Source organism: Pezoporus occidentalis, unplaced genomic scaffold, assembly GCF_034315485.1.
Source record: "Pezoporus occidentalis ecotype Australia unplaced genomic scaffold, CSIRO_AGI_Poc_V1 ctg3, whole genome shotgun sequence".
Lineage (NCBI taxonomy): Eukaryota > Metazoa > Chordata > Aves > Psittaciformes > Psittacidae > Pezoporus > Pezoporus occidentalis.
In genome coordinates this window covers 16,054,959-16,199,137 of record NW_026914940.1, presented here as the reverse complement: position 1 = coordinate 16,199,137, position 144,179 = coordinate 16,054,959, and positions in this window count along the sequence as shown.

Sequence of the window (144,179 nt, the reverse complement as noted above, 5' to 3'; positions counted from 1 at the left end):
TTAGCCCTACAAGAAAAATAAAACAGAAACCTCAAATGCCATTTGATTGGAGCTTTAGTACCCAACCAGGAAATCCAACCCAGCTGTTAGACTGTCAGCATCCATCTTTTGACTTTTTAATCTGAACCCTTTACTCTAGATTTATAGGCCTGGAAATCAGAGTTTTTTATTTCAAAAGTAAAATACTATTTTCCAGGTTTGAGGCTAAATTGAAAACCTACTTGTCTGATTTAACACTTTAAAATGCTATTGGTTTTTGTATTACTATTGACTACAGTATTTACAGCTCTCTTGGGGCTGGAAGGAATGGAACCTGGATTGATTCTCATTCATTAATTTTGAAAAAAGGACATAAACATCCTGATATACAAATCGACTTAAAATTTATTCTTCTTCTTTATGTTTAAATCATGCTTTAGGAACTGATCTTATTGTTCCTTTCAAGAAAGTCAGTAATAAGTTAATGAATTAGAACTTCATTGAAAAAATATTCCAAAGAAACGGCTTTTCAACAGATTTAGCCCTATTATAAGTTTTTAAGAATTTATAGTTATACACAACATATTTTTACATGTCTATATTTATATACACACACATATATATGGAAAAAATGCATCTAGCTTCATCATTTCTATTTGTTTTGATTGATATAAACTGTGACTTACTTTAATTTTACGCATGAATATATATGTATGACATTGATTCTGAATTCCTGACATGGAGAATTCACATACTTGGTTTTCCAGTCAAATGAGAAACTGAAATAATGTGTAGTGAAATACAAACAATACAATGCATACACGTCCTACAAAACATTTTGCTATTTATCAACAGATTTTGGAATGCAAACAAAATTGTCAAAATTCCCCAATTTATCGTTTTTACATCTGTGGTATGACTAGAATCAGTAAAAAAATAATAAATAAAACAAGTAACAAGTAGTGAATTATTTCAGGTACTTATTGGAGGATGGAGCTCAACAGAATGAAAAATGACTAAAAGTTTGATCAAATGACTAAAAGTTTGCTTTTCTTACATCTTACACTGCCTTGACCCTTTGGATCTTCAGCACTCTATTAAGTCTTCCTGCTGTTGACCACAGATTAACTCCTGGATATAAATTTTTCATTTCAAGTAGTTTGATAAGGTTTATTAATTGGTGAGAAATCCGGAAAAAGAGGCTTGAAGGAATCAGATTAGTCCGCACACTGTGGATTTTAGTGAAAAAGACTGGAGATGGAAATGTTTTCCTTCATTGCCGTTATTTATTATCAAATAAAATAAAGCAGACTTTTCTTGCCCTTCAGCAGAACCCATATAAGTCATATAAACCTTTTGTCCTGTTACTACTTGCTCTTTCAAAAACTCCCTCTCTAGCTTTTGTGTAGGCAACCTTAGGTTGCTCTAAGGTGCCCCCAGAGTCTCTCCAGGTTGAGTAAGCCCAAGTTGTTCAGCCTATCTTTATAGAAGTGCTTCAGACATACAACAATGTGCAATGAAATAATTGTTAAACAACTCTAGATTTCAACAATGTTTTGATGCCTTATCACATAGGAAGAATATTTTTCTTGTGGAAGTAATAGATTCAGCTATACAGACCTCCTTCATACAGTATGTTATGAATACAATACTGTAACACAAATCACCTCTGAGGTGTGACTAGACAAAACCATCAGTGAAAACTGGCCTCAGTTGGTTTTGTGCAATCCTGCTCTGAAAAGTTTAAAGTTGCCAAAAGCTGAGGGAGAGAGAAATGATGAAAACAGAGTTCACCTATCTGCATTTTTTGTGATTTAGCTTTTTGACATTTTTTATCTGTGCCAGACTATGTGGATTGTTTGACAAAGATGAGAATTAAGGATTACCTGACCTAAGCTATGCTTAGGTATTAGTATTGTTCTGACGACTCTGCAGATATTACATCACAAAAAAACAATCTCTATAGTATATTGGCAACTGAAGAGAAAAGGCCTGACGACCTGCTGGGAGATGACTACTTCTAACTTGTTCTACTAAACAATGTAGCTCAACAACTGACGGTTAAAGGCTGCTGTTGATTTTTATGAAAAATGTTGCAATTGTTCCTTGTATTTAAGAAGTCATGCACTACCCTTCTTTGAAGAAACATAAAGGCTGTAATGTACTTCTGTATATTCTATCTTCTATACATATCTCTATCGGAAGCCTATGCATATATGAAGAAATAAATGATAAATACATATGAATTAAGAAACAGAAATAATTTAAAATACTTCAGGTAATATTCTTCAAATGATACTCTGAGATTTCAGGAAATTAATAGCAAAGAGCTGTCTTCAATGTCTTTTCAACACTTGAAGCTCTCTTTTAAAGAAATTCAGGATGCTACATACAGGTCACTTTACAACTAACTCACTGACTTTCCAGGCTGTAAATGTTTGTTCATTTAGCAAAGGCTTGCTTTATTTCTACACTTCTTCAAAAATTTGCTGTTACTTTTGCTGAAGTGATCTCAGTGTTCTGACTGATTTTTTGCAGTAGTGAAGCATGAAATACTTTATGTCTGGGAAATAATTTTGCAGTTCCTCAAAATGAAGTGGAAATAGAAATGAAGTGCTACACAAGTAGCCGTTTTTAATATGCCCTTTGTGGTTATGCATTGTGTGATTCATCCTGTTGAATAAATTTTTTCCCACATAAGGCTTTGACTCATAGAATGAAAATTTCCAAGATGGAAAAGAGGCAATGATCAGCATAGTCAGTGCCATATTACTTACCTATTAATTTCAGGCATTCTCTTTTTTAAATTTGTAGCCTCATCTGTACATATAAGACACGGATACAAGACAAGGCAATCACATTTTATGTCCTCAGTAGTAACTCTGCAATGACTTCTGGAAAAAAAAAAAATCATCAATTTTACATTTTTTTTAGTAGGCTTTTATATAATTCAAATAATTTTCTATCTTCAGGCTGAAATAGCTGCATTACAGAGCTCCAGTTGAGAAACAGTACTGTGATTTCATGGTTTACATCTTCATTTACAGAGCCTCCTGTGCACTAGCATAATCTACTTATCCACTGTACTACAATTGCGGGCATTATATCAATTTACGCATATAAGACTACTTCTTACATTCAATCAGATGATAACAAAAAAAAAAAAAAAAGAAGATTCCAGACCAGTGAAAAGAAAGAAACAAATAATCTACAGTTCTGAATACTGTATAAGTTTCTTCAAAGCTATCATTCATGAAGCTGACAAAGAATCTTGTCTTCTTTTTAGGTCATTTTTTTTTTATTCAGACCTTCCTAGACTTTTGGCTAAGCTTTCTTTCAAGTGTAACCATGTAAGAGAAGAGTACTGGAATTCAAACAATCCTCATGTTTTGTTGTTTTAGGTTTTGGTTTGCTTTTCTGGAAAAAACAAAAAAGTAAAGATTCTGGGTTAATTTTAAGCAAAAATTTGGAAACTTTTCAAATAAAATGTTATTTAATAGAGTACACTGCATTCTCAAAATGTTAAATTCCATGGGAGCTTTTCCATCAGAGAGGCTTTGCTTTTATGATGCAATTTCCCATTAAGTAACTAACCAGCAACCCAGTGCTCAGGGATGACCTGCAGTATTTTTGACACAGGGTCAAAAATCGATTTTAAAACTCAAGATACTATTTCATACCTTATCTCATCACCTTTACCATACCAGCTATTCTGTCAATAGGGTCACTCATTTCCTCCTACTTCTTACAGTGTCTGTCAATAATGAAATATTCTTTAGAGTAGAAACTTTAATTTGATCTCTCCAAGGCTGTGTACATGACACCTTGATTTACTTATGGCACTTTGTTTTCAACATGACTGGTAAAAGTTTTTGAAATTTTAAAAATTGTGCAGTTAGTTACTGAACACTTCCTACTCTTTAATGTAATCAGATGTAATTATTTTAACAGTCCTTATATTCTCACTCTGTCTCTGGTTTTAGTGCTATTTAGCTCTTTTAAAAATTTACAATTAAGTTCTGAATTTCTCAAAATAAATTTAAGTATTAAGGAAAATAAAATATACTCAGTTAATCTCAGCTGCTGTGATTCAAAGAATGTTGATCTGATCTGACCATTTTTCATAAACTTTGTTAGAAATAGAGCAAACTTTAAAAAAAGTCTTTGCTGTTTATATCCTTACGACTTCAGGCTTAAACCACAACACCAGTTTTTCGCTACTCTATACAAGAGAGACATGAACGTATAGGATACAGTTCAGCAAATGACTGTTAAGGAAATTGAGGAACTGGAGCATCTCTCATATGATGTGTGTGCAATTAAGCTGAAAAAAGCAAAAATTGGTAAGAGTTTAAATTGTCCTTAAAAGATCATATGCCATTAAAAATTCAGATAATAATTTGACCAATGATAATGTAAAGAGTTGGTTTTATTTCCTATCCTTTCTGCATTGTTCAATCCAAGAAATGACTATTTCATCAAGCAGATTTTTTTAAAAAAGAGTTACACATTTAATTCAAATGTATTCTTGTGATCATTGATAATGGTAACCCCGTGTGACCTATTAAATGGCTTTGTTTCATTCTTTTCATGATATGTGCTGAAGATAGTCTGATGGTGTAACTCTCATTGCCTGAAGATATCTCATTTTTGGCTTCAGTGGAGCATGGTTATCTGTTTCTGTCAGAAGGCCTTTATTGTAGCACTATGACAGGATTGACAGCGTATGTCTCTAGAAGACCTACACCATAGCAGGCGCTGTCAAGCTTTGTAAGAGAGCTCTAGAAAATTAATATTATCAGTGTTATTATGCAAATAAATCTCACTTCTAGACAAGATCGTAGAATCAACTAGGTTGGAAGAGACTGTCAAGAGAATTGAGTCCAACTGTTAACCTAACACTGCCAAGTCCACCGCTAGACCGTGACCCTAGGTGCCACATTTACATGACTTTTAACTACCTCCAGGGATGGTGACTGCACCACTTCCCTGGGAAGCCTGTTCCAGTGCTTGACAACCCTTTTGTGGAGAATTTTTTTCCGAATATCTGATATAAAACTCCCCTGGTATAACTTGAGACCATTTCCTCTTGTACTGGAAGAAGTCCCCATGCAAGACTTTTGTATGAGTCTTGCATGGTAGAGACTCTCTCTTTTACATACAGAGAACAGAAAATACACCCTTTGCATTGATGCAGTACAACTTCTGGACATCTTATCAGAATATCTAACTGCTCAACATGGCATAATAGCTACTGTCACTCGGCATTTCTCCTTTTTCAGTAAATTGATGTAATTTGGCAGGCTAACCAAGCCTACTCCCAGGTTAGCCTACTTTTCCTATGTTCTGTATTTGGAAAGACCGTAGTTAACTAGGCTGCACAAGGTCATCTTGAGTGATTGTCACTCACAAGTAAGGAAGAGGCTATAATAAAAAGCTCTGAGGGAAATTACAAGGTCTAACTGGCTGTGTCTATGCAAATGTTTACACTAGTCTCAGATACCCAGAGATGTCTCTGTCACTTGAAATGGGTGAAGTGAAATTGGGTATTGGGTGCATTATCCACTGCCAGTTCTAGCTTCTCGTGGTATAAATCTCTGTTAAAAAGGAAAAAATTAAAATAAAATAATTGTGTTCCATTTCTCTGATTGTCATAGGAAGAAAAGCATTGCAGAATCTATTACACAGCACATCTATTCCACAGAATACATTTGTTCCTCTTGTCTCATTGCTTGTTGCTATGTACACTTTGGAGACACTTGTGTCCCAAAAACTGGGACCTGGTCTGATAAAATCAGCCAAAAGCTTTTTTGGCTTCTGCAGAAATGTGGTAAGATAAATTTAGCCACAGCCAAAGTAGAAGTTGTTTTATGTGGCAAGCTTTCACCCCTATACAAGTGGTCAGCCCAACTAAATCCAAGTGATACAGAATCATAGAATCATGGTATCATAGAACAGTTCAGGTGAGAAAGGACCTTAAGATCATCTAGCTCCAACCCCCCTGACACCCTAAATATTAGAAAATATAGACAAATCATTTAGCTTCTAAGCAGTGAAAAACATTAATCTAGCTTTGCCAAGAAGACGGTTTTCTTATTTCTAGCACAACACTGGGCATTGGCTCTAGGCTTGGTTGTTGTTTTTTTTTTTTTGATTCTTGTTTACTTAAAATATCTTCCTTTAAGCTTAACAGTTGCTTTGATTTATTGATGCATTATAAGTAAGTGCCACTGGTTAAATATAATACAAAGGATTGTCTTAGTATAATGTCCTGGGTTCAGCAGTAGCAGTCATTTTTCTCGTTCTTAGTAGCTGGTGCAGTGCTCTGTTTTGACTTTCGGCCTGGGAACAGAGCTGATAAGGATGTTTTGGTTTGGCCAAGGACTTTGTGAGCCTCATGCTCTGCCAGGGAGGAGGGAAAGCCAGGAGGAAGCAGAGACAGGACACCTGACCTAAAATGACCAAAGAGGTATTCCATACCACAGCACAGCACACCCAGCATGTAAGTGGGAGTTAGCCAGAAGGGCGAGGACAGCAGGGTTGGAGGAGGTATCAGTCGGTGATTGGTCAGGCTGGGGGGGGGGGGGGCAAGTTATCAGTCGGCTGGTGGTGAGGTGTTGTATTCTCTTCCCTTGTTATTTCCTTTATCATTATTATTACTGGTGGTAGCAGTAGTGATTTGTGTTATACCTTAGGTACTAAACTGTTCTTATCTGAACCCAGGGGAGTTGCATTCTTTTCGATTCTCCTCTCCATCCCTCCGGGAGCAGGGGGAGGGAAAGAAGGGGGGGAGTGAGTGAATGAGTTGCCTGACTGGGTTTAAACCACGACAGTTCTTTTTGGCTCCCAACGTGGGGCATGAGGGTTTGAGATAACAACAGATCTGACCGGATTAATAGTCAGTCATCACAATGCTGACTTAATTGGCTCTCAGAGTTGTTCCTCTTGATCTCACAGTTTCAGAATGTAGTACATTACTTAGACCCCGTATTTGCTGTGTTAGTGTTTATCAAGTGTGGGGCCTGGGCTAAGGCTCTTGCCTCGCTGTACTTTATGGCAATGACTTGCAACGCGGGCGGGGTCCAGCAGCAGGCGGGACGGACGTGGCCGTGGACTTGTACCTGGCCGTCCGGCTGCTCCTCACCGTCCTGGCCCTCACCCTTGCCTCCCTCTTCGTGAGGCCGCAAGGAGCCGAGGGGGAGCGGCCCCGGGAGCCGGCGGCTGCCGAACCGGCCCGGAGGAGCGGCCCCGGAGACCAAACAGCGGCGGGAGGTGGGCCGGAGGCCGCGGGGGGACGGCTGCCGGTGGAGGAGGTCGGGGCGGTCGAGGAGCGGAAGGAGGAGGCTGCCGAGCAGCGGAAGAAGGGGGCGGAGGAGCCGAGCTCCGCGGCCGAGCCGAGCCCTGCGACGGGCGAGAGCATTCCGCGGAAGCCGCCCGCCGAACCCCAGGAGGATACAGGAGACCACGCAGCATTTCCCGGCAAGGCAGAGGAGGAGGAGCTGGACTCAGGAAAAGAGAAGCTGGCGGTGGGAGAGCCGGCAAGCAGAGCAGCTACACCAGCCCCAGTGACAAGTACAGCAGCATCGTGTGAGAGTTCTGAAGGTTTTGAATGGCGTTTGGGTATCCTTGGGACCTGCCTGCTGATTCTGATGGGGATCAGCATGTTGGCACACATGCAGAGTGTGTTTTACCCACCACAATTTTGTCTGATCTCAAAAGTTAAGCAGAGTCAGGTTTGGGTCTTGTCTAGGGTTAGATGATGATATAGGGTGACCAGGAGATTTTCCCCAAAGCTGGACAGTCGTGAGTGGCAGGGTGTGTGTGACAGTATGGGCAAGTATCTAGTCCACTGGGCCCCTCCAGTGCTTTGGAAGCATCGAAGATGGAAGGCAGCTGTATGGAGTCCCTGCAGAAACTGCTGAAGGGGACGGTGAATTATTTTGAGCCTGGTGGGCCCATGGCACTTCAGGCCATCAGAGCAGAGATGCAACATAGAGATGGACTCATGATCGAGGGGTAGACTTAGCAATGGACTCTATTGCCCAGGTTATTCACGATTGTGAACACTACACACAGCCTCTCCTGCTCTAAAAGACTTACAAGAGATGGAGCCCAGCATCATGGACCGAATGGGCTCAGCAGGTGTATAGGGATTGGTCCATGCACTAAGAAATGACCTCTTTCTCTCTGTGTGTGTATGTGGATGTATATATATATCTGTAAGAGCGATATTGAAAATTTGGGATCTGAGCATGACGTGAATGGTATGGAATAAGGGGTGGATAATGTCCTGGGTTCAGCAGGAGCAGTCATTTTTCTCATTCTTGGTAGCTGGTGCAGTGCTCTGTTTTGACTTTTGGCTTGGGAACAGAGCTGATAACAAGGATGTTTTGGTTTGGCCAAGGACTTTGTGAGCCTCATGCTCTGCGAAGGAGGAGAGAAAGCCAGGAGGAAGTAGAGACAGGACACCTGACCTAAAATGACCAAAGAGGTATTCCATACCACAGCACATCATGCCCAGCATGTAACTGGGAGTTACCCAGAAGGCCTAGGACTGCAGGGTTGGAGGAGGTATTGATGCACGGATTGACTCCACAACTCGTTAAAGTTGTAAAGTAGGTATGCTTTTTATTCAGCGCTGAGACGCACGGGGATAATTCCTCAAATTCATGCGTACCTCAGTGTTGTTCCCCTCTACATTTATTCTCTGAAGTTATATATATTCGTAAGGTTGCACAACACGCCTATACATATTCATGTCCTATCCCCGCTTCGTATTATAATGAGCCAGAAGGTCCTCTGCACCTGCGCAGTACCCCCTCTGGTCATGGGCAGGGGTCTTAAGATGAAGTAAATGAGTCTTCCTCCTCTGGGTAGGGGTCTTCAAGATGAAGTAAATGAGTCTTCCTCTTCTTGCACTTTCACCTTTTTTAGTCTTTACGTGTGGCCTTAGAGTTTGGTCAGTGTCCCAGCCGTAAATCCTCTACTTCTTCCCTTTATCAGTAGAGTTTGGTCAGTGTCCCAGCCGTAAATCCTCTGCTTCTCCCCTTTATCAGTAGATTCAGGTGTCTGCTTATCAACAGGACTGGAGGTCTCTGTTCTGCTTAGCAGCCATTTACAACAGATAGTCCTTTTGTTTAAGCAAGCAAATTCCTCTAACCCCCTTGTATAACCCCCCCGTACAACCCTCTTGTACAACCCCCCTGTACTACCCCCTGTACATTGGTCAACCCTCTGTATCAGTATCAGTCGGTGCTTGGTCGGGCTGGGGGGACGAGTTATCAGTCAGCTGGTGGTGAGGTGTTGTATTCTCTTCCTTTGTTATTTCCTTTATCATTATTATTACTGGTGGTAGCAGTAGTGATTTGTATTACACCTTAGTTACTAAATTGTTCTTATCTTAACCCATGGGAGTTGCATTCTTTTCGATTCTCCTCTCTGTCCCTCCGGGAGTAGGGGTAGGGAAAGAAGTGGGGGTGGAGTGAGTGAACGAGTTGCCTGACTGGGTTTAAACCACGATGTATGTCGTTATAAAACCACTTTTAAGTTCCCATGACTTTAGTGATCTGGTATTTGAAATGATTTGTCACATATTAATAAAACAGAGTAAAATGACACTTGCAATATTAAATTATTTTTTTTTCTGTTAATATTAGTGAACTCCAGTAAAGTTTATCTAGTACAAAGCCTTTATGATGTCTAGTATAACAGCTGCCAGCAAGCAAACAAGTACAAAAAAGAACATTTTTTTCTCCTCTCTTCTTTTTTATTTATTCCTGTGTCTGACCACTCAAAGAATATACAGAACATAGTGCACATTCTGATACACCTTGAATTTTCCCCTTTGGCTAATCATGTACTTTCAAAACATCAGTAGAAACACTGATAGAAAATTCTATAGAGTTTAGCGTTCCTTGTGTTTGAATTGATACTACTTCTAACATGTTTCCTCTTTTCTCATTGATTTTTAAATTCTAACTCTTCAGGTCTTCTTAGAATGCCTCATTACCAGTAAGAGAGGCAGAGAGTCTTGGTATCTGTGAAAATCACCTCTTACCCATCTCCACCTTCCCATCAGTATTCTGTTACATGAAAAAATAGGAAAATTCTATGCCAGTGAACTACAGGATATTTCTAGCTGACATATATATATGATCATATGAGTGTATTCCTAATATTTAAAAAATCTAATGAGGCACTTAAAAATGATAAAAGTGAGAAAATGGAAAAGTGCTTGAAAATTTGCATTTGGGTTTGCATGGCAAGATTATATAGTAACGGGGAGGGCTGCAAAGGTGGCTTCTGTAAGAAGCTCCTAGAAACTTCGATCATGTCCTGTAGAATCAATGCCAGCCAGCTCCAAGATGGATCCACCACTGGCCAAAACCAAGCCAACCAGTGGCAGTGATAGGCCCTCTACACATATGCAGTGGACAGAGGAGTGAGAATTTGTGACAGAAACAACTCTGCAGACACCAAGGCTGATGCAAGGAGGGGAGGAGATGCTCAAGGTGCCAGAGCAATGATTTCCATGCAGATCATCGTGAACCAGGCTATGCACCTACAGTCCATGGAGACCCACAGTGGAGCAGATATCTGCCTGCAGCCTGGGGAGGACCCCATACTGGAGCAGGTAGGTGCACCCAAAGAAGGCTGTGACCCTTTGGACAGCCCATACCTGGAGCAGGCTCCTGGCAGGATCTGTGACCACATGGAGAGAGGAGCCCATGCTGGAGCAGGTTTCCTGGCAGGAGCTGTGACCCCACAGGAGACCCACATTGGAGCAGTCTAATCCTGAAGGGCTGCATATCGCATCATGGAAGGGACCCACGCTGGAACAGTTTGTGAAGAAGTGTAGCCCACGTGAAGGAGTCACATTGTAGAAGTTCATGGAGGACTGTCTGTCATGGGAGGGACCTGACACTGAAGCAGGGAAAGAGTGTCAATGTAATTTTCTTGAAGCCGCTTGAAGAATGTTTCTCAAGACAGAAAGCTGTCCCTCAATTGTTGCAACAGTTGGCTTCAAAAGCAGAAAAGCTTCTTACAGGAAAAAAAGAAGAAAACAAACCAAACAAACGCAACAACAACCAAAAAAAAAAAAGAGTTTAATGGATTTTAGTATTTTTTCCCTGATACCGTGGATTACACACCAGGCACAAGTATTTCCCTCCTTGTATGTTGATTTGTTTGGGTTTTTTTCTCTCTTCCTTAAGAGTATCTTTTGTTTCCATTTCACTGCTATCCTGGTATTTCAACCACACCTGGACAAACTAAATATAGAGCATACAGGAAATATTTTAACTTTTATGTCGTCTGACTAGGGAAAGCTTGCTTCTGTTTGTTTTGTTTTGGTTTGTTTTTTTTGGGGGGAGTGGGGGATGTTTGAATGGAAAAAAACAGTAGGAGCTCTATCCTTTTCATCTGTATTTTAATCACTAGAAGTGATTTGTGTAAACAATATTGTGCTATTTTTAGCACTAGCCTGTGTTGGCTTCTCGTTACATATTCCCTTATTCTCTACAAGGAGAGATTCCCAGTTACTTGTCTTTTCATTATTTATTTATTTTTAAAGGAGCTTGAGATGCTAGGATTCCCTGGAGTACATTTGCCATCACTTTGGAATGTGTTCATTAGTGTGCAGCTGTGATATTTTATGGTGAGATTTTATTTTCACTGTTAGGTATATAATGGGACATAAGTATTTTGTAGTATATATAATGCAAGATTTTCTTTATTGAAATCTATATTTATTTTTTGCAATTTGATTTGACATGTGGCTAAAACATGTTTTCCTGCTTAGTTGCCAGCTCAGCTTTCATTATTTCTTCTTCTGCATTAGCCTTGACTTTACAAACCATCTCATTTTTTCCCTCACACATAAAAAGTATAATATCATTATTCATTTTTCTAAACCACTGTATACTGCCAGATCTAACCTTTAACATATGAAACATAGGGTTTTTTTTTCCACTTCCCAAAACATGCAAGCTTATAGAATTAATTTTGCAGAACTAGGCTTATATGATCCTTGCGCATGATGTCATGTGACTTGCTTCTTGTGAAACTAATCTTTTAGCAGGTTATTTTAGCATTTTGGCTTTAGATTTTAAGCTGAGCTATCATAAATAAATGTCCGGTAGTAACACTTCTATTTCCACTGCTGAGTCAGTCACATGATGAAAACCTTGCAATAAATATGTAAGGAAAAAAAGATGATTACTCCAAATTTCAGGACTAGGTCATTCTGTTCATTTGAAGGAATGAATATGTATTATTTTTCTTCAATATATTCTCACTTTGCCCTTTAAATGCTGTCAGAGTAGCAAAACTAAGCTTCTTGTTTGGAAGAATATGGCTGAAGTCTTCTATAAATACATCTTACCTTCCACTTGCCACTAGTTTTAAATTAGACTACAATCTTGGTAAATTTCCTGCATTTTCTTCAATGAAAAGTAATTCTATCCCTATGTATACATCTGCAACTTTTTGTATATAGCAGTGTGTAACCCCAATATGGAACACATAGAATCACAGAATCATAGAATAGTTAGGGTTGGAAAATACCTTAAGATTATCTACTTCCAACCCCCGTCCCATGGGCAGGGACACCTCACACTAAACCATGTCACCCAAGGCCTCGTCCAACCTGGCCTTGAACAACGCCAGGGATGGAACATTCACAGCTTCCTTTGGCAACCCATTCCAGTGCCTTACCACCCTTACAGTAAAGAACTTCTTCCTTATATGCAATTTAAACTTCCCTGTTTAAGTTGTAACCCATTACCCTTGTCCTATCACTACAGTCCCTGATGAAGAGGCCCTCTCCAGCATCCTTGTAGGCCCCCTTCAGATACTGGAAGGCTGCTAGGAGGTCTTCATGCAGCCTTCTCTTCTCCAAGCTGAACAGCCCCAACTTTCTCACCCTATCCTCATATGGGAAGTGCTTCAGCCCCTGATCATCCTTGTGGCCCTTCTTTGGACTTGTTCCAACAGTTCCGTCTCCTTTTTATGTTGAGGACACCAGAAATGTCCACAATGCCCTAAGTGAGGTCTCACGAGAGCAGAGTAGAGGGGCAGGATCACCTCCTTCGACCAGCTGGTCATGCGCCTCTTGATGCAGCCTAGGATGCTGTTTGTTTTCTGGGCTGCAAGTGCACACTGCCAGCTCATGTTAAGTTTCTCACCGACTGTCATGATTTAAGCCCAGATGACAACCCAGAAACCGTGCAGCCGTTTGATCAATCCCCTCCACTTCCTCCTCCCCAGTCCTGGACGAATGGGGAGGAGAACTGAAAGAATGTAACTCTCACGGGTTGAGGTAAGAGCCGTTCAGTAACTAAGGTATAACACAACCCACTATGGCTACCACCAATAATAATCATGATAAGGGAAACAACAAGGGAAGAGAATGCAATAGTTCACCACCCACCGACCAATACCCAGCCCAACCTGAGCAGCGTTCTGGGCCTTCCAGGTAACTCCCCCCAGTTTATATACTGGGCATGACATGCTGTGGTATGGAATACCTCTTTGGTTAGTTTGGTTCAGGTGTCCTGTCTCTCCTTCCTCTGGGCTTGCTCTCCTCCCTGTCAGAGCATGAGACTCAGAAAGTCCTTGGTCAGAGTAAACGTTACTGAGCAGCAACTAAAAACATCGGTGTTATCAGCGCTGTTCCCAGGCTGAAAGTCAAAACCGCAGCACTGCACCAGCTACTAAGAAGGGGAAAAATGACTGCTACTGCTGAGCGAAGGACATTGAACAGCACCCCCAGGTCCTCCGCAGCGCTGCTCTGAATTTCTTCTCTACCCAACCTGTAGCTGTGCCTGGGATTGCTGCAACCCAGGTGTAGGATCTGGCACTTGTTATGGTTAAAATTCATAAATCTGTCGTCTGCCCACCTCACAGGTGTGTCAAGGTCCCTCTAGATGGCATTCCTTCCCTCCAGGGTATCAACTGAACCACACAGCTTGGTGTCATCGGCAAACTTGCTGAGGGCACACTCAATCCCACTGTCCATGTCACTGACAAAGATGCTGAACAAGACCAGTCCCAGCACTGATCCCTGAGGGACACCACTCATTACTGGTCACCAGCCGGACATTGAGCCATTGACCACGACTCTTTGTGCGCAGCCATCCAGCCAGTTCTTTAACCACCAAGTGGTCCATCTATCAAACTGATGTCGCTCCAATTTAGAGACAGGGGTGTCATGTGGGACAGAGTCAAGCCCTTTGCACAAGTCCAGTTAGATGATGTCAGCTGCCCTACCCCTGTCCATCAGTTCTGTAGTCCCATCATAGAAGACCACTACATTGGTCAGGGTGGATTTCCCTTTAGTGAAGCCATGCTGGCTGTCACCAAGCACCTTGTTGTTTTTCATGTGCCTTAGCATGCCTTCCAGGAGAATCTGCTCCAAGATTTTGCCAGGTACAGAGGTGAGACTGACTGGTCTGTAGTTCCCTGGGTCATCCGTTTTCCCCTTCTTGAAAATGGGGGTTATATTTCCCTTTTTCCAGTCATCGGGAACTTCACCCGACTGCCATGATTTTTCAAATATAATGGACAGTGTCTTAGCAACTTCATTTGTCAGCTCCTTCAGGACCCGCAGATAGATTTCCTCAGGTCTCATGGACTTATGCACATTCAGATTTTTAAGATGGTCTCAAACCAGATCCTCTTCTACACTGGGCCCAAGGTCTTCATTCTCACAGTCCCTGCATCTGCCTTCCAAGACTTGGGTTGTGTGGTGAGAGAATTTGACAGTGAAGACCGAGGCAAAAAAGTCATTAAGAACCTCAGCCTTCTTCAAATCCAGGGGAGCCAGTTCTCCCAATAGCTTCTGGAGAGGGCCCATGTTGTCCCTAGTCTGTCTTTTATTTGCAATGTAACTATAGAATCCCTTCCTGTTACCTCTCACATCCCTAGACAAGTTTAATTCTAACTTGGCCTTACATGCAAGTGCAAAGATGAGAAATACCTTGTGCAAAACTCTGTATCTCCTGTACTTGATATCTGAAATAGACAGACTAAAATAATTTAGTCTATTATCTCCCATATTAAGAAAGTATCACAAATAATGATGACTCATGAAGAAAATGACCCACTAGGATGTCCAAGAAATATAGAAATTGCCCAAAAGTGATAACAAGAAATAGTTATTTCTACTTACATATTCTAATTCTGAGTTGCTTCCATAAAATGTTCTTATTATGAAGTATGAAGAGTGAATAGTTAAAATTGTGTGTATACAACAAAAGTTAAAAGAACAAGTATGCACAAAGCAGAAAACTTAGTTTACAATTTCAGTGTTATTTGTAGTTCTTCGGATCATTTCAGAGATGGAGTAATACAAAACAATTTAAGTCTTTCAAATAGCTTGCTATTTGACTTGACAAATAGCTTGATATTTTGACTTGATTACCTGAGAGCAAGGCTGTGGAAACCCATCTGGAGGAGGGGTTTCAACCCCTCTTATGTGAATTTGTAATGCAGTAGATCAGAGTTCCCCCTGTAACAGACGCTATGTAATTAAGATATGATTTCTAATAAAAAGATAGAAGTTAAAAGATATTTCATTCTGCTGTTCCTGTTGTGCAAGTTGTTATAAACACTGACATTGGATGCCATAACTTAGCAGTCATAACAACAGTTATTCAAATTTTATATCTACATATATGGCTATACCATGGGCAAACTGTATTTTCACAGAAAGCCTAAATACAGTAGAATACAATAAGACTTCTTTAAAATTGATGGGGATGTTTTTCCTCTATTTGTTTTGAAATGGAACACATTTTTATAATTGCTGCAATGCTATATGAAAATATTGTAAGCTTATATATTTTTAGACTTTCTGAAATATACTGAAATGTCTTCCTTAATTCTTTGTTTTGTTATCTTACACAATGTCTTACAATAAACTACAGTATTGTTAGCTCTCAATGTGTTCAATTTTTAGAAAGGTTTTGCAATAAAATCTCTCACTCTCCCAACAGGAGTCATAGACTTCCCAGGAATCGTTCCTCTTTGTAGAACATACAGAGACTAGCAAGTAAAGAGTTGGTTCTTCAAATGGGATAAAAATGTGTTACCATCATGGAGGTTTGATATCTATTGGGAAAACAATTGAACAAGAACTTCAAACCCATTTTAAAACTGCCACCTAAGAGACGGAGCAGTAGCTGAAATGCAATGAACTGAAGCACATTAGACTAGATCCTCTGCTACCTTCTACTGCAATCAAGGGGATGTGTTTGCTATGTCTGCTGTATGGAACATACATGCTATTGTGGTATACTGCTCTTCTGCTCCAGCTTGCATGTCCAGGTAGAACAGGTTGTGGTGTTTGTTGATACTTGTTTTGATGTGGCACTGGAGACCAGGTTCCCTCTGGTAAGCAGGGCTTATGATGTTCAGCTGGGGTACCAATGCAGAGCTTTGTTTTACTGTGATTTTCTTTTAAAAATATGGAAGCAGATTATTAATATAGGCCTGGAATATCTTTAGACAAAATAGAGAAGTTGCTGATACTCCTCAAAAATATTATAGTCCCCTTCTGTTTTTCAAATCTTGCTAGCATTAATTTTCACGAAAGACAGCATGAGCTTTGATTTCAGACACCAACATCTGTGGAATTCTTTAAAAAGTAAGTGAAATTTGGCTTGTCCTTGTAATTTTAGTTTGCCTGATATCTGTGAGACATTTTTGTAAATTGCAAATAAACAGTGTTATAAATACCAAACTCCATATTTGTCAGTATGACAAAACAACCCGTATCTTGCTGATGTCATAGAATCTGTTATTAAACACAAATGACAATTTCTTTAGAAAGTTTTATATACATTTCAAATTCTAGATTATCATATTAAAAATATCACACTTTGAACACTAAAATTAGAGGTCTTCATGGATGTAACTATATAGGTCAGCACTGTCATGTTCAGACATAATTATGTGCCACTGAGGCATATAAGGCACATGAGGCACATAAGGCTATACAGAAGGTGAAAAAACTGTCAAGGTAGCTGGAGTCAACAGAATCCCACCCAAGTTCATGGAGGCCAAGCACTTCATGATAAATTTCATGAGCTAGTTGTGCTCTTTTGGGAGCAAGGTAAACTACCATTGGATTTTTGTGACACAATCATCATCACTGTGTATAAGAAAAATGTTGTAAAGTCAGACTGCTCAAGCTACCAAGGTATAACTGCTTTCCATTGCTGGAAAAATCCTTGCAAGAATACTATTGAACAGATTTGTACCTGCTATCGCAGAAGTACTTCTACCTGAAAGTCAATGTGATTTCAGAGCTGATAAAAGTACCACAGACATGGTATTTATTCTCGGACAACTGCAAGTGTAGAGAACAGAATAAAGGGCTCTATGTAACTTTCGTTGGCCTCACCAAAGCTTTTGATGCTGTGAGCAGAAAGGGCCTGTGGCTGATCTTGCAATGATTACGTTGTCCCCCCAAGTTCCTCAAAATGATTATTCTGTTACATGAGGATCAGCGTGGCCAAGTCAGATATGGCAATGCACTCTCTGAGCCCTTCCCAGTAACCAATGGTGTGAAACAAGGTTGTGTTCTTGCACCAACTTTAGTCACAATCTTCTTCAGCATGATTCTCTAGAGGGCTACGGTAGAGCTCAATGAACAAAACGGCATTTATGTTTGACATCATACCAGTGGGAGCCTATTCAATCTAAGGCGACTGAAGGCTCACACGAGGAGCCTAAATCACTTTGTCTGTGAACTGCTTTTTGCTGACAATGCTGCCCTTGTTGCCCACATGGAAGCAGCTCTGCAGCGCTTAACATCTTGCTTTGCGGAGGCAGCTGAGCTTTTTGGGCTGGAAGTCAGCTTGAAGAAGACAGTAATTCTCTACCAACCTGCACCACAATAAGACTACCATCATCCCCACATTACCATTGGTGAGTCAGAGCTTAAGTCAGTTCAGCAGTTCAGCTATCTGGGAATCATTATTTCCTTGGATGCCATGATCGACAAAGAGATAGATAACAGAATTGCAAAGGCATATAGAACTTTTGGAAAACTCCATAAAAGGATCTGGTTCAATAAACACCTGAAGAAAAGTACAAAGATTAGTGTTTACAGAGCCATTGTACTGTCTACTCTTTCATATGGGTCTGAATCATGGGTTATCTACCGCCATCACCTGCTATTCCTTGAACGCTTCCATCAGCACTGCCTCCATACAGTTCTAAACATCCATTGGACTGATTATGAGTCAAATGTTACTGTCCTTGGACAGGCAGGGGTCACCAGTATTGAGGCCATATTGCTGAAATCGCAGCTGTGCTGGGCAGGGCACGTGTCCAGGATAGAGGATCACCGCCTTCCTAAGATAGTGTTTTGAGGTGACCTCGCCACTGGCTGCCACAAAAGAAGTGCCCCAAAGAGGAGATATAAGGACTCCCTGAAACAATGCCTCAGCTTTGGCAGTATTGACTACTGTCAGTGGTCCAGCTTGGCCTCCAATCGGGAGACTTGGAGACACAACATACATAACTCTCTTGCCTCCTTTGAGAACACACGCAGAATTAGTCTCAAGGAGAAGAAACAATGTAGAAAGAATCGTGCCTCGTCTATACCATCCAAGGAGACCTTTTGCTATGCTTTTTGCAACCGGATTTGCCTATCCCACATTGGCCTTTTTAATTATCAGCACACTTGTAGTAGTCGGGGGTAAAGCCTGTCCCAAATCTTCATTCACAAAGTCAAGCCATCATGTGCCACTGATCAATAGTAGCCAGTTAGAACTAACACAGAACATAGCTAGCTTTTTTGTTCTGTATAAGACAAAAAACACACAGGAGGCTAAAGACATAAGAAGTAAAAATATTCACTACTAAGTTGTTTAATTGCGCTTTTTGTGGTTTATTTTTTGTTAATGGAAACCTAATCTTGACTGTGTATCAATATTCTCCAAGAAAATATTTTTTTATATCTGTGTTGTTTTTAATAGAACAGAATGATAACATTCAGAACTGAAAACAGCTGGTTATGAATGAACAAGCTATATTTTGGAAGAACATTAGAAGCAATCTCTTTAGAGACAGGTGAAAAATTACTTCAGGTTAAATAGAGCTGATGCAAATTTTCAGGTTTGATTGATGAAAAGGTCAAGTAATCTTTGTCCAATTCTAAATTGGAAGTCATTTAAGTCCATCTGCTCTCTCATTTATTCATTTATCTAGAAAAATAGCTATTAGGAAACAAGAAAAATTGGCAAGTATGATAGGTATTCCTGGGTTCTCTGTGTTCAGGCTGATTCATGACTGCTGAAACATTTTTACCTAAGTAGGCTGCTGCTCTAATTTCTTCACTACTTTATAAAAACTGAGTTCTCTGTTTTCTGAGCCAATCATAAGCTGTTTGTTTGCTTTTAAGTAGCAGTAAAGCTAACTTTTCTAAGTATGTTGAACTTAATTATTTCCATTATAATTAGTGACATAGATGTCATCACTTCTTAATCTCATTTCCTCTGAGTTATTTAGAGAATATTAAAAAGAATGTTTCTTCTTGTTCACTTTGGTATTCTTTGCTTTAGTAAACTATTATTTAAGGTGTTAAAAGATGTTTATACCCTATAGTGTCCCAACACTATGTGAGATCAGTGTATACATATATTGTTTAATGGCTTGTCTCTCTCTTTCTATCTGCCATTCTGTAAGATCTGGGTAAGCTAGAGAGAGTGAACATAATGAAGTTCAACAAAGGCAAGTGTAGGGTCCTGCATCTCAGCAGGAACAATCCCATGCACCTGTACAGGTTAGATGTTGAACTGCTAGAAAGCAATTCTGCAGAGAAAGACCTGGGGGTCCTGGTGGACAGCAAGTTAACCATGAGCCAGCAACATGCCCTTGTGGCTAAGGTGGCCAACAAATATCCTGGGGTGCATTAGGAAGAGTGTGATCAGTAGATCAAGGGAGGTAATCCTCCCCCTTTATTCTGCACTGCATCTGGAATGCTGCGTTCATTTCTGGCCTCCACAGTTGAAGAAAGACAAGGAAATATTGGAGAGGGTCCATAGGAGGGCTACAAAGTTGATTAGGGAACTGGAGCACCTCTCTTATGAGGAAATTCTGAGAGAGCTGTGCCTGTTTAACTTGGAGAAGAGATGACTGAATGGGATCAGGTGTCGGAACAGGCTTCCCAAGGAAGTGGTGGAATTGGTGGAATCGCTGTTCCTGTAAGTGTTCAAAAAACATGTACATGAGGCTCTCAGTGACATGGCTTAGTGGTGGACTTGTCAGCTGTGGGGTAAAGGTTGGACTTGCTAGTCTTGAAGGTAATTTCCAGCCTAGTTGATTCTATGTTTCTATTAATGCATACAGACAATTTAAGGGCAAATGTCAAGAGGATGGGACCAGACTCTTCAGTGGTGCCCAGTGACAGGATAAGGAGCAACAGGCACAAACTGAAACAAAGGGAGTTCCATGTGAATGTGATTAAGAAATTCTTTAAGGGTGCAGAGCACTGGAGATATTCAAAACCCACTTGCACTTGATCCTGTGTAACCTGCTTTAGGTGAACCTTCTTTAGCAGGGGTATAAACTAGATGATCTCCAGGCATTCCTGTCAGGGCCAGCCATTCTGTGATTCCATGATTCTATAATTTAATTTATTACAAATTAAATCAGAGTAGAATGAGAAATAATTAAAAAAAAAATCATAAAAACACTTTCTCCCACCCTTGCCCTTCTTCCTGGGCTTAATCTCACTTCCATTTTCTCTGCCTCCTCCCCCACAAGCAGTGCAGGGGGATGCGGAGTGGGGGTTGCATTCAGCTCATCACACTTTCCAGCTATTTCCTCGTTACGCTCTTTTCCTGATGAGGGAATGAGGTCCTCCAATGTGGAAAAAAACTTCTTCAATGTGAGTCCTTCATGCAGGCTTCAGTTCTTCACAGACTGCTCAAGCGTGGGTCCCTTCCACAGGGTGCAGCCCTTCAGGAACAGATTGCTCCAATGTGGGTCTCCTGCAAGGTCACACCTTCTGCCAGCAAACCTGCTCCAGCGCAGGCTCCTCTCTCCACATGGTCACAAGTCCTGCCAGGATCCCGCTCCAGCATGGGCTGCCCAAGGGGTCACAGCCTTCTTTGGGTGCATCCCCCTGCTTCAGCATGGGGTCCTCCCCAGGCTGCAGGTGGATATCTGCTCCACCATGGACCTCCATGTGCTGCAGACCCACCTCCTGTCTCACCATAGGCTGCACCACAGGATGCACAGGAATCATTTTTCTGGCACCTGGAGCACTTCCTCCCCACCTTCTGTATTGACCTTGTGTCGTGGTTTCAACCTAGCCAGTCTCCACTGGAGGCGTGGGTTCTTATCCCACTTCTGACACCAATGGTGGGAGAAACTATGATTCTCTTAAGGTAGCCAAATGCCTTGTCATCTAATTAGTGAGTTGCTGTGTGAGCCAGGGTAGCATGGCTGAGTGGTCTAAGGCGCATGAATGGATGAACGAGATTCCCACTGTCCCTACCAAATACCCAGCGAAACCACAGCCAAGGGAACAGGCTTGGCAGAATCAGCGAGGAAAATGTCTTGGTCCTCCTATATCGTCGTTTAACCCCAGACAAGACCCAAACCTGACTCTGTTTAACTCTTAAAATCAGTCGTGGGCAAAACATACTCTGTATGCGTGCCAACATGGTGATCCCCATCACAATCAGCTAATAAGTCTCAACAGCATTAAAAGGCCATTCAAAAACTTCCAAACTCTCACATGATGCTGTAAATGGTCTGGAAGGGGGGGACTGGGAGGGTAAAAGAACGTCTCCTTCACAGGTTTACCACCCGAGAAGGAGAAAAAAAGATGTGTAATTGCTAAGCACCTCCATCATATACCTCCCAAAGTATAAAGGTGGTGACCACACTGGGAACATAAGCCAGATCAGTTTCAGGATCAATGATTCTATTGTATTACAAGTCATTACCATAAAGTACAATGAGACAAAAACCTTAGCCTAAGCCCCACATTTGAAAAACTCTAATACAGAAAATACCGGATGGCAGTAAGGTACGATATACTGAAACTGTGAGATCAGGAGGAACAACCTTGAGAGCCAATAAATCAGCATTGTGACGAGTGACTATTAATCCGGACAGATCTATCATTATCTCAACCCTTTGTGCCCCACGTTGGGTGCCAAAAAGAACTGTTGTGGTTTAAACCTACCCAGACAGCTTGTTCACTCACTCTCAGTGAGTGGTGTCAGGCTTGAAGCAACTGAAGCCACGTTCCCCCTCCCTCCACCCCCCCGGGGGGCTCTCCCCTTCCCCGCTCCCAGAGGGAAGGGGAGGAGAACCAAAAGAGTGCAACTCCCACGGGTTGAGACAAGAACAGTCCAACAAACAATGTACAACACAAATCACTGCTACCACCACCGACAACAATTAAGAAAAAATAACAAAGGAAGAGAATAGGATCCCATCCGCCGAAAAATGAGTCCTACCCAGAAGGCCCCGTGTCCTTCCGGGTAACTCCCCGTTACCACCCCTCCACCCCCCCCAGCCATGACGTGCTGTGGTATGGAATACCTCTTTGGTTTGTTTGGGTTAGGTGTCCTATCTCTGCTTCCTCCCGGCTTCCCCTCCTCCCTGGCAGAGCATAAGCCTCACAAAGTCCTTGGTCAGGGTAAACATTACTTAGCAACAACTGAAAACATCGGTATTATCAGCACTGTTCCCAGGCTGGAAGTCAAAAGACAGCGCTGTACCAGCTACCAAGAAGGAGAAAAATTGACTGCTACTGCTAAACCCAGGGCACCTTGTTGTCTGCAGAGCTTTTTCTTTCATATATTCTCACTCCCCTCTCCAGCTGCAGATGCACAGCTTTATTTTACAATGCTTAATTTCAAATTAAACAGGGAAAATGTTAGAATTGTTTCCTGTCCTCCAACTAAGCAACAGAATGAAAATTTGCTTGTATTGAAACAGTCTTTCTTTCCTAGTGTCTTTTTGTCACAAAAGAAAGCAAAAAAAAAAGGTCTTAACAGGGACCTGGTTCTTTTGATAAGGTTGTTCAGAAAAGAAAACCAAGAATGATGAGAAAATTAAATTTAGACTTTTGTTCAAAGTAGAGTAAATTTGTGGGATAAAATGTCAAGTAAATCTAAAGCAAATAGAAATTAAATTGAAATAGATAATGTGTAATTACATATAGTATAAAGATTTTATATCCAAGAATTTTTGGAGGTTGATTAATGACAAGAAGAAAGTTATAAGTGAACCTTGTAGACTACCCACAATTAGTGTTGTGATTGTAGTGGCTTACTTTACAGATCTGATTTTTGATGCAAAACAAGAAATTAGGCTTCTACTTTGAAAAAGCTATTTACATTTAGAATTTATGTTTTTATCAATGACTCTTTATAGTGTTTGCTAGCACTAGAAACTTTGTTTCTATCGTTCAGTCATACTTTATTTTGCAATTATTTTCCATCTTGCCTTTTGCCATTGACATCTTGTTAGTATTTGCAGATAGGACCTGTATTAACCTGTAGATGCTCCCTGAACATTCATGTCCCAGATTTTGTACCAATACAGGTGTGACAATATGGTTTTGCTATAAAAATATTACTCAGTGCACTAGCTCATCCACTAACAAAAGTCTAGAGACTGTAGAAGTCCCTGTTTTCCATATTCCAATGCGGTGGTTTGAGAAGATTATGTTATTAGCCAATGCTAATCTGTTCCTAGCATTACTCTTTAGTGAAGATGAAATCTCTTGAAAAACACAGAAAAACTATGTATCATGGTAGTACGCATCCTATTACAAGGCACCAAATGTCATGTTCTCACCCTATACATTCCTACTGAAATCAGTGTCCGAAACCATTGTACATATGACAGTTCTTTGTATGCCTGAAGCAGGCAAAAAATGTCTTCCACAATTCAGAAAACAAATTACCCACAATTTATATATTGTTATTTCATTGTTTTGTTTGTATTTAATCTTAGAGAGTGACTTTGAAGAAAACATTAAATTCTCAGTACCAGATGATTTCCCTTCTGCGCTAATTTACTAGTTAATGGAAATGCCTCTTTCTTACCTTGGGTTGAGCTACTGTGAGCTCGTACTTATGCATCATGTGACAGGTAAAGACATAAACATGAAACAAACTTGAACATAAACATTTCAGGCAAAGAGACCATTTCTTATCCAATAAAGCAATTAGTTTTTTTTTCACCTTGCAATGAGTGTAGTCTAAGTGCATTCGTGGCACACATTATGCCACTCGTTATGGCTTCATCTTGAATAATTACAAGTTAAGAATATTTGTTTAGTTGTACTTAAGTTCTACTTCTAGATTCTACAAAACATAAAATATTCATTGCAGAGAGTAACTCACTTTAACTGAGACTTGTTAAGCATTGTGTCAATTAGGAATGAATTCAAATCTCCTCAGACTCTCAGTGAAGACTCATTTTCAGTTGTGCAGTAGAAGCTGTTCTGGGTAATGAAACCTAGACATTTAGACAGCATAGAGGAACAAATGGAATTCTGAAAGTAAATAAAACAATGAGCCGTAGAATCAAACCTAGCGTTGACTAATATCTCTCTTTAGTACTGATATGTGATGGCACCACTTCTCTTATCAACCTTAACCTTACTGTAGCCATCTTCAGGAAATAAGAAGACTCAATTTTTCATTTTTTGCCTTCTCTTTTGGTGCTATTAGTGCCATTTGAAAGAGCTCAATGCTTTACAGACTCTATATAGAGTTAAATCATAACATCAGAGGGTCATGTTAACAAAAAAAAAAAAAGGAAGTTTTCTTGCTACAGAAATAAGTCATGAATCAGTCAGCCTTCCTTCCCAAAATAACTTTAAATTTGTTATGGTTGACATCCATTTACTATGTCAACCCTCATGATTCAGTGCATTTTATGTAAATAATTTATAATAATACTGAATAAAAATTAATGTGAGATTTAAATGTGCTGGAAATTAATATTTTAAAAGTAGAAGAGTGCTATGTAGTGAGAGTTATTTTCAAATGTGAAATTAATTAAGAGAAAAATTAAGCTTCCCTCCCCTATTATATGTCATAATGAGAGTATTCAGTGCCGTTTCCTCTAAATATTAGGTTAGTGAGAACTATGAAGGCTTCCATAGCTTGCAAATTTATCAAGAGAATTGTCATCTAGTATTCTTGTAGATATGAACTGTGAAACTATGCAACAGATACTCACTGAACATTTGTTACAAAGGAATTTATAAACAATGTTGATGTGTAAAATAAAGTTATAATAAGAGCATACTTTCTTTTAATAAAATAAAAGAAGTCATAATCAGCCAAAATGGATACTGTCTGGCAGATAAAGGACCCAACAGTTCTGACTTTTTTTTGTTTCTGAGCAAGATTAATGTCCCTACTCTGTCCTAGCAACTAGATTATATAGTTGACCTTTGTTTCAGTTTATTCTGTCTACTGGAATGGCTGTAAAATAGTTAAGCATAAATTTTACTCTAGAGAGCTTGAGATCATATCTTGATGATTAAAATACTCATCTGGAATATAAAGAACCAAATTCATACCAACAGTGCACGTAGGGTGTGATGAATCTTTGACACTGAAAGCAAGACTCATAATTGAGATTTCTAGGATGTGTTTTCCTCATTGTAATTCTGCTTGTATCGGATAAAGTTACTGCATTTTTTTTTCCCCTGCAGTTTATAATGCTCCAAAACTCAGTTTTCTTAATGTTTCATGCATTCTAAATCCAGTGCTTATAAGTTACTGTACTAAACACATCCTTAAGGAGTTTAGTAGTTGTAGGCCTCCAAATTTGTGTTATCCAGTGTATTGCTTTCTTAGTCTGAAGTGTTCACATCAGGATCATTTTTACTTTTATATTATTCCACTATTCCATCTCTTCAGGCTTCCCAAAGAAAAATGTGTTTTTTACCACAGGTATCTTAATTTGAGGGAGTCATTGCTACTGTTTTAGTTCTAATGATTGGTGGGTTTCTATTGCAATGTATGTTTTTCCCCTTAGGATAACCTTTTTTTTTTGTTCTGTTCACATTGTTTATTATATTTGCTGTTATTAATTTCTTTAAATCTTGCACTCATTCTGTTAGCAATTCAGCAATGGTGCTTAATATAGGTAAGCATTAATTTTTTGCAATACACTGACTAAGTCAATATGTACTGTATGTAATACATTCAAGTTATTATGTTTAAAGATAATTATACCATTTTCCACTGCAAATGAGGTCTTTCAAAAGTTCCTTGGTAATTTACTGTGGAACAGTAAGACTTAAAAGGCTTGAAACATTTCTTGGGTAATGGGGTTAACCTTTAATTATTTTATACATTTATTCCTGATAAAAATTCGTAGCATATTTACAATGCAAAACTATGTTCTTGCAAACGACTCTACTATTGGCAATTCTTTAAAAAGTAGTGATAATGTATATTAAGTGTACAAAGGGACATAGTGGTTTGGAGAAATGTAAAAAATATTCAGCATAAGGATGGAAAACATAGAATACAACTCTGAAATATAATGAAAGGAAGGAACGGAAAACATGCAGTGGTGCTAAGGAATATTTTCTCCTGACCTTTAGGGGCAAATTTCAAAAGCCAGCTTGCAAAATTAATAGTAGTTCATTCCCAGAGACTGAAGCTGATCCAATAGAGGAGCAAATAGCTCATCCTAGGTACAATGGAAGTAGGTGATCAGAAATCTGTAAGAGACGGACAGAGCTGCAGATGAGTGTTGAATTACTTGCATATTCTCACAGGCAGACCAGCCAGAAGCTAGAATCCTTAATTTTGCATTGCATGGGCAATACTCAACTTGCTCAGACTTCTTATGAACCTCCTGACAAGCTCGAGTTCGCCATAGCACTCAGCATGCTATAAGCCCCAATATTGGGAATAAGGTTACAACTCTCGACCAGTTATAAAACCACTAGCCATCTTTCAGAATTGTTGCCTTTCCTATACTGTCTACATACTCTGTATCTTGTGCAAATCAGACAAGAAATTAAGCTTTTTTTTATTACCTTTTTTTTTCAGAAGCCAGTACAATGGCACAGATTTATAATCCTCAGGGAAAAATAGCACATCAAAAAGTTTTACCTGATTAAAAACTTTCCATTCATTCTTTTTTTTTTTATTTTTATACATGCATGTATTGAAACCTGCTAAACATACATATACACACAGATGATAATCAATGCCAATAACCTACTTTTCTTTGTTGTGCTTTTTTTTGTTTGTGAAATCTAAATCAAAGGAAAATTGCAGAATACCAGGTGCAGACTCTCCTGAAAAGTCTTTTACCAAGTCATCCTGAAATTGTATCTCTCAGATAAAGGTCAAGGACAGAAGGAAGCAGTGAGTATACAGTATGGAAGCAATCAACCCTTACATTCATTTAAAAGCAGGACCCCTTTAAAGAACCATTAGCAGTTTGTCATAAAATCAATGGGTCTGATTCTCTTTTCATTAGCACAAATATAAATTGGGAGTAACTCCAAGTTTATGAATGAAGTTTTATTGGCATGAGTGTCAGTGTATGATAAGCCTAGAGGACAAAATTGTCAACTGGTTTCTGTTTGCATAGCTCCAGTGTCACACTCCAATTGACATACAAGCATATGCATGCTTATGTATACACTAGTTTAAATTCTCAATACTCTTTTTGTTTGTCTAGATCCTAAAATAAATCCATTTCTGTAAGCATGAGCTTCACTTATTACATAGTTTATATTTTTTTAAGGCAAATTTGTCTGAAATTTAATTCATTAATACAAGGAATTTTTAGATCTAAAATATAAAAATTAACATATATTTTTTCATGGTTTTGATACATTCTAGGTCTGCACTTTTTAATATAGTGTGAGTATAACAATGTACCCAGTCTACATTCATTTGTTGATTATAAACAATGAAGAAAATTCATTTTGCCTTTTAAAACTATGTTCCTTTCCCACTGCCTTTTATGTGTGACTGTTATTTTTCCCTTTCCTTGATCAGGCTTATACAGCAAAATTATGAGGGCTATGTCCTCAGAAAGTGACAAAAAATGATGCTTTACTGACCCTCATCTCATGGATTTCTTTAGATCAAAAATATATTACCTTAGGTGCCAAGTTCAAGCACCCAAAAACAGTGTTCCAGGCCTAAGCTGTTCTCAATACATGGCTCCAGGGCTGAAAATAATACTATCTATCTTGATAGATACAGGGATGTTAACTGTTATTGGAATGATCATCTTCTTTGTTAATTACTAAAAAAAACCCTTAAATTTTCACAAAACATTTCCCTAATTGACTTAACTAGTATGATACGCAGTGGCTACAGCCCTGTTCAATAGATATGATGTCCCCACAACTCATTGGGTAGGCTTTGATTTTGGCTTACAGTGAAATTTCTCATGTGAATCTCATCCTCAAAAACAAAGGTAAGTGCAAGGCACAACGCCTTTTTTTTTTTTTTTAAAGTGTAGAAATGTGCAGTTGGATGGCAATGATGAAAGAGAACTACAGAAAAAATAGTTTTAAAATACACACTTGAACATTTCTAGTAGACATGAGCCAAATGTCTGTAATGCCACAATACACTTCATTGGTGCACCTACCTGTGCAATAAAAGCAGCTGGTGGAGGGAAAAAAAAAATTAAAGTCAAACTTGGTAAATGAAAAAGGATCATAAAATTACCTATGTTCTCTAAAATGAAGTTATTTCACTTATTGTTTGATATGTCAAATATAAGGCAGACATTGTAGCCAATTTTTTTTTCAGAAGAGGCTGCCACTCAGAAATGATGGAAGCTCCTCACACCAACTAATTTCAGAAGACAGAAATGCAGCCAGGGAACAAGTACAGACATACTATCACCAGCTAGAGGTGACAATTTGACAATTTCTCTTTGTTGACTGTAAAGTGAGCTGAAAGAGATGAAACTTTAAAATTATACATTTCACTTAGGAACCCAAAATAACTGTGGTGAATTTGTTGCTCGGCATCATTAGCTGTCATACTACCTCATCATGTTTAGGCCTGGTGCAGTCACCATCCTAGAGCATATATGGTTACATTCCATGCAAACCTAATTATGACTAGGCCATCGTGCTTGCTATGCTCAAGAGAGACATTAAACACAATATTTCATATATGGTCATATTTTGTTGCACAGTTCCTGAACACATTAATTTTTATATGCTACATTACAGAAATGACTGAATATAAATGTGAAATAATTGCTCCTTTTAAACTAATTTCAAATATAAAGCAATAAGAAATATACCCTTTATCCTGTCATTTTAATTCTAAGTCTAAGCATTTTGAAGTACCAGATATTTTGCTAGGGTTTTTGTTGGGTTCTTTTTGTGGCATGTGAATTAAGTGGGACATCAGAATAAACATTTTGAAGACTACACTCCCGTAAAAAATTTTAATCTTAATTAACTATATAAGTGTTATTGCTAAGCATGTGTTCTTATAGCCTGTATTGTCTGCCTAAATCTGAAGTAAGATATTGGAGAGTCGTTGAATATACATTTTCTTTATTTAAATAAAAGATTTAAATTTTGTATTGAATTTAAATTGATTTAAATTCTATATTGAAAAAGCAGAGGTTATAACAGACGCTCCATTTACTTTCTTGAATCTGATGCCAAGCCATGCAAACATATAAATATTCTTTGTCCTGTTGAAGTGAGCATTGAAGTTAAGCATATCTAAATTTCTCTGCAGGGTTGATGCCTTGGGAATTATCTTGAAATACCCTTTGTACTGCTGGTCCATTGCATTGACCTGGAGTGCCACAGACCTCGCTGAGACTCAGGGAAATGCAGAGTTTTAGATGTACTGAGCTCATTACAGAGACGTAGGGTAGAAGTTTCCGCTGCTTTCCAAAAGCTCATATTGCTGTCAGTGGGATCAGAGCAGTTTTCTCAAAGAACAGGTCATTCAAGGGAAAAAAAAAACAAGAAAGAGAACCCTAATCTAAGGATACATTTGATCAACAAAAATGTTTCTAAATAATTCTATAAACAATCTACATTAAAACTTGTCTTATATGTATTATAATTTTATTTGGTATGGTATGGTATATCAGCATATTTTTAAATGCAGAAAAATGGCATATGCTCAATACTCCCAGGCTTTTTGTCTTTTTATTTAATTTGCAACGTAAGCATGGTCATCGATTTGTTTCTAATTTCACAGAATCATAGAATCGTTAGGGTTAGAAAGGACCTTAAGATCATCTAGTTCCAACCCCCCTGCCCTGGGCAGGGACACCTTACGCTAAATCATATCATCCAAGGCCTCGTCCAGCCTGGCCTTGAACACTGCCAGTGATGGAGCATTCACAGCCTCCGGGGGCAACCTATTCCAGTGCCTCACCACCCTAACAGGAAAGAATTTCCTTCTTATATCAACCTAAACTTCCCCTGTTTAAGTTTTAACCTATTACCCCTTGTCCTGTCACTAGTCTCTAATGAAGAGTCCCTCTCCAGCATCCCTATAGGCCCCCTGAATTTTCTTTTGTGCTTCCAAGGCTTTTTAAAATCTGAATTCTAAGTACCTTTCTTGTGGGGAAAAGGCATTATTGATAATTATGCAATTCAATGATAATTTATTTTAAAGGTTAAATGTTAATGCTCTGGGTAGACTTCATGTAGTGGCGCAAAATCCCATAGCATAAACTTAAAGAGATATAAACTCTTATTTTTTCTATTTAATGCACTAAATATAAGAAAACAGCAAAACAATCTTAAGGTGAGAGACATACAGTAAAGCAAATTAGACTGATTTTTCTTGTTTACTTTGTCTTAGTGGCAGCTATGTTACTACTTTGTATTTATGTCAGAGAATTTTCTTTTAAAAGTAATAATTTAGGTACCATAGTAATAACTTTTTCAGTGGAGATTATTTAGAATCGCATAATTATAGAAACACAAAATCATAGAATCATTAGGGTTGGAAAGGATCTTAAGAACATCTAGTTCCAACACCCCTGCCCTGGGCAGGGACACCTTACGCTAAATCATCAGGGGGATGATTTTCTTTTAAAAGTAATAATTTAGGTACCATAGCAATAATTTTTTCAGTGGAGATTATTTAGAATCATAGAATCATAGAATCACAGAATCATAGAATTGTTAGGGTTGGAAAGGACCTTAAGATCACCTAGTTCCAACCCACCTGCCCTGGGCAGGGACACCTTACGCTAAATCAGGGGCAGGATCACCTTCTTTAACCTGCTGGTCACGCTCCTTTTGATGCAGGCCGGGATACGGTTGGCTTTCTGGGCTGCAAGCACATGCTGCCAGCCCATGTTCATTTTCTCATCAACCAAAACTCCCAAGTCCTTCTCCGCAGGGCTGCTCTGAATCTCTTCTCTCTCCAACCTGTAGCTGTGCCTGGGATTACTCTGACCCAGGTGTAGGACCTTGCACTTGGCATGGTTAAACTTCATGAGGTTGGCATCAGCCCACTTCACAAGCATGTCAAGGTCCCTCTGGGTGGCATTCCTTCCCTCCAGCGTATCAACCAAACCACACAGCTTGGTGTCATCGGCAAACTTGCTGAGGGCGCACTCAATCCCACTGTCCATGTCAGCGACGAAGATGTTAAACAAGACCGGTCCCAACACCGATCCCTAAGGGACGCCACTCGTTACTGGTCTCCAGCCGGACATTGAGCCATTGACCACAACTCTGCGTGCGGCCGCCAAATTGGTCAGGCAGGATTTCCCCTTAGTGAAGCCATGCTGGCTGTCACCAAGCACCTTGTTGATTTTCATGTGCCTTAGCAAGCCATCCAGGAGAATCTGCTCCAAGATTTTGCCAGGCGCAAAGGTGAGACTGACGGGTCTGTAATTCCCAGGGTCATCTATTTTCCCCTTCTTGAAAATGGGGGTTATATTTCCCTTTTTCCAGTCATTGGGAACTTCACCTGACTGCCATGATTTCTCAAATATGATGGCCAGTGGGTTCGCAACTTCATTTGCCAGCTCCTTCAGGACCCGCGGATGGCTCTCATCAGGACCCATGGACTTGTGCACATTCAGATTTTTAAGATGGTCTCGAACCAGCTCCTCTCCTACAGTGGGCGCAAGGTCTTCATTCTCACAGGCCCTCTGTCTGAATTCCAAGACTTGGGTGGTTTGGTCAGAGCCTTTGCCAGTCAAGACCGAAGCAAAGAAGTCATTCAGAACCTCAGCCTTTTCCAAATCCTGTGTTGCCAGTTCTCCCGAGAGCTTCCTGAGAGGGCCTACATTCTCCCTAGTCAGTGTTTTATTTGCTATGTACCTGCAGAATCCCTTCCTGTTATCTTTAATACCTCTAGCTAAGTTTAATTCTAATTCTAATTTCAATTCTAATTCTATTTCAAACATAGTTTGTCTAGCCCTGTTCATGCAGAGATACAGTACATCCTCTTGGCTGCAAATAATTGGTTTGTGTTTATATAAACACAATTATCTTTCTTTAATTTTTCTAGTGAGCATGAATTTTGGAACCTATTACCATATTGGTAATACATAGTGAGAATACTCTACTAAAGTGGTTTTAATCACTGTTACATTGTCCAATGAATGCTAACATCAGACATTAAATATAACATTTTTTTAATTCACTTGAAGTTAATAATACACACAAATAAAAATAGCCATCCTAAGTCAGAAGAAATGTGCATAGTGACAGTTTTCACCCTGCTGCGTTGTATGTTCCTAGCAAGCCATCTGCTGCATAAGAACCTCATGCATTGCCACAGCTTTTCTCTCTGCAAAATTTCAAGTGCTAGAGCTAAATGGCTATACACTACTGAGGAAATACAAGAACAAGCAACTTCCTAGGCAGATACAGGCAGGATAAAAAGTGATCTTGCCATTGTTGTGCTGTTGCAGGATTTTGCAATCAATTCAGTTAGGCATATGGTTTATACCAAGAAAGACCTTCCACTCTTTCTAAACAAAGCTTCTTGGGAGGATCTGCACACATGACCTTCACAACACTAATAGTGCATTTTTCTTTCTGTGATGCCTGGACAGGGGACTCAAATGCTTTGTTCCAGTGCTCCAAATCATTGCCTTTGATTTAGGTGATTACATCTTAGTCTTTGCATTACTTCAATTGGGCTCCTATGACCTCTGAGCAGGATGCCTGTTTTCATTTATGTATCATATGCCTCACTGTTTTTCATAGGACTATACAGATAGTAAAAGTAACAGAAATATTTCACAGTTGTGAAATGCACAAATTGGGTGTTGGGTGGAAGACAGTAAACTGTCTCTTTCAGTAACAGATCACAGTTAGAATAAATTGTGTATGAAATTAAGTTACTCTCAGAAAATGCTTTCCAGTCTAAAATTGAATTCTTCTGTCACTCGGGGATTCTAACATACTTGCAAGGATGTTTTCCACCTGAGTAAAGTTACCAGTCCCACTAAGCTTCGTGATACATCTAGAACATGTTTGAACGTATTGCTGTCCCTATCTAATCTCTGTGGGGAGCTTCCTTATTTCATTTGTCAAACTCAGTATTATTATTTCAGGCTTAGCAGTCTGAGGATAGAAGCAAGACTAACATACACAGGGAAAAAAAATACACAGGTTTGGGTATAGAATTTCTACAGATGTGAAACAGGGTAAAGAAGAATTTCATATATTTATGCAACAAAGGAGACAGTAATTTTTAATAGCAATAGGTATTAATGCAAAAAGTCAGTGAAAATTGGTATTTCTTCCCACTAATATATTGTGTTTTTCAAAATCAACAAAGATATAAATTTAACAAAACAATAAATCTTCAGGGTTGTTATTTGCAAATCCTTTATCAATGTTATTCACAGTCTGCAATGAATTGAATGTGAATGTATCTACAGCATAAACAGGCAGGAAATCGAAAAGTGCAGGCTGCATATTAAACTTACTACTACCCTTCATATATGTCTCATCTCATTACAAAGTGACTCTCATGACATGGAAAAATCTATAATACAAAAAATGGGGAATGTAAAATGGAATTTAAAACTTAAAAAATCTAACCAGAAGTTCCTAGACCACAGGGTGAATCTGCCTTTCACTAACTTCCAAATGATGGCTGTGTTCCACTAGTCAAAATAACCCTTTGGAGATACCTTTGCTGTTTCATCTCACGGAGCAAGGACATACGTTGCAATATTGAGATTGGGATTCAATCTTACACTGCACCTGACAGAACAGGACCTCATTTCAATTGGGCAGATCCTAACTGGCACATGCAGGATTGATGAAGATAAAAAGAGAGTGAAGAGGATTATGAAAAGTAAGTATACCTAGAGCGTATGCTTCAAAGGTTTTATTCACCATCTGTCCCTTCTCGTTTCAATTCATCCTATATCGCTCATGTGAGCCCAATAGAATGGAATCACACTGGTTTCCTGAGTCCTGCCTGACAGAGAAAACACTTAACAAGGGGAACCAAATGCCTTTGAGCCACTCATGTCAGCCTACATAGACTTTCTCTATATTTCACTACTTCTTTAATCCTTGGGGAAATGATTCCTTCAACTCTGGCTTCTGGTTTATTCATTTCAGGTTTTACTTACAGAAGTCTAACTCAAAATGGATAAGGCAAAAATGTGTTTTCTCCTTAGCACAGACATGGAAGTGCTCTGGATCCTCCTCTTATATGGAAATAGTCTACATGCCACATAGAAAAAGAGTTAATCTCTCTCCTAGAATCTTTAAAGCATTGTCCTTTTGTATTAATGTCTTATTTGGACAACTATGAAAAATTAGAGATTTATTTATTTATTTTTTTACATTTGCTTCTTATTAAGTTTTGCCATTGAAAGGCAAAAAGGTTCTCCAAGGACGTTGCATATGAAACGCATAACAGATCCTTCAAATAGACGAGGTCTATCTAAGCATGCATAACCATATGTTCACAAAGGCTTATGATCTTTTTAACTTCAGAAATATGGATTTTGGCTTCCTCATGTTAAGTTTTAAAAGCTGAAAGTACATGAATTTTGGAGCATGTGTTTTCACAGCAGATATCCTTAGCTGTGACTCAGGTGGCCAGTGAGCCTAAAAAGATTTTAAGATTGTATGCAGTAATCATTAAGGATACCATTGTGTCATGCTGAGGAAAGCCCAGCAAACAAATTCTGATGATCTACTGATGTCCCCAGGAGCTGTTGCATGCAGGCAAGCTATTCACAAAGGATAGTCACATTGTTTTGTCCCTGTAGCCCAGATTTCAGCAAAGTGTTCAGTTTTTGTTCTCACAATTACTGTATTGAGCACTAACCCTGGGTACTGTCTAGCTGCCCACTAAACCATCACTTCTGTCTCCCAAAGATAAACTTCACAACATCCCACAGCTGCTTGTTTGTTCATTAGTTAGGTCTATCTGTTAACCAGATAGTAAGTTTAAGGCTCCAGCACACACAGCAGTAGAATCCCAAATAAAAAGAAAAGAAATGCTTACGCATTTCACTCCCCTCCTCCCATGCTGTTATAAAGAATACACTTCCTGAAAATTTCAGTTTTTTTCTTTTGGTAGGACTGAGTCCTGGAACTCTATAAAGTCTTCTAATTTGTGAATTGTGAGGCCTATGGCATAAGCCAAGAATAGGAACATTATTTTGATCTAAAACATTAGTGTAGTTGGAGTATTCTTCCTTTGCTGCAGCAGGGACAATCCCACAGTGAATATGACAAGGCAGCAGTTCAAATACATAGCAAAAGTACCTACCATGCTTGAGCACATGCTTTGAGATAAGTTTCCCTCATGTAGAAACAATAATTTGAGAAGTAGCATGCTTTGGCAGTTATCTCAGATGCAATTGCATCAGAGAAGTTACACTGCAGTTTTTGCTTCAGTGCATCTCAGTTTTAGATAAACCGATTTTTGTAGACGTGCCCCAAGAGGTAACCATATGGTAAGTTTTGAGGCTGTATGAACTACATAGTGAAAGTCTCAAAAATTCAAGCCATTCTTCAAGTGACAGCTGTGTCTTTATTCTTAATAGTCATCATTACCTGCATCAAATGCTCCAGGCTTCAGGTGCTTCTGCTTGGTCCTGTTCTTTGGCTTCATTTGTACACGTGCAGACAAGTGTAAAGGAAACTGAGGGGCATATAGGTTTGTCACTTGGATTAGGGAAGTTAAAAAAATGTTAATTTATTGTGCTTTATATTAGCGGCTTTGGAATAATGATCTTCGTTACACACACTTTTTTTTTTTTTTTAATATCTATTACATGCACTTTAAACATTGGTGCCTAAAGGGCAATAGAGTTTCTCAGAGAGAACTTGTTTATTTAGAAGTGTTTGTTGACAGCAATTGCTCAACACCTGACCTTATGCTTAAAGGAAATCTATAAGAACATTATATTTAAGTTTCAGCAGCAAAGATATGCCTTCCTAGAACATCCCTTTTTATTGAAACAAAACAATATAATGTAATGAAATAAAATGTCTACCCTTTAAATCAACTGCATTCACTGTGCTCAGTAGCTCTGGAAGAGATTCCACACATAGCATTTAAAATACTGAATTCACTTCCCTGGCTGGCAGCAACTCTTTCCAAATTCCCTGTGGGTTCCTATGTCTCTGTGACATATAAAAGCAAAAAGAATACGGTAAGAAATCAAGGGTCTTTATACTTTGACCTTGATAAGAGTTACAGTGTTCTCGAAAGCTTCAGTAGCTGTAGTTGCTACAGTTTCCTCTATTTTTTTTGAGGAGGAAGTTACAGAAATTAAAAGGGAATTTTTAGCTATCAAAACAGTATGAACCAAACAGGAAGATATGATATGAGCACTCATGATAAAATAATGGGAGGGATTCCTGACGATATGGTTCAATAAATGGGAGAACAAAAAAAAAGAAACAGTTTCTCCTTTGAATTTTCAGGTATCTGATCTTTTTTGCATCTCTTAGGTTTGAAAAAGAGACTATATATTTTCAATGGTACATTAATCCTAAATCTCAGAGTATCTACCAGGGTGATTGTCAGTATAAACTAAGAGAAAAGAATTTCTCTCATCCTAAGACTGGTTATTTGATTTATGTTTGGGTTTGGTTTGGGTTTTTGTGTGTATGTGTGTTTTTACTTTCCTTTTTCCCAAGCACTGGTGATTAGTCATGTTTAGAAATAATATGCATGGATCTGGTCTGATTGCTGTTTCTGTCTTCATCAGATTGCTTTTTTGAGGTAAAAAAGGAAATTGTTAATCCTTAGATCAAACTGTCAGTTTGGTCTTTGGCCTATTCTGTGGCACACAGTATGTACATGTCCTAATACAACCTTGGATTTTTTGTAAATAGATTCCATTCTGAGAGTTTAGGGTACTTGTGATGCTCATGAAGTTTCTGCTGTCTTCTTGTAGCATAGTATAGGTTTGGCTTTTGCTGCTTTACTGTAAATCTATAAGAAATATCCAAGGTACAAGGATGTTTTGTGAACCAGGAAAAATAGCAGGTTCTATCCTGGGTATTGCAGATAGCTTTCTGAACAAAATGTTGTTTCCTAGTTATTGCAATGAAATAGACTGGATTTCATTAATCAGAAAACATTGTTGGAGCCCTTTCTTCCCAAATTCCTAGTTTGTAAATGTAAAATAGAGCAGTCTATCACTGATAATGCAGAACACAACAGCAGGAACCAAAATGAACAGAAAAAAATGAGAACTCACAGAGAAAGAGATAGACTAAGTATGCGAATGTTAGATCTGTTTGTGATTCATAGATGATTTAGTGTTATTTATGAAACAGACCAAAGCAATTCAAACCAGCTGCCACCTAAAGAAAAATATATCAGAAATTAGGGAAGCATCTTTAATTAAGGACAGGGGTGTTTCTTTTTAATTTTATTTATTGTTGATATTGTAAAATGCTTAATCTAAGATATATGTATTAGCTTCTGGAATAGGACAGTTGATATAAAAAGGCTATCTTTGCTAGATACCAATAATCTCTTACATAGTTCATAGGCAGTTGTTTATAAAATTGAACGATATATATGGTTCTCATATATATCATGTACAGTCAAAAAGACTTTTTGAGGCCAAAAAAATGATCACTGTTTCTTGTTTTGAAGAGATGCTGTGAAACATCAGTAGCACAAAATTGATGAGACTTCTTGGGAACAAGGCATTTCTGATTGTAGTTTCCATATTCTTTTCTTTGACTTTCTTGCTGCTCAGAAAAGTTACTTGAAGTAGTGTTCCTGAGTACTGATTCTGAACTGAATAGAACTTCTGAACTGAAGGATAATGCTCTGGAACTTGGAAAGTTTCTAGTGTCTTATCCTGATATGTTCATGGTATTTTGCATCATATAGATACTAAATTCATGAAACCAGACATTGTTTACTAACACCTCATCTTTGCTGTATGAATATTTGGCACCCAAATTCACCTAGTTCACCCATATCTAGCTTGTATATTGCTATGTCTCATCCTCTTTTGGTACAAGCCAAGCGGTTTCCTTCAAAACAAGCCTTCAGGATCCTTCTGGAGACTGTTCAAAGCCAAGGGTTCTTCTGATAAACATTGTCCAAAAGACTGCATAAAGTCTTTCTCCTCCACAGGTCTCTAGTACTAATTTAGCAGCTGAAGTACCATTCTCTCTCTTTTATTTAATGTCATAGTCAGGCAGAATATCACTATGTGCCAGAAGTCACTCTGGTGAACTGTAACACAGCCTTCCTCTTATTTCAGATACTGTACACTTACACACTTGTACAGAGATTTTTTTCTTAGGACCACAGGTGGACCATATCAGACCCAGAAGAAAGCTATCACCAAATACTGCATATTGTGACTAACTTGCCATAGACTCCCTCTGGTGAGTTCAGACATTGTTACTTTTTTACATTGGGAACATTTTCTGTAGAAAGTCATGTGCATAACTCATATGACATATTGTAGGGAAGTAATAATACCCCTCACCCACTGGTGAGGTTGCAGCTAGTATACTGCATTCACTTCTGAGCCCCTCATTACAAGACAATTTGTTGCTAGGGCAGATCCAGAGAAGGGTCTAGAGCAGAAGTCTGATGGGAAACAACTGAGGGAACTGGGGTTGTTTAGTCTGTAGAACTACAACTACCTGAAAGAAGGATGGAGAGAGCAGGTGGCTGGTCTCTTCTCCCAAGTAACAAGTGATACCAGAAGAGGAAATGACCTCAAGCTGTGCCAGGGGAGTTTTAGACAGGATATTAGGAAAAATTTCTTCACTGAAAGGGTAGTCAGGCATTGGAACAGGTTTCCCAGGGAAGTGGTGAAATCATCATCCCTGGAAGTGTTCAAAAAAGATGTAGATGAGGCCCTTAGTGACATGGTTTAGTGGTGGTCTTGTCAGTCATGGGGTAAAGGTTGGACTTGCTGATCTTGAAGATCTTTTCCAACCTAGCTGATTCTGTGATTATCCCACAATAAATTTTCATAGAGGTCTTAACATTCATAGAGGTCTTGAAGATAATTCATTTTCAACACATTTTCTTAAAATAAATAATCAGGTGGAGTTTTAATAAAAACTTGGTAGAAAAGCTTTCATTTGAGGCCATTGACTCTTAGATGACTGAAAATGTGCAGAATGATCAAGTGAACATTAAGATTCTCTTAAATTAGCATATTCCCTAATCACAAATTGCTAGGTAGACAGTTTTTCTATCAGTATGGACTATGTGAAAACCTTACTTTTCTGGATCTTATTTTAATTGGAACAGGATTAGGGAATCACTTGGCTTTTCTTTATTTGCCTCTAATACTTCTAGAACTCAGTGATTACAGCTGCACCTGATGATGAAATTGAGGAGTCAAAAAATATGAAGTGGTGAGGTAAAAGGGAGAGCCAAAGTCTAACTATCCTTTGAAGTGAAAGGTATGCATTCTTTACCTGGGGAATGGTAGTGATGGAAGTAATAATGGCAAAGAAACATAATCTAATAATGTGATTTTTTTTAAATGACAATCAAAATGAAAATCTTCCCAAGGTGAGATTCAGTCTCTCTGTTTATATTAAAAATTTGCATATTTCCATAAGTAGTGATGAAAGTTTTTTAAAGTTTTTTAGGGCTTTTTTTTGAAAGTTTTTTTTTGTCGTTGATAGTTTGGTTTGGGTGTTTTTTTTGTGTGTGCGTGTTGTTTTTGTGTGTGTGTGAGCGTCTGTGGAATTTCAAATAAAAAACTGGTTAGAAAAAAGGGTGTTTGATGGTATGAATTATTTGTTCAGCTGAGCTAGAGAAGCTAGAAAGAGCTAGAGAGGACTAGAGAGGCTCATTTGTCCTGATTTTGGCTGGTATAGAGTTAATTTTCTTCCCAGTAGTTTGTATAGTGCTGTGGTTTTGCTTTAGAATGATAATAATGTTGAGAACACGCTGATGTTTTTCAGTTGTTTCTAAGTAGCACTTACCCAATTCAAGGACGTCTCATTTTCCTATGCTCTGCTAGTAAGGAGGGTCACGAGAAGCCAGGAGAGAGCACAGTCAGGGCAGCTGACCTGAATTAGGCAAATGGAAATTCCATCTCATAGAATGTCATGCTCAGTATATAAACTGGGGGGTGTTGGCCAAGAGGGGCTAGTTGCTGCCCAGGGACAGGTGGCGTATTGGTCAGTGGGTCGTGAGCAATTGTGCATCACTTGTCTTTTCTGAGCTTTATTTCTCTATCTCTTTTTGTTTTTCTCTCTTCTCATAACAATAATTATTTATTTTATTGCAATAATTAATCTGTTCTTATCTCAACTCATGGGTTTTACCTTTTTTTTTATGATTCTCCTCCCCATTCCACCAGGACAGCAGGGCTGTCCCTAAGCAAGTGGGTGTACTTGGTTGTTGGCTATGGTGTATCCATGACATAACTTTATGACAAATGGTGAAAAGAAGGTAATTCTGGAAGAAATTAATTTCATTCTGAAGCACTATTCAATTTGTTATAGGAAATTTTAGGTTCTTGCCTTCAGTAATAGTGTTAATGCCTTGTTTTTATTAAGCTGGCATAATTCAAATTCACTGTTTATTGATGCTCCATGCCAGTTGATAGAACCATAGAATGGTTTGGGTTGGAAGGGACCTTAAATGTCATCTAGTTCCAACCCCCCTACCAGTGTCAGGGACACCTTCCACTAGACCAGGTTGCTTAAAACCCCGTGCAACCTGGCCCTGCCAGGGATGGAGCATCCACAAGTTCTCTGGGCAACCTGTTCCAGAGTGTCATAACCCTCAAAGTAAAGAATTTTGCCCTTATATCTAGTTTGAATGTCCCCTCTGTCAGTTTAAAACCATTCCCCTTTGTCCTATCACTAGATGCTCTTGTAAAAAGTCCCTCTCCATATTTCTTGAAAGGCCACAATAAGGTCTCCCTGGAGCCTTCTCTACTCCAGGCTGAGCAAACCCAACTCATCCTGTCTTCATAGGAGAGGTGCTTCAGCCCACTGAACATCTTCAAACTGTCTGAATTACTTAATTGCACTGAAATATATGTATTGTATAGAAGAACATTTATTTTCAGTGTAGATTTAACCAATGCAAACAAATACAAATATATTGAATAAAATAATTAAAATATAAATTGTATTTATTTTATATATATATACATATATATATAAATGGAATTGAATCTATTTACAACCAGAGCTCAATATGAGGATTTAACAAGCTACCTTTATTCCTTACTCTTAGAATGTAGCTCAATAATTTGTTTTGAAACCAGTTATTCTTCTTGTAGAACTGGCATACTGGTCAATTCAAAAATATTACTTTTTTCTCTAAATTTTTCCAGTGCTGTTTTTCCCTTCCTAGGTAGAACAATCTATGGCACAGACCATCTTGAAAACTGATGTTAATAATAAGGAAGAAATAACAGCCAGTTGTCACACTGTATTACATCAGATTCTTGTCTCTACTCTCTCTGGGAAATATTCTGAAATTAGTACATAATCATTTTGTGCTTTTAATTAAATAACAACCAGGTATCCAAGTATCAGAAAGAAATACACTTTTGCTTTTGAACTTTATAAAACAAAAAATGGAGAGCAATGATCAGATTGGACTTGTGTCTTTTAAATAAAAATCACCAGTTGCTCTTGAAAACTTATAACTTTTTTTTTTTTCAGGCTCATTCAATCCACATCTCCTGGAAAACTGCAATTTAAAAAAATAAGCCCTTTCAAGAACTGTAGCAACTTCATAAAAAATATAGCAGATGGTGAGTACTTCAGAATGATATTTTTTCAAGGTATGAAAGGAAAATACAATACTTGATTTTACTATTATTATGAAAAGTTAAAGCAATAGGTGGACATAATGGAGAATTGCATTACATGTCCAAAAGAGACCTCAGACAGTATAATGAATTTAATCCCTACTGTAGTCAATATATATTTAGTCCCCTGCATTTTGATTATACATGAAAAGCTAAAAGGATTATATGTTTTAAATGTAAAGTCTGAATCAGAATCACAGAATCATAGAATAGTTAGGGTTGGAAAGGACCTTAAGATCACCTAATTTCAACCCTCTGCCGTGCGCAGGGATGCCTCACACTAGACCATGTCACCCAAGACTCTGTCCAGCCTGGCCTTGAGCACTGCCAGGGATGGAGCATTCACAACTTCCTTGGGCAACCCATTTCAGTGCCTCACTCACAGTAAAGAACTTCTTCCTTACCTCTAACATAAACTTTCGCTCTGTAAATTTGAACCCTTACCCCTTGTCCTATCACCGCAGTCCCTACTACTACAGACTTAATTTAAAACTCTTAAACTGAATATATCATGTTCAAAAACCAGAAATTTTTTAGAAGGTATTTCATATCTGGAACATTCTGAATTTCATGTGAACAGTGAATTATCACTTTTTTCTAGATTCCTGTATTTTTTTAACCTCAAAATCTATAATAGGAGGTAAAATGGTCTGATATACAGCTAAATATTTTAGTGTTTTCCCATAAGATTAATTTTCAATATTATGGAAGTACCAGTAGATGTCCCTATTGCTTTATTATTTCCAGAGGTTAAAAACAAAAAAAAAGAAACCTGAACCAAAACTGACAACTTCCTCCCCAACCCCCCAAACAAAACAATCAACCCCCACCCCTCCAACAACCACAAAACATTACCCAAGCATTTCATATCTGGAAGGGAAACATGAAGCTAATGATGAAGAAACCGATAATACTATGGCTTTTCCAGTTGTTTTCCTGCAGGAAGACCATATTTAACTTAAGCAAAACTCTTATTACACTATTATTACCACTGCTATCTGGATTATGAAATACGACGTATTTCAGTTGGCCTTTTTTCCTGGAATTTGGCATTCCTTATCGTGTTGCCTTAGCAGAAATCTGGGCCTCATAAAGGGTTGTGTACTGAAGCCACAGCTTGTGTACTAGCCACACCTAGTGACAACTCTCCTTATGGTCACACTCACCTCCCAGCCCTCCTTCTATATTGGTTTCTACATAGTGGGTGGCCAGTCATTCGAATTTTCACATTTCAGGATTAAGGTCTGATAAAGTTCTGTGAACATTTAGGGAGCTTATGACTTAAAAGTGCTTATAACTGTTGAGTCTTTACATTACCTCTATGGAAAGACTTAGTTTGCATTAGTGTCAGAAAATAAGGATTTGAACCAAGACTGATTAAACTGGGAGCAAGATAATGCTGGTAACAAACTTTTCTTTGCCTTCAAACAAACATAAAGGTGCTTAAAAATTATTTTTTATTTTAAAAACTAGAATACACAGTCTATATTTGCAAGGAATGGACAAATGCTGCAGCACGTGACCTGACTTAAAAACATCAGCAAAATCCACGCTTGAGCTATTCTCGAGTCTCAGCATTATCTGGAGAAGTGGTGTATAGTGTTAAATGCAGTTTGTATGTGTTTCTGTTTCATGCTTTTGTGCTTCACCAAACACTTTTCATGATTTGCTTCTGCTCAGAAAATGCATAATCTGCTTGCTGCCTCTGTTTCTGCAAATTTGTCTATGTGGTGGAGTGGAACAATGAGGGAAGATTTATCATTTGTTTTCTCAGATGTCTACCACTAAAACCATTTTCCCTCTCCCAATTAATTGTCTAATTTTATTTCATTTCTCTATTACTCAGGCATATAAGCGTGGTAAAGTTGTAATGTATCTCATTGGGGCACAGTGATGCACTTTTTTTACTCATCTTCTTTTAGGCCGGATACATTTCCTGAAAGCTTAAAATAGTATTAGGAACTACAGAAAGAAGAAAAATAATAATAATAAAAAATAAGATATGTGAAAAACTTGTGAGGAAAAAAAAAAGGTTAAGTGCCCTTGATGCATCACGAAACTTGAAGAGGCAGTTTAAAAATAATCCCGAATACCTATTGACACTCAGGGCACAGAACAGCACTACACCTTTACCTTCCCTTTATTTTTTACATCTGCTCTTGTCTACCTAGAAATATTCTGCTTGGATGAAAAGTATAGGGGTATTCATGTTGTAATATTATATTCCTAAATTTCTATGTGAAAATGAGGATACTGAATTTATTAGTTAAATATATGGGGGTTTAAAAATATTGTATTGGTATTTGGGAATCCTATTGAATTTAAGGACATTTTGAGTCTGGGAGTATTTTAGAATAAGGTCTGCATATGGTTACTGACTCCAACTCTGCCTTGTTATGGCACAGTGAAAGGAAAAAGAAAATCAGAGATGAGAAAAGACTAAAACTACAAAGAACAAAATATAATTTAATCTCCCTCACATGAAATCACATTTTGAATTAATTCGAATATTTGAATATTTGATTTTTAGTGAAAATTGTCTTATTCTTGACTTCTTTTATTTGCGAATCCATTTATATACTCCCTGTTTTCAATACCCTTGTTTTTTTTTTTGTAACTAGAAAGAAATAAAATAGAGAAAGATCTTCAGAAACACACACATGCAAAATCCTTAAATACAGCTACACTAGTTCATAAATATCTAAGTTTTAGCTAATGCGTACATGAGGTACAGATGACTTAAATGATGTACAGCTAAAGCACACCATAAACATATAAAGCACAAAACAAGAAAGGAAGAAAGAAGATCCAGGGCCAGACAATCGCACAGCTCTAGGATCAAGGACAGTGGGGCATTAAAGTTTACGCAGCCTTTTTTTATTCATAACACAGTTGTCAAAGAACGTGACAGTCAGTGACATTTCTCCATAGTGTCAAATACTTTGTGCTGCTGCCATAGACAGCTCTCAGGTACTTGTTTGGTGAACTTGTGGTTTTCAGTTGCAGCTAGCATAGCTGGTATTTAAGCTTCACCTACTTTATAACAATAATATTTTTCTACTTTTGGCATATATATAAATGCTGTTAAGAATCAATAGTATACATAAGAATATTTGTTCTAATAAAAAAGGATATACTTTGGGTTTAAAACCAACAATATTTTCTTAGATATTTGGAGTCACAATGATAATTAACTAGGATTATCCCTGATTCTTGAATTATACAGCAACACATCTCAAGACTCAATTAGGTTCTGAGACAGCATGGAAATAGAAAGGCCTAGAAACCATAATTTTACATTACCACAAATTTAAGAATATAGGTATATTGTTTCTTTTGTTGCTCAATTTGAGAAATAAAGGTGTTTTTCAAATATAATTTATCTTAATTCTCATTTTTATTAAATTATTTTTATTAGAATTATGTACGGGAATCTTATTACCACAGTGAGTACGAATACAATATGTTGTGAAGCATCTGAAGTAATTTTCAAAGATGCTCAGGCAAGATGTCTCTTTTATTCTTGGATATTTTTTTTTTTAAAAGTAAGTAAAAAATATGTTCACTCAAAGATTCAAACCTAGGGAGCCCTATGAGACTCTAGAGCGTGCATACACACCTACACACCTACTTTCATAGCTGAAAAGGTTCTGTATTTAAACTTAAAGGACATCATTTTTATATAAACACATGCACATAGACACAAAACAAAATTAGTAATTAACTTTGCAGATAATATTCACTATTAAATGGAATCATTTTTTATGCAGCACATTCATCAGCAGGAATGTACAATCATCTCTCTTAAGTGAAGCTGTGGTTTTGGAGAATACTCAGCTTTTCACCACCCCAGAGGTGCCTTTCCAAGGTGCCTTTACAGAGCTACTTACTGCTGGTCTGAAGTGCTGACCTCCAGACTGATGACAAAAATTGCTGGTTGCTGCACAATCTGAAAGCTGATCCTATTCTTAATTGCTGACTTGTGTTTTTTTCCAAATCCAACAGTAAGATGGGGATTTTTCAGAAAGAGAAGGTGAAAGGGATGCACAGGGATATATAGAAATCTTCCCTAATGTTAAAGGGGGTGGACAAATTTGTAACAGATATCTAATTCTGTTAGAAAATCTAGACAAAAATGTTTATTGCCATTTGTGGCTTTGTAGGATTGGGTGTGAATGAGTAGTCTGACTGCCTTTAATGAGGCTACTTGTTTCACATGAAATTGCATTATATAATATGGTATTCAGAAGCCCTGAGTCTGATATCCCAACTTTCAGTGTTAATATTTCACAGTTCTATATTTGGAGCTTTAAAACTGTTTTAAAATCCCCTACATCTACATTAGCCATAACAGTTTAAATTATATGCATTGTGAAATTTTACTTTGATTTATCATGAGATAAAGGGGTTTGCAAAATGCACAGTATCAGAAATATTTATTTAACTCCAGTGTAAAATATTTGTACTGCATCTGATTCAAGATATTTAATTTTCTTGACTATGTGATTCTTTCAAATATGTAGTCCTCAAAGTCGTTTTTGATTATTTGGAGTGTTTTTTTGTTTTGTTTTTTTTTTTGTTTGTTTTGTTCTAGGTTTTTTTTTTTGTTTTTTTTTTTTGTTGTTGTTTGTGGATTTTTTGTTGTTTTTTATTTCTCATAACAATTTTGGAAATATTAATTGCATTTATGGGCTTTTATTGGTGCCAAGCTATTGCGTCTGCTGGTTGTGTAGATTAGCAATATTTAAACAGTCTTCATGAAGCAGTTGAAAGGTTACATTAAAATGTTGCTGTCCTGCTAATTTGATCACACTTCTAATTTGTAAAGAGCATATGAGCAGATCAAACAAATGTTTTGTGCAGCTGGAAACTCTGATAGTGACTGAAATTTAGAAGCCAAAGGATAAATAAACAGACCCTACAGGGATTCATCAAAAGCCTGAATTTTTGTTGGACTAATGGTGTAAAGAAGGCTTTATTGCTCTATGTGCAGCTTTTTTTGTGACTCTTGCCTACAAAGACCTCTATTCAGCAAAGATTAAACCCACTGTCCTGAAATGTGGGTGCTGACAACATTGCTCTGCTATGGCTCTTAGGCTTTCAGGTCTAGAATACAGCTAGACACAATTTTTTTTTCATTATTTTTTATTTATTACTTTATAATTTTCTACTCTTCAGCCCATCCTCAGCTGAATATTCTATCAGCAGCATATGCTTACACGTTTCTGCTTCAAGGTTGGGAAGAATCTACAACCACCTTAAGTTCCTTAAAAGTCTGGTCTAAAGAAAAAGAAGAAAGAGAGGAAGTAGTCTACTTCACTGTTCTGATTTTGAAAAGTTTGGCACAATCCTTTATGTTGAGAAAAACAAGACATATTTTCAGCATACAAGGAGACAATAGCAAATGCATGTTTTGGAGTTTCTTGTATAGTAAAATCCCTGCTTGTAAAATTCTTATTTAAAATTCAGATTACAGTTTAAAAAAAATCAGATTACTTTGGTTTTGAATGTTGTGGGGGGGAAAAAAACACATCACGACTTACTCGAGAACATGAGGGAGAGTTGGCTTCACTTAACTGTATAGTCCTATTAATCTTTTTTGTTCATCCAATAACTATTACAAGAATAAAAATACAAGAATGAGAAGTATCTTCTTGGTTTTGGCATCAAAATTAAGCTCACAGAGACAATTTCAATTATGCTGCATGTCTGCTGCAGATCAGTATATTATTTCTCTAGGAATTAAAATATTGAAGTTTTTAGGCTGAGTAGCTTCAGACCACTGTATATGGATTTAAAATTGCTTCAACATACTTCTTCAGGCTGAATGTGGGTTGTACCTTTTTCCTTGATAAATTTAGAGAAGGAAATCACACCTATTCTCAGGCCTGTTTTGACAGACCAGACAGTCCAGTCTCTGTAAATACCCACCACTTAAGTAAAGAATGTGTTCCCCTTCACCTACTCTCTGTATCTACTCCTTCTCAAGTCTTCTTTCTGCAGTGCATATGATTGTAACTACACACAAGATGTATGCTATTTTCTACTGGCAGATGTACTTCAATATCCAATATCTCATTTTGTTTTCATCTTTCAAATCACAGTGATGACTGGGCTTTTTCTTTTCTCTATTTTCTAGATTTGTTTCACCTTCATCTGCTTGCAACAGCTCTTGTTATTAAGCCCTATAGAACAGCCTTTTGTACAATCCAGCACTTCTTTTTGCTGAAACCCTTATGTCTGCTTTTTTGTTGTGTTATTTTTTAATCTTCCTTTCAAAAATTTTGATCAACCACTGTATTTCTCATACCTCTTTTAACTTGAAAGCTTTCTTAGCCATATTCTACTTTCTGTGTCAAAGTGAGCAATAAAATATTGCATGAGACTTTACAGAATTGCACTAGAATTTCCTTTCAGCAAAGTATCACTCACATTTCTGATATCACGCCCACTTTTTTCCCTCTCACCCAGTTCATAGTAATCATCTTGTGCTATCATTTATTAAAAAATAACATAGGGTGAAAGTAAAACATTTCTGAAAAACAGACAAGCCCACTAGCTGATCTATCTAGAATAAGAAAGGCCTATCAATTCCATCTGTGAGCAGCTCTTTGCTCTTCAATAAAATTAATACATTCATTTGTATGCCTAAATTTCTTACAATATCCTGACTTAACAAAAATATCAAATATTATCAAACCTTTTATCTGGTCATTAGGTTACTTAACTAACGCTATTGTTACCACAAAAGAATGTTAAGTCTACACTACAAAGAGAGGAACTTCTCATTGTTTTTTACTTGATCAGTCATTTTCAAAGGTAAAAGTCTCTCTTTCCCTTTTTTCCATTTGTTTTAAGATCATGACTGTAATTGTGTCTCTCTTCATTGTTGTGGGTTACCTTTCCTCAAGAGAAGAACCATGGCTTTTTTACAATATAAACTGCTCCTTTCAAGTGCTCAAGGCATTTCTATTCTCTTCTTTTTTTTTAATTTTCTATTCTATTTTTTTTGATAACTAGAACTTTTTTTCTAATGAAATAGCTAGACATTTTTCAGATGGAAGCTTGAATATTCAGACACTCATAAGCAATAATAGACCTCATAGCAGCCTTCCAGTATCTAAAGGGGGCCTACAAAGATGCTGGAGAGGGACTCTTCGCTAGGGACTGTAGTGATAGGAGAGGGGGTAATGGGTTAAAACTTGAACAGGGGAAGTTTAGATTGGATAAGGAAGAAGTTTTTTACTGTAAGGGTGGTGAGGCACTAGAATGGGCTGCCCAAAGAATTAAGTTCTCCATCCCTGGCGGTTGGCCAGGTTGGACAGAACCTTGGGTAACATGGTTTAGTATGAGTTGTCCCTGTCCATGGCAGGGATGTTGGAACTGGGTGATCTTAAGGTCCTTTAGAACCCTAACTATTCTATGATTCTATAATAAATTAACATTTCTCTTACAGCACAATGTACAGACATTTTTTTAAAGAATTCAAATATTACTGTACCAACAGATGATAAGAATTAAGTTCTCCAAAAGACAGCGCACCCCAAAAACCCTCCAGGATGCCAACAGACTAATTAAAAAACATAAAATGTGTATCTTAGTTTAGCTTATAAATATTGGTGGGTTTGTTTCTCAGGTATTTTACAGTTATTTGGGATGTAATTTGCCAGCAGGTATCAACATCCCATGTAGTATCTTCAGGTTGCCTTTCTACTTAAGACAAAGAAATAAGAACTTCTGAGTTACAATTCTTATATTTTAGGTTTATAAAACTCTTTTACCCGTTAATTTTTAAGGAAATCTTGGTTTTTAAATTTTATTTCTGAGATATAACTTTTGGATAAATCACCTTTTTTTTTTCTCATTTAATGTTTTTTTTTCCTCGGGGGGGGAAACTAGTGTGTTAATTGTTCCTTTATGTTATATTCTGTTTTTTTGTTTGTTTGTTTGCTTTTTTTTCTTTTTTTTAAATAAGTCTGAAATTACATAGCTGAAATATTACTCCAGAGTAAATGTTAGGGGTTTCAGCGTTTTCTTGGAGGAATATTATGAATTGATCAACATGATAGGAAGGAATGATGGAGGGAAGGAATGCCATTCAGAGGACCTTGACACACTTGTGAGGTGGGCAGATGCCAACCTTATGAAGTTTAACTATGCCGTGTGCAAGGTCCTACACCTGGGTCAGATCAATCCCAGGCACAGCTACAGGTTGGGCAGAGAAGAGATTCAGAGCAGCCCTGTGGAGAAGGACTTGGGCGTGTTGGTCGATGAGAAAATGAACATGAGCCAGCAGTGTGCGCTCACAGCCCAGAGAGCCAACCGTAACCTGGGCTTCATCAAAAGTAGTGTGACCAGCAGGTAGAAGGAGGTGATCCTGCCCCTCTACTCTGCTCTCATGAGACTTCACTTGGAGTATTGTGTGCAGTTCTGGTGTCCTCAACATAAAAAAGACATGGAACTGTTGGAACAAGTCCAGAGAAGGGCCACGAGGATGATCAGGGGGCTGGAGCACCCCCCATATGAAGATAGGCTGAGAAAGTTGGGGCTGTTCAGCTTGGAGAAGAGAAGGCTGCGTGGAGACCTCCTAGCAGCCTTCCAGGATCTGAAGGGGGCCTATAGGGATGCTGGGGAGGGACCATTCATTAGGGCCTGTAGTGATAGGACAAGAGGTAATGGGTTAAATCTTAAACAGGGGAAGTTTAGATTGGATATAAAGAGGAAGTTCTTTACTGGTAGGGTGGTGAGGTACTGGAATGGGTTGCCCAGGGAAGTTGTGAATGCTCCATCCCTGGTGGTGTTCAAGGCCAGATTGGTCAGAGCCTTGTGTGACATGGTTTAGTGTGAGTTGTCCCTGCCCATGGCAGGGGTGTTGGAACTAGATGATCTTAAGGTCCTTTCCAACCCTAACTATTCTGTGATTCTATATAACCAAAAGAATAATATTTCTTTTCACCCAAACTTTCCAATATTGCCTTTATGTTGGTTCCAAACACTTGGAATGGAAATGCTTCCTGTTAACATGAAAGATTATTCTACACATAACAAAATTATGTTCTTCTCTGTTCACAAGCAGTTTGGGCAGTTTTCTGTCAGACAACAATGCATTTACCATTTTTATCATAGCAAAAGAAAATTACAAACCTGTAATAGCACTTAGAAGAGGTGATATCTTGCAAGAACAATATCCTGCTTGTATTTGTTTGTTCAGGAGAGGCAGACATTGAAAGTTCCTTCTAGTACATGGAAAACAATCAAATCTGAAGCTCTATTGAAAGATAAATGTCTGGGTAGAACTCTTCCCCTTCTCCATGAAAAAAATACACAAATAACTGAAAAGAGAAAACAAAGGGATGCTGGACTTCCTAGGTCAATATATAAATAAGGCAACATAAATGTTCTTAAGATATTAAAATACCCAATAAAGTGCTGTCACATTATATTTTTCAGTGCTTAAGTTAGACTAGATGCATCAGGATTTTGGACTGGAAATGACAATGTGTTACTCATTATTACAAACATCCTAATTTTCAATCTTGTAGTTTGAAATCAGCTCATATCAGTTCATATCTGTTAATCTCTCTTTTAGAAGCTTATGTATGGGTTGCTTTTAATCTGTTCCTCAACTATTTTGAAACTGCCCACGTTTTGTTTGGTTTTTTTTTATTTCCAGTGGGTACTTATACATTTCACATTGTCATTGAAATGGCATGAGATCATTACAGGAACTGAGATCTTCCTCATACTCTTCTGAACACTGAGTTAATATCTTGTGCTCAATACTGAAGTGATATCTAAACACTTGCAGCTTCCAGCAAAGCAATATACTTTTGTGAATCTGTTTCTTTAACTCTATTGATCATCAAAATAATATTACTTCTATTAATTCCCTAGACTTGTCAATAAAATCTCTCTGACGTAGGAACAGCAAGAGAGTAAGAGTTTAGCAGGTCGTTTGGAATTTACTAGATAAGTACTTGGAGTAATTCTGTGAATTAGTAGGAAAGGATTCTCTGCAAGACTCTAAGAAACAGTAGAGTCAAAGTGGGCTTAAAATGAGAACACTTCAAACAAGAAATACCACAAGAGGCAGTAAGGACGACGTTTAAACCGTTATCTTCCTAGGAAAAGCTAAAACGTCACAATTATTGTCTTTGTGTTCAAACTTTGCTTACAAAAGTATCAGTGAAAAGTGAGATTCCAGAGAAGGTTCATACACTTGTAAAGTCTTATGTCTTCCAGAAAGTGCATGAGAGGTCTCTGCCATGCGCTGAATCATTCTGACAAAGGTGTTTTGTCACATAACACTTTCAAACAGAATTGTACCACAGTTCTATGATTTTCTGAAAGTAGTGTAAATACTTGCATATTATAATGATTGAAAAACCACAATTGTTGTGGGTTTTGTTTGGATTTTATTTTCTGCAAGCATAATTCACAGTGACATTGTTTCATCATAACAGTTTGCTGTTTTGGTTTGGGTTTGGTTTTTTGTTTTTGTTTTTTTGTTTTGTTTAAGTTGGTTGTTTCGTTGTTTGTTTAGTTTTTGTTGTTTTTTTTTTTAATCAGTTTATTTAATCTTAGTCCAGAATTTCTTTCTGGAAAAGTTTTAAGAATTCTTAAAGTCATCTGTGTGTCTCTTGTTTGCTGCAAGTCACCTGGAAGATTTTAAAAGCAGAACAAATCAAATGCAACTGAAAGAATTACCTGGTATAATTAAAGAGAAATTTAATTAAGAACTTTTGTGATGAAGTTGATAATTTATTTTATGACAGATGCAATTTTAAGTACCTTCTTATGGTGACTAACTTTGGAAAATGTTTATAGTACATCAGTGTTTCAAATGTATAGAAGAGTAATGAATCCTATGTGTATGTTTTTCTTTTCTATTAATTTATTAATATGTTGCTTTTATTAGATGTATAAGACTATCTTTTTTTTAAAAGTAGCTATTAAGAGCTGTTGGAATTCAATAAAATACTCAAGGCATTTCATATTTTCATCTAATATTTTGGAGAATGTGCTGTGATAGTTAGATTATGTCAAGAACAATTACTTGACATACCCTAATTAACAAAATGCAAATGACATATATCAAATAGACCCCCAAATAAATACTACTGAGTATTTTAACAGTATTTTATAATGCTTGTGTTCTCTTAAATATCTTTCTCATGAGGCTGCATAAATATCCTCCTTTTTTTTTTGCATTTTCTGTACTATAGCTTCTTCTTCTCAAAACTAGAATTTAATATTTTTACTATTTCACATTAAAAAAAAATATGTTTAGAATATTGTGTATTAATCAGCCCATGAAATATCCATTAAGTGCACATGAAAAATGCATGTGAATATCATGGTTTAAGCCCATCCCCTAACTCAGAACCACACAGCTACTTGCTCACTCTCCCCCTTCCTCCCCCCTGCTCCCGGAGGGATGGGGAGGAGAATCAAAAGAATGTAAACCCCACAGGTTGAGATAAGTCCAGTAACTAAGGTACAATACAAAACCACTACTGCTACCACCAATAATAATAACAAGAAGGGGAATAACAAGGGGAGAGAATACTACCCACTGACCGATACCCAACACAACCCAAGCAGCGATCAGGGCCTTCTGGGAAACTTCCCCCCGGGTTATACTCTGGGCATGATGTGCTGTGGTATAGAATACCCCTTTGGCTAGTTTGGGTCAGGTGTCCTGTCTCTGCTTCCTCCTGGCTTCTTGTGCCCCTCCTCCCTGTCAGACCATGAGACTCAGAAAGTCCTTGGTCGGAGTAAACATTACTTAGCAACAAATAAAACATCAGTGTGTTATCAGTGCTGTTCCCAGACTAAGGTCAAAAAGACAGCACTGCACTAGCTACTAAGAAGGAGAAAAATGACTGCTACTGCTGAATCCAGGACAGTGAAGTAAATCCTACAAATGCTTATCTGCAGCACTAATTTTAACTTTTTGTGATGCAAGCTCAGATGTAATTTACTGTTTTTTTTTTTTTTTATAGTATGGGCAATGCTAGAGCTTTTCAGGTAAGATCTGTGCTGCTGTAGCTATGCCAGCTGTTGAATCTGAGGTATCAATTTATGAGATTAACTAACCATTATAATTGGGTAACTGATGAAGAAATCTTTAAGTTGTTGAAGAAATTGAGGGTCCTAAAGCAACAAGCAAAGAAACAACCAAACAAACAGAAAGCACAACAAAAATAAACCCTCACTTTTTTTTATGTATCAGTGAAGTTATTTGTTGGAACAAATTGGAAAGGTAGACTGAAAATCTAAAACTCTGTCCTGGGTTCAGCAGTAGCAGTCATGTTTTTTCCTTTGTGGTAGCTGGTACAGTGCTGTGTTTTGACTTCCAGCCTGAGAACAGTGTTGGTGAAGTCGATGTTTTCGGTTGTTGCTAAGTGATGTTTACCCTGACCAAGGACTTTGTGAGGCTCATGCTCTGCCAGGGAGGAGGGGAAGCTGTGAGGAAGCAGAGATGGGGCGCCTGACCCGGGCTAGCCAAGGAGGTATTCCATACCACAGCACGTCATGACCGGGGTGGGGGGTAACTGGGAGTTACCCGGAAGGACACGGGCTTCCAGGTGGAACTCGTTTTCTTGGCCGGTGGTATCGTATTCTCTTCCCTTGTTATTTTCCCTTATCATTGTTGTTGTTGATAGTAGCAGTGGTGATTTGTGTTGTACATTGGTTGCTGGACTGTTCTTGTCTCAACCCGTAGGAGTTGCACTCTTTCGATCCTCCTCCCCGTTCCTCCGGGAGTGGGGAAGGGGAGAGCCCCGGGTAGGGGGGGTGGGGGGGTTGGGCAGTGGGGGGCCTCAATTGCTTCCACCCCGGCACCACTCACTGGGAATGAGTGAACAAGTTACCTGACTGGGTTTAAACCATGACAAACTCAAAAAGAAGTTGCAGTTTATTAAACTCTTGTCCTAATAGTAACTCTGTTCTAAAGGGGGAGACCTCAAAAAACTTTATACAGAGGGAAGGAAACAGTATTTACAAGAATCAAATATGATTTCAATTATGTATTACTGAAGATTTTAGTGAGCAAACAACCATTTCTTGTTCAGAGTCTGGAGTTTTAGGTAAGCATAAGCTATAGGAAGGACAAAGAAGGACCTGTAAGGGTGTAAAACATCATGACCTATTCACAGAAAAACACTGAGCAAAACACTTTCATATGCCCAAAATGAAAAAAAAAGCCACAACAAACCAGCAGTTGATTGCCTAACTCAGCTTCCAGAAACTACATATTTTTATTTTTACCAATCAGAACACCATGGTTTGCAAGGTGTAATGTTCAGCCTGAGTTTGCTTTCATCAAGTTTCCTTGAGATCATCAGGACTTAACTAATATAAACCATGGACAAATAAAAATTTATTTTAGGAGAACCTTATGCTTTCAAGTTAAGGCTCAAACTGAAAGGCAAGTAAAAATTACAGGAATTATCTTAAATAAATTGCTGTCAAATAGGAAAAGTTTTTATTTCTACGTTATCTGTGACATGGCTAACAGACTTTGGATCATCTCTTATAAGTGTAATAACCCGTTTACAATTTCATGCTGTGACTACCTGATAGCAATATAAGTAGGCAGATGACTATCAGGGTTTGTACTTTCAACATGCTACCTTGTACTTATCAAACACTAATGTTTCAAGAGCTGCAACATTACTTAATTCGAAATTGCTGACACCTTCATGATAAAACATGTCTTTACTGGCTGGAACGCTGTTGTATTTCAGACCATAATTTCTACAGGTTATATGTTTTCCTGAACATAAACTTATTTTAATAACTTCAGCAACAGCTTTCAATCAGGTTGAGTTTATATATGTTCTAATATAAACAAAAGATGAAAAGATTTTTGAAGGATTCTTAGGGTACACACTTGAAAGAGACACATGCATGTAAGGGTATGTTTCAGACGAAAGGTGCTTAGTAGAGAAAAAGTATGTTTGCTGATGAAATATTCAATTGTATTTGACCAGGCTATGGCCATGTACAAAAATCAGTAGTTCATTTATCTGGGTATTTATAAGTAGCTTATTTATCCTCAGTGTGCTCTTCACTTGATGAAGCAGATCAACAGATCAGCTTTCCTCCGAACTGTTACTTATGCCTGGTGTGCAATATTACACATAAGCTGAGAGCATGGAGAGTGCATCTCTGTTCCCAGCACCCTGCCCTGCTCAGGCCATGCTACACAATATAAAGGGAGTGTTTGAGTGGAGTATGCAGGGATAAAGACTATGATTATGTATACTCAGTTTTGAGCTGAGGTGGAAGCCTTTTCACAATTCTGAGTTCAAAACTATGCAACCTTCACATTCCTTAAATTTGGTTTTGTCAGTTTTCATAATCTCAGAAAATATCAGTGAGTGACAGGTTTCTAAATACACAGTTTCAAAGTCACAGCAGAGGTTTTCAGATGTCAAGTTAAAAGTAAATAAAAACAATTTTGCCATTCCAGCAAACTCTGAATTTCAAAGCAATAAATTAGGAAGTTTATGTTTTCATTACAAGAACATACTTTTAAAAATGTTAAAGTAAATATATATTGTAGGAGTCAGATAATTTACTAAGGCAGGTTCCTGCAACTTTTGGATTATAAAGTAGAGATCCAGAAGCAAATTGATGCATGGCCTGCTTGACGAGGGTGATACTGACAATGCATATCAGCACATGCTTGAGTATTTTCCACACTCCTGTGGTAAGATACTCCTATGGGCTCTCCCCACAATTTTTCACCAGCAAAGCTCATGAAGGGTCTGGAGAGCAATTCTCATGAGGAATGGCTGAGAGAACTGGAGTTGTTTAGTTTGGAGATGAGAAGGCTCAGGGGGAACCTTATCACTCTCTACAGCTACCTGAAAGAAGGTTGTGGTAAGGTGGGGGCCAATCTCCTTCCAAGCAACAAGTGGTAGTACAGGAGGTAATGGCCTCAAGCTGCATCAGGGGAGGTTTAGATTGGATATTAGGAAATATTTCTTTACCAAGAGAGTGGTTGGGTATCGGAACAGGCTTTCCCAGGGAAGTGGTGGAATCACCATCCCTTGAAGTGTCGAAAAACTGTGTAGACGAGGCATTCAGTGACATGATTTGGTGGTGGTCTTGGCAGTTCTGGGGTAATTGTTGTATTTGTTGACCTTAAGTTCTTCCAACCTAATTGATTCTATGATTTTATTATTCTATGATTCTATTTAGTCAAGGTCAACTCTAAGAGCCTTTTTGATCTTCCATTGAAGTGGGATGCAGATATTAATCTTGTGAAATATCACGAACTGGTCTGTATGCACAGATTTTTTTACTTGTGCTTGGTAGTAGCTGGCATTTTAAGTTCTAGTGTAAAACTGAAGGATGTAAATAGAATATAAGAAATTACACAATCCCATTATCAGATAGAGATTTCAGCAGTAGAAGAACACAAAATGATAATCATAATCCTGAGAAAGAAAAGGGCTTCTAAAAACCCTCAATTGCTGAAAAAAGGTAAAAAATCAACCAAACCTAAATATTTTCCCCCAGTGGGAAAATCCTTCCTTGACTTCCATCAGCATTTTATTGGTTCCTTATTTTTGTGAAAGATCTTGTGACAAATACCAGAATTTATACCTTGCAGAAATAAAGATGTGTCTTCCTACTTTATATCTCCTGCTACTAAAGAAACATCATTGAGGAAGTGTGGTCTGGATGATCAGGTAGTGAGGTGGACTGTGAACTGGCTGAAGGAGAGAAGCCAGAGAGTTGTAGTCTATGGGGCGGAGTCTAGTTGGAGGCCTGTAACTAGTGGAGTGCCTCAAGGGTCAGTACTGGGACCAGTATTATTTAATATATTCATCAACGATTTAGATGAGGGAATTGAGTGTACTATCAGCAAGTTTGCTGATGACACTAAGCTGGGAGGAGTGGCTGACATGCCAGAAGGCTGTGCTGCCATCCAGCGAGACCTGGACAGGCTGGAGAGTTGGGCAGGGAATAACTTGATGAAATATAACAAGGGAAAGTGCAGAGTCCTGCATCTGGGCAGGAACAACCCCAGGTTCCAGTATAGGTTGGGGAACGACCTGTTAGAGAGCAGTGTAGGGGAGATGGACCTGGGGGTCCTAGTGGACGACAGGATGACCATGAGCCAACACTGTGCCCTTGTGGCTAAGAAGGCCAATGGCATCCTGGGGTGTATTAGAAGGGGGGTGGTTAGTAGATCGAGAGAGGTTCTCCTTCACCTCTCCTCTGCCATGGTAAGACTGCATCTGGAATATTGTGCCCAGTTCTGGGCCCCTCAGTTCAAGAAGGACAGGGACCTGCTGGAGAGAGTCCAGCGCAGGGCAACGAAGATGATTAAGGGAGTGGAGCATCTCCCTTATGAGGAAAGACTGAGGGAGCTGGGTCTTTATAGTTTGGAGGAGACTGAGGGGTGACCTTATAAGTGTCTATAAATATATAAAGGGGGAGTGTCACGAGGATGGAGCCAGGCTCTACTTAGTGGCAAACAATGATAGGACAAGGGGTAATGGGTACAAACTGGAACACAAGAGGTTCCACTTAAACTTGAGAAGGAACTTCTTCTCAGTGAGGGTGACGGAACACTGGAACAGGCTGCCCAGGGAGGTTGTGGAGTCTCCTTCCCTGGAGACATTCAAAACCCGCCTGGACACATTCCTGTGTAACATTATCTAGGTGTTCCTGCTCCAGCAGGGGGATTGGACTAGATGATCTTTCGAGGTCCCTTCCAATCTCTAGCATACTGTGTACTGTGTGTACTGTGTATTAGATAAAATGTTGCTTGACAAAAAAAATGGATACTAATTTTTCTTTTCTCTCCACAAATACCTGTGATCAATATCTTCTTTATGATAAAAATGTTGTTTATGATTTCTCTTTTACCAAGAACTCATGAAGCATCATAGCAAGGTAACACTGTACCTTATGGGTGCTAGGATTGTATTTCTGTGTCAGGTCTTACTCTAATTACCAGCCAAATGAAAATGCCGATCAGTCAACATCTATTGTAATATCAAACTGAATTCTTATTTGAGTCAGTAGGATCTTTTCCTCATTTACTAAGATAATAATATTCACTGTAAAGAATGAGCCTTTCCTAATCAGACCACTCAATTTTCTTCCTCATCCCAGGAGGCTATTAGCATTTACCACTAGAAGATAAGCAGTAGAAACACTGTTTCAACCAGGAAAATGTTGACACAAAGTAAATCTTGAAAGCTGAATGGTTTTGAACTAACTTTTTATAATCATCAGTGAGTTCTTAGTCTCTGAAATATGCATATTTAAATATGCTGCAGCCTGGTTTGTTGACTCTATCAAATGTAGACCCTCATCTGTCATTTAACAACCATCTGGTGTCTGTTGGCAAAACATCACTTCATCATCTGTAGAATATTGTTCATGTGAGGGCTCCAGTCCTAAAGCAAATCCTGAGATATTCGCATATTCAACATGATCAGATATCTTTTTTTTTTACACTTGCAGATATCAGTTTTGTGGGTTATTATTGATAAACTTTTTCAAGCAGTAAAATATTTAATAGTTCTTCAGACCCTGAGGCTTAAAATTTGAAGCTTATGTCCACATCCAGGTACCCAACAAGAAGCCTGTTCAGGATTTTGAGAAACGATCAGCATATGCCATTCCAATCGATCAGTATATGCCACTCCAGCCCAAGTTTTCAGGTGCTCACTGTGCTCAGGAAGTCAGGTAGGTGTTTGTTAAGGTCATCGATATATAATGCTAAGTGTGAATTAAAGACTGTAATTTTAAACAGAAGGTTCTTAAACGGTTTGCTATATTAATTTTCCCTATACTAACAGCCTTTGATAAGTGTTGCTCTAGTTTTCCAACTGTTGCTTTGATTTTACATTGTTATCTGATAGAATATCATTATGCCACCACATTCAGTGGAAAAGAAATGATGGCCTGACAAAATTTGATTTAGTGCTAGAATCTGAAATTACATACAAGTGCAAGAAGAAAATTGTGCAGAGTTTCTGCCAAGTGTAGATTACTGCACAAATATTTTGAAATAATAGCAATGTTAGAATAAAGATTAACATCTCAGATTAGATTATTTTAAAATGTGTAGATATAGTCATTGAATATTTGGGGTTGGGGTTTTTGTTTCCATTCTAGGGCTTTTGGTTGAGTGTTGCTAGGATGTTAAAACACAACAGCAGTTTTTTTTCTCCATTGTAATTTCCTCACTGAACCTTGGGCAACTGTGCTGATTTTCAGTGGTTCTTACTGTGCTCAAACATAAAATGTAAGTGCTTGCAGCCAGACTCAAGAACTTATTAACAGCAAAATTTGTCTTGTGGAATTTCCTAGGTTTGGGAATATGCAAAAATATGTCTTAGGTACATTTGAAACCTATTGTTCATCACATTCAATGTTCTTCTGAAAAATGAATTATTCTGTTAGCTATTCAATGCCTACAGTTTTTTGTCTTATTTTAGATATATAGCATAATAAGAACACCCTTGTCACTAATAAGCTGATAAGTGTTTGCATGTGGGTTGTAGCTAATAATGTGCCTACCTTACAATCAAAAGGACTTGTGTATGGGTGTTGCTGTCATTGTTTCCATAGCAGTAAAAGGCACAGTACATACTAGCTGCTCAAATTGATTTAGCAGCTTCTGCTGAGTTTGGCTGGAGTGCTGTGAGTAGTTAAAGGAAATAGTTTAATTGTAGCTTATGTATTTCTGCCACTTAAGTGTACTTCTGTACTGAAAGTTACTAATGGCTCTTAAAAATCATTAATGTTCAATGCTTAAATTTTCTAAGTGTAGAATAGAGAGAAGACATGTAATTTAAACAGCTGGTAAGCCTTTGGGTTCTCCTCAGCTCTTACCCTTTTTTTTTTTGCTGTTTAAAATTCCCAGAGTGCCTAATCCTGGGTAATTGGCAATATTTCTTAGAAATTTTTTTTTTTTGTCCTTATCATTTTGAAGGTATATTTTGTAATGTGTTTAGTCCTAAAGTAGAATATACTGAAGAAATTACTGTTTTCCAAAGTTACTACATGAATATTCTTGAACAAAAAAACTGTCTCAGTATTTTATCCTGACCTCTGGCTTTGCATATGTTCTGCTTGCTTTTGTATTAACAAAATACTGAATAAGAAATAAAGAGGGAAGTTCTTGTTAAATAATGTCAACTTGTATTAAGTGATCAGAGATTGGAACATTATTTGCTAAAAAGATGTTTTGAGTGAACCTAATTAAGAACACAGTGCAGGAATGGATTTAAGGTCAAGCTCAAAGCCAGACTTTCCTCATTGCTTATTTATGGCTGATGCAGCCTGTCTTTAGCTCTGGTACAAGCTAGCTGAACTGCTTTGGATGCGAAACCTCAGACAGTGAGGCAAACTCAGATGCAGATAAAGGAAAACTCAATTTTTTTAAGAGTGCATATATTCACTCTTGTTAAATGTGGCTGTCTCCTGGCATTGTATACCAGGCTGCCCCATCTATTTTGTTTGTTTAATTTTTTGTTTGCTTGTTTATAACAATACTAGGTTACCATCTTTGGGCTAATAAAATTATTTAGAATTGTTACTGAAAGGACACTTGAGGCAATTTCTAAAGTGACAATTCCAGACACCAAGTCAAATAGGATTACAGACAACCTGAGTCAATTTTATATGGGCAAGTGTGGCTTGGTCACAAGATTTAAATCCTTAAGATCTGAGCGACTTTCCTGAACAGCGATAATGTAAAGGCATAATTTTACCTGGAATTCTGGAGAGGCTAAATTAATCCTCTTTTGTCATTGGTGGGTCATTCTTGTAGGCTTTATGAGTTTATAGTATTCAGAGCAATATAGTGTAGTACACCCCAGAAACATGTGCAGATGGCACATGAACTGATCTCTTCAAATTATCAAGCTCTGTATTATAGAACAAAGGAAATCTCAGGCATCAATTCTGAGAATATTTGGCAATTTTATTTAAATAAAGCTTTTGGTAGAATGAGTTGCTTTCTATTAATCTGTTCACTTTCTTTACATTTGGATGACCAACAAGCTAGACTCCCCACCCAAAATCATTCTACCTACTGCAAACCCCACTTCTTGCTCATGTACAATGTCTGCTTTTCACATATTTAAGGACAAAGGGCTCTGTAACTAGAGTTCTGGTTCTGTTGAAATTGATTTATGGGTCATTACATTTCTGACTTCCTCCATAGTCCTGGATAGTCTCAATAGCAAATGAGGGATAACCTTAGTTACGTCACTTGTCTAATCCTTTCAGTTGTGTTAAGAACTTTTCCTTGAAGGTACATTACTACTGCTTCAGCATGCCTGAGGAACAACATAATGCTAATAAAGTATTGATGATTTGATAATGTTGTAATTACTTAATAAACTTGGGAAAGGAAATTGTTGTCTTCTTTACTATGAAATAAGAAAACAAATGCTGCTTCCCAAGTTCAAGCGTAGCACAGTTAGAATGACTGCTAAGAATGGTAGCCAAACTTGTGAGTGTATGTGAACTTGTATGAATGTATACATAATTGAAACAAACCTGTATTTAGAATTTGAATGAGGATGGGATCAAACAAGTGAGACAGTTTGTTGGAGTTGGATAGTAAAGTGTGGATGCAAGATGAAGTGCTGAGTTTATGGGCAGCTAAGCATTCCCTGTGCCATGCCAGTCAGTACAGCTGACATTATTCCAAAAGATTTTTACTTTTCTTCATGCTGTGCACTCCACCCCCACCTGCTGGCATTGTCAGTGCTGTATCTTTAAAGAGATACCACAAGATAATTCATGAAGTTGTGGCATAGAGACCTATGTTATTCAGTCACTATAAATACATGACAGGTGACTACGATTTGAATAACTTTTTTCCTGATTTCTGATGAACAGACGTTGCAAGAAATAGCAAAGCATAACTTCATTATATTTTTAAAAGAATATGCAACAAAACCACCCATACTCATGATGATCTGCAAGGGGAAACAGGATTCTTTTGAGATATTGTACAAGAAAAAGCCTCTCAAGAGAGGCTGGGGTCTCAGACTCAACAGTCTGTTGAGGTTTAACCATCATGACAGTTAAGGTCCACATAAGTGGGGATTAGCTTTCCTTTATTCCCTCCTGATCTGTATTTATGCTGTCCCTGCGCCTATTTCACTTTTTAAGTGTGAATTTTACACTCTACTATACTGTGCATTATGAGGTGTCTCAAACTGCACTTTATATCTTTATTATTTTACCTGACCTAGTCTTTGTAGCTTATTTGCTTCTAGCTCACCAGGGATCTATAAGATAAAATACTTCAATTCCTCGAGGTCCTTTGCTGTGATGAAGGGATGGTGTCTCCACATCCATTCTGTTTCTTCTGCTCTCTGACCTCCCTGCCTCTGTGTCTTCCATCCTACTGACTGTGTCTGGTATTTGGGGATACTGTATGTTGCTACTTAAATGTCCCTTTATTCTCTTTCTTTTTCATTGTCTCTTATTTGATCACTTGTAAAGTTTAACATTTTCTTCTACTATAATTGTTATTATACTATAATACCTTGTCATATTTCTTCCACTTTTTTTCACTGATTTCGTTTTCATTCTTGGCAAATCTGTTGTAGGATAGTGCTTACCTGCTTTATTTTTGCTCCAGAGATTATTGAACAGAAATTTAAGCCTGTCAGTTTTTGACTGACGAGAATGTTTGTGGTCTTCTCCTTAGTCTCCATGTTAGACTGCTTTTAAACTCTGCTGCTTAGTCTGATGCCAGATGGGAACAAGGCCCAGTTCCTTTCATTTTCATCAGCAATGCCTGGCCAGCCTTTATGATGCAATTTTCTGTTTCCACTGCTTGACAAGTATTCTAAGAAAAAAAGTTTTTTAGATTCAGGACACGTATCTTGCTAAAGCTATTAAGTATTCGGAATTTCACTGCTCTCAGTCTAATAAAAGAAGGTAGCATCAGAAATTACACTCATGTTGACCTTAAAAGGGCTAAAATACGATCTTGGAAAAAAAAAGTCAGAAACTGTATCTTATATACACGTGCTTTGTCAGAAGATGCTATAACTAGGATATTCTATATCTCATAAAAATACTAAAATTCTGTGTCTTTGAATTATCACTAATTAATCAGTATGCTCATACTTGTATCTCTGCCTTTATGTTATCATGCAATGCGATCTCCCACGCTGCTCTGTGATTCTGTGCTGCAGAGAAGCAGTGGTCACCATCTTCAATATAGATACTAAAAAGGTTCTGTTTGTTAAATGAAGATTTTGTTTATTAATTGGATTCTGAGAGCATCTGCTTGATTTAAGGATTCAATCATCATACTATACTGTGCATTATGAGGTGTCTCAAACTGCACTTTATATCTTTATTATTTGATAACCATCTTCAATATAGATACTAAAAAGGTTCTGTTTGTTAAATGAAGATTTTGTTTATTAGTTGGATTCTGAGAGCATCTGCTTGATTTAAGGATTTAAGCAGAATCATGCCGAACATCTGGATCCCCGTAGAACTAGCAGTTTGGTGCTCAGCTGTTACCTCTGATCTGTCAGAGAGATTTCTCGAGAATACCCAGAGAAACAGGAAAACCTCTTGTTCAGAAACGTCTATACACAATAATGGTATATGCACATGCGTCTAGTGAGAAAACCCAAACCTAACCATCTTGTAAAATCCCTTTTGGGCAAGCCTGGGGCTGTGTCTGACCCTCATCCCCATCACTGGGCCTCATCCTGACTCCTGTACATGGGTTGATACCTCTGCCTGCCTTCAACTATTGCCAGAGAGGTATATGGTGCCCAGGACTGGGGCTGCCATAGTGCTCCCCAGCTGCCTTGCTTGTGGCTGGGGGAGGTGGGATGGGTCTTGTCAGCCAAGACCTGACCTGCTGCCTGGCCATCCCCCACTGCCCCTGAACTCCAGGGAGTAGCTGACCCACATGCTGCCCTGACACTGAGAATGTAAGAGTCAAATGCTATAAAGCCAGTTCACCCTGGCTCTGGAAATGCAGTCTCAATGAAAGCTACAGATGTTCAAACCTGGGTTGCTTGACAATTTTTTTTGAAGGCCAGAATGTGTTGGGTGGAAACGGCTGTGCACCACAGCTTCGAAAGGAGAAGGGGACTGAAGAGGCCCTTGAGAGGAAAGATGACATGCTGATGGACAAAATGCAGCGTGGTATTTCATGCTTAATTTTTTTATTTTCGGAGACACTAACTGTATGAGAGGAATGGGCCTGAAAATGTGGTGGATAATTCTTGCAATGTGGTGAGATTTAGTAATATGTTGCAGGGGACACTAACTCTGTCAAACCCAGTCTCAATGTGCATGTGATGAGCCAGTTTAACATTCCCAGTTTAAAATCACACTTTCAGAAATTTAAACCATAAGAAAAAGTTAGAAAGACATGATACTGTACTACATTTTTGTCCTGACAGACCTTTTAAAAGATTTTACTCAGTTTTGTAAAGGTCTAGTGCTAAACCTTCCTCATTCATTAATTCAAAAATCACAGCTCATAAGTGCTTTTAGACATTGTCTCTGCAGCAGTGTGGCTTCCCAGCTGTTCTTCAATGCATCACTTTCTAAGACTAGCTTTTCCTTGGAGTTATAATATTTCATTAATGGAGAATTTGAAATTGACCTCTTTACTTCTTCAAAAGCTTTTTCCTGTATTTCTGTCTATCCCCATATCATAGCTTTAAGTTAGTTGGCTCAGAGGCTCACAGTTTTTTGACAAGTGGTTAAGAAATTTCAGCTCGATCCTTAAGGTTCAGTGACTAGCACATATTTATGAGACTGAGCATCTTTCTGATTTTTTTCTTCAGTCCATAGTTCAGTCCTCCTTTTGTTAAGAAAAGTATGACATGAGGCACTTTCTCTTACTAAAACAAATTCGATGTAATTTCAGGTTAACCAGATTCCGTCAGATATTTTTTTCCCTAAGTTAATTTCAGTTTCTGTTCCCAATCTCTTCACCTTGCCTTTTTCTCAAGTAATGAGAATGTCAACAATTATTTGTGTAATAGTCAGGCAGTCTTTCTTGGTCTATATTTAGTTTTGTTCAAGTGATTCTTACATATATAGTGCTTTTAACTACACGTAACTATGCACTACCTAAAATAAAAATAGTTAACTTGGTGAAATCCACTCATGTTTCAAGGAAATTTTCTCTTCCACATTTTTCAGATCTCTTAAAGAATTATTTCTATGGAGAGAAGACCTGAGATTAAGATATAACCTCAATCAAAAACATATATTCTTCTAATAATTGCTGCTTGTGCTTAAGAAACTTTTCAACAGTGACAACTGTTTTTCAACTGAAAAATTCATAGTAAATGTTCCAGGCTTAAACATCCTGATGATGTTGCTGAGCATTCATTATGCACTTCTGCACGGTAAATGGAATAGATGTTCTAATTTATACTTTGTAAAAAACACTGCAAGTCAGACAGAAATTCCTTTGGCAGTTGTGATAGAGATAAGGATATTAGCTTAAGCACCTTTTACAATAAGCTTGGAGAAAAATGAACTCATTTTTTCCTATTTCTTTGAAAAATGTTTAAGGAGAGATGATCCATGGCTGTTTTTCATGGTGCAGCCCAGAGTCCTAAACAAATTATTCTGACTCCTTCTCTTGAGTCTCTATCACTGATTTGTTTTGTTTTGTTTTGTTTTTGTTCCACTGAGGATTGGTGCATTCAAAAATTTTAAGTTTTCCATTAACTTGTGAAAAAAACAAAAAACCACAGAATGAAAACTATCAGATTATTTTTATAACTGTGTCACCTCCCATTGAATAGGAATTGTTATAGCCTTCAAAGAAACCTCAGTGCATCTTTTTCTCCCCTACGTTTCACTGAAAAGGTCCACAGCTGACTAATGCTCAACTTGCTGAAGTACCCTTATGTCCTTTTCTGTAAAGTGGCTCCCCAGCCAGTCAGGCCTCAGCTTTTACTGGTGCATAGGGTTAGTCTGTACTTATTGCAGGGTTCTGGATTCTCCATTATTGAACTTCAGGAGGTGTCATCCCATTTCCCCAGTTTGATGTGATCTCTCTAAATAGCATACTTCAGAATACGAACCACTCTTCCCACTTTGGTATCATCTGTGAACTGAGTGTCTGCGTTTCTTTGCCACAAAGGTCAGCAGTGCAGTTAAACAGTAACTGACCTAGTATCAGCTACTGAAGAATAATATTACTAGCTGAGGGTAAGCCATGGATTTTAGTGGCATAATGATATTTTCTGTTTTCTCCCAGAGTTTTTTCATTAATGATTCCCAACAATGCGTTTGCTGGTTTTGACTTGTACTGCAGGCTGTGCTTATATTTTCATGGATTTACCTATCAGCTGAGATGGAGGGGGGCAAAAAATTAGGAAATGAAATATATAAACCTTCAGAATCAATTTTAAGTAATGTTAAATTTGATGGCCTTGTAAGAGTAGCAATGGAAAATTACTGAGGTGCATGAGTCACAGAAAAAAAAAATAGAGTACAGCTAGAGAACACACTGAGTATTCTTGTATAAGATAAACCATTGTAGTTGATGTAGTTTTAGGCCCTTATGACTTTAGTGCAAAATGAGTGTAAGAAAAACAAGGTAGAAAAACAAGACGTAAGAATAAGAAGTATCTGGGAATGGCAGGTGTCCAGGATGGGCTGCAGTTAAACTAACTGATAAGTAGAAGGACAGGATGATTGCTGTGTCTGTGGTGTTAACAAACCAATTAAGCTGGTATAAACATCTGCTCTGTGTGCTTCAAAGGCTGCCAGAAGTATGAAGATTGTTGGAAGAAGTAAACGACCCCCAAAGACAAGCACCACATTTTTGTACTCATGTAGGGAAACTTTCTGGAAAATGATGTAATCCATACGTAGCCTCGTTAATATGTATGTATGCCCAGTGGCTATATAAGGATGGCTTGTGTAGCAATAAGGGGACACATGTTAGGAGGAGCTATCCCCCGTGTCTTGTGGCTCCACAATAAAGAATATCTGCTTGTCAACTCGAAAACCTTGTTGGCGACTTTGTTCCTGGAGTTTTCTCTGAATTACAGCTGAGAATCTTGCTCCTGAGTGGTAGTAGACAGGTCATGTTATTTCTACATAGGTGCAAACAATGTGCTTTGAATTTCACCTTCTATATCACTGACCAGTAACTCGGGTCTTGTTAAAGTTCTTCATAACTTGTTTTTTAACTCACCCAACATAATGCACTGTTCAAATGTTTAAATGACAACTCACACTAAACCATGCCACCCAAGGCTCTGTCTAACCCGGCCTTGAACACCACCAGGGATGGAGCATTCACAACTTCTTTGGGCCTTACCACCATCACAGTGAAGAACTTCTTCCTTATATCTAACCTGAACTTCCCCTGTTTAAATTTAAACCCATTACTCCTTGTCCTATCACTGCATAAACCCCTATGGAACACTTCTAGTTGCTTCCAGTGACAGTTGGATAACTGGACAATTATTCCTAACATTTTTTTCCTGTGAGTTACCCAACTAATTCAAATTTTCTCCTAATTTTGATTTTATCACAAGCTTCCTTTTCTCCTTTGTTCCTCTATACAGGATTAGAATCTAAGTGCATCAACACATTTACAAAATTATATCCTGCTTGTAAGATTCTGAACAAGATCCTGTACATTGTGCACCAAATAAATGGACATTGTTATTTTTTATGGGCTCCCTGGTTAGCCGATTCTAGTATGAATGTTGTTAGTCACTCGAAATGTAATCTATTTCATTTCCCAAACTGGTATCTGCCTAATTTGTAGAAGGGTGCTATGCAGTTAAATACTTAAGAGCTAAAGCTGCAAACTGCTATTTCTCATGGTTTAAGTCCAGTCAGTAACTCAGAACCATGTAGTCGCTCTCTCACTCCCCCCCTTCCTCTGCCCCACTCCAGGAGGGATGGGGAGGGGAATTGAAAGAATGTAACAGTTTAATAACTGAGAGCAGTTTAATAACTAAGGTATAACACAAAACCACTACTGCTACTACCAATAATAATAATGATAAGGGAAATAACAAGGGAAGAGAATACAACAGCTCACCACCCGCCGACTGATACCCAGCACAACTGAGCAGTGACCTAGCCCTTCCGGGTAACTGCTCCCAGTTCTACATAGTGAGCATGATGCACTGTGGTATGGAATACCTCTTTGGATAGTTTGGGTCAGGTATCCTGTCTCTGCTTCCTCCCAGCTTGCCCTGCTCCCTGACAGAGCATGAGACTCAGAAAGTCCCTGGTCAGAGTAAATATGACTTAGGAACAAAGAAAAACATTGGTGTTATCAGTGCTGTTCCCAGGCTGAAAGTCAAAATCACAGCACTGCACCAGCTACTAAGAAGGAGAAAAATGACTGCTACTGATGAACTCAGGATGCTATTATAAACATGGCACTCTTTAATTTTACAAGATAATTTAGTAGATTTGATGTGAGAACTATGTATATACTATGACTTAATGGTTTAAATGGCTTTGAGTTCTGTTTTAAAGAGAGTACAATATGTGGTATCTGTATCTTTTTTTTTATTTTTATTTTAGGTGTTGTTCATTTATATTTCTTCTTTTTTTTTTTTTTTTTTATACTTCTCTGGTCTCAGTTCAGAAGGTTTGTGCATTATTTTGAACTCTGTCTACAACTGAAATTCAAAAAATAGGTACTTAACTGTTGCCTGCTCCAAGGACTTTTTCTCCCCTTGAGGGGAACCTATAGCCCATAGCCTTCTACTTCCTACTGTGAAGTTTTTTTGACAACTGACACTGCATCTTTACAGAGCTGGATGGCTCAGGGTACAGTTTATAAGCCCAGTCAGGATTTAGGAACTATTTGTTCCTCTATATAGCCCTCCTGATAGATTTAAGTGTACATGGTTTTCCAGGATCATGTAAAGGCACACCATCAGAACATCTTTTGCAATATGCAGTGATGACTGCTTTCTTTTAAAAGCAGAAAGATAAGGCTTTCTTTTTTGATGTAACTCATGACTTATCATAGTACACAGTCTTATAGCCTGCAGCCCAATATGTACAGCATTGCCATTGCTGGTAACAGACCACATTTTTTTGTACGGGCTTTTTTTGCTTCTTTTTTTTAGTTTCTTTACCTGCAACCACATTTTTTTTACGTTATTTAAAAAAAAATATGCATTTTGCTTATCTTTTTATAGCATAACTATAATTTTTTATATAGTAAATAATACGAATTTTTTTAGAATGAAATATTTTTGATTATAAGGTAATGACATAGTACAGAAAAAATGCATGCCTGGTATAAAGCAAAGGCCTGAAAGTGAAACAGATGCATCTACAGTGTGGAGACTATAAAGGAATGAGATGATTAAAAAAATAAAAACAAAAAACGTACACTTGAGGCTGGAGCTATGAAGAATTCAACAATGGTCAGTTAAAGTAGTGCAGATTTGGGAGCTGGTCAAAACTGGGTGTACAGTAGTTAAAAGAAAATGCAGCAAATATCTGAAGTTATTCATTTTTAAATGTATCAAATATATAAGTATATAAAGGATAGAAAAATAGCCTTCCTACAATGAAGAAGAAGAAAATGTCAGAATCAATAGCATGCTCCTCCTGGCAAAGCAGAAGAAATGCCATCATTAACATCGCTGTCCTCCAGGAGAAGAACTTAAGATGAGGCCAGCTTAGAGCACCCTTTCTGCTAGGGGCCGTGGAATACATCATCAGTGGGTCCCAGGGGAATAGTGTATGGATAAGTGCAAGAGCAGACAAAAGGCAGCACTAGAAGTTTTCCATATCACAAATTTTAAGTATTTTATTAATGAGGTTTGTTCTGAGTCATCTAGAGAATTTGGACTATAAATTTTACTATCATTTTAACTGGACTAATCATACAAACTGTTGCAATTTAATTGAAAACTTTTAATAGACTAATAATAAATCCTTGGCATCTCATGAAATGTATGGTCCCTTATTTGCACATAAAAAAGGTTTTGAGGGTTACATTCTCAAAGTAGGATGCTTATATGAGTTTTCTACTCTGCCTGTAAGATTTCTGTCTCTTCCTATAAGTCATTATAAAGCTTTTCAGGTTGAAACTGTTTCAGTTTAAAGGAATTAAATTAGGAATGAATGATGTATCAAATTCCACTAACTGGGACAAGAATACCATAAAATAACTTGGTGCTCAATTTCTGTTTCTCTTCCCTCCCTCTTTCTCCTGCTACTTGAACTTCCCCCTGTCACTCAGTTGTTTGTGTGAACACAAAGCAGAAAATTTGTACTGTTTGTTCAGAAGCAGAAAAATTTGTACTGTTTTTACGATAGTGTTTTGGAAATTACCATTTTGTCTACTTTACAGGATGATCTTTCCTAGATGACCTAAAATTGACAAAGGATGATAGCTGGAGCTGGAGCATAGCAAAGTGCCTTGTTCCGTTAACTTTCTTTACCACTCTGGTTTCTGAAGACTCTGAAGATGTACAAGAGTACCCTGCAGGTTCTATCTTTCTCTCCTAAATGATATTTCCTTTCACTTTCTCTTTTTTTCTTTTTTAGAATCTCTTGCAATCTCTGTTTTGTCTCTTTGGTGGATCTGATGCCATCTTTCACAGTCCTTAAAGTCATTGACTCAGAAATAGATTAATTTTTTCCTTCCCTCCTTTCTTTATCCTAACATTTCTTTGCTTTTTTTTATGGATCCCATATATGCATCACTGCAATTCTTTCATGCACTGAATCTTGTATTTTAAAACAACATTGTATATCTTTATTAAGTTTTATTAAAGTGTATCATGTGGCTGAAACCCACAGTTCAAAACCAGAGTGAATCTCTTATCAGGCAAACATTTTGGTCTTTATGAGGTATATGAGAGAGATGCTCAGAATACCTGAGGTGTTGCTCAGTAATTCAGTACTACTCTGTGCTGTCACTGCAACTCCCAGAGAAAATTCTGGGTTTGTTTTCCTCTGCAGTGAAAAATTAGAAAAGATTAATTGATCAAAACATCATGAAAGAGAAAAGTGAAACTGAGACCTGAGAACCATTTGTGGTGAAAACACTGTTACAGCTAGCTAACTTTGTTAAAAATAGTGTTATGATTAGGGTAGCTGTTGATATGATAATGTGTGGGGTTTCAGAATATCAGTGAAGCAAAAAAAAAAAATAGATACTTCATTGCCTAATTTCTTTCCAATTCTAGGTTCTGATATGAGCAGCTACAATTCTGAGATCTTTGGACATTGGTACAGCATTTTTTTTTATATGAAACATTAATCAGTAAAGCAAGAGATCTGTATAAACAGGCTTCAGATTCCATGTCATTTCCTATCAACTATAGCTGTTTGTAGTGCATACTGGATGTCAGTTTGCTCAGATACTATCTTCTCGTTCATTCTCAACAATACTGCAGGGAATGTAAAACCTGCATGTTAAATGTCTTCTTTGTAGGTAGACAGTATCAAAGGCAAAGAGGTATACTGCATACATCTCCTAGATAATCTATACTAGTCTCTAACTATTGCTTTTTAAAATACAAGAAGACTTCCTTCCAAAGCCCGTTGCATTTTGCATGCACTACTGTTTATGTCAGGATAGCTATGAAATGTCTTAGAGGCGATGTCAGAGTTGACAGGATTATTGCTTTTTTCCCCCCTCTTTTTAGCCTTTGTGCCTGACACTGCTCTGCACAAGAGTAGTGGTTTGTTTCAGAATCCTCTTACTGATAATACCATGGGAGCAGCTGTTCTCACAGAATTTTCTCAAAAGCATGAAGATGAGAAGAACATGAAGGGGAGTCAGGAAGACACATTGTGATTCATAAGAGATTATCTCAGCATGTGGGAGAAAAACAAAATAGTTAAAATAGACAAACGAGTCTTTCACAGAGCTAATGTAAGTGGTCCTTGAGTGATCTTAATGTTGGTGTGAGAAGGAGTAGTCATGGCTCAAAACTAAATATATATGTACATATCCATACTTAAAAAAATATCTGTGTATTTATCAGAGAGTCATAAGAAAAAAAAAAAGCAACAAAAAAAAAACAACAAACAAACAAAAAAAACCCCACATTTTTCTTATTTTATAGTTATTACTATTCTACATGATCCTGGATTGTTCATTGCAATGAAAATTACTTTCATACTAAAAAATGCTGAAATACTGTTCTTTCTATGAGAACATCTCATTTGGCATTGGCTATCCTTACGATGTTTAGAATCAGTATAATAGGAAGGCAAGGAATTATATCTTAAAAACTTCCTACCATGATTAATATTCACTCCACAATTAGTTTTATTTTCCCACTGGGAAGTGGCAAGCTAAGACATTATCCGAGGGGTAATGGGGCATTAAAAATCATATTCAAATTCTGTTGAAGACACTTCTTTATCTGCCAGTTGTATTTAAGGAGCTGTAGCAGCATCTGCTATATATCTGTAATATACCTGAATTTCCTTGCAATAACTAATTACCAGAGAAAATACACAATGTGTGCCTGTGACTCTCACAGCTGTGTCACTAGTATCTCTAACTGAGCAGAGGAGCATGCAGTGCCTGCAGTATAGTTTTTTCTCGTAACTCAGAACAGAATGATGTCAGTTCTAACCAGTTTTACTTCACTGATATTTTAGAAAGTATGTCTGGGATGAGTCCTTGTTTTTCCATTTTGGGTATATTTGAAAGTATGTCTCCTCTGCCAAATAATTTACCTTCTTGGTTGTTAAGGTTCTAATAGCTTGCTTTGGAAAAAAAAAAGTAATTACTTATTCTTATAATCTTGGGCTTTCTTTTTGGCTAAATTCTTCCTACCACATTTTTTTTTTTTTTTTTTCCTGGGGATGCCAAGTAAGAAAACTCTTCCACTGCCCTTCCATTATAAAACATAGACACAGTGGCATTGTTGGGTTTTGGGGGATTTTTTTACTTTTTTGCTTTTTGGTGCCCTATATAGTCACTTGCCACTGTCTCAGAAGGCCTTTTGTCCTAGAACTTTCTCATAAGGTGACAGGACTTGCACAATATGTAATTCATGCTCTTATTTTAATTTCATAAAAAACATCATTCCGGTCAACAGCAGCACAACCTCACTTTATTATTATTTTGAAATAAAAAAGCACAGAAGATGACACTGATGTCTCAGGACTGCAGAGTCACCACATGGGAGTTACTTCAGTGAACCTGTAATAATGCTCGGAGCACTGTAGAGATATCCCAGCCGCTCCAGCCAATGAGCCGGCTTCAGTTGGAGCTCGGCTCAGATGCCTCTATACAAACACGCGTAACATGGGGAACAAACAGGAGGAATTAGATATGTGTGGACATCTACGGGGGTATGATATAATAGGCATCGCAGAAACATGGTAGGATGGCTCCTATGACTGGAGTGTTGGAATGGAAGGTTACAGGCTCTTTAGAAAGGACAGGCCTGGCAGGCGGGGAGGGGGAGTTGCCCTTTATGTTAGGGATAGGCTGGAGAGTATGGAAATCTGTCTGGGGACAGGTGAGCAGTCAACAGAGAGTTTGTGGGTCAGGGTTAAAAGGAATATAGCTATGGGAGACATTACTGTGGGGAACTGTTACAGACCGCCTGATCAAAGAGAACCTGTGGATGAAGCACTCCATAGACAGATAGGAAAAGCCTCACGCTCACAGGCCCTTGTTCTCATGGGTGACTTCAACCACCCTGACATCTGTTGGAAGGACGGTACGGCCCGGCACAAGCAATCCAGGAGGTTCCTTGGTTGTGTAGAAGACAACTTCCTTCTGCAAGTAATAGAGGAGCCGACAAGGAGAGGTGCCATGCTTGACCTCGTGCTCACCAACAGGGACGGGCTCGTTGGAAATGTGTCTCTTCAGGGCAGCCTTGGATGCAGCGATCATGAGATGCTCAAATTTGAGTTCCTCAGGACAGGACAGTGAGAAAAGTGTGCAGCAAGCTCACTGCCCTGGACTTCAAAAGAGCAGGCTTTGGCCTCTTCAGGAACCTGCTTAGTAAGGTTCCATGGGATGCAGCCCTAGAGGGCAGAGGGGCCCAAGACTGTTGGTTGATATTCCAGGATCACCTGCTGCAACCTCAGGAGTGTTGCATCCCAACCAGAAGGAAGTGCAGCAGGAGGGCCAGGAGACCTCCTTGGGTGGATAAGGAGCACCTGAGGAAAATTCAAATGAAAAAAGAGGCTTATAATAAGTGGAAGCAAGGACAGGTGGCATGGGAAGAGTACAGGGATGTTGTCTGGGAAGGTAGGGACCAGGTTAGGAAAGCTAAGGCCCAGTTAGAATTAAACTTAGCTAGAGGTATTAAAGATAACAGGAAGGGATTCTACAGGTACATAGCAAATAAAAAACAGACTAGGGAGAATGTAGGCCCCCTCAGGAAGCTCTCAGGAGAAGTGGCTACACAGGATTTGGAGAAGGCTGAGGTTCTGAATGACTTCTTTGCCTCAGTCTTCACTGGCAAAGGCTCTGACCAAACCACCCAAGTCTTGGAAGGCAGACAGAGGGACTCTTCATTAGAGACTGTAGTGATAGGACAAGGGGTAATGAGTTAAAACTTAAACAGGGCAAGCTTAGATTGGATATAAGAAGGAAATTCTTTCCTGTTAGGGTGGTGAAGCACTGGAATAGGTTGCCCAGGGAGGTTGTGAATGCTCCAACCCTGGCAGTGTTCAAGACCAGGTTGGACGAGTCCTTGGGTGATATGATTTAGCGTAAGGTGTCCCTGCCCAGGGCAGGGGGGTTGGAACTAGATGATCTTAAGGTCCTTTCCAACCCTAACGATTCTATGATTCTAAGTGTGAGTGCATTGGTTTGCTAAAAAGTGAGCTAATCCCAGGCGATGTGAACATGACTCCTGGCCTGGGGGTGGACCCTGCTTCCTGGATTAGATGCATTTAAGGATATGGATGTAACCTCGGAGACCATTACTAGCAACGCGCATAGGACATAGACTTTGTACTGGTGAGTCCTTTACCTCAGTTTTCTTCACTCTCACAGCTGACTTTGCACTGTAACTGTTCACTCTGTATCAGAACCATGTATCAGACATGTGGTGACAGGGAGGCTGGTTTTGTTTTTTTAACATTATCGAGTGACACAATTTCTATTTTACAGGAACTTATAAGGAACATGTATATGATATATAAACTTACAGATTATGTGTGAATGAATTCTGGTGTCAGGTTCCTCGGGTTTTGCCACTTGTTTGAATCCATGTCAAAAGCTTGCTCAGGGGTCTGTTTTCTCAGTTTATTTTAGGCTGGGGACTCTCAACTACTTAAATGTTATTAAACTTATGAGGAAATAGGCTGTCTAGATACCTGATAGTATCTTACATTTTATACCAGTGCATCACGAAGTGCTTTATAAACAAATAGAATACTAATAGTTTAATACATACACTTAACTAGGCTTTGACATACAGCAGTCTGGGGTTAAACAGACCATTTAGAATAAGACATTTAAAATACTGTCTAGTCATTATTTCGGGATGATTTCCCATAAGTATACACACTTCCACTGACATGATATAATTTGCTGTAGCATGTGTGCCCCTATAAGTAGGCATAATATCATTACCCAGCTTGATGCTTTGTCCTAAACGCAGATTAGATAATCATGTCATCTGGATATTTGCATGGTTCATATGAAATAAGATGCTGCTAGCAGCCCTATGTCTCCTCACGCCACATCAGGTGTGTGGTGCTATTTTGCAAGTCCCATACCAGTTTGGAACCAAGATATCACTGTTGTATGTCCAGTAGACTATATAGGAGATTAGTCCAAGGGAAATTTGTCTATAAACTATCTCACTCCCAAGGAGGCTTCCCCTTGCCCCTATTTAGCATTATTTGTCTGAAAGACATGAAAGTATGGACCTGAATTTTCATTTATCATTGGTAGAAAGAAAAAGAGAAAATTACAGTTAAACTTATACTGCTGTAAGCAAGAGAGGTGGCCTTCTATGGTGGGGCTACAGAACTAATGGACAGGGGTAGAGCAGTTGATGTCATCTACCTGGACTTGTGTAAAGCGTTCGACACTGTCCCACACGACATCCTTGTCTCTAAATTGGAGAGACATCAATTTGATGGATGGACCACTCGGTGGATAAAGAAGTGGCTGGATGGCTGCACACAAAGAGTTGTGGTCAATGGCTCAATGTCCAGCTGGAGACCAGTAACGAGTGGCATCCCTCAGGGATTGGTGTTGGGACCGGTCTTGTTTAACATCTTCGTCGCTGACATGGACAGTGGGATTGAGTGCGCCCTCAGCAAGTTTGCTGATGACACCAAGCTGTGTGGTTCGGTTGATAAGGTGGAGGGAAGGAATGCCATCCAGAGGGACCTTGACATGCTTGTGAGGTGGGCTGATGCCAACCTCATGAAGTTTAACCATGCCAAGTGCAAGGTCCTACACCTGGGTCTGAGCAATCCCAGGCACAGCTACAGGTTGGGCAGAGAAGAGATTCAGAGCAGCCCTGCAGAGAAAGACTTGGGGGTGCTGGTTGATGAGAAAATGAACATGAGCTGGCAGTGTGTGCTTGCAGCCCAGAAAGCCAACTGTATCCTGGGCTTCATCAAAAGGAACGTGACCAGCAAGTCAAAGGAGGTCATCCTGCCCCTCCTCTCTGCTCTCGTGATCCCTCACTTGGAGTATTGTGTGCAGTTCTGGTGTCCTCAACATCAAAAGGACATGGAACTGTTGGAACAAGTCCAGAGGAGGGCCACAAGGATGATCAGGGGACTGGAGCACCTCCCATATGAAGATAGGCTGAGAAAGTTGGGGTTGTTCAGCCTGGAGAAGAGAAGGCTGCGTGGAGACCTCATAGCAGCCTTCCAGTATCTGAAGGGGGCCTATAGGGATGCTGGGGCGGGACTCTTCATTAGGGCCTGTAGTGACAGGACAAGGGGTAATGGGTTAATACTTAAACAGTGGAAGTTTAGACTGGATATAAGAAGGAAATTCTTTCCTGTTAGGGTGGTGAAGCACTGGAATAGGTTGCCCCCGGAGGCTGTGAATGCTCCATTCCTGGCAGTGTTCAAGACGAGGTTGGACAAGGCCTTGGGTGATATGGTTTAGTGTGAAGTGTCCCTGCCCATGGGAGGGGGGTTGGAACTAGATGATCTTAAGGTCCTATCCAACCCTAACTATTCTATGATTCTATGATTCTATGAAGAAAAGAAGCACCTATATTACAAGAGTAATGCTTTAATATGTACTGGGACTGTTTATATTTGAAGTGATTTCATATGAGTGAAGGTTAGAAGTAGACAGATTTATTCCCTAGCTGGTCTGCATATCCAGATTAATTTTCAAAGGAAATTAACTGCATGATCAGAGTAGGAGCCAAGGTGTACTGAGATGCACACCTTAGAAAGGACGATCAGGGTACCGGGACATCAGATTACATCGTGTGTATGTTTTCTCTGCAGTTGGGCTGTAGTCCAAGTGCTCATTCTGGAAGCAGAGCTGTAGGATATTCCTTTGTCTTGTAATTTAACTGTGATTAATTACACAGTCAGGTAAATGATATTACTGTCAGATAGCTAAAGTTTCCTATCTATCTGGCATGAAAACTGTCAAGAAAAATGATCTTGCCTTTGAAGCTATGTATTTATTCTGAGTAGCCTTACACTCCTGACAATCAATTTAACAAATTTCAAAGATTGAAAATGCCATGCCTTTTCATAGAACACAGAGCACCTGTTTCCCATGATCTTGGCTACAGCTTTCTACCCCCTTTTTGGGTACTGTACCACATTCAGACAGACACAGTTTTTATTAGAACTCCTCTCTGAGCAACTGAAAAGGGAAAAAGTGCAGAGGCATTGTGTTCAAAATTAGTGAACAGGAGCCGGGGAAGAGAACTTTAGGAAGCAGTTTACACCACTGACACAGTGTGGCTTCAGAAAACAAGGATGACTGTAGGGTATTTGATTAGCTTTCCACTCTGAAATGAAGCATTTTGGAATACATGAGGAATGGATTTTTGTGATTTTTTAGCAGTTTTTGAACAATAAGTTTATTTAAAAGATAAAAGCTAAATTCCATTCAACTGAAGCAATATTCTATATATACAATTTAAGAAAATAATTGCATCATAGTACTTTAAAGAAAAAATGTTTTTGTTTGTGTGTCATTTGCCATTGAAAATAAAATCACCAAAACTAAATATAAAGATAGGTTTTTTTCTTATTTTTTCCCAAGTAGTTCATCTGTTCGGATTATTTCTTGGGCCCTCCGGAAAAGCCAAGTGTTTTTGCAGCTGATGCACTTGGAGTAATTAAGTGACAGGAATTCATCTTACCAAATGAAAAATTAAGCGAATTAAAAGAATAAAATTTATTTTAAATTTCATCCTTTACACAACCAAATACTAATGTTTTGCAGTGAAGAGCCACTATAATCTGAAAGAAATGCATGAGAATATAATTACATAGGTTTAAATTATTTTAACTGGGCTTAAAGACCTATTTCTGGTTTAACACTCTTAAAAATAGATGTTTTGTTACACAATAGCATAATATTATATTTTTGTTAACACACTACATGTCTTACTCTGTGCACAAACAACTAACAAAGCCATTAAATGAATTCCCACAGTCTATAATAAACTAAATATTCTTATGTTACAGTGTACATGACAAAAGATTTAATAATGAGTTATATTTACGAGGAAGTTTGCTAATTGGATATGAAATTAAAAGCACTTCTTGAGTAGCTAAAAGTGGATTCCATCATGAAAAGATTAAAATGCAGTTAGGCTTTCTACCAAGGGCATACATTAACATGTTATGAACAGTTAAGAAATGTTTCCTTAAAGTTCTCCACTAATGAAATTTGTATGTTTGCAAAATACCAAATCATATTCTTTTAATAATAGTTGGTAATAATAGTAATATGATATTGGGAAAAGATTGTAGGTTTTGGATTGGATCAGTGGCATGAGCTTTTTATTCTAATTCTTTATGTCATTAAGAGAGTAGAGACCAGGGGAGCGGAGTCTACTTACCACAGGGATGTATACAAAACTAGTATTTTAAACATTGAGCTTACATATGCCTTAAGAGTCTGTAAGTGTCAACTACTCAGTAGACACCCTAAATCCATTCTGTTATACGACATGTTCACTCTAGTGATCAGTAATGCTCATTCTTCTTTTTAGAACAAATAGAAATAATAGAAAAGAACAAATAGAACAAACAGAAATAATATTGTCATTCTATAGATTTCTGCTTAATTAGACCCTGAGCATATAAATTAGGAAGCTTTCTAAGGGTTCCTAATATTTTCCCCTTGTTCACCTGCTGACTGGGCAAAAAACATGAGCATACTAAACATGGAACTGTTCTCATTTTGATAAACAAACAGGCCTCACAGCCTCAGGCAGCACATCTGTGTCCCACTTCTGTACAGTTTCTTTGTGCCTTTGGACAAATATCTAGAATATCTGTCATCTCTTGCTGTGCATATCTCTGATCTTAAAGAAAGTTCTATTTCACAACAACAATTTGCAAAAAGGTTGGTAGGGAGTTCTTTGGTTTTGTTTTGTTTTTTTTTTTCAATATTTTGTTGCCTCAGCCCCATCTCCAAGGGGATACGTGAAGCATGGGACTGGGGCTGCCCTAGTGACCCCGGTTGCCTGCTTCTGGCTGGGGTGATGGGAGGGAGCCTGGTAGCCAGACCCCTGAGGTCCCAATGCCTCGTCCCTGGAGAGCCACCCATCAATATTGAGCCTCAGCACACCGTTGCACAGAAGACATGGAAATAAAGTTCTCAAAATACTACTGAGCTGTTTGGAAAATAAATTGTAATCATGGATTCTACTGATTTTAGTCAAACTAACAGAATATTAAAGAAAGATTTCGAATGGTTTTGGGATTTAAAAATAGAAATTCCTGAAACTTCATGCCTGGATGTTCCTTTTTTATACAGAATTTTAATTGTTGCTTATTTAACATTAAAAAGAAGCCAGTACTGGCTAACATAGGTATGCTCAAGAATGTGTAATAAAATAGATGTATTTTTTTAATATATATATGTATATAATTATTATACATATTTATATATAACAATAATTTTATGCATATACATACATATACATATTCATATGTATGTATTACTAAATAGAATTATGTGGTTTTCACTAAGAAAAACATCTGGGAATTGCCTGTTTTTAAGGCATCCACTCTTTTTGTAAGCCTGATTTTTTTTTTCCCAGAAAAGGTGATTCAAATAGTTCTAAGTAGAAGCGAGTATCAGGGTTTGAGAAATAGCAGGTTTCATAAGCTGTGTAATTACACAGCGTACTGTTAATCAGATTCAAGTGTTTCTTGACCACTATTTATGGCATTAAATAATGGAATTAGAAAGAAAAAAAAGATGTAAAATAAAAACTACTTGACATTTATTTTCATATTTTCATATTTTCTTTCTAAAAGTTGTTTTGTGGATTTTTTTTTGTTTTTCCATGTTTGGGGAGGGGGGAGGGAAGAGGAAGTGGGGAGGTTGTGGGTTTTTTTCCTTCACCACAGTTTTTGAACAGGAACAATTTTCAAAGTGTTGTATAAGCAGATATGAAAAATATATAACATGCTATGAATAGGAAAAAATCCATTTTCAATGGTCTAAATATTCAAATGCATAGAGTTGCACTAATTTTCCTGACATTGTTATTTACCATAACTGGTCAAGTCACATGTGTATGTATACGAACAGCTCCATTTAAAGAATGATAGCAATTTTTTGTAGTTGTTTTTTCTTGTCGTTGTTGGGGGTGGGAGGTGTTAGTTTGGAGGCTTATTCCCCCCTTTATTTTTTTCATTCTGGCTTTGATTTTGCAATTTCTGCTTTATATAATCTGTTCTGCCCAATTCTGTCTATCTGCTTGCCATCAAATATGTTATTTCAAGACACTTGCACTATGTAGTTACAGTACGCCTGCCAAAATTCTTCTTTATTATTAGCCTTGTTATTGATAGGTCTTCCAGACATAATAATAATGGGGAAGGTTTCAAAGAGCTTTTCTGTTAAATGTGGAAGGGAAATCCCTGTCTCAGTCATCTGAGTCTAGGCAATTGGAATCCAACTAAATACATAAATCTTAACTGACCAGTAATTTCAACTTCTTTTAAAGTGAGTCACTATTGACAGCAATAATGCCCTTTTAAACAATGCCCTGCAAGACTGGACCATTGTCTAGACAAATATATATGCTTTTATGGCCATTAGTCAAGTTTCCATGCACGCTTGCTAGTAAAATTGCCAGATAAATCAACAGATCAGCATAAAGTGGAATTTGCCTTTATTTTAGTTAATCTTTTTTCTCATAAATCTTTTTCTCACAATTATATTCTTGAACTCCTCCTCTGCCTTCCCCCCTTAACTATTTCTATATTTAAGGGGTTTGATATGGATTAATACGTGTCATGTTCTCATCACAAAAATTATTTTCAAAGAGAGAGAAGGGGAGAGAACAATTAATGCTGATCAGAATTAATTAACCTCAGTTTAAACAGCAATATTAATCCACTTTACCTCAGGTACTTAGAGTTTGAAAGTTCTATTTACACTGATAATTCTTCACTGTGAGATGCATGACGGAAAAATCAAAGATTGAGAAAATATGTTTAAGGCCACTTCATTTCAGCCATGTTTTGGGCATTAGCTCATTCCTTGGGCTTTATTGTGAAGGTTGATAGTAATATGAGTCCTTGCATCTTATGAGTATTTTATTTCTCCTTTTGCATTTGAAAGCTGTGTGCTTGGGTATTCCATGTTAGAATCTTTAAGGTTAAAGCTTTATGATCAGAATAACTGGGCATTGTGGAGGCAACTAACAATTTAAATGTGATTTTACAAATGATTTTCCCTTCTGCTATTAGGGCACACTGAACCGGATACAAACAGCCCTTCACTTGCTTTGTTGACTTGTGTATTCCAGTGCTAGACCAATGTTGGAACAATCTAATCATTTTTACACCTCAGAAATAGATATACTTTAGAGCAGACGGACTCCGATTTATCTTTACTATATAACCAAATCATAGCCACATGCATACCTCCTTTCTCTCATTTCCAGTGTTGTGTCTGGTATAACTATCATTGAACATAAAGTGTTTTCTTCAAAATAGAATTTTTTACTGCATTTTCCTTCCAAGAACCATTAAAATAAGCAAACATTATGCTTCACTGCTTTATACATTTTGGAAAAGATGATAAACTCATGTTCAGTAGAGAATATGCAATTGCCATTACTGTTAAGATGTTAATTTGACTTTTCTAAACTTGAAAGGCATAATTAATTTTTATTTTTGGATATTGGCCCACATTTATGCTTCTTACATTAAAATTGCAGAATTGTGTTATACTCCTTCCTCACAGTATGTTGTATAACAGTACAGAATAACAGAATTGTATTAACATGAATATGAGGATTTTTTCCAGATGAATGCATTTAAAAAATAGTATTCCTTGAATATCAGAGTCACTAGGATTTCTTTCTAAGCAAGCTGGCTGATATTAATGACGACTGCTTCTTTTTGCCTGTCTGGTTTCTTTAGATGGCAGATTGATTTTGAAAAGACACTGTTAAAAGTTCTTCAATATTTTTTAATCTCACATTTCCACTTCAGTGGGATTCATACAACCTGCACAAAGAAGAATCTATAATTGATAAAAAATATATATCAGCAAATAATTAAATTGACCAAACAACATCATTAGTGAAGACTTTCCATGCTGGGTTTTTAAGCAAGTGAAGTATCTTTCATGCTGTGAAAACAATATAGGTAGATATTCTATGGGTATTCTCTTCTGAAGAATGAGTTTTAACGTTATTTTAAGCCAAAAGATGGATGTTTGCTTCAGTCTGCTTTTAGCTTGAATCTGTCTTTCATAATACTTCCTGAAAGATCTCAGTTCAAACTTCTTTTTTTGGAGGATATTCAAGAATATCCTGGCCACTGTTACTGTGCATGGGGATAAACAGATTCCATGGCTGTCAACAATAGCTTAACATTTTTATGCAGAATTATGTTCAGGATGGTTAAGAACTTTTTCACAAAAATCTTTTGGTTTGATTTTTGGAGGAAAGGGATGATTTATGAAGCATCTTGACTTTCAGCCTGAGTTTTTACTAGGGTGGTCCAGGGATCCCATCAGACACATTGGTTCGTATTCTACACAGTCTCATCCAGAAGGTCATAGCACTCAGCTTTTTTTTCTTTTTCCATTTTTTTTTTTTTTTTACAAGGGGAAGGTTTCAGAAGTAAATATTCTGAGTTAATTCTGAGTAGACTCTCAGGGAAAGTAGCTAAAGCCACTGTTAATCAAACTAGGAAGATGCATTATTTTATGTCAACAGAGAAGCTACGTTTTTTTGTCTACATGGATAGGGTAGGAGGCCAGGGCTCTCTGCTTTGAGCTCAGGCTTGTCTGACACTGGAGAAACAGTAAAGGAATGCAGTCTGTGTTAGCTGTGCTATTTTGTAATGTAAAAGAAACTAAATCCTGTCTATAAATTTGCACATTCCCTTTAGAGAATCAAACAAGTTACTATCAGCACAATGCTTTCCGTGTGCTCTTCTTGCTGTTAATCCTACATTTGATTTTTATGGTATTTTGAAGGCAAACTTCTTGTGAAAATGGTAGTTAGCAGATCCTGATTCAAAATAGCTAATGTAGAACACTAGGATTTATTCTATATGAGATATAAACTTTATACTGAAATTTCAAATCTTAGTGTTGACTTGGGCTTCAGTCATGGTTACAAATATTAACAAAAATGTTTCTTTGAAATCAGAATACAGTAATAGCTATTCCTCTTAAACATTATCTACTTGCTTATATCTGGCATTCTTTTATAATCTCTCTGTTTTTTGCCCACTTTGGGATAATGATCTGATTTTGAAGAAATAGAAGGGGTGATAACTAAGCTCACAGATTTCAACAAAAGTTTAGAAAAAATTTAATCTCACTTTTAGCACTTCAAACTAAAATCTAAGTTTGACACTTGTTCTGTTAGCTTGTGCCTTCATAAATGTTCCTTATGAATATTTGTAAAGTTTTGCTAGAATTTGCAAAGAATTTTTGTGAAACAGTTGGTTTTCATCATAAAATTCTTATCTTCTGAAATGGAAATGGAACATTGACAGGCTGAGAAAGTTGGGGCTGTTCAGCCTGCAAAAGAGGAGGCTGCATAGAGACCTCAGAACAGTTTTCCAGTATCTGAATGAGGCCTACAAGGATGCCAGAAAGGTACTCTTCATCAGGGACTGTAGTGATGGGACAAAAGGTAATGGGTTTAAACAGGGGAAGTTTAGATCGGATATAAGGAAGAAGTTCTTTACTGTAAGGGTGGTGAGGCACTAGAATGGGTTGCCCAGGGAAGCTGTGAATGTTCCATCCCTGGTGGTATTCAAGGCCAGGTTGGACAGAGCCTTGGACAACATGGTTTTGTGGGAGGAGTCCTTGCCCATGGCAGGGTGGTTGAAACTAGATGGTGTTAAGGTCCTTTCCAACCCAAACAATTCTATAATTATATGATTCTATGAAAATATTTTCCATTTTAGGGTCAAGTTTCTTACTTTAAAATTTGACAAGAAATCTGTATAAAAGAAAATAATGCTTGGAATTAAGGCACCAAGGAAGTCATATGCATTTTAAATATCAAAATTAACTTGGGATAAGGAACATTTTTCTGCAACTTCTAGCTGAATAGCAAAACAAAATTAGATATCTTCACCAAATCACATCAGTTTGCTAATGAAAATTTTAAAACAATGGAGGAGCTGGTCAGTTCCCTTCTTTCTAATATCACTAGTGTGATATCTGCCATTATTACTAAAAAGCCACAGCATTGCACTGGGATGTCGGGGCAGGTCTCAGCACTTCCCTGGGCATTCCTGGATCAGAGCTGATGCCATCTTGACCAGCAGTGACCTGGTGATCACAGGACCATTGCCTGGTCTAAGCTGAACACTTATAACGGCCATGGATTGTTGCAGAATGACTCTAAGAGCAGGACCATAGAGCCCTGGAGGACTGTGCAAGCAAGGCAGGGGGTGGCCCCCACAGGTAACCGAGACCGGACATGGGAGGAGAATGTAGAGGAAGCTGTGTGGGGCTAACCTATACTGTTGTGCCAAGGAGGAGTGGCTGAATACCACTCCTATATATATATGTGAACTGCGTCAAAAATAAAGTAGAAGTTTGCTTATCACGCATATTGGGTTGGTCTGTCTGCTTCTCCTCGCCGCTTACAAATGGCGCCTGAACAGGGACGCGGACTACAGGGCCCTGGTCACTGGGGACCCGGAATATAGGGCCCCGACTAGCGGGGACCTGGATACAGTCCCCGGTTAACGGGGACCCGGATACAGTCCCCGGTTAACGGGGACCCGGATACAGGGCCCCGGTTAACGGGGACCCAGATTACAGGGTAATGTATTTGTACTATTGACCTGAGGACACAGCAGGACATGGGAGAAACAAATGGGAGAGTGTCCGGAGGATCTGGTGAAAGCTTACATGTTGCTAGAAAGGGAGAGCTCACAAGAGTGGTATTTAACAAAATGGTTATGGGGAGAAAGAACAAAGAAGAGACAGATCCTTCTAGGACATTGTTATGAATGACAACTGACAATAGAAGATGCTCAGTGTGATGTTGTAAATGCACCCATTTCCACAAAAGAAGAACAAAAATCCACACACAATTGGAAAAAAGAAACTTAAGACAATTAGATGTGTTGGGGGAGGGGGGCATCATTCCATCCCAACACACCCAGTCAGTTGCCAGAACCTATAATAAATGCTCGGAGCACTGTAGAGATATCCCAGCCGCTCCAGCCAATGAGCCGGCTTCAGTTGGAGCTCGGCTCAGATGCCTCTTTACAAACGCGCGTAGCATGGGGAACAAACAGGAGGAATTAGATATGTGTGGACGTCTACGGGGGTATGATATAATAGGCATCGCAGAAACATGGTAGGATGGCTCCTATGACTGGAGTGTTGGAATGGAAGGTTACAGGCTCTTTAGAAAAGACAGGCCTGGCAGGCGGGGAGGGGGAGTTGCCCTTTATGTTAGGGATAGACTGGAGAGTATGGAACTCTGTCTGGGAACAGGTGAGCAGTCCACAGAGAGTTTGTGGGTCAGGGTTAAAGGGAATATAGCTATGGGAGACATTACTGTGGGGATCTGTTACAGACCGCCAGATCAAGGAGAACCTGTGGATGAAGCACTCTATAGACAGATAGGAAAAGCCTCTGAATGACTTCTTTGCCTCAGTCTTCACTGGCAAAGGCTCTGACCAAACCACCACTGTAGGAGAGGAACTGGTTCAAGACCATCTTAAAAATCTGAATGTGCACAAGTCCATGGGTCCTGATGAGATCCATCTGCGGGTCCTGAAGGAGCTGGCAAATGAAGTTGCGGAGCCGCTGGCCATCATATTTGAGAAATCATGGCAGTCAGGTGAAGTTCCCGACGACTAGAAAAAGGGAAATATAACCCCCATTTTCAAGAAGGGGAAAATGGATGACCCAGGGAACAACAGACCAGTCAATCTCACCTTTGCACCTGGCAAAATCTTGGAGCAGATTCTCCTGGATGGCTTGCTAAGGCACATGAAAATCAACAAGGTGCTTGGTGCCAGCCAGCATGGCTTCACTAAGGGGAAATCCTGCCTGACCAATTTGGTGGTCTTCTATGATGGGGCTGCAGAACTGACAGATAAGGGCAAAGCGGTTGATGTCATCTACCTGGACTTGTGCAAAGCGTTCGACACTGTCCCACACGACATCCTTGTCTCTAAATTGGAGCAACATCAATTTGATGGATGAACCACTCGGTGGATAAAGAACTGGCTGGATGGCCGCACACATAGAGTTGTGGTCAATGGCTCAGTGTCCGGCTGGAGACCAGTAACGAGTGGTGTCCCTCAGGGATCGGTGTTGGGACCGGTCTTGTTTAACATCTTCATCCCTGACATGGACAGTGGGATTGAGTGCGCCCTCAGCAAGTTTGCTGATGACACCAAGCTGTGTGGTTCGGTTGATAAGGTGGAGGGAAGGAATGCCATCCAGAGGGACCTTGACATGCTTGTGAGGTGGGCTGATGCCAACCTCATGAAGTTTAACCATGCCAAGTGCAAGGTCCTACACCTGGGTCGGAGTAATCCCAGGCACAGCTAGAGGTTGGGCAGAGAAGAGATTCAGAGCAGCCCTGCGGAGAAGGACTTGGCGGTGTTGGTCAATGAGAAAATGAACATGAGCAGGCAGCGTGTGCTTGCAGGCCAGAAAGCCAACTGTATCCTGGGCTGCCTCAAAAGGAGCGTGACCAGCATGTCGAAGGAGGTCATCTTGCCCCTCCTCTCTGCTCTCGTGATCCGTCCCCTGGAGTATTGTGTGCAGTTCTGGTGTCCTCAACATCAAAAGGACATGGAACTGTTGGAACAAGTCCAGAGAAGGGCCATGAGGATGATCAGGGGACTGGAGCACCTCCTGTATGAAGACAGGCTGAGAAAGTTGGGGCTGTTGAGCCTGGAGAAGAGAAGGCTGCATGGAGACCTCCTAGCAACCTTCCAGTATCTGAAGGGTGCCTATGAGGATGCTGGGGATGGACTCTTCATTAGGGCCTCTAGTGATAGGACAAGGGGTAATGGGTTAAAACTAAAACAGGGGAAGTTCATATTGGATATAAGGAGGAAGTTCTTTCCTGTTAGGGTGGTGAAGCACTGGAATAGGTTGCCCAGGGAGGTTGTGAATGCTCCATCCCTGGCAGTGTTCAAGACCAGGTTGGACGAGGCCTTGGGTGATATGATTTAGCGTAAGGTGTCCCTGCCCAGGGCAGGGGGGTTGGAACTAGATGATCTTAAGGTCCTTTCCAACCCTAACTGTTCTATGATTCTATGATTCTGTATTCCCTTCACAGGAAAAGAAGGCATATGCTTATCTTGAACACTGTGCAGCTATAACAACTGGCTGCCTGAATTCACAAAGCTTTTCCTGAAATGGTGAGATTTACATGCTAAGCATGTTGGTGTTGCTGTCTCTTGGCCTGCAGCTTTTTCCCTGTAACCAGTTTGTTTTCCGTCTCAGTGAAACTGCAGATATAAAACTGTAATAAGGAAAAGCACTCAAGTAAGGAGTAAATTGCTTTTATTTAAAAAAAAAAAATAAGTCTACAGAATAAAGTAAAAATGGTATCAGAAATGCACTGTGCTTTTCTACTACTTTCAAACAGTTTTTTAGAACATATTAAATTGTATTCTTTTAGAATGACTGTTTGATAAAGCACTGTTGAATATAAAATCATGTTAGAGCAATACCAGTATTTATGGTGTGTGTATATGTATATTTAATGTATTAAAAAAAGAGATTTAAAGATGGATAAACTCTACTAATTTTATATTTTCATTAAATAAACAGATTTCATGTTAGTAAATCTCTGAATTATTCTTCTGCAGTGCTTGTTGCTAAGTTTAGGACTAACAATTTGCCTTTTAGCAAATATTTTTTGTGTGTGCATTTACTATTCACTTAAATTGAGAACTTTGGTCAGAAAGGCTGTGAGCCCTGAGCTTTCTAAAGAATTTCAAAATATATTTTCAGTCATCTCTTGAACTGATCTTTTGAAGTGGATGTTTTACGTAATGCATCAGGTTTCCATGAAGCAGGCGAAAAAAAGGTTCTTAAACAGCTTCTAATCAGTTATTGGTTTTAAAACCAATAGATTCAATGAAGATTAACAGACTTGGAATTTCTGAAAAATAAGTCTATCAAACAAAAATTTGTAATATCAGTTCTGGAGCTTAACTGACAAAAGAAAGTTTGGAAAATTAACTTTAGTGAAGTGGATTAATGATTTCACTATCTATATTCTCAATATTAGAAGTTCAAGTGTTCAGTGTATCAATGCAGTCTCTTAATAGCCTCCATGTGTTTCCCTTTCTTAGTTCACGAAAACAGTTCCCCTGTGTTTAAGGGAATTGCATACCACTTTCTGTTGATAAGGATAAATTAACCGACAGATGTATTTATGTTCCTCTTTTCCTTCAGTTTCATACCCAATACCACTGTGAGTAACAAGACCTGATACATACTTTTACTGTCTTCAATAAATGGAACAAAACAAGATCATAATGTGTGACATACCATGGTGGGTGCCCTTGATTAATCACAGCTCAGATTCGCTTCCTATGGATTATGTTATCATTTGTGCGTTTTGCACTGTACTCACAGCGTCCCTATGTTAAACAAGATCTTTCCTTCTATGAGAAGAGCTTCAGAGCAACCCTGCGGAGAACGTGTTGGTCGATGAGAAAATGAACATGAGCAGGCAGTGAGTACTCGCAGCCCAGAAAGCTAGCCATATCCTGGGATGTATCAAATGGAGCATGACCAGCAGGTAGAAGGAGGTGATCCTGCTGCTCTGCTCTGCTCTCATGAGACCTCACCTAGAGTACTGTATACAGTTCTGGTGTCCTCAATGTAAAAAGGACATGGAACTGTTGGAACAAGTCCAGAGGAGGGCCACGAGATTGATCAGGGGACTGGAGCACCTCCCGTATGAAGATAGGCTGAGAAAGTTGGGGCTGTTCAGCCTGGAGAAGAGAAGACTGCGTGGAGACCTCCTAGCAGCCTTCCAGTATCTGAAGGGGGCCTATAGGGATGCTGGGGCGGGACTCTTCATTAGGGCCTCTAGTGATAGGACAAGGGGTAATGGGTTAAAACTTAAAAAGGGGAAGTTTAGATTGGATATAAGGAAGAAGTTCTTTACAGTTAGGGTAGTGAGGGACTGGAATGGGCTGCCCAGGTGTCCTGGGTTCAGCAGTAGCAGTCATTTTTCCCCTTTCTTTGTGAGCCTCATGCTCTGCCAGGGAGGAGGGGAAGCCAGGAGGAAGCAGAGACAGGACACCTGACCCAAACTGACCAAAGAGGTATTCCATACCACAGCACGTCATGCCCAGGAGGTGACTGGGAGTTAGCCGGAAGGGCTGGGAGCCTGCAGGGTTGGAGGAGGTATCGGTCGGTGCTTGGTCGGGCTGGGGGGGGCGAGTTATCGGTCGGCTGGTGGTGAGATGATGTATTCTCTTCCCTTGTTATTTCCTTTATCATTATTATCATTGGTGGTAGCAGTAGTGATTTGTGTTATACCTTAGTTACTAAACTGTTCTTATCTCAACCCGTGGGAGTTGCATTCTTTTCGATTCTCCTGTCCGTCCCTCCGAGAGCAGGGGGGGGCAAGAAAGGGGGGGAAGTGAGCGAACGAATTACCTGACTGGGTTTAAACCACGACACCAGGGAAGCTGTGAATGCTCCATTCCTGGCAGTGTTCAAGACCAGGTTGGACAGAGCCTTGGATAACATGGCAGGGGGGCTGGAACTAGATGATCTTAAGGTCCTTTCCAACCTTAACTATTCTATAATTCTATAACATTCATACAATGTTTCCTCTGTGTAAATCACAACTTTCACTGATGTCTCTGCAAAATTCTCATTGATGTCTCTGGAAGCGTAGAGTTCTTTGGTTTCCTTGCAGCAGTCTCTCTCATCGCATTTTCACAGATTCACAAATTTAGAAAGCAAAAATAAAATCTTGCATGTCAAGTGCCTAACACAAGCCAGTCATGGATGTGCACCAACAGCATCATGCTCTTATGTTTTGTACAGTACTGATCTGTGTTTTAATTGTTTACCAGTGTAAATTCTGCATGGCCTGGATAAGATGGTTTAAGCTTTGTATTTTTATTTGTACTCTAGTTGCTTTGACGTGCTTTTGAGGTTTTAAATGCACATTTCTTAAAAAAAAAAAAAAAAGAAAGAAAGAAAAGAGAAAAAGAAAATACGTAGCTGTTAGGAATGCATAAACAGGTTCCTCCAGTGTATGGATGATAACTTCCTCCTGCAAATGGTGGATGAGCCGACCAGGAGAGGAGCGCTGCTGGATCTCATCCTCACTAACAAGGAGGATCTGGTTGAAGCAGTAAGGGTTGAGGGCTGCCTTGGTTGCAGCGACCACGAGATGGTGGAGTTCAGGATCTTGTGTGGTAGGACTAGTAGAATACCAAGTAGAATTGCAACCCTGGACTTCAGCAGGGCAAACTTCGGCCTTTTCAAGCAATTGCTAGGGGAAATCCCATGGGCAAGGCTGCTTGAAGGTAAAGGGGCCCAAGATAGTTGGTTGACATTCAAGGATTGCTTTTTCCGTGCTCAAGATCGGAGCATCCCGACGTGTAGGAAGTCAAGGAAGAGGGCCAAGAGACCTGTGTGGCTAAATAGGGAATTGCTGGGTATGCTCAAGTGGAAGAGGAGAGTTTACAGGTCATGGAAGGAGGGGCTGGCCACTTGGGAGGAATATAAGGCTGCTGCTAGAGGATGTAGGAAGGCAGCTAGGAGGACTAAGGCATCCTTAGAATTAAACCTGGCGAGAAGGGTCAAGGACAGCAAAAAGAGCTTTTACAAATACATGGCAGACAAAACTAACACCAGAGGCAATGTAGGCCCACTGATGAACGGGATGGGTGCCCTGGTGACAGAAGATACAGAGATGGCAGAGTTACTGAATGCCTTCTTTGTCTCTGTCTACTCTGCTGCAGGCAGTCCTGAAGAGCCCTCTACCCCTGAGACCTTAGATGAAGTCAGGTCGACAGAGCGGTTTGCCTTAGTTGATGAAGAATGGGTTAGAGATCAGTTGAGCAATCTGGAATAAATCCATGGGTCCAGATGGGATGCACCCGCGGGTGCTGAGGGAACTGGCGGAAGTCATTGCTAGACCACTCTCCATCATCTTTACCAAATCTTGGGAAACGGGAGAGGTGCCTGAGGACTGGAGGAAAGCAAATGTCACTCCAGTCTTCAAAAAGGGCAAGAAGGAGGACCCGGGTAACTGTAGACCGGTCAGCCTCACCTCCATCCCTGGAAAAGTGATGGAACACCTTATCCTTGGTGCCATCTTAAGGCTTATCAAGGATAAGAGGGTTATGAGGGGCAGTCAACATGGCTTCACCAGGGGGAAATCATGTTTGACCAATCTCTTAGCCTTTTATGAGGAAATAACATGGTGGATGGATGGTGGCAGAGTGGTGGATGTGGTCTACCTTGACTTCAGCAAAGCATTTGACACAGTCTCCCACAGCATCCTCACAGCTAAATTGAGGAAGTGTGGACTGGATGATCAGGTAGTGAGGTGGACTGCGAACTGGCTGAAGGAGAGAAGCCAGAGAGTTGTAGTCTATGGGGATGAGTCTAGTTGGAGGCCTGTAACTAGTGGAGTGCCTCAAGGGTCAGTACTGGGACCGGTATTATTTAATATATTCATCAACAATTTAGATGAGGGAATTGAGTGTACTATCAGCAAGTTTGCTGATGACACTAAGCTGGGAGGAGTGGCTGACATGCCAGAAGGCTGTGCTGCCATCCAGCGAGACCTGGACAGGCTGGAGAGTTGGGCAGGGAATAACTTGATGAAATATAACAAGGGAAAGTGTAGAGTCCTGTATCTGGGCAGGAACAACCCCAGGTTCCAGTATAGGTTGGGGAACGACCTGTTAGAGAGCAGTGTAGGGGAGATGGACCTGGGGGTCCTAGTGGACGACAGGATGACCATGAGCCAACACTGTGCCCTTGTGGCTAAGAAGGCCAATGGCATCCTGGGGTGTATTAGAAGGGGGGTGGTTAGTAGGTCGAGAGAGGTCCTCCTTCCCCTCTACTCTGCCCTGGTGAGACCCCATCTGGAATATTGTGTCCAGTTCTGGGCCCCTCAGTTCAAGAATACAAGGACACATTCCTGTGTAACATTATCTAGGTGTTCCTGCTCTGGCAGGGGGATTGGACTAGATGATCTTTCGAGGTCCCTTCCAATCTCTAGCATACTGTGATACTGTGATAAACCATAGTTTTATCAAACATTGGCCACATTTCAGGTATCTCAATTTCCTACTGAGGGCAAAGCTGAAGATTTTGCACTTAAAATTTATTATAATGAGATAAACTTTTTTGTTAACAATTTAGCCTTCTCATTTTTGTTCATCATACTAGTTAACAGTAAAAAGCCACAGTGACCAGTATGATAAAAGATGTTAATTTGTGGTGTGCATGTGAAATACCCCAGGTGGAATTTAAAACTTCTTGCCAAAACCAGTTCAGTCTAATAAGGAAATTGTGCTGGAGTGCTGAATTAACAAGAAAGTAATCTATTTATGCTGTCACTGTACAGCAGTAAAACATTAGGTTCCTATTCAGCCTCCTTAGACTTTTATCATGAGGCAGATAGTAGAGGTAGTGCATTCATCTGAACATACTTCTCAGTTGTTTCATCACTGTTTTAGAAAATGGTGCCGCAAATGGGTATGTTGTCTCAGGTGTACTGCCCTACTTGAGTTTACATTTTCATGGACTAACTTCCTTTTCAGTCACTGCATCACACTATAAACTCGTTTTTTTTTGGCTGGTAGGTCTCTGTTTGTTTTAAGGCTTTGATTAATCCACACACTTTAAAATTTAATTTTCCAATTTATAGTTTTTTGTACTTCTAGTGATTAACAGCTGTCATATGCAGCTGGTAAAGAGCACTTGCATCTTTTGCATAGAATCACCAAGAAATCACATGTTCGGTATAAAGTTAACTATCTCCATTGCTAATGGAATTATCACTGATACAAAGCTATCACTGGCCTATAAATAATGTTATTTATAGTTTTCCTGAGTCTCATCAGAGGAGTTTGTTAAGTGAGTGACAGTGGAATTCCTTTGCTTGTATTTTTTTAAAACCTCTGACATAAGAAAATACTTCAGTTATAAATCATGTCTTTTTGACTTACTGGTAAGTCCAAAAAAAAATATTTTAGGCTGCTTCTGATTAAGATATATCAAGAAAAATGAAAGGGTGATTATTGTATCTTCTACCATATGGATGATAACTTCCTGCTCTACTGTGGTCTCTGCTTAGCAGCTGATACAAATACCTGTACACAAAAATAAAGTGAAATGCTGAGCAAATAACTTTTTTTTCAGTTCACTGGAGGGCCTCAGAACAACAACTCAATATTTCCAGTACTACTTAGAAGGACTTTTTTTCTCTAAATTTGATGTGAAACAGAATGTAAAAAAAAAATGATTAAGCAAACCGACTAATTTAATACAAAACTGAAATGGTTTCTGTAGATTCTGAATTAATTTATATGTTTGAAATAGAATGAAATGTGCCCTTATGAAACCTTTTTTAACATAACATTGAGTGGCCTGAGTATTTTGTTGAAAAGAATAAATTATTGATAAATAAATAAGACCTATCTTTATCTAAAGATGTATACACAGATATAAGAAGCATCACCTAAAGCAGTTTCAGAATGATATAAAAAACAATGTGATATCTGGTAATTAAAAAATTACATGGTTCTGGTCTGCTAATAGCAGTAATCATACTAAGTTCGTTACTGAATATAGTTCCTATGTTAAAATATGCAATAACAAGATGCATAGCCATATATTAAATAAATGTCATATCCACTTGTGCCCATTTCATTCTGTGGTCTGGGGTACAAACCAGACAATGATACAATTTTACAGTGATTAAAGTTCCAGCTGTGATTTGTGTTTTAAATATTAACCATCACCCATTCTTTTTTGAATCCAGATAGCTTTGGTTCATCATGTGTAATAGTGATCCAGGAATAACATGTTTAAGCTAACCTTTCTTTCTCAAAGATGTAGTGTAATTATTAATTCTAAGTGATATCTTGACCTTTTCTACAGTGCGGTCCTCACAAAAGCAATTGTGAGAAGAGGTACCTGACAGTTCAAATTGGAACAGAGAACAAAGAACTCTCAAGAAAATTTAACAGTAGTTCCAATTTCACTTTTCATTTAGTTCTAATGGGACAGATCTACTTTGATGAATCAGCAATCAATCTAAATTCATAAAAACTGAAGAACATGGGTTTGGATAATGGTACAACACCAATAAATTACTAATGATTATCAATTTGAAAGAATCACTACCAAAAACAGCCACATTACTTAAATAAAAAAAAAAAGTGAAATATATTTTACAATCATATTCTGTAAAATTATGGTTAAAGCTCCCATTTTATTTTGAAGAAAAAGTTCTGCAGAGAAGAGTATGCTAGACTTCACAGAAGTAGTGTTATGCATTTTCCTGTATTCATTTATTTTTCATGTCATGTTCTTCTGTTGTAGCCAAGTTGCAAACTGGGAAACATTTGTCTGGATCCTTCTCTTCTACTAAGAGAAGAAAATAAAAATTGCAAAAGATAAAACTAATAATCTGCTTTACTCAATAATTTAGGTTCACTGACCTGAAGCAGGATTTTCTTTTTTTTTTTTTTTTTTTTTTTTTTTCCCCTTGAGGAAGAGTTAGTAGCATTGCTGTATGCTGAATTTCCTTTGTTTTAATTATTTTATCCCCAGCCCAAACATATCTTGCCCTCTTATCTCTCATGACCATAAACTATAACTTGCTTCTAAATGCTCACTGGTGCCAGTTTAAAAATTACCTACCAGTTCTCTTACAGATCTTGGAGAGGAGCCTATCAATGTCACAACATGTTTCTATGCCCTGATACTTGCTATAGTTTGATTACCTTAAACTTTTTATACATTTTACCTTTCTGAATTCCAAAACCAAATCGTATTTTAAGGTCACAAGTGACCTTCTGTGGAGCAGCTAAATAGGGTTTCTATGAAAATCAAGAATCCCACGTGATCCTACTTGGACAGGACTCCACTGAGCTTTACTTCCTAATGCATTCTGTTAAAATGGCTCAAGCTTTGTACAGAACTCCAAAATGATTAAATCTCTGGCTTGTCAAGCATGTGTATGTGAGGACAGGAGGAGGCATACTGTCTTAGGGAGGCTTACCTTCTGCCTTAAATCATTCTTTTGAGTATCTCTGAAAAAGGCTGCCAAGGCTCTGGATATGTTTGTAAAGGTGATCAGTTTGTAGAACATTTATGCAGTATGCAGCACATTTTGCTGATATTTTTATGCCTACTTGGTTATATCTGTTAAGTCTTATTGACAGGAGATGGTACAAAGCAAACCAAAATAAGTGCTATATTAGTTTCCCACTAACCCTGAAGTTAAATTGTAAGTGCTGCTGGCATTCAACTCAATACCTAATAGTAAGGGCTCCTCTTTCATTATTGCAACTTCGGAAAGAACAAATCAGATCAGCAGGACAGATAGACAATAAAATAACTATTGAACTGTAACTAATTTAGAAAATATATCATCTGTCACTTCACAAATGGATGCTTTCTGTACTTGTGTCAAACTTCTGAAAAAGTAATTCTATACAAGCTTTGATTCTTTTGCATGTTTTTAGCTATGAAATACACCTGATTTTGCTTCAGTTGTTTTGGATTCTTAATTTTTCAAATATGTTGACCACTGTGCAAGTGGTGAGGAAGAAGGGAAGGTATTCACATATAGGGGCTTTTTTAGATTGTAATGTGTGCTTCAATGGCAAAAGTTTAATTTCTCTTTCACTTCAAGAAGTAAAATAAAAAGAATCTCACAAACACATCTTCCAGACTAAATGCACAAAGTCTCTTATGTTTTTCCATGCTTTTGGACGCTGGAATTTAATTTCAGTTATTTCTTTTGTTTTGTTATCTGCTATTTATTTCTGAAGTATCTAAAGTCACATGAATGTCATGAAGGTAATTAAACTGACAAAGAAGAAAGATGTTCTGTTTTTTTTCTTTTCCTGAGGAAAAAAAAACAACTGTCAGACAAAAATCTAAGCAATATTACTGGGTAATATTTCCTTAAAACTTTTTGCCCAGGGAAGCTGTGAATGCTTCATCCCTGGCGGTGTTCAGTGCTGGGTTGGACAGAGCCTTGGGTGACATGGTTTAATCTGAGGTGTTCCAGCCCATGGCAGGGGGGTTGGAGCTAGATAATCTTAAGGTCCTTTCCAACCCTAACTATTCTATGATTCTGTGATTCTAAAAAAAACCCCAACAAAACCAACAACAAGCAACCCAAACCAAAACAAACAACAACATCAACAAAAATCTTTTGCAGAGAAATTCCATATTTTCATGTAGCATATGTTCCTTGGGGCTTCCCAGGTTCTATGTGCTGAAACATGAAGGTGTCCCAGTTCTGGATTAGCAGCACTGACTTTATTTTTTATGTTCTCTAATAAGGTTTGATCTAAATGTTTTTTTCTGATGTAAAATGGAAGATTGATCTGACTATACCAATAATTCTATGAAGTTACACCATATATTTTTAATTTCTTCTTCCTTAGCACCAAAACACCAGTCACAATCATCTTTTCAAGTCTGAGTTGCAGGGAATGTGGGTACCCATTTGTGTTCTGTAAAGATCTGTTGCTAAAACCTGGGGCAGTATCTCATGCTTTGTTTAAACAGACATTTTCTTCCCTTCCTTTTTCAACACCATACTTCTGGCTGATAATATTCATGACATACCAACTCATCTCATGATTCTTCATTCAAATCTATTCTTTGTTTACCCGTATTGGTTTTATATAATATTTCAAGAATCCACCTGCACCAAGGTAACCAATGGTGTCACCTTTTAAATCCCATAATAAAATAATGCATTTAACATTTTTATCTAATTTGAGCCTTGTTCTTTAGTATGGCATGCGCTTTACTTTCAACTTCCCTGTTGGCCAGGAAGGCAATTACTATAGATCTGCTTTTTCTAACTTGACTTGTAGATATGATTGGCCAGACAGTGATTATTTCTTTACCCATTGTACTGCAACTTGAGAGTCTCATTTTGCCATTTTTAAGTGCAGACTCCTAATAATTGATGTAAATTTATGAAAATATTAACTTGGAATATTGATACGGCTGCAAGCCTTATTCCACCCTTAATGGGTTTAGAATGAGTGCTGCATAATTTAAAGTTATGTGTCTCACAAACACAGGCTAAGAGTGGGCGTCTGCCTTTCAGAAACAGCTGCAGTACAGCAAAGATATATGCACAGATGCTCATCACTAACCCTTTTTTATGTAACAGTCTTTTTTCCTTTCGTCTTCTTTTCATCCATCAACTGCAAGACTAGACAGCCTTCTTGTGCAGAATCCTTGGTGGTAGCCTAGCATAATCAGATCTTTCACCAGTCCTTGAGCGATTCATTCAGGCTGATCAATCTGATGCACTGATTGCTCAGTCTCCAGTTACACTCAGAGAAGTGGTATTTAATCTAATGCCTGCACTGGGGATCTCTCTATTTCTTCAAGTTTTCTTCCATTTTAGATAGATAACATGTATTAAATTCTAGGCTTAGAGTGACAAAGGCAAGTATTGGGGAAGGCAATCTAAAAAGATCTGTCCTTTCTTCAGTGCCACCATATCTAAGGCCTGAGGGAACAAGAATATTTTGCTGTGCTCTGCCCACTTCAGCTTATACTGATTAAAGCACTTGACTGTCACTTTGCTGTAGCATGAAGCATCCTACATTCTGGAGGTACCTCTCAGATACTGGTGATACTGTAAGTTCAGAAACAGAAAAGTTCCCAAACAGAAAAGTTCCCATCCATCTCCATGTTGACATCACGCATTTTATTACTCTACCGTTAAAATACAAGTAAAAGAGCAAAATCTTTAATACAAACTCTTTCCACAGATGATTTTTAAGTACATGTTTTCAAAGATACACGAAAATAACTAAATATATGCTGCCCTGATCAGAAATTTTGATCATTTAAAAAAAGCCAAATTTGGTGAAATAAAATGTCTCCGTAAGATATTTCCCCTTAAAAAAAGAAAAAAAAAGAAAAAAAAGAGAAAGGCATGTAGAATCGTAGAATCATAGAATAGTTGCGGTTGGAAAGGATATTCAGACCATCTAGTTCCAACTCCCCTCCCATGGGCAGGGACACCTCACATTAAACCATGTCACCCAACCTGGCCTTAAACACTACCAGGAATGGAGGATTCACAGCTTCCCTGGGCAACCCCGTCCAGTCCCTCACTACCCTAAAAATAAAGAACATCTTCCTTATATCCAATCTAAACTTCCCTTGTTTAAGTTTTAACCCCTTACCCCTTGTCCTGTCACTACAGGCCCTAATGAATGGTCCCTCCCCAGCATCCCTATAGGCCCCCTTCAGATACTGGAAGGCTGCTAGGAGGTCTCCACGCAGCCTTCTCTTCTCCAAGCTGAACAGCCCCAACTTTCTCAGCCTACCCTAATATGGGAGGTGCTCCAGTCCCCTGATCATCCTCGTGGCCCTCCTCTGGACTTGTTCCAACAGTTCCATGTCCTTTTGATGTTGAGGACACCAGAACTGCACACAATACTCTAAGTGAGGTCTCACGAGAGCAGAGCAGAGGGGCAGGATCACCTCCTTTGACCTGCTGGTCACGCTCCTCTTGATGCAGCCCACTGGCTAGCTTTCTGGGCTGCAAGTGCACGCTGCCTGCTCATGTTCATTTTCTCATTGACCAACACCCCAAGTCCTTCTCCGCAGGGCTGCTCTGAATCTCTTCTCTGCCCAACCTGTAGCTGTGCCTGGGATTACTCCGACCCAGGTGTAGGACCTTGCACTTGGCATGGTTAAACTTCATGAGGTTGGCATCAGCCCACCTCACAAGCATGTCAAGGTCCCTCTGGATGGCATTCCTTCCCTCCAGCGTATCAACTGAACCACACAGCTTGGTGTCATCAGCAAACTTGCTGAGGGCGCACTCAATCCCACTGTCCATGTCAGTGACAAAGGTGTTGAACAAGAGCGGTCCCAACACTGATTCCTGAGGGACACCACACGTTACTGGTCTCCAGCAGGACATTGAGCTGTTGACGACAACTCTTTGCGTGCAGCCATCCGGCCAGTTCTTTAACCACCGAGTGGTCCATCTATCAAACTAATGTCTCCAGTTTAGAGACAAGGATGTCATGAAGGACACTGTCATGCACTTTGGACAAGTCCAGGTAGATGACATCAACTGCTTTGCCCCTATCTGTCAGTTCCGTAGCCCCATCATAGAAGACCACCAAATTGGTCAGGCAGGATTTCCCCTTAGTGATGCCATGCTGGTTGTCACCACGCACCTTGTTGATTTTCATGTGCCTTAGCATGCCTTCCAGGAGAATCTGCTCCAAGATTTTGCCAGGCACAGAGGTGAGACTGACTGGTCTGTTGTTCCCTGGGTCATCCATTTTCCCCTTCTTGAAAATGGGGGTTATATTTCCCTTTTTCCAGTCATCGGGAACTTCACCTGACTGCCATGATTTTTCAAATATGATGGCCAGCGGCTTTGCAACTTCATTTGCCAGCTCCTTCAGGACCCGTGGATGGATTTCATCATGTCCCAGGGAGTTGTGTAAGTTCAGGTTCTTAAGATGGTCTTAAACCAGTTCCTCTCCTACAGTGGGCGCAAGGTCTTCATTCTCACAGGCCCTCTGTCTGCCTTCCAAGACTTGGGTGGTGTAGTCAGAGCCTTTGCCAGTGAAGACTGAGGCAAAGAATTCATTAAGAACCTCATAGTTATATATATATATATAGTATAGATATAAGACACACCCAGTTCAGTGCACAGGTTTCAAGGTGCTGTAGCACTGTTCCCTTTTGTATAGCATTTCTTAATAATAAATAAAGATAATTTAAACCTGAATAATGGGAATTTCAAATCCTTGCCAGCTGGATTTTCTTGCAGAGCAACTTTCAAAACTTAACATATTTTTTATAAACTCCTAAATAGCAAATTTTCAGAGGTTAAATTCCACTTAAAGATGCTCAATTCATAGTAGCATGCCCACAGAATTGATTTAAAAAAAAAAACAAAAAAAAAAACCATAAGCTTGAGTGGAAATATAATTTCCTTTATTAACATGTATTATCCTGGAAAGGAGACATCTTGGTGTCAGAAAATAATTTTTCTTTTTCCCATATTTGTCTGCGTTAGCAGTTATTTCCTAACGCTTTTCTGAACTGACTAGTATTTAACTGGACCTTATTGAGTGCAGAGTATTTATCTCTGTTTTTCTTCTCTTTGCTTTTCTCTGCTTCTTATTTTGACTCATTTTGGACTCTGGCTGCTCACTCTCATAGTGTTTTCTGCAGACTCAGTGTTGTCAGAATCTGATAAATAGATTTTTCTATTTGGAACATATTCCGTACCTGTTAAATCCCTAATCCATCTGCTTACAACAGTGATTTTTGACAGCTATGTTGTACTGGTATTTCTGTCAATATTATTTAACTATACTGCAGATTGGACTGTTTCACTTCTTCACAGATTTTTTCATTTTGAGACTGTTTTAAGAATTTTTTCATAACCTTGACTGATTCTCCAAAATGTACAATTTAAAGAGGAATGGGTTACTTGCGTCCCATTAAGAAAAAAAAAACAACAAGCAAACCAAAAGCAAAACACCCCCCCAAATATGCTTACATTAACTACACAATGACATTGCTTTAATTTCATCATTGGCGTACTATAATGTGACACCAATGAATGCTATCTTAAAAAATAAATCTATAAAATTATTTCTATTTCTTTTTACAAAGAAATATCTTTGTTCCCATCTAGATGAGAATTTTCAAAAGACAAACAGTACACTGCAATTGTTTTGATTGTAAACCACTCACAGGAACCTGTGTAAATAAAGAATAACTAAAAGAGAACTGTATATTTAAGCATCAAAAATCTTTTACTGTGGTGACATCTACTGCTACTTTGCTGTGGTATATGTAGCACATTCCAGCATTCCATAGACAGTATTCTTATTCAGTTTTAATTAGGAGGATAAGAAGGTACAAATGAGGCATGGCTTTTGAGAAGTAAATGTTGGTTGGCAGATGTCACCACAGTAAAACATTTTCCCTTAGCAAGAAATTCCATAAAACTGGTATACTTAAAATGCTGTAGTACGATTTTGAATAGATAACTCAACAGCTAACTTGGATTTTTCTTGAAAGACTTTATTGGCCTAGTGTGATGATATGTGATATTTCTGTGAGTAAGAGGAATAAAAGAGTGGATAGTATGGCTCCAAGCACTCTTGGGAAATTTTTTTTTTAATTTCATCCATTCCATGTCTCTAAGGACCTTCTATCTCTTCAAGATGTTCTTCGTATTCTGTGATATGCATTAATAGATGCTTACAAATCCACCAAAGAAATAGCAGGTGAATAGTAAAAGGATTGACTATGCAGATATTTTTGGAATAAATATTTTTGTATCCAAGGCCATTATAATCCAGGCTGACTGAGAATGGCAACTCACATAACTTGAGTAACTTAATAATTAAAAGACTCAAAATATTGATAAAATTAAAAGGATTTTAAAAATAAACAAATACATCTATTTTATAAAGAGAAGAAATATTGGAATTGATTTGGGGGTGGAGGGTAAAATTTCTGCTGGTCCTGACAAACTTCCTGGGTTTTATACACATGTAAGATTTAAAAAGGTTTAATCTGTAAACCAGAACTCAAATTTCTAAGAGCATAGAAGAGAATAAACTCATTGTCATTTCAGTGAGGTTGCAACTATACATATTCCTGAAATTTTCTTTCCCAAATGCATAGTGTAATTGTTTTGATCTTCAAGCAAGATCTCAATTTGAATTTAGTCTCAATTTTTCTGCTTTTCTCACAATCATAAAAAAATCTACATAATTGCATAAGAGAGAATATAGATATAAATAAACAGACAGATGACAAACTGGAGAAGACTGAAAAATGTTTCAAGCTGCAGTAGGACCTCATTGAATTGAACCTGTTGACCATTATTCTCTGACCTGTTTCCAGATATGTAAGGACCTGTTTACAGAAAAATGTTATGAAATCACTGCTATCAACTGTTTAAGTATGTCCAAAACCCTTTAATATTTCACACGTATAAGTTCTAGAGCTATTTTAAAGGCCTGAAAATCAAAATATATGAGTCTATTAAAGGTTAGTGCCAATTATTTAGAACTAAGTGCAATTCTTTCATTTACTCTTGAACAAAACCATGGCAAACTTTCTTGGTTTTGAATTTTTATCTTTGGTTAAATTGCATAATTGCTGAATATTCTGCTTTAGTAAAATGTAATTTGCAATCTCTAATTCATACTAGTAAATGTTTTGCACAACTACTGACTTTAATCATGTCTTCTTACCTTGGCTTATTTTCAAGGCTTTTAGACTCAATGTCACACCTAGGAAGACAACTTTCCCACACTGAGGTTTGTCCCTATCTATTAGAGAGACTGATCAGAAGTTTTTCTCTAACCATGTGTTCTGGCATTCATGGATCACTGCTGTTTTCTCCCTTTATGACTTCAGTTAATATATATTGCTATAAAAATCAACTGATTCAGTTTGATGAATGAAAATATTTCCTTTACCTCTCTTTTCATTGCAATTGAAAAATTGACAAGTTTCTTTCCTTCCTTCTTGGCCTCATTAAAAATAAGCTTTGAGTGCCTTTGGGATTGTGCAAAGGGGGTTATTTTATTTTCCTTTCTTAGAGTAACTTCACACATTTTTTTTGTGGAGTCTCAAGGATTTATTGCCTTTTTGAAGAAAAAAGGGTTGAACAACTCGTATTTTATGTTCTTGTTGTTGTAGAAAGACATAAAGCCACCTGTGGGGAAGATGGAGGACTGACAGGGCATGTTTAGGAAATAGGTGAAAGACACATTTAATTTTTTTGAGAAAAAATTGGATATATGTACACTTTTTTTAGATTTACCATGCAGCTGCTCTCTCACTCCCCCCCTTCTTACCCTGCTGCTCCTGGAGGAATGGGAAGGATAATCAAAAGAATGTAAACCCCACAGGTTGAGATAAGAACAGTCCAGTAACTAACGTACAATACAAACCCACTACTGCTATCACCAATAATCATAAGAGAAATAACAAGGGGAAATAATATAAAACTAAAAGGGAAAAAGGAAAAGAAAACTATAAATACAAGTGATGCATAACACAATTTCTCACCACCTGCTGACTGATACTGAGCCCAGACTGAGCAGTGATCTGGGCCTTCCAAGTAAGTCCCCCTAGTATATATACAGGGGATGACGTGCTGTAGTATGAAATACCTCTTTGGCTAGTTTGGGTCAGGTGTCCTGTCTCTGCTTCCTTCTGGCTTCTTGTGCCCCTCCTCACTCGCAGAGCATGAGATTGAAAAGTCCTTGATCGGAATAAACATTACTTAGCAACAACTAAAACTTAAGTGTTTTATCAGTATTGTTCCCCGACTAAGGTCAAAAAGACAGCAGTGCACCAGCTACTAAGAAGGATTAAAAATAACTGTTACAGCTGAACCCAGGACAATAGTGCTGAAAAGCTTAACTCAGTCATGAATTCAAACAAAGATATTTTTCTGAGGTGTTTTTTGTTTAATATCAGAATTCATACATTTCAGGGATCACATGTAAAATAGAGTATCTGACCATTGTGTTGATTTGTTTTTCTCATGATGTTATAAAATACAGATCTGCAGCAGCTGTACCACCATCATCATGGGACAGCATTAATTTCTAGTGCTTCTACAGGATTTCAGACCCCAGCCTTGGAGATACTTGCCTTTGAATTAGGTAGCCAAGACTGCAAGACAGGCAAAAAATTATAAAGGCATCTCTCTATCTCTTCCTGTTAGCTTGTTCCAGTATTTTGCCCACCTTTATTTTTAGAAGTGCATAAATATCTCATTTTATTTTCAGAGAGATACAAAGAGTTGAATGCCAGCCTGCCTGTGTTTTCAGATGGGGCATGTGAGCCACCTGGGAAAGCAAATATATCTAACAAACATATAACCCATGAGGTATGGACCAGATCACAGGACAGAGAGGGCAGAATTTGGCAGGCATAAGATACAAGAAGGTTTTGGGTACAGAGAAGGGATGAAGCTGGGAATGACTTTGGGACTGTGAATTTCAGTAGGAAACATTATTACAGTATCAATAAAGTGGAGCATCTTCATGAAATTATGTCTGACACCTTTTATTTGAGGAAATAGCAAAGCATCTAGGAGGTCATATTCTAGGTAGAGAGATTCATGGTAGGGCATGGCTGGAGCTCATTATTTTAGGAGTTGTACAGGTAACTAAGCAACTGTCAGAGGGAAAGCATAAAGACTGTATTGTGTACATCTTGATATGTTTGCATAAAATTGCCTGACAAAGTCAAAACTATTGAATTCTATAGACTCATAAAGATCCTATTTTGTTAGTCAATATGTACCTTAGTGACTGTCCTGCTCCAAAACTCTGCCAAGGTAATAATTTAAGTCTAATGATGTTTATGTATATATGATGCCAAATTTTCTGAGATATAACTGTTTTGTGCTCTATGCAGTAACTGCACTTTAGCTAAATTTGTGGCATCTCTGTGATTACATGAGAGCTGAATACCTTTTGTTTGTTGCTACAAAGCTTAAATAACATTGTTCACTTGAGGAATCTTTGAGACCCTAACCAGAATAATGGAAGAATTTCAAGGCAATACGTTAAAACACTGATGAAACAGAACTGCAGTTCAGTTCATTTAAGATGAATATTTTAAGATAAAAATACATTACTGAGTGTTGTGTTTTTTAGCTTTATTTGAGGACATTGATATGCTAACATCTGGAGGTCATAATTAGTTCTCAAATTCTGGTGAAAACAGATACTTTGATAATAAGAATACCATTGAGTTGAGACAGCACCAATTAACATACCATGCATCCAGGAAAAGACATCTTTTTTTTAGTTCACTTTCTCACACTTGTACTGTGACATATGGAAGTCATAGACAAGTTTGCCAATAACACCAAGCTGTGTGGTTCAGTTGATATGCTGGAGGGAAGGAATGCCATCCAGAGGGACCTTGACATGCTTGTGAGGTGGGCAGATGCTAGCCTTATGAAGTTTAACCATGCCAAGTGCAAGGTCCTACACCTGGGTGGGAGCAATCCCAGGCACAGCTAGAGGTTGGGCAAAGAAGAGATTCAGAGCAGCCCTGCGGAGAAGGACTTGGGGGTGTTGGTCAATGAGAAAATGAACATGAGCAGGCAGCATGCACTCGCAGCCCAGAAAGCTAGCCAGTGGGCTGCATCAAGAGGAGCGTGACCAGCAGGTCGAAGGAGGTGATCCTGCCCCTCTGCTCTGCTCTCGTGAGACCTCACTTAAGAGTATTGTGTGCAGTTCTGGTGTCCTCAACATAAACATGGAACTGTTGGAACAAGTCCAGAGGAGGACCACAAGGATGATCAGGGGACTGGAGCATCTCCTGTATGAGTATTGGCTGAGAAAGTCAGGGCTGTTCAGCTTGGAGAAGAGAAGGCTGTGTGGAGACCTCCTAGCAGCCTTCCAGTATCTGAAGGGGGGCTATAGGGATGCTGGGGATGGACTCTTCATTAGGGCATGCAGTGACAGGACAAGAGGTAATGGGTTAAAACTTAAACAGGGGAAGTTTAGATTGGATATAAGGAAGAAGTTCTTTCCTGTTAGGGTGGTGAGGCACTGGAATGGGTTGCCCAGGGAAGCTGTGAATGCTTCATCCCTGGTGGTGTTCAAGGCCAGGCTGAACAGAGCCTTGGGTGACATGGTTTAATGTGAGGTGTCCCTGCCCATGGGAGAGGTGTTGGAACTAAAATATCTTAAGGTCCTTTCCAATCCTAACTATCCTATGATTCCATGGTTCTATACCAGTTTGGTTGATTTTTTTTTTTTTTTTATGTAATAACATAAACCAAGACTATTTTTGGTTATACAATCCAGAACAATAGAAGAAATGTACTGAACTTGATAGCTTCACCACCCTTGGCATAATGGGGTGGAGAATTAAAAGAACATAGAACCCACAGGTTGAGATACCCACAGTTTAATAAGTGCAATATAGTACTAATACTACTAATAATATTAGTTATGGAAATAAAAAGGTGAGAGATACAAAATTAGAAAAATAAACACTAATAGGAAGAAAAATAAAGCTACTAGGAAGAAAAATAACTATTACAGTTGAAACCAGGACAACTTTTGAAGCTCCCTTCCAACCCAAACTATTCTATGACTCTACAGTTCTATGGTTTTCTTTAATATAACTAGTATGGGGCTACGTGTGGATTTGTGCTTGAAACAGTGTTGATCGCACAGGGATGTTTTAGTCACTGCTGAGCAGTGCTTACGGAGTCAAGGCCTTTTCTGCTCCTCACCCCACCAGAATGTAGGCAGGGGATGCACAAGAAGATGTGAGGGTACAAAGCCAGGATAGCTGACCCCACCGATCCCAGGCATACTCTATACTATATGACAACGTGCTCAGAATATAAAGCTGGGTGAAGAAGAAGGAAGAGGGGACGTTTGGAGTGATGCTGTTTGTCTTCTCAATTAACTGTTACACATAGTGGAGTCCTGCTTTCCTGGAGGTGGCTCAACACCTGCCTGCCCACTGAAAGTAGTGAATGAATTCCTTGTTTTGCTTTGCACGTGCATAAAGCTTTTGCTTTACCCATTAAACTTCATTTATTTCTACCCATGAGTTTTCTCACTCTTACCTTTCTGATTCTCTCCCTATCCCAACATGAGGGGAGTGAGCTCATGCTTAGTTACCAGATCAGTTAAAAACCACAACAAATGTTGATTGATTTACAATATATCTAAATAATTGGAAAATCACTAAGTATTTTTTTTTTTAAATTATTAATGCTTTACTCCCACAGCATCTTTGGGAAATAACTGTAATATTTCTGCTCCAAATTCTTCCAAAGATACTATGCATATTGATGACTTACAGTAGCCTCCTTTTTTTTAAAATAATGTTAGCACTGAAAGAACTTTTTCACTGAAAGACATTTATTTATTAACACATCTTAGAATTATTAACAGCAGTTCTATATTAAAACATTATTATTTACTCAGTAATCAGATGTTATTCCAGGGTAGCTATTTATAAGCCATTGTTTTTTTATGTCACTGAAAGTACATTTTAAAAAAAATATTTTCTAGTACCGGGATACTCAATGGAAACACTTTTCTATGAGAATTTAAGAATATGGTGTGAATTTCCAAAAACCTTTCTTCTTCAACACTTTGCTCTTAGTAAATGCTCAGTCCACAGAGACAGCAGAGGCTAGAAGAGACAGAATCAATTCTTTCTTCCTCATGGCTTAATGTGACTGGGAATAAGACTCGTGGCTTGCCAATGAGATGGAAGGATTCTGTTCAAGAAACTTACCTTGCTCCTTACAAAGACTCAATGGACTTTGCCAGCAGTGCTCCTCTCTGTAATCTCTTTACCTCACTGAAATGTTTTGCTGCCTATGTTTAAAGCTAACTCTTGTATGGTCTTTCTCTTCTGGGAGATAAGCTGTGAGAAGTTTCATCAGGGGTCTCCTCCCTGCTTTGTTTAGGAGCTGCTTTCAGGCTCAGGTCCCAGCCCCTACCTGAGCTCCACTGCAGGGTGACTGTGCCTGGCTGTACAACTCCCTGGTCCTAAATATGGAGCCTACCTGGCAAACTTGAAATCTTGGCTTTTCCTCAGACCTTTCTCAGCACTTTGGACTCATTTGGCTGCCTTGACTCTTATCTGAACCTGGTAAGTTCCATTGGAATATCTCTGTTCAGTAGCAGTCATGGAGATGAAACTCCCTCAGAAGTTGTGACTTCTGTTGATGCACCTGCAGTCTGACAGTGAGCTCTGCCTTAAACTCAAGGAATAGTTTGCATAACATTTTTAGAAAGCCAGGATATCTTAACACTTATCAGTTTAAGGGAAAACCTTTTTCCTCAGATGAGTGTAGCAATTTGTTAATCATTTTCTTTCCTTCAGTATACCACATATTAAAAATATCACTGACTATTAAATACTTTTATGAGTCAGTGAATATGTCTATCACCAAAGAGAATGGTGAATTATTTGTTTATTTTCATCTTTTAGCTTGATAAAAAGACTCATGACAGTAACTAGGAGATTATTTTAAGGAATGGATTATGTTCAATTTAGCTAGTCAATATGCAAATTAAGTGGAAAAATATGCATTTCAGAAATGCTGCATCTATGTGCAAAAATATCTCCTGTAGCATGAATTTCAGTCAAAAAAAGGAGCAAGAGTACTCCAACATCAAACCTCAAGTTATTCCTTAAATATCCTCTAACAAAGCACAGTGATAATCCAAATAAATTCTCTGACCTTGATGATGTACAAATATACCACCTTTTTTTTTTTAATGTGGAGTATTAGAAATAATCACTATACATAGTGACACTATAGCTCACTAGATACGAGAGATATAAATCAGATGATTAGCTGAATGCTGTTTAAATGATTATCTAATCATCTTTAATTAGGTTGTGACTTAAAAAACTGTATGCCTTATTTGCATTTGTTCCCTATATTCTAAAAATATAATTATTGTATGGTTGGATGCTATGAATAATTGTTAAATTATATCTATGCTCTGTAATATTGACATAACTCACTGTCTATGAATACTGAACACTCAACTTGTTTATCAATCTATTTGTAAGGTGTGGGAGTTTCTAAGTAACAAGAGCACTCTCCTGGACCACATGCTCTAAGAAAAGCATCTTTCTTTTTGTTCTCTGTTATTTGTATCATTCAAATAGCTGGGAAGTCTAGTACTTTTTCCTGTGGTTCTTTCCATTGTGATTGTTATAAATTGCAACTGAAACACTGAATATTCACAAATATAAACTTATAAGATGATCAGAAGTGACAGTTAAATGAATTGACAGATTTCATTTGCAAGGTTATTTACAATTTCCATCTTGTCTGACTTCTCTGAATTCAGCCAGTTGTCAAGACCAGAGAACTCTTATTTTAAGGATTCTATTCTGGAAAAAGGCCCTTCTATGGATGTTTTTGGGGGGCGGTGATCTTAGTATTTTCATGGATTCATTTAAGTGCATTTTTTTTCTTGATTCTTTTACTTAGAGATTTTATTTCATTATTCTCCTCTTTAATGAGGTACTGGGTGGTTAATACAAATGAAAACAGATAATAATTTGATATGGATTTTCAAACCATGGGAAGATTATTATGAGTACTCCTTGCTCCTGGAAACTGCCCTTGCAGAACACATGCATGCAGAATACAGGGTGAGATTACACAGGGAGATAAATAAGAAGTTTAATAAGAAGATATAAGATAGGACAACATCTCAGTGCTCAGGAGCTACATAGGTCTAATATTCCTATTATTCCTTAAAATTCCTGCACCCCTCCAAAACCAGGGATTATAAATGCTCCCCTGGTTTATAGCCTCATCATTTGCAAAGTTTAGATCGATTTCCCTGGAAGTAGAGTCTGTAGTTTCTTGATAGCCCACCAATTACTGTGAGTTGCAACCTTCACTTGTTGTCATAGTCTCTACATTTACTTTGTGAGGTCTGTCTCTCTGCATATTTTATTTGTGTTTTCTTCCTTTTCTCTTAGTTTCTGACCAGGTCCCTGATCAGATAATGTCTCACACCTTCATCAGTTAGTGTGACTGAGCACTGGTTCTGTGCACTGTCACCCATTATCATTTGTCCCCCAGGACTGTGTCTCTGTCTGTTCTTGTTTATGGCTTTCTCCTTCTCTTATTATCCCTTGATGCACTGAATAAAGGAACAGAAACTCTCCTCCAACATACCCTTACATATGCTATTAAGAGATACTCTGAGATTGGATTTTCTACCCACAATGGGATAGATGTACAGAGACTGCCATACCCAAAGAGAAACTTTATTCTCAGTAATGAGTTTTTTCATGTGGTGTTGCAGTGTTCCCTTCAAATACTGTGGATTACTGCTGTCCTTTCATTAATTTGATTCATTCCTAGTGAATGTTACTTAAGTATCCTCGAGACATACGTCTAATCTCTCTGGAACTGGTTATTTATCTTTCTTGTAAGTGTTTATAGTATAATATCATATATGAATCATTTTCATAAAGTGCCCTGGTCAACTTCCAGAGCAGTAATAAGGATATTAAATAAGACTAGACCTAAGTTCTCCTTGTTCTTCATCAGCACATCCTTCTAATACAAAAGTAATAGCTTACCATTTTTCAGAACACATCCCTTTATTAAAAATTATCATCAAGCTGTTAATTTATTAAATTTTTCATTTTTGAGATATTTTTTCTGGATTAAACTTTATGGAATGACTGAAATCTATATATACTGCATGTAAGTTCTCGCTTTATCCATTAATGTGCAAGTTTCAAAAAAGCAGTAATATTTTGTTTGTCAAAAGCTCTTCATTTACTGAGGTATCATTTCTAAAAGTCTTATTTGCCTTAATCCTTTTGCTCTGATAATTTTAATTTTTTTGCTGCTTATAATACAGATTTTGCTATAAAACCGAATAATTGTTATTTATGGAGCTAGCTGAGATAAAGGAGATTTTCTGCCAGACTATTATTCAGATACCTGAACATCATCAGTTTAATTTTGAGCCTCTACCTGCCTATTTTTTTTAACAAGTTAAAGTAGGTTTAACTTATTTAGAATTTCCATTATGCATGGATAGATCTATTATATACAGATTACAAATACACTTATTTTTCTCTACCTTTTTAAATGGGGTTTTGACTTAATTAGTCATTGATACTTGCTTGCTGATTTAAACTGTTCAGATTAACTTTCTTAATAGGTTAATTTTGTTTAGAAACCCTGCCAATTTTTAATATAAAAGATAGGCTTAAGATATCTTTTTTAGAAGCAGCAATTAATTGAGGCAGGATATTTCAATTTATGATCCTTGCATTAAGATCTCTTTTCCCTTGAGATCCCTGAGATAATCTTAAATTATCTTAACTCTTCTTTTGCTGATTCTGTTTTCATTATGACTATCATTACAGGCAATTTTTCAAAATTTGTCTTGTAACTATGTTAAAATATTATTTCTCATAATACTGTATCATAATTTAACATGATAACATAATATCCTCATTTTCATGAGTGATTGGATTTGCTGATCATGTTCTTCAATAGAAGATTTTCAGATTATTCACGCTTTCGTAAGGAGATTTCAAGTTTTTGATCAAGATGTGCATTGCCATCCTCCTTCAAGCCGGCAGGTTTTTTCTACTGTGTCAATTCCATTTTTTTGTACTGCTTATTCATTTTACATATCTCCAGCTATACATTTTTCTCTGTCTTCCTCACTGGCTTCATATTCCTTTATGGGCCAACATATACTTCTGTCCTACATGGACATTTTGAGTAATTATCTCAGAGAGAAACTTCCTTTTCAACTGGAATGTTAATTTGATCAAATCTATCTCCCTTTGTACTTTCAATGGAGTGAACTTGACTTTCAAGATTTCTTGATTTTCATTCTACGTGAAAGAGAAAAAAAATCTTTGTAGGTGGAAGTTATGATTTCTGAAAGGTAGGAACAATGGTTTGTATTCCAATCCTACTCAGTTTGTCCTCTGTGACCTTTTGAAGGTAATTAAAAATAAACTTTGACAGTTTTTTCTGGGTTTGTTTTGATGGGTTTTGGTTTTGTTCTTTTTTTTTTTTTTAATTTAAAGAGTTCACATTTTGTGTTTTGAATTTTTTTTTCAGTGGTCTTGGCAGTCCTGGGGTAATTTTTAAACACAACAATCTCAAAGGTCTCTTCCAACCTAGTCGATTCTATGATTCTATAATTTTATAGAAGTGTACACATGTTCAGGTATTGCACAAACTAGTAATTTCAGACAGACAGATATGTCGGACCATAAAGGAATATGAACCCAGTGAGGAAGAAGGATAAAAATGTGTAGCTGAAGATATTTTACATGAATAAGCAGTGCAAATTCTGAAGCACCACTGAAATGTAACAGAAATTCTCTGTTATGGGAACAGAATTCTCTGTTATGGTTATACAAGATTGTGCAGAGAGAATTCTGCATCTATGAAGCATAAAGGGGAGTTTTAATTCTTGAAATAGAGCATCACACATTCTGTCTTTGTGGAAAATCTAAATAAACATTACTAGGTCAAGCCATGTGTACAGCTACTATTAATACAATCTTTCTCTTCCAGATTACAATAAAGATGATCTAAACTTATCTAGAAGTCTTCTAAAATATTTAAGACTTCATTAAAATTTTATCAGAGCAGTATTTTCAATTATCTGTTTAAATACTAAAACATAAACTTCCCTTCTGCAAAAGTAAAACCACCTGTTCAATACGAGTTAGTCTAATAGGTGTTTATTAGGTGTATATTGTATTTTTTCTCTTTGTTCCAGAGTAAATTCAAATTTGTTCACACAGTAAAGCCATTTCAGATTGTTAAATTGGCCATAAACTAGTGACTTCATTTCTCTGCTTCTTTGGCTTAATTAAATCAGACAAATGAGAGCTTGACTGAGTGAAAAAGAGAAAACCAGTATATGTCCAGCAAGGATGAGCAGCAACTTATTCTTGGTAAGCATAATATTGGCTCAAGCAATGTGAAACTTCATCTCAAAGGTGAGACAATCATCAGACAACTTGTTTTAGCAGAGGGATTTTTATAAAGGTAGGTGTGACTTCCTAAATTCAAAAGTTCCCAGAGTTCTTGTTCAATTCTGCATAAAATTGAACCTAATGGTCATTGGTAACAAGATAATCTAAACTTTTCAGCTGGTTCTTTTCAGTTCAATTCTGGTGTTATTTCCTTCTGACTTCAGTGAAATATTCTAATTTGAATCTTTTTCTCCAGTTGCTTTTGGTACTGATATGATCTTCATCCTTATGGATTAAATATGTTCTTTTAACTTGGAGTCCTTCCATTGCATGTCAATTTCAGAGTGAATGAAGGCTTTAAAATGAAAACAGTCATACAGATATGAGAAATAATTAAATGGCAAATGGACAATATTTTTCATGTTTCACACATTATTTAGGCCGTTCCTCTGTCAAATGAAATATGTGATGCAGCAAAAATAGAAATATTACTCTAACAATGATGAATTGGAATACCTTTTCTTAATAAAGAAGGTTTTATTTAAAAGAAAAAAAAGTACAGAAAGAAATACAGGTTCTCAAATTCTGGTGTAAATAATATGATAATGCTCTGCGTGTAAATAATATGATAATTTTTTTTTGTGAAATTAAGACAATACTTTAGTTCACTATCATTCTATTGAAATTCATTTATAGAATCATGGGAGGTTTGATTCTGGAGAAACCCTATATATGTCATAGCAAACTGGAGCCAATTCTGCACTGATTTCAAGTGTGTATTTCCGATTAAAGTACTGTTAAATTAACAGATGTAATTTAGTTACTGAATTATATTTTGAATTTCTGTTACTAAGTAACATTTTCCTCTTTGTAATATGAAATTTGTGTACTTTTACTCTCTTTCCTTGTTTAACATGCCAGTGCTGTCTACACAATACCAAATCAACTAAATGGGTGGAGTAAATCACATTTTTGTATTAAGCTCTTTTACGGTGTTTGGATTGGGTTTTATTATTATTAAAACTCTATATAGATAATATGTTGTAAATACTATATTTTATGTAAATTACTAACTCCATGCTCCTACAGAGTGCTACATTGTGATCTGCTGTTTGCAGAGTTCCTCTGCTACCAAAATGGAATACGTAACTGTAGTTGAGGTAATAATTGTTGCATAAGGAATAGAACAAATAAAAAGGTTATTTATAAACACTTTAGAAGTTCAAGAAAGTATTCATATCTTTTTTTTTGTTAAGATGTCAAGGCTTGGATCCATCTTCTCTTGGTGTCCAAAAGGGAACTAAACCTCCACATGCATTACACTTCTTCAAAAGAAATGCCATAAAAATGAGAATGTATTTCTTGTGAAATATTGGAATAGAACAAAAATTAAAAGGGATAGGTGAGAATGAAACTAGTCTGCAAGATTTTTCAAGGTTTCCCACCATGCAAGAATATGTTCCATGCATAAAATTTAGTATTGTAATCATATTCATAAGGAAAAATACATTTTGTTGCCTAAAACTTTCACTTGCTTATTCAGAATATGCATCACTATGATAGTTACATTTGCGGAGGTTACTTTTATCTTTTGATGCAGATAATTTCTGATAAACAATTTCTTTTCTTTTTTTTTTTTAGATTGCTGTTGGTATGTTATCCTGTTTAAAAACTGGAAGAAATGAAGTTTCTATTATTGTCTGTGGAAAGTATGAGCAATCCCCTCATTGCTAGCTCCTTGCCTCTGAGTTGGGGGAGAGAACTAGAAACGCAAAAGTGAGAAAACTTGTGGGTTGAGATAACGAGGGTTTAACAGGTGACACAAGAGATCTGTGCACAAATAAGGCAAAATAAGGAATTCCACTACAACTTTCCATCAGTAGGCAGATGTTTAGTCATCTCCATGAAAGCAGGGCTCCACCATGCATAACAATTACTTGGGAAGACAAATGAAATCACTCTGAACTTCCCCCTCATTGCCTACCTCTAACTTTTAACAATATTTAGCAGATATTATTTAATTTTCCAGGCTTTGCATCTTCTCACACATGCTAAGTTTTCCTGATCATTTTGGAGAGTGACTGTATTATTCTTCTTGATAAAAGTTTCTTGGGCAGATGTGATTTTAAGCCCAGCCACTCAGCCTCTCTCTCACTCCCCTCTCTTCCTTCCCCCCACTCCCAGAGGGATGGGGAGGAGAATAGAAAGAAGGTAACTCCCACAGGTTAAGATAAGAACAGTCCAGTAACTAAGGTATAACACAAACCACAGTTACCACCAATAATAATAATGATAAGGGAAATAACAAGGGGAGAGAATACAAACACCACCTGCTGACTGATACCCAGCCTGATTGTGCAGTGACCTAGCTCTTCCAGGTAACTGCCCTCAGTTTATATAGTGGGCATGACGTGTTGTGGTATGGAATACCTCTTTGGTCAGTTTGCGTCAGGTGTCCTGTCCCTGCTTCCTCCCGGCTTCCCATCCTCCCTGACAGAGCATGAGACTCAGGAAGTCCTTGGTCAGAGTAAACACAACTTAGCACCAAATAAAAACATGGGTGTTATCAGCTCTGTTCCCAGGCTGAAAGTCAAAACCACAGCACTGCACCAGCTACTAAGAAGGAGAAAAATGAATGCTACTGTTGAATCCAGGATAGCAGAAGAGATTTCTGTCCACATTGAAACAAGAAACAAATTAATTTTGCCTTATTTTTCTATAGGTCTGAAGTCTTTTTTAGATTAGTAGATTTCTGGTAAATAATGCTGAGCTACTTTCAAGGGATTAAAACGGAACCATTCAACTTTATATTAGTTCATGCATCAAGTTTCTCATCCCAGCTGGGGGTTTTAACGTTACTTTGCAGAATACTGTTTCTGTGTTTGCAACTTCTGTAACTTTAGAAACCTTCTCATAGTGCTGGTGTTCCTCCTTGGTACACAAAGGCAGTGTGGATAGACTCCAGAGCTGGTGAAATCCATCAATATCTGACATATTCACTGTGCTGTACAGTGCCCATATTTCATTTCAGATAAAATTCTTATTTTAGTTAACACGTATTTTTCTTGTTTGAACTCCTTATGTTAAGGTGAATGCGATGGCAATATTCCATATGTGGTATCTGAAAAACTCATGAGTTTTTAACACTGTATTAGGTTTACATGGCATGATTTTAGTAGCACAGTGGTTATGGTGATTGCTTATGTAAGAAGCAGCTAGAAGGTGCTCCCATGTTGGACAAAGTCTGGTTTGGTTCCAATGTAGAAACGCTGCTGGCCAAAGCTGAACAAATCAATGACACTGGTAGTGCCTTTGTGATGACATATTTAAAAAGGGGTAAAAATACTGTACAGCAGCTATGAGAGAAGAGTGGGGAAGTAGGAAAGAAACAGCTTTGAAGACACCAAGGCCAATGCAGAAGGAGGGGAGGAGGTACTTAAGGTGCCAGAGCAGAGATTCCCCTGCAACCCATGGTGCAGACCATGGTGAGGCAGGCTGTGCCCCTGCAGCCCATGGAGAACCATGGTGGAGTAGATATCCATCCTGAAGCCTGTGGAAGACCCCACGCTGCAGCAGCTGTATATGGCCTGAAGGAAGCTGTGACCCTGCAGAAAGCCCACCCTGGAGCAGGCTCAAAGTAGTTACTGAATTAGTCAGATATACTGAGCTCAGCAAACAGTGCTGTCAAGGAGGTACACAGTGCTAGATGGCTTGTGTGAAATGGGACAGTGAAGAAGTCATGCTCAAGGCTTAAGAGAACTGACAGAGTTGACATAACTATGGTGATTCTTTGCTAGAGCAGACAGTCCCTGGCCTGGCTGAGGCAACCATTCCAGTGCAACAGAGGAAGCTGCTCTGGAAGTTGTGGACCGTGCCTGCTGGTGCTTCTTTCTGAGACAGGGTGTTACACTGTACAGAAGGAGGGACATCGAGAGGGTGGTAAATCAAGTCTTTAAAACAGGTACAGGGCTATGGTATTCCTCAGGGGAGACATTTGGACCAGCTGAGCCTGATCCCTGCACTGGCACCAAGTAGAAGCAGATGTACTGGTTTCATCTGGGATAGAGTTAATTTTCTTCCTAGCAGCGGGTACAGTGCTGTGTTTTGAATTTAGGATGATAATAATGTTGATAACACACTGATATTTTAGTTTTGTTAAGAAGCACTTACCCCGATCAAGGACTTTTCAGTCTCTCATGCTCTGCCAGTGAGAAGAGGCACAAGGAGCCAGGACAGAGCAGAGACAGGACACCTGACCCAAACTAGCCAAAGGGATATTACATACCACAAAATGTCATGCTCAGAATACAGACTGAGGAGAGTCAGCTGGAAGGGGCTGATCACTACTCAGGGACAGGCTGAGCATCTGTCAGTGAGTGGTGGGTAATTATATTGTGTATCACTTCTCTTTTATAGAGACTTGATTCTCCTCACTCCCTTTATTTATTATTATTATTATTATTATTTTTGTTGTTATTGTTGTTGTTGTTGTTATATTTTACTTTATTTCAATTATTAAACTGTTCTTAACCCACAAGGTTTACCTTTTTTCCAGTTCTCCTCCCTGTGCCACCAGGGAAAGTGGCTGCCTGGTATTTAGTTGCTTACTGGGGTTAAGCCACAATAGCCAAATGGTAGCAGCAACATGGCATTTTAAGGAGCTCCTCAATTCTGTCAAAAGGAAGGACTCACATATAGGCAGATGGATCCAACGTGTCAATGCCTGGTTACTTGCATAATATTGCAGGCAAGGCTTCTGCTTTTCTGGTGATGGCACTCTCTGAGGAACTGACATTAGTGGGGAGAGATAGGATATATCTGATGAGATGAGGAATAATGCCTTTGCCAACAGGTTTATTCACCTGTTGAGGAGGGCTTTAAAATACATTCACTGGAAGATTGTGACTGTTGTGCTTCACCACTAGCCATTTATGTCAAATGGCTAAGGAGCCACATGCCTCATACCCTATGATGAATCTGTGAGCTGGAAAGGTCTTGGCTCACTCACAAGGCAGTGAAGGTGCCCTGGAAAAATATTTTGAAAGGTGGTTTCAAAGCCCAAAAATGCAAGATAACCAAAGTACAAAAAAAAAAAAAAAAAAAAAAATACCAGAGCTAAAATGAAGAGATCTTGTCTACACTATTGACAAACATCCAACTACTTCACTCTATAGCTGGATCCATAGGATCCACTTATCCTGTGGACAACAGGATGAATATGAGTCAGCAAGGTGTGCTTGCAGCAAGTAAGGCTATAGCATATTAGCCTGTATTAACAGGCTGTATTAACAAGAATGGATACGGCAGCTAGCTTCTGGCAATTCTGAGAGCAAATTTAGAGTAATTTATATAGGGTTTAGTTTCCAGTGGAAAACACATGCAAAAAAAAATCAACCCACAAAACCAGACTAAAACAGCAAACTCAGTAGAGGTCCAGAAAGGTGACTAGAGGCCTGAAGCATGTTCCATAAAAAAAAAAAAGGAAAAGAGAAAACTGTTTCTTCAGTTTTGAGAAGGAAAACTGAGGAGGATCTTACTGTTATCTTCAACAACAGTGGGAGAGTAGAAAGAAGATGGAACCAGAGGTCTTATAGATGCCCATCAAATAAACAAAACGTAATAGAGACAAGTTGCAGCAAATCTGGGTTCTAAGTAAAACCAGCATTTGTTCTCCTTCCCCTCTACTCTGCCCTGGTGAGACCACATCTGGAATATTGTGTCCAGTTCTGGGCCCCTCAGTTAAAGAAGGACAGGGACCTGCTGGAGAGAGTCCAGCGCAGGGCAACTAAGATGAGTAAGGGAGTGGAGCATCTCCCTTATGAGGAAAGACTGAGGGAGCTGGGTCTCTATAGTTTGGAGGAGACTGAGGGGTGACCTTATTAGTGTATATAAATATATAAAGGGGGAGTGTCACGAGGATGGAGCCAGGCTCTACTCAGTGGCAAACAATGATAGGACAAGGGGTAATGGGTACAAACTGGAACACAAGAGGTTCCACTTAAACTTGAGAAGAAACTTCTTCTCAGTGAGGGTGACAGAACACTAGAACAGGCTGCCCAGGGAGGTTGTGGAGTCTCCTTCCCTGGAGACATTCAAAACCCGCCTGGACACATTCCTGTGTAACATTATCTAGGTGTTCCTGCTCCGGCAGGGGGATTGGACTAGATGATCTTTCGAGGTCCCTTCCAATCTCTAGCATACTGTGATACTGTGATACTGAGATTTTCAGATACTGGAACTTAAATAAAATAGTTCAATAGGTATGCTATTGTAGATATTCCTAGCATGTTCACCAGATACCATTTGTTATGTTAAAGAGTGAGTATTCAAGAAACTGCATAAGAGACTAAGTTTCTTCTCTTTTCTTTATTGTATTTCCAGTTGGCTAATCTCTGTGTAAAGATGAAAAGGTTATCATTCATCCTTGGAGGTAAAACGCTTATTATTAAGTGCACAGTCCACAGGGTGCTAGATTTACTATATAACTCGATCTGAATAAAAGATTTTTTTCTTTTTGGACTTGAGCTGGGGATGAACAGTTGAAGCAAATAGAGTTTTTTCTAATTTATATTCTGGAGACACATCTGTCATTAGTCTCAGGACTTCAGAAAATTCCTCTATAAATTCACATTCTTCTTACATTCAAGGCTTCACTATTAACATAGAAAAAAAGAACTTATAGAATCATAGACTAGAATACATATATATGTAACTGTATAAAATATACATATACATGTAACTGTATCAAAGATTAAAAAATGCTCTATAAAATAAAATTACTTTAGAACATTCTTGTGCATGTTGAACCTTTTCTGTATTAAATTTTTGTTCTATATTCAAAATTTGTATGCAAAATGCATGTATATTTTCACCAATTTCAAAATTGTCTGAAAATAGTGATTATACAGTGCATTTGCCATTATCATGAGTCTGGGTTTTATATTAAAATCAGCAAGTCATTTTAAAATTTACCAAAAATAATCTATAATCATATATTCCAGTCTGAGTATAATAAAGGAATTATTTTTTCTAGTGTCAAACAGTGTGTCAAGTATTTCTTGAAAAAAATCAGTACCACTATGCTATGTGAAAGCAGCTAACCATGTAATAAGAACTCCATTTACAAGAAAAAATAGAGGCCTGTGACAGATATATATACATTAACTCTGGTGGAACATTACTTACTGTAATCAGAGTTATTAGTACTAGCCACATTCAATTTAGCATAGCAGTGGATGTCAACATATTATAAGTTTCAGAGAAAAATATCCTGAGTTGCATCAAAAGAAGAACGACCAGCAGGTCAAGGGAAGTGTTTCTGCCCCTCTATTCTGCTCTTGAGGCTTTAGCTGGAGTACTGAGCTCAGCTCTGGGGCCCCCAACTTAAGAAGGACATGGAGCTGTTGAAGCAAGTACAGATGATCAGAGGGCTGGAGCACCTCTCCTATGAAGACAGGCTGACAGACCTGACATTGTTCAGCCTGGAGAAGATAAGGCTCCAGGGACATCTTAGAGAAGACTTACAGTGCCTAAAGGGGTCCTACAAGAAATCTGGAGAGGCGTTTTTTTACAAGGGTATGTAGGGATAGGTCAAGGGGGAATGAATATAAACTGAAAGAAGGTAGATTTAGATTAGATGACTGGAAAAAGTTCTTCCCCAGGTTGTTCACAGAAATTGTGGATGACCCATCCCTGGAAGTGTGCAAAGCCAGGTTGGATGGGACTTAGAGCAACCTGGTCTAGTGGAAGGTATTCCTGCCCATGGCAGGCGGGGTGGAACTAGATGATTTTCAAGGTCTTTTCCAACCCAAACCATTCTATGATTCTATGAAAATGTCTCAGTTAATTTTTCAGTGATGGGAATAGAATTTAGATCTCAAATCAAACGCATTTCACGGGTGTCTAATTTAGTTTTTGGTTTAAGCTTTCAAATAATTTCCTTATGCAAAAGGTTTCCGATAAATGGGTCATTTTCTTAGTCTAATTTAAAATTGTCTTCTGCATAATGTTGCCTACAGGTAAAAACATATGTGTCCCTTCTCTGTCCTGCAGCAGTAGACTTGGTCCTGCTAAACCAAATCCTTAAATATATTCTATAACTGACATATGTCACTTTAAAGTATGATGTGATCTGGCATTTCCCCTTCAAAATCCTTTCAACATGAGTCATACAGCAATTATACATTCCTTTGTGCTTCAGGATGGATAAATAGATAAACTGACTGTCTTTCTGAGAATATGTCTTCTGAAGAATGGGCATATTTCCAAAACCCTTTGGAAGAAAAAGAGATTAAATAGGGCTGGACTTCTAATGCAAATGTGATCTAGCAGGTCTTATTCTGAAAAAACCTTGTTACAGGAGGATTGCTCTATGTTGCAAGCTTAATTTAAGTAAAAATACTTTGCTGTTTCTTGTCTTTGTCTAAATTATGAAGATATTTTTCAATACTACACACATCCCTACACGTTCTATTTCTTTAGGATATTTCTTGTAAAGATATTGATTACTTTACACACAGAACTGTAAGAAAAATATGAAATAAACTATTTGGAGAAAAGTAGGTAAATGAGTTGAGAGATACTGTTTATGGATATTTAGTGAAGTTACATTTCTGAGTGTTTGAGGTGTGGCTTCACCAGTATTGAGTACAGGGGCACTATCAATTCCCTAGTCCTTCTGGCCACACTAATACAGATACAAGGCAGGATAGTATTTCTGATACAAGCCACTATCCTATTGGCCTTCCTGTGTACCTGTGTATGCTTCTGGCTCATATTCAGCTGGCTATTGACCAAAATTCTCAGGTGCTTTTCCACCAGGCAGCTTTCCAGCCATTCTTCTGCAAGTCTGTAGTGTTGCAGAGTTGTTGCAAACCAAGTGCAGGACATGGCACTCGGCCTTCTTGAACCTTATACAATTTGCCTAAGCCTATCTGTCCAGCCTATCCAGACCCCTGTGTAGAACCTTTCTCCCCTGAAACAGATCAACACTCTCAATCAACTTGATGTTGTTCAAACGTAAATACTCTCCGTCATTACCTAAGAATACCTTAAGTTGATGAATATTTACATTTATACATGAGGCTTGACATCTGCTATGTTGTGCATATTTATAATCTAGTTTTATGTTGGAGTACTTGAGGAAGGTCAGGTAGAATAAGTCCTAATTGCTTTGCATTGTAGTTTTGAATGTTTCTGAAGCTGGAATACACTTGAATGGCAGATTAAATGAATTGCACTGCAGACCTACTTGGGACAGTCTTTATTTCATGAGAGGTATGTTGCCTTCACAAGGCGTGGCGACCTGGTTCAGGAACGGCACGGCGACCAACCCCAGGCCGCTCGGGCCATCAGCTCACAGACACCAGTGTGGTGGACGGCAAATGGCGTTTATTACTTCGCAACACAGCGTTATATACCCTGGGTTTACAGCGTCACTTCCGTCTGCTTACATCACCAGCTACATACTATTGGCTATTAAACAGGGGGGGCTCTATCTTTCCGTACAACGCGATATCTTCCGGCCGCCAGGCCCTAACTACCTACAGAGGTAATGGAATCTCATAAAATACAAAAGGACAAAATCTTTCATGAGAATTTCCATAAAATCACTGAATGTTTGAGGTTGGGAGGTACCTCTGGAAAACATCATATCCAACTTCCTTGCTATAAGCAGGATGAACTAGAATAGGTTACTCAGGTCTTTATCCAGTTAGGTTTTTAATATCTCCAAACATGGAGACTCCACAGTGTCTCTGGGCAACATGCTCCAGGACATGACCATTCACATTGCACATATATTATTGTTACCTCTACATGGAATTTCTTTTTTTTTTTTTTTTAAGTTGTTTCAATTGCCTCTTTTCCTGGTGCTAAGCACTACCAAGAAGAGTCTGGATCCCTCTTCTTAATGCCCTCTTATCAGCTCTTTATACACACTGGCAAAATCCCCAAGTCTTCTCTTCTGGTTAAGTAGTCGCAGTTCACTCAGCCTCATCTTGTACAAAAGTTGTGCCCCTTCACTTGAGTATGACCATGTTTCATTTGTACTGGTGACCCCAGCACTGGACACAACACTTCTCACCAGTTCTGAGGACAGGAAAAGGATCACCTCCCTCGACCTGTTGGTAGAACTTCTGCTGCAGCCCAAAAAGCTGCTGACTCATGATCCTCCCCTTCTACTAGAACCTAGGGAGGCCACATCTGGAGTACTATGTCCAGTCCTGGGCTCCCCAGTTCAAGAAAGACAAGGAGCTGCTGGAGAGGGTCCAGTGATGGCCACAAAGATGGTTAGAGATCTGAAGCATCACTCTTATGAGAAGAGATTGCAGGAGCTGGGCCTGTTTAGTCTAGAGGAGAGAAGACTGAGAGGGGATCTCATTGATGCGTGTAAATATCTCAAAGGGGGGTGCCAGGAGCATGGTGCCAGACTCTTTTCAGAGGTGCCCAGAAACAGGACAAGGAGCAATGACCACAAACTAAAACATGAGAAGTTTCACCTCAACATTAGGAAGAACTTTTATACATTGAGGGTGACAGAGTACTGAAACAGGATGCCCAGGGAGGTTGTAGTGTTTCCCTTTCTGGAGACATTCAAAACCCACCTGGACATGTTACTGTGTAACCTGCTCTAAGTGGCCCTGCCTTGGCAGGGGGATTGGGCTAGATGGTCTCCAGAGGTCCCTTCCCTTTTGTGATTCTGTGATTCCTTGTGTCAAGGGAACACTGGTGGCTTAGCTTATGTTCAGGCCTTTTACTGACAAGCTGCTCTCCTGCTTCTTGGTCCTTAGTCTGTAATGTGCAGGTACAGGTTTTTTTATTTCCTTTTTTGAATCTCATGATGTTCCTCTTAGCGCATTTCTCCTCCCAGCTGAATTACCCCTGAATGTCAGAACAACTGTCCTCAACCCTCATGCACAGATCCATGAAATCACACTTGTAAACCATGCTCCTCCTCCCATAATGTTGATGCCTACATGAAAAGCAGCAGGGAGGTATAGTTTCAGGACCAGACAAGCCTCAACATCTTCTTCACCACACCTTGTATCTGAGACTGGGCAAGCAGCAAGCTTCCCTAAATACCAGTGAGGTCAGCATGTGAAGGCCTCTTTCCCCTGTAGCAGTGAGTCTCCCACTGCTCTCGTCACTTCTTTTAGGTAATGCTGGGGGTTTCAGTCTCAGCTGCCATGGGTGCTAGGCTTAAAAAGCTCCCAGTTTATCATCTGCTAGCAAATCCAATCCTGTTAATTATACAGACTTTCCACTGCAATTGAGATTCAGTTAGGATTAGGATAAATACAAAGACTTTCAGTTACACTTCAAATGCGCACCAATTGGAGTTACTTGGTAGTGACAATGCAGGTAGTGTAATTTCATCACCAATCATCAGCATTATTTTATATTACTGAATAAAACAGGTACCAATGTTAGTGTAAATACTACTTACCTGTATTTTAGGGTGCTAAAAATGTCAAATTGCTCTGAATACAGACAATTTGTAAGAAGTAATTAATCCATACACATTATTAATCCATAGTACTTTTCAAAAGATATCCACACACGACCTTATAGTGACTATAAACCTTAAATGTATTTTGGTAACAGTTGCGCATCATAAAATTACAATTGTGGAAAGGCAAGGAAAAACAGTTGTGCATCATAAAATTACCATTATGCTGAGCAGCATACAGTCACAGAATGGAAGGATGATTGCTGCCATAAGGAGTTCAGTATGTAAAAGCAAAATTATTTTTAACTATGTTCGAAGACTTTATTTCTAGCTACTTTCTAGCAGTTAGTCACTGCATCTACATCTATACTGGAAATTAAGGATTGTTAGGAATTTTTTTATACTCACTGGAACTCAGTTGGAAATACTATTATGCATTCCTACTTTTCCTTTACTACAAACATTAAATGTGTTTGGTTCAATATATAACTGGAAATGCAATGTTATTACATTTGATTATGACATCAAATTTCTTGTCACATGAGACTCCATATATGTGAGAAAGCAGTGAATTTGTATACATGAATTACTCATTTAAAAAAATATAAATAAACAGAAAAGACATGACAATTTTGAGTTGAAAATATCTTTGAAAAGCATACTGTATTTAATAGGGAATATCTGGAAGTGTTTTAAAGCACATTATAATATTCCTTGTTATTTGTAAAATCCCCTCATAAATTCCATAGGCTGGCTGAACAAAGCAATGTTTTCCTGTGCAACTCTGTCATTTTTCATAAGACCTTATGGTAGTAATTTAACTTTGGTTGTGTAGAACTAGAATAACTACAATGTGCATTGATATTACAGAACAATATACTGCATAAGGTCAAAGATAGAGGTGGTTTTCTTAGAGAGTACATTACCAGAGTTGCAGTAAACATTTCAGGTAAAACACAATAGTGTGATTTTCTGTCAGGAAACTAATTAGATTTTATTTTGGTTCCCATTATCTAGAAAATTTACAAATGCATAAATCTTTAAATATTACAGTTTTCCCATTTGTATAATTTAAGAGTCTACGTTTCCATTGTTATCCCAAAAGAAATAATAGAATAGATGTCAACATTATTAAGTATTGTTGCAAATTGCTGAAGTAGAGGTTGACTATGTGTTAGCCAAACCTCCATTCCTTCCTTTCTTGGAAGTAAAGCAAAGTGGAAGGAAGAGAAAGGGGAAGGGAGGGGAGGGGAAGGGAAGGGAAGGGTGAGGAGAAAGGAACTTATGATGAGACAAAAAAATTAAGTAAATGATGAATTACAATACTTATTTCTCAAGCTACTAGACAATAAAGAATTACAGAATTTATTTCATAAGCTATTAGTCGTTCTATTTGCTCTGGGTTTATAGGTTAGTGTTGTTTTGATTCTGGACTCGAGTCAATGTGCTAGAGGAAGACTGTCACGGACAAAGACTAAAGTCTGTTAGCTGCTCTGTAAATTGTGCTTGCTATACAAGAATACTACTCAAAGAGAGAATGCTGGAGGAAATTTGATTGAGGCTTGACTTCATTTGAGCTTTTATTGAGAACATATGTCCATTGCTGAAAAGAAGCAGGTGCCATAAAGTCCCTTTAAGTAGTAGATATTTTACTTCTATTGTGTCCTGTAAAGTTTGTTCTTATCTATGTTTTACTATAAGAAATCTGGTCTATCATTCACATATATACCCTATAAAGTTTCTTCTATTTGTTAAGCAAATCAGATATAGCATGAATTTCCACAAAACCCATACAAAGCTGAAGAGTTTATCAGAGTGGCATATCACATGCATCTTGGAAGAATACACCATTAAAAATCACTTTTATCTTTTTATGGAAGTCAGATCTCTGATATGAGGCTTTGATTCATACGGTTTGATGATTCTTGAAGCTTTCCAAGTTCTTAAAGAAGTTAAAAACAAGAATCTAAGATTATCAGGATTAGATGAAAAATGCAGGAAAAAATGATAATGTTGATATAATTACTAGTTTTATTGTAACTTCTAACTTTGTATTCTATTTTTTTTACTAGCTATCTTTCTGTTGATTTATTTTTATATTTTTTTTAGTAATAGGAAAATATAGACAAGAAAATTTATTTTACATATCTGAATATTTTCCATTCTTCTGGTAAATTTATGCTTAGATAATATTTATTCAGAATATTTTTGTTGTTCTGTGCCTCATTCATGAGGTCTGTATGAATGCTGATTCATAATGGATGTTTGGTTGGACTATTTCAATAAAAAGAATAAATGTTGCTGTAATTTCTTTTAATATGAATACTCATAATACTGTTATTGTATCAAAAATAAATAGCATCTTCAGTGGGAGTAATTAGGTCTAAAACACAGTAAGTGATCAAAAATTGCAAGCTGGTGTAACATATGAGACATCTTGAAAAAATTCCTCAAATCCATATTTTGAATTTAAACAAGGAAAATAGAGATATTTTAAAGCAGATTCTTACATATAAAGCAACTCTGGGAAATACTGAGCTCAGTCCTTGGCTCTGGAACCTCAGGGGATCTGAACCCTTGAATGCAGTGAAACATACCTGCTCAGAGATTAACTGCTTTGGGGAAGAAATACATTGATCCATATCACTTTGTTTAAACTCATGAGCTCAACAATTTTCCCAAGGTTTCCTCTCATTATTACTTCTATATGTAGTTACCATAAGGCTGGCATAACTGCATATTAAATATCTATTGAAAGAAACATCTCTGAGAAGATAGTGAAACACTGTTTGGGTGAATTCTATGCTGAGTAGTTCCAAAACAGAGGTCAACTCTTCACCATATACAGATTGTAATAATAAATTATGGAACATTTTTCTAATATCATGTCACTATTAAGTGATATTGCTTAAGATTTAGACTAAGAATTCGATCTTGAACCACATGGGATCAGTGTATAGTTTTGCTATATATAGTTTTATAGTTATTATAGTTTTATAGTTATATATATAGTTTTGCTATAGTTTTGTTTGTCTTCAGTTGTATAGCTTCAAATCAGGATACTGTCAAGTTACCCGTCAATAAACTACTGAAGAGTAAACATATATAACTTGCCAGGAAATAGAAATATGCAGCACATAAAAAGTTCCTTCAGATTACATGAAAGAATAATAATAAGTTATTTCTATTATGGGGATTTTTAATAAAAAATATTTGATAGAAGCCCAGTCAGAATTGTTGGATACCCCACTACCTCCAGGACTCTTAGTCATATTGTTTCTGCCAGGAGTTATTTTTTTATTTTTTAAAGTGATCCTGTATGTCTAACTCAGAATCAGCATTTATTTCATACAAGTATCCATCTAAGAATTTTTGTACTTGTCTAGTTTCTGTAACAATTTCTAGTGTATTTCTAGCTTCTGTAAATAGGTATTTAGTATTCTGTATTTAGTCAAGACTTGATCTAAATATTGTGACAGAATTCTTTAGACACAGAGAATTGAAAATTGAAAAAATAAACTTTTTTCCCCATGGCTATTCTTTGCTTGGCTAAATAATGCAATAACATTTGCCTCAGTTCACAGACCTACTCATTATTGGAACCACCATATTTTGTCTTGAAAAACTGTGTATCACTTACTCTTCTTAGAAGAAGGATCTGGGAGTCTTCTTCCTTGTAAAAGGATTTATGTCATGAATAAAAGTTTTAGCTATACCTCCAGCAATATAGCCACTGATGATATGAGCAGAGAAAACTGATTTCTACAGAAGAGAAGCTATGGGTTTCTTTCAAGAATTTGGGCACCTCATGGCCTTTAAGCATCAGGTCTGATTCTAGGTGTTGCTGCACGGCACTCTTTTTCACCTGTTGTGTAGTGTCAGCTTTTCAGTTGTTTTACTTGAAGTGTCCAGGTCTAGACCCGCTCCTGAATATCTGCCTTCTGTCTCTGCTGCATTCCTTGATGCTCTGCTAAAAATTCAGCTGTCTTCTTGTCCTATTGTTTCTCTCTGATTGTCCTGGGCTTCCTCATACACCCTTTCTGAAATTTGTTCCTAAACACAAATTTCTAGCTTATGCCAGTTAGTTTATCTGCTGTTGACTCACTGACTGTTCAATGAATGAACTATTTATTCACTCAATATAGCAGGCTATAACTGGGATCATTATTTTTTACAGTATTTAGATATTACAGGATGGAGTTTCTATCAACTGTTAAAACAAGGAAATCCTCAAGAGATTGTTAGATTGAATTTTGTTGTTATATTTTAAGTGTTGTAGATTTCTGTGCTAGACAACTATGTCCTCGTCTGGGCTTACTTTGCTGTCCTGCAATTTACCAGGAAAAGTTCTGAGCGTATGTGTGAGTTTTAATACTCAAAATGAGTCTGTGCAGACTCAATAGTGCGGAAATAAAGAATTATCCCAGTAGCATTTTGCTGAAGGGTTAAGAATAACTTTCTATGTTGTGGCATCTATTTCTGTTTTTTATTTCTTAGAGTAATTTTATCAAAAGGACCTCTGTTCCAATTGTAATTGGAGAAATCATGGCAGTCAGGTGAAGTTCCCGATGACGGGAAAGAGGGAAATATAACCCCATTTTCAAGAAGGGGAAAATGGATGACCCAGGGAATAACAGACCAGTCAATCTCACCTCTGTGCCTGGCAAAATCTTGGAGCAGATTCTCCTGGAAGGCATGCTAAGGCACATGAAAATCAACAAGGTGCTTGGTGACAGCCAGCATGGCTTCACTAAGGGGCAATCCTGCCTGACCAATTGGGAGGCCTTCTATGATGGGGCTGCAGAACTGACAGATAGGGGCAAAGCAGTTAACGTCATCTACCTGGACTTGTCCAAAGTGCATGACAGTGTCCTTCATGACATCCTTGTCTCTAAAGAGACATAAGTTTGCCAGTTGAATCACTCGGTGGATAAAGAACTGGCTGGATGGCTGCACGCAAAGAGTTGTGGTCAACGGCTCAATGTCCTGCTGGAGACCAGTAACGAGTGGTGTCCCTCAGGGATCGGTGTTGGGACCGCTCTTGTTTAACATTGTCGCTGACATGGACAGTGGGATTGAGTGCGCCCTCAGCAAGTTTGCTGATGACACCAAGCTGTGTGGTTTGGTTAATAAGCTGGAGGGAAGGAATGCCATCCAGAGGGACCTTGACACACTTGTGAGGTGGGCTGATGCCAACCTCATGAAGTTTAACCATGCCAAGTGCAAGGTCCTACACCTGGGTGGGAGCAATCCCAGGCACAGCTACAGGTTGGGCAGAGAAGAGATTCAGAGCAGCCCTGTGGGGAAAGATCTGGGGGTATTGGTTGATGAGAAAATGAACATGAGCAGGCAGTGTGTTCTTGCAGCCCAGAAGCCAACCGTATCCTGGGCTGCATCAAGAGGAGCGTGACCAGCAGGTCAAAGGAAATGATCCTGCTCCTTTACTTTTCTCTTGTGAGACCTCCCCTGGAGTATTGTGTGCAGTTCTGGTGTCCTCAACATCAAAAGGACATGGAACTGTTGGAACAAGTCCAGAGAAGGGCCACGAGGATGATCAGGGGACTGGAGCACCTCCTGTATGAAGACAGGCGGAGGAAGTTGGGGCTGTTCAGCCTGGAGAAGAGAAGGCTGAGTTGTTAGAAAAAGAGTGAAATTTTACGTTAAAATGATTATATAGAGGAAGAGAAATGACTATATTTGAAAAGTTTTCGAATCAATAGTAGACTTCTGTATATTAAAAGAATGCTGTAACTTTGCTGTGGTAGCCTCAGCAGTAGAAACTAACGTAACAATGAGAAGGATACAGGATGCCTTGCCTAAGACCTTGTAGTTTAGATACAGGGAAGCCTTGTCTAACTGTGCGTCCTGATAATACAGACATTCATAAATTTTGTAGTACTTACAAGGAAGCTTTGTCTAGAAATGGAAACCATGTATCTCAAGGAGCAGAAAGTTTCATCTCTGCAATATTGGTAGCTTTGTGAAATCATTGCACCATAAAAGGACAAGCCAAGCGAGAAAGTGAGAATGCTGACATTCACATAATGGTTGGGGCCTGTCCAAAGAGCAGAAAGGTGAAAAGAATAAGGGGAGGAAGACTCCTTACTTCATCTGAGGAAGACTCCTTACTTTATCGGGATGACCACCAGAGAGGGCTGCGCAAGCGTAGAAGAGTCTGATGTCGGACTAATGAAGTAATCCTTAATGCATATGTATTAGTTATGAAATTTTAGTGTATAAATTGCGAATGCGATGTGACGAGGTCGAAGCCAGATTTGGGTGCGTGCCCCTGGTTTCCCAGAGCTGCAATAAAGCACCTCATACAACCATTCCAGGGGTTATGTGTCAGTTCTTACGCTAACTGCGTGGAGACCTCATAGCAGCCTTTCAGTATCTGAAGGGGGCCTATAGGGATGCTGGGGGTGGACTCTTCATTAGGGCATGCAGTGACAGGACAAGGCGTAACGGATTAAAACTTAAACAGGGGAAGTTTAGATTGGATATAAGGAGGAAATTCTTTACTGTGAGGGTGATGAGGCACTGGAATAGGTTGCCCAGGGAGGTTGTGACCACTCCATCCCTGGCAGTGTTCAAGGTCAGGTTGGACGAGGCCTTGGGTGATATGGTTTAGTGTGAGGTGTCCCTGCCTATGGCAGGGGTGTTGGAACTAGATGATCTTAAGGTCCTTTCCAACCCTAACTATTCTATGATTCTATGATTCTATGACTCCAATGTTTGTTACAAGATGTGAAAGGTTGCCCTAGCTGCTTCACTGTTGTATTATTTGTCTTGAGAGACCTACTACTTGTAATGCAAAAAGAGTGCTGGAGTTTTCCCCATTTCACCACTGATCTCCTCAATCCTCAAATTTTGTAAACATATTTTTTCTTCCTTTTTGTTATTCTTGACCTTTTTTTTTTCCTATCATATGACACTGGACAAATTATTAAATCAAAAAATCTGCTGAACTTTTAATAGTATTCTAGATGCACTGTCCTGCACACTTACAAAATCATTAGCTTAAAAACATAAATTGAATTCTAGTGTCCAAAACATAAGGTTTGGTAAGGTTCTAAGGAATTTTTTCTTCTGGAAATTTGTAAGATCTTCAGTAATACAAACTCTCTGGGAAAACAATTTGTACATATCCAGAAAGTTATCCACATTTCAGCTGTTAGCCTTTCCCAGTGCTAAAGAGAAGGCATATCAGCAGGTCCACTGCTTATTTCACTGATGCAGAATTTTGGAGATACTGTCTTGAGGTCTGGTAAGAAAGTCGTGGGAGTTGATGGGAAGCTAGCAGAATGATATACAGTGCTGAATAAAACTCACAGGCTAAACTTGTCAAAATGCTGTTTTCTTCAGAGAGTATGGCCCTAAATTGGTAACTAAACAGATGGCCAAGATACCACTTTGTTAGAATCATGTTAACAGAACTATTATGGTGTTGCTGAGAACCAACTCTGCTGCTGCTGGTCTGTCTTCTGTTAGTCCTTCTTAGTAACAATTGCAGGTAAAAGAAGAGCTGGGCTGAGCTTTGGGAAGCTGGAGAGGTGGGAAGGAAAAGAATAAACTGCCACTGAGTCACAGTGGAGAAGATACTGCTACAGACAGGATGTGGGGAGGAGTTGGTCTTTGTTGGTGATACTGTTGTCTTCTCCCAAGAGACGGATTATTTTGATATAATAAGGGAAGATCAGAAATTTACAGCGCCTCTTGAAGTTTGGACCTAACCAGTAAGCTCACCTGCAAATTGTTGTTCTGCACATTGAAGGAGGCAGGACATCTACAGTGACTTCTAGTAAAAAACTTATGTATCTGTATCAGTGTCGTGGTTTAAACAAAGTCAGCCATAAATCATGCAGTCGCTCTCTCACTCCCCCCCCCCCCTCCTTTTTGCCCTCCCCCTGCTCCCGGAGGTATGGGAAGGAGAATCAAAAGAATGCAACTCCCACGGGTTGAGACAAGAACAGTTTAGTAACTAAGGTATAACACAAATCACTACTGCTACCACAAATAATAATAATGATAAAGGAAATGAGAAGAGAAGAAAAGAGAATACAACACCTCACTACCCACCGACCGATAACTCCCCCCCCCCGACCAACCAAGCACCGACCAATGCCTAGTCCAACCCTGCAGTCCACTAGCCCTTCCGGGTAACTCTTAGTTACATCCTGAGCATGACATGCTGTGGTATGGAATACCTCTTTGGTCTGTTTGGGCCAGGTGTCCTGTCTCTGCTTCCTCCCGCCTTCCCCTCCTCCCTGGCAGAGCATGAGGCTCAGAAAGTCCTTGGTCAGACTAAAACATGGGTGTTACCAGCTCTGTTCCCAGGCTGAAAGTCAAACACAGCACTGCGCCAGCTACTAAGAGGAAAAAATGACTGCTACTGCTGAACTCAGGACAATCAGCTATGAAGATGAGTTCAAACATATCATATTTCATGAATTTCAGAATAGTTCATATTGTGTATTTCATGTATTTCAGAATAATCAAATTATATGTTTTGAAAGGTATTGTTAGAACCTTAAATTCAGTTTAACAGAGCTAACAGTTTATATAGAAATCTGTTAAAAAATTATATATATTGATGTAAGTTAAATGTTTCCAAATATCAACAAACACACTGGTTTAAGCCTTTCTTTAATTTGTTTTCTTCTAGATTTTTTTTTATTAGCTATTGTAGATGCAAAAGTCTATGCCTCCAATAATATTATTTTATTAATAAAATTATTAGCTCATAATTTTGCACCCAAAAGTAAATTCACAAACCTAGCAGAGATTTCTGTATTAATTGCAGGTCTAAAAATGTACTGTGATGTATGCTTGAAGTTTAATAGCCCAGTTAAAGAAAGAGTTATGAGTTTTACCATAATATTACTGTGTATGATGTTCACATTCTTGCAGAAATAAGAGGTAGTTTAGACTGATGTGTTGTTGCTATGCAGTAAACAATAGTAGCAGCAGGTAGTTTTCTAAATAAAGGCTTTTTCTTGTCCAGTAAGTTATGGGTATCTTTATTTAAGAATGTTCTATATAATGATAAATGAAGGAATAGTTCATGAACATTTTCACTTTTGTACGAAGCTTTGCATTTCTTACTTTACACAGAAATTTGAGTGTTCAGCAAAGCATACTCTGCAAGGCTCAAGATGACCACTCATCAGTGCAGTTCAGAGTATGTACTCCATACACTTGTATTGGGATGGAAGGCAGACCTACTTTCTAAGTTATTCCCAGTTACAGTCCTTCATCTGTAATAAAGGCAGAGATGTACAGTGATATATATATACCTCATTCTCTTCCTTCCTTTGTGCTGTGACATGACAAATATTCAGCTGCTTTGTATTTGTAAGAGTAACTTCCCAGGAGCAGCTCAGGAGTCAGACCATTCAAATGGCAATTCTTATTAGGCAGCATGCAGCCAGCTTCTGGTGGAGTCCATGCTCTGTGAACACAAATTCATGACATTCAGTGGCAGTCAGCCTCAGTGCCTGAGGACATGCCTGAATAAATGTAATTACTAATGCCAGCATAGCCTGAAAAATCATGCAAAACACATATTTCATTGTGTTACTTATATAGCAATCACTCTCTTGGCCTCTTTATACATATGCAGGCTGATAACATCTGGCTCCTTTATACAAAGGGTATAGGTACAAAATGCTTAAGTGTCAGGGTGTCAGGGCTTATTAGGGACCTTATTAGGAGCTGTAGGGGCTTCCCCTGTGGTGGCAGGGCAGGGACTGGCAGCCAAGGGCCTGTGCCATTGCCGCAGACAGGACCAGCCAGACAGGGGGCCCTGGGACAGTCCCAGTTGCAGGCATCAAGCATCTCCCTGAAGACCAGGACATACTGGGGCCATGCTGGGACATAGGTCCACAGGTGGCCCCAGCTAGGTGGGGCCCATGTCCTGTCAAGGCAGTGCTGTGGGGAGCTGAATAGCAGCTCTGATGTGGAGTCACTGGAACAGGGCCTGACAGAACAAGGCAAGGATATGAAATAGGATCCTGGGCTGTGTGCGGGACAGGGGGAGTCTATGGGGTTTGGAAGCCACTCCTTTGAGGGTGGGGGGAGATGCTGAAGGGACTGGGCAGGGACACGCATGCCCATGGGTACCCTTTGGGTCTTTATAAGCAGGTCATCAGTGTTCTGGAGATACTGCTGATTCTAGCCCTATTCTGCATATTTGAAATGAGGAATGACTCCTTTTCAATAAGGAAATAGAATTATTATTTTTTTTTTAATACAGAAAGATGTTTCTAACAATTAAATTTCTTATATATGTGTATATATATATAAATCCCTATGCAACTTCACCTCTATCATAAAAATTATAAAAACATAGAAGCATAGAAGCATAGAATCGTTAGGGTTGGAAAGGACCTTAAGATCATCTAGTTCCAACACCCCTGCCATGAGCAGGGACACCTCACATTAAACCATGGCACCCAAGGCTCTGTCCAGCCTGGCCTTGAATACTGCCAAGGATGGCGCATTCACAACTTCCTTGGGCAACCCATTCCAGTGTCTCATCACCCTCACAGTGAAGAATTTCCTTCTTATATCCAATCTAAACTTCCCCTGGTTAAGTTTTAACCCATTACCCCTTGTCCTGTCACTACACTTCCTAATGAGGAGTCCATCTCCAGCATCCCTGTAGGCCCCCTTCAGATACTGGAAGGCTGCTATGAGATCTCCATGCAGCTTTCTCTTCTCCACAATGAACAGCCCCAACTTTCTCAGCCTGTCTTCAAACAGGAGGTGCTCCAGTTCCCTGATCATGCTTGTGGCCCTTCTCTGGACTTGTTCCAACAGTTCCATGTCCTTTTGATGTTGAGGACCCCAGAACTGCACACAATACTCCAAGTGAGGTCTCATGAGAACAGAGTAGAGGGGCAGGAGAACCTCCTTTGACCTGCTGGTCACGCTTCTCTTGATGCAGCCCAAGATACTTTTGGCTTTCTGGGCTGTGAGTGCACACTGACGGATCATGTTCATTTTCTCGCTGACCGACACTCCCAAGTCCTTCTCCGCAGGGGTGCAGATATTTTAACATCTTAAAAACTTTAAAAAAAAAAAAAGTGTCATATACTGCTTAGACACAAAATACTTCAGTTGCATGCTGCAAATTAAAAGCTTATAAAACAAAACCTGGGAAGATAAATTTTACAATGCCACTTTCAATGAGACAAACAGGGAAGTGCTATGAAAATAGAGCCCCGATCTATCTTTTAGGGTTTTGAATATAGAGTGTGAAATTGGATAATTCTATTTCAAGAGAATCTATCTGTTGAAAAATAATTGTTTCCAGGTGCTAAATGCAGGCTCATGAATGAGAAAATTAGTACATATGGTGATAGAATTATTGTTTGACTACATATATTTTGCTACAAGCATTTATCACAGGGAGTAGCCCTTCCCTATCATTAGTAGTTTGCGATGTACAGACTGGCCTACCCCTTCTGAGAAGACATCAGCAGGAGTCTCCTTTGGGCTTCCTGTAATCTTAAATCATATCTATACATACACGGACACAATTTCTAAACCACCCCACACCCCACCCCCTCATCACCAATACCTCGTCCAACCCCACAGTCCTCTCCCCTTCCGGGTAACTGCCCCCAGTTTATATAGTGGGCATGATGTGCTGTGGTATGGAATACCTCTTTGGTCAGTTTGGGTCAGGTGTCTTGTCTCTGCTTCCTCCTGGCTTCCCCTCCTCCCTGGCAGAGCATGAGGCTCAGAAAGTCCTTGGTCAGACTAAAACATGGGTGTTACCAGCTCTGTTCCCAGGCTGAAAGTCAAAACACAGCACTGCACCAGCTACTAAGAAGGAGAAAAATGACTGCTACTGCTGAACCCAAGACAGGCACGAATAACCAAACCTTATGCAAACAAATTCATATTGCTAGAAATTCCACAAAAGCACAGGTTGGAAGCAGCTACTTAACAGATACATTCTTTTAGCCTTGGAATACATATGCATGCTTTTTTTTGTCCCCTGATCTTCAAATACTAATAATGTTAGCAAAGAAAAACATAAATTGAAGTTTTAGCTGCATAATCTGCAGATTCAGATATTGCAGTGAACTACAAAAGGCATCAACTTCCACTATTAAGTTCCACAAATCTGAGACCATTTTCAAGCATATTACTAATACAGAAAACACTACTTTCATCTTGAATTTTAAATGTATTTTCAATTCTCTTAGTAATACTTTACATGTCTCCCAGGAAAACCTTGATATGGTGTACTTTAAATTGGAGATTTACTTTCATGTGTTGATTGCTACATACTTTCCTTGATTAATCTCAAAAGTTTTTCTGAACTGCATTTTTATGTAAGTTTACTTTAGGATACACCTTCAGTGCCTTAAATGCTTTTAGCTTAGATTAGTTTATTCTCCAACAATCTAATTACTTTCAAGTGTCATAGATGACCTTATTTACTGTTTCCAATACTTTAACTTCCTCTCTAGAACTGGCTGCAGGAATTTTGGTGCCTTGTTTTATTTTGGCTGGTAAATCGTAGTTTCAGACAAAGAACTCTGCACCCCCACAGAGCTATCATGTCTTTATGCTCTTTATTTTGTATAAGTTCATGAAAAAAAAAAAAAAGAAGAGATTTTTCCTTCTTCTTTCTTCTCTGGAAATATGATCCAAAGATGACAGTAGCAATGCAGTATTCATGTAATACTGAAGATCAAAAATTTCTGACCTAAATGTGCCCAATGAATACTTATTTTAGAATGGGGGAAAAGGACAAAAAGGCAAAAAAAGGCTACTTCAGAAGTTTCATTGTGACCTAGAAGCTTAAAAGAAATGTGAAAAAAAAAAAAATTTAAAAGTACTTCAAACTTTGCATTTTGAGAAGACAAAGGGCAGTCAGGAAAAACTGATTAAAAAAACCAACTGCATCTATTACATTCAGAACTACAGATCAGTTCTATTCATCCTCCATTCTCTGGTACCTCCTTCCTATTATTCCCTTATCTCAAATGCTCTTGCTTCGTCATTTCTTTAATCCATGGTAACAGCATCCAGAACTCATCTTCTGCTTTCTGGATTCTTCTGTCATATGTCATTGATGAACTGCTTGATTAAAAAAAATTCTATTACTTTTTATTCCTCATGAGGTTTAACAGATTTACATTAGTAAAGCAGCATTCATTTTTTTTTCACAGTAAATACATTAATAGCAAAAATTGTTGTTATGATTCGAATAGGAGAGAGAAGAAAATATTCTAAGTGCTTACATAAATAACCCATGCCTAACCTATTCCATGTCTAACCAATAATCAAATCAATATAACATATATCTGATATTTCATACACATCCTTTGTGACCTTAAGTACAATGAACATTATTAAAATCTTGACTGACGGTATTTATGTATGCCTTTGCCTTTCTAATATTTTATAAGTGCATCATATTAAAAGACTGAGTAGGGGAACCCATGGTAATAATGCCCAGAACATGTTCTTCCAAAAATCATTGTTCTTTTCATAAGCACACAGCAAATAAAATCTGATTTAAATGTAAATTTATTTGTACTTTTTTTATTAATATTGTTTTAATAGCTTTCAACTGCAATATTTTCAAAATGAAGTAAATTTAGTAAACCCAAAGTAAATAAAGAAAATTTGAGCAACTTGAATTTTTTTCCTATAGTGATACAGCTTTCAATGACATGCATACATGTTTTTTTCCTGTATTTGTGTCAAGAGTATTTGTGTTGTCTGACCACCTGGTAGTCATCTTGAAGACTTATTAATGATAAATAAGATTAATGTCCCCATGGTGCTGACTGAGGTCTAGAGACAGTTATTTAGACTCTAATTCTCAAAAGTACTACATTTTTAACCTGGATTATTAGTTTGAATAATCCATGTCTGTTTTAAGTCACATTATTACTTCCTAGAGTACAATGAGACCATGGCTATCCTAGCCAGAGAACTCTTCATTTTGCTTCAGAGCAGAGTGTAACAACAGACTAACATGTATGCACTGTGTGGGACTAGGAAACTCTCAAGAGCCCACATGACAACTCAGATATGCCCAAATTAACATAATTTTACAGATGTGAAATAAATACTTACTCCAGATTAACCACCCTCTAAGCACATGCTCCAGCTTTGTGACATAAACCTCTTTTTCATTAATAGGTGTGTAATTTATACTCCATTCAGGTAATCTTAAATCTAAATGGATGAATCTGAATAGTTTTGTCTTCTATGAACTGTCTCTAAAACCAGAAAAAAAAACCCAACAAAACAGCACTAGTAAAATTCAACCTTGATTTATTTATGTATTTATTTTAATTCTCACCAACTTCTCTGACACGTAGCTATCCAAAGAGGGAAGAGCACAGAATCTCTGCAAGGTACAAAACACCAACTCCAAGGATCTTATTGTCATGTTTGATAGCACCATTTTGAAGAAAGAACTTCCAGAAAGATATTCATGAGGCATTTTTATGACTGGTCATTACAGGGTCCTCAGCACTTAATACTTCACAGACTGAAAATGTATGATCTGATTATAGCTGATGTTATATTAGACTGCCAGAAATGTCACTGACTTCATTAGAAAAAAAAAATCTTATATCCAATTTCCTTTTAATTATAGCTTTGATAACTAAATGATCCTTTCAACTTATGTTACTTTCCATCTTTTTATTCTGGCAACAAAAATGCATAAGCTAGCCAAAGCATCCTCCGTCTTCCAAAAGTCAATCTATTTCCTACTGTTAATGAGAGAAAATTCCTGATATTTGGCAGGGTAAAATATTCTTAATAGCTGGTTTTCTAATGCACTGTAAACAATCGAACAAAGGCAACACAACTGTATGAGTAAATCAATCGGTTTCAAATTTTCTAACCTATAGTTCATTTCCAGAAGTTCTGAATCAGCGGCTATGTATTAAAGTAACAATTTAGGTTATTCATATCTTATGAGCATTCTTCTGGAAGTTTCAGCTGAAAAGTAAGGAGGTATATACTGAAAGGCACCGGCTTGAGGGTTGTTTGTTGCTATCTGTGAAATGATCTGGGTGATCTTAGTCCACTGATCTCTTACAAGCAAAATTTATAAACCTATATATGTAGGTATACTCAAATGCTAGACATGGGGAAATGTAGATGTGTTCCTGAAAAAATCCCAGTGTACTCTAAAGAATGAAAATAAAATTTAAAAAAATCAGTTAGTGTGGATAAAGACATCTGAAGGTGTGTAAGCTGAAGGAAGCAGATGGGGAAAAGGATTCTTTTAGGAAGTATCAAAATTAATTTTCTTTCACTTTCAGTTTCTATGGAAGCAGTGAAATTGAAAGGAACCATTAGCCCAACTCTGGAGGAACAGCAAGTTGGGGTGATCAGTGTCTTCAACCAGTATTTAGAACTTCTGTCTATCTCCCTTTTAACCTGAGCAGCTAGCCAGGGGTCTGAGTTCAGCTCTGTAGGCTCATCAAAACAGCCTAAACTGTTGACAATTCAGCCTATTAGGTTCAATGCAGATGATCTCTAACTGCCACAGACTCCATTAGGAAACTATTCTAAGGGGTGGCATGGAAGGTCTGGCAGCAATACTTCCCTTCCCCTCCCCTTCCCTCCCCTCCCCTCCCCTCCCCTCCCCTTCCCTCCCCTCCCCTCCCCTTCCCTCCCCTCCCTTTCCCTTCCCTTCCCTTCCCTTCCCTTCCCTTCCCTTCCCTTCCCTTCCCTTCCCTTCCCTTCCCTTCCCTTCCCTTCCCTTCCCTTCCCTTCCCTTCCCTTCCCTTCCCTTCCCTTCCCTTCCCTTCCCTTCCCTTCCCTTCCCTTCCCTTCCCTTCCCTTCCCTTCCCTTCCCTTCCCTTCCCTTCCCTCCTGGGTTCAGCAGTAGCAGTCATTTTTCTCCTTCTTAGTAGATGGTGCAGTGCTGTGGTTTTGACTTTCGGCCTGGGAACAGCGCTGATAACACTGATGCTTTCAGTTGTTGCTAAGTAATGTTTACCCTGACCAAGGACTTTGTGAGTCTCATGCTCTGCCAGGGAGGAGGGCAAGCCGGGAGGAAGCAGAGACAGGACACCTGGCCCAATCTAGCCAAAGAGGTATTCCATACCACAGCACGGCATGCCCCGGATGTAGAACTGGGGGCAGTTACCCAGAAGGGCGATTTCACTGCTGGGTTGGGATGGGTATTATCGGTCAGCGGGTGGTGAGGTGTTGTATTCTCTTCACTCGTTATTTCTTTTATCATTATTATTCTTATTGGTAGTAGCAGTAGTGATTCGTGTTATACCTTAGTTATTAAACCGTTCTTACCTCAACCTGTTGGAGTTACATTCTTTCAATTCCCCTTCCCATCCCTCCAGGAGCGGGGGAAGAAAAGGTGAGGGGAGTAGACTGTGTGGTTCTGATTTATGGCCTGGGCTTAAACCTCAAAAGTTCCTTTTTGCACCCAGCGTGGGGCACAAAGGGTTGAGATAACGACAGATCTGCCTGGAGTGTGTCTAATTGTATTTCTGCTAAGAATTCTTTGTTTTGGATTAATAGCCGCTCGTCACAATGCTGAGTTATTGGCTCTCAAAGTTGTTTCTCTTGATCTCACAGTTTCAGCATGTCATACTTTACTTATAGTCAGTATTTGCTGTGTTTATTGGCTGGGGGCCTTGGACTAAGGTTCTTATTTCACTGTACTTTATGGCAATGACTTGTAATATGGGCAGGCTTTGGCAGCAGGGCGGGATGGAGGTGGCCATGGACTGGTACCTGGCCGTCCCGCTGCTCTTCAGTGTCCTGGCCCTCGTCCTCACCTCTGTCTTTGTGAGGCTGCTGAGAGCTGTGGAAGAGCAGCTCTGGAGCTGGCAGCAGCCGAAGTGGCCCGGGAGAGTGGCCCCGGGGACCAAGAGGCGACGGGAGAGGGACCGGAGGCCGGGAGGGAGTGGCTGCTGGTGGAGGAGGTCAGGGTGGTAGAGGAGTGGAAGGAGGCAGCTGTCGAGCATTGGGAGGAGGCGGTGGAGGAGCTGAGCCCCGCAACCGAGCCCAGCCCCACAACAGCAGAGAGAATCCCCCTGCAGCCGCCCACCGAGCCCCGCGAGCCCAAGCCCCAAGAGGATGTGGAAAGCAAGATACCACCTTTGGAAGCCTCAGCTGGGTTCAGCCTGTGGCACCCGGGACAAGTAGAAGATGCAGGAGACCACGCAGGACACTTGACCCAAACTAGCCAAAGGGGTATTCCATACCACAGCATGTCATGCCTAGGATGTAAAACTGGGGGCAGTTGCCCGGAAGGGTTAGATCACTGCCAGGGTTGGGCTGGGTATTATCAGTCAGCGGGTGGCATTGTATTCTTTTCCCTTGTTATTTCCTTTATCATTATTATTATTGGTGGTAGCAGCAGTGGTTTGTGTTATAGCTTAGTTACTAAACTGTTCTTATCTCAACCTATGGGAGTTGCATTCTTCCAATTCTCCTCCCACCCCTCCGTGAGCAGGGGGAAGAAAGGCCGGGGGGGGAGTAGACTGCATAGTCCTGATTTATGGCCTGGGCTTAAATCATATCACCTTCCCTTCTCTTTCCATTCCTCTTCCCTTCCCCTTTCCTCCCTTCTCCTCCCCTTCCTACTCCCCTTCTCTCATCCCTTCCTCTTCCCCTTTCTGTTTCCCTTTCCCTTTCCCTTTTCTTCCCCTTTCCCTTGCCTTTGATTTGCTTTGCTGTCTGTTCCATGTTGAATAAGAAATAGCAAAACAGATTTCAATGATTAAAGTGACCACTTTTCTCAATTAGGTAAATCAGTGTTTTTTAGAATACTACTGTCCCCTGTAAATACAGAAAGTGAGCTTTTTCTGGGTTTAAATATTGTTTTTTATGAGGTTACACTTTTTCCACATTCTTGATGTTCAGATTCTTATATTCATGAAAAATGTCTGTTATTTTCTTCTTGCAAATAAGGAGTTAAACTAAAGTAAAATGACAATGAATACTTAGCAATAGGGCTTTAATGTCTTGCAATAGCAAGGTGCTAAAAATGTTTAAATTGAGATCCTAAGGTGATCTGCAATACTGCAGATACACACCAGGTATTTCTTTGACATTTCTAACTTTTTTTTCAAGTTTTATTTGTAAGAATAGGAAGAT